This window comes from Hypanus sabinus, chromosome 16 (assembly GCF_030144855.1).
Source record: "Hypanus sabinus isolate sHypSab1 chromosome 16, sHypSab1.hap1, whole genome shotgun sequence".
In the NCBI taxonomy this organism is placed as follows: Eukaryota; Metazoa; Chordata; class Chondrichthyes; order Myliobatiformes; family Dasyatidae; genus Hypanus; species Hypanus sabinus.
In genome coordinates this window covers 14,618,589-14,740,484 of record NC_082721.1, presented here as the reverse complement: position 1 = coordinate 14,740,484, position 121,896 = coordinate 14,618,589, and the positions used below count along the sequence as shown (strand labels likewise).

The 121,896-nt window shown below is 39.1% G+C and overlaps 1 protein-coding gene across 1 annotated transcript; it reads right to left on the bottom strand.

The window, feature by feature from the left end:
- Positions 1 to 2,571: 2,571 nt before the first annotated feature.
- polrmt (polymerase (RNA) mitochondrial (DNA directed)) lies at positions 2,572 to 78,839 on the bottom strand. The gene is made up of 21 exons (XM_059991161.1): positions 78,666 to 78,839; positions 76,562 to 76,660; positions 74,550 to 75,616; positions 69,841 to 69,974; positions 57,878 to 58,064; positions 55,389 to 55,538; positions 53,096 to 53,263; positions 48,777 to 48,947; positions 45,813 to 46,049; positions 38,985 to 39,773; positions 38,117 to 38,239; positions 30,070 to 30,192; positions 29,011 to 29,190; positions 25,157 to 25,243; positions 21,807 to 21,920; positions 15,708 to 15,760; positions 10,337 to 10,435; positions 8,012 to 8,084; positions 7,736 to 7,827; positions 7,549 to 7,622; positions 2,572 to 3,781 (listed from the first exon to the last, which is right to left on the bottom strand). Exons 1-21 carry the CDS (start codon positions 78,787 to 78,789, stop codon positions 3,732 to 3,734), a joined length of 4,194 nt encoding a protein of 1,397 aa, XP_059847144.1. The 5' UTR covers positions 78,790 to 78,839; the 3' UTR covers positions 2,572 to 3,731.
- Positions 78,840 to 121,896: the final 43,057 nt, after the last annotated feature.

Sequence of the window (121,896 nt, the reverse complement as noted above, 5' to 3'; positions counted from 1 at the left end):
TATTCTAGGGTGACAAGACTGCACAAGAGAGAACATCAAATACAAGTTAGATTAACTAAGTGAGAGGATATTCCTGATATACATAGGGGCGTAATCTGCAAATGCACAAAATATTTCAAGATGTATAAAATTTTGGAAAGCAACCGGACTATCATAGATAAATCCTTTTACTTCTACTTTTGTTTAAGTCCTCAAGTTCTGGTATGTTTGGGGGAGGTTTTTTGCCCTGTGTGAACAGCCATAAAGAATTTGTTCGTTGTTCTGTTTCTTAATCCTCCAGTCTCTCATTTTCTGATTCTAGGCAGAATTTAGTAAAAAATTGATGAGTAGCTTTAGACACATGGAAGTAATACTTTATTGTAAAGATGCTGAGTATCTGCAAATTAATTCATCACAATTATAAGACAATAAAACACAGCAGAATTTGGCCATTCAGTCCAGTCTGCTCCACTATTCCATGGTTGATTCCAGATCCTACTCAACCTCATACCATTGCCTTCTTGCCATATTCTTTGATGCCCTAACCAATGAGGAAATGATCAACTTCTGCCTTCAATATACTCACGGACTTGGCCTCCGGCAGTCTGCCAAAACATTCCACAGATTTACTACTCTCTGGCTAAAAAAAATTCCTCCTAACCTGTTTTAAAGGATTGCCTCTCAATTTTGAGGCTGTGCCCTCCAATTCTAGATACACCTACCACAGGAATGTTTCCACATGCACTGTATCTAGTCCTTTCAACATGCAGTAGGTTTCAATGAGATCCCCACACATCCTTCTAAATTCCAGTAAATACATGCCCAAAGCTGCCAAACATTCCTCATATGTTAACCCCTTCATTTTGAGAATCATTCTCGTGAACCTCCTTTGCACTCTTTCCAATGACAACACATTTTTTCTGAGATATGGTGTCCAAAAATGTTGACAATACTCAGTGTGGTCTGATTAGTGTCTTATAAAGGCTCAGCATCTTTTTGCTTCTATATTCCATTCCTCTTGAAATAAATGTGAACATTGCATTTGCTGCCTTTACCACAGACTCGACCTGTAAATTAACCTTCTGGGAGTTTTGCACGAGGACTCCTAAGTCCCTCTGCATCTTTGACGTTTGAACCTTCTCCCCATTTAGATAATGGTCCGCACTAGGATTCCTTTTACCAAAATGCATTATCATACATTTCCCAACATTGTATTCCATCTGCCACTTTTTTTACCCATTCTTCCAATTTGTCCAAGACCTGCTGCAACCACATTGCTTCCTCAGCGCTACCTACCTTCGTATCATCTACAAACTTTACCACAAAGCCATCAATTCCATTATCTAAATCACTCTCAAACAATGAGAAAAGCTGCAGTCCCAATACTGACCCGAGGAAAACTTCGTACCTTCTTAGAGTAGAATGACATTTGCAATCTTCCAGTCCTGAGACCTCGCCAGAATAGAGTGATTCTTGAAAGATCATGACAAATGCATCTTTTATCTCTTCAGAACCTCTCTCAGGACTTTGGGATGTAGTCCTCTGATCCAGAGTATTTATCCACCTGAAGGCCTTTGAGTTTGCCTAGCACTTTTTCCTTTGTAATAGCAATGGCACTCGCAGGTCTCTGGTGCACTGCCTGTGTCTTCTGCAGTTATGTACCCATTAAGTTCATCAGCCATTTCTTTTGTCTCCCATTACTACCTCACCAGCATAATTTTCCATTGGTCCAATATCAACTCTCACCTCTTGTTTACTCTTAATATAACTGAAGACACTTTTGGTATCCTGCTTTATATTTATTGGCCAGTCTGCCTTCATGTTTCATTTTTTTCCCTTAAAGATTTTTTAGTTGCCTTTTGTTGGATTTTAAAAGCTCCCCAATCATCCAACTTCCCAATCACTTTTGCTACCTTGTATGCCCTTTCATTGGCTTTTATGTAGTCCTTAACTTCCTTTGTCAGCCCTGCCACTTGAGAACTTCTTCCTCTGTGGGACATCTCTCCTGCACCTTGTGAACTATTCCCAGAAACTTCAGCCATCTCTGCTCTGGCATCATCTCCACCATGTCCCCCTCCAATCCACCTGGGCAAGCTCCTCTCATGCCTCTGTAATTTCCTTTATTCCATGGTGATACTGATACACCTGACTTGTGCTCCTCCCTCTCAAATTGCAGTATGAATTCAATCATGTTACAATTACTGCCTCCTAAGGGTTCAATATAATTATCTATACCAGTTCAAATACAAAATCAAATTGAAGCAAAAATTAAGGGAGTAGAAGAACTCAAGTCGAGCATCTGTGGGGGGAGGAATGGATGGTTGATAGTTCAGGTCGAGACCCTACATCATGATTGAACAGAGGGACAATAACTTGTGTATAAAGTTGAGAGGGAAAGATGAGATAAGTGGCTGATAAATGATGGGTAGAATCAGATAAGAGGGATGAAGTTTATTTTCTGTGCTAGGTTATAATCTCTTGTCTCTAGAATCAAACTGACAACCACCATTATAAAAACAGAAAACTGCTTACTCTGTTAACTGGTAGAGAAAAAGTACAATGAAAGCTTGCAATTTAATTTTTTCATCAAAATCTTGCAGCAATTTCAACCAGTATTTGTTTTTTTTTCTTCCCCCCCACCCCAGGTTCTTAATTCTTTCATTAACAAAAAGTTCTACTGAAACCTGAACTACATAATTACAGAATGGTTATTAGTCATTTTTTATAGCATATTTTTATTACAAAAAAATAAGAATTTCTCAGCCATGAAATTTTATGTAAGACAAAATTCATTACAGTTTAAAACAAATGCAACAATTTCTGTCTGAGGTCACAATAGGTTTTAACTAAATTTGTAGTTATGAAAATGAAATGGCCATTACATTTTTAAGAATATAATACAATTTACATTTTCTTCATTGCACAGTATATTAGAGGCATAATATCTCAAACCCAAGATCTACAGAAATTAAACGAAAACAATCTAGGAAGCCATGAGGGTGCTCTATGCTACCCCAAGGACACTCTGCTAAGGACCACCCCCCCACTCAAATTTTTTGTTTCTTCACTATGGATATTGTCACTTTACATTCACCAGGTTACTGAACCATAAATGATATTACCTACATCAAGGTCAATAATTTAACAATCTTGTCCGGCCTCAAATCAAGAAATGGTACCAGGTATACCATGGAAATAGATTGAGATTACCTATGGAAAGCAGTTTCCTATTGTTGTTCAAATGAAAGCAAACTAGCTTAACTCATTTTTAAGACAGCCAAATCATTTAAATTGCAATTCAGCAAGATGGAATGGGCCTTCATGCACTTGATTCACAGTGCTCTCATAATCAATACCCAAGCAGAGTGCTTGGTCTTCCAAAGGATAATTATTGGCTCCTACTGGCCAAGAATAACCAGTATCAAAGTAAGAATTTAAAAACAAATGTATATTGCAGCAAAGCATACATAATTACACAATATAAACAGATTTTCCTTTACATCAACAATTTATTCCTTGAGTACAAAGGGAACTCAGCTGTATGGGGTAGTTTAAGTTTCCACTGTTCATATGAGAAATATACAAAGATTTACACAAGTCCACTGTATATTTAAAAAAATATATAACCATTTCACTGAAACCACTCCTCAGCAAAGGTCCAACTTGGGTGGGGGGGGGGGGGGGGGAGAGAGGAATTCCACTGGGCATTTAATGCAGATAATGTCAGATGGCTAACCCAGCATCCTTTACGTTCAGCTGAAGAAATAGGTGGACTCTTTTACATTCTCTAGATCAAATTCACCTGTAAGGAAAAATGAAGATGATTCGTGAGTCCTGATGCAAGATTAAATCAGGAAGGAAGAGCTGCTACAAATGACTCGGTGTATCAGGGAACAATTTCTGTTTCATAGCTAATTCATGGAATGTGGTCACCAATGGCAAGTTCAGCATTTTTTGGTCTTGTCACTCCTGCACTGAGAGCCTTGCTTGGCTATTTATATAGCTAATAAGATTGGCTATGTTCCAGTTATAATATGGAACAGGTTCAAACAGCTGACAGGCCACTTGCACAGACAAATTTAATGCCTATATATTCAGAAAATAAAATATTCTAACATGCCTCATTGATATAGTAGACCCATTAGTTTGGAATTCCCTTATAATGGTGTATGATTGACCAACCACATTTTATGCAGTGTAGATCCATCATTTAAGACTTCAGTGCAAAAGCTGACTTGATCCTAACTGGTTTCCAGGAATAACTTGGGAAGACCAGTAAAAACCTCACCCACAGCATTACTTTTTTTAAAAAAAAAGTTGGCATTAATTGTCAAGAAGCTCAAACTGTCTCTGATACATTTCTGTCTCTGATAAATGTGTAAGGAGATGGCAGATATTTGTAGTAAACACAAGGTGGTGATTGTGGGAGATTTTAATTTTCCACACGTAGACTAGGAAGCTCATTCTGTAAAAGGGCTGGATGGTTTAGAGTTTGTGAAATGTGTGCAGGATAGTTTTTTACAACAATACCGACTAGAAGTACTAGAGGTACCGACTAGAGATGGGGCAGTGTTGGATCTCCTGTTAGGGAATGCGATAGGTCAGCTGACAGATGTATGTGTTGGGAAGCACTTCGGGTCCAGTGATCACAATAGCATTAGCTTCAATATAATTATGGAGAAGGACAGGACAGGACCTAGAGTTGAAATTTTTGATTGGAGAAAGGCTAACTTTGAGGAGATGCAAAGGGATTTAGAGAGAGTGGATTGGGTCAAGTTGTTTTATGGGAAGGATGTAATAGAGAAATGGAGGTCATTTAAGGGTGAAATTATGAGGGTACAGAATCTTTATGTTCCTGTTAGGTTGAAAGGAAAGGTTAAAGGTTTGAAAGCACCATGGTTTTCAAGGGATATTAGAAATTTGGTTCGGAAAAAGATGGATGTCTACAATAGATATAGGCAGCATGGAGTAAAGGAATTGCTCGAGGAATATAAAGAAAGTAAAAGGAATCTTAAGAAAGAGATTAGAAAAGCTAAAAGAAGATACGAGGTTGGTTTGGCAAATAAGGTGAAAGTAAATCGGAAAGGTTTCTACAGTTATATTAAAAGCAAGAGGATAGTGAGGGATAAAATTGGCCCCTTAGAGAATCAGAGTGGAGCCGAGGGAGATGGGAGAGATTTTGAACGATTTCTTCTCTTCGGTATTCACTAAGGAGAAGGATATTGAATTGTGTAAGGTGTGGGGAAACAAATAAGGAAGTTATGGAACCTATGACAATTAAAGAGGTGGAAGTACTGGCGCTTTTAAGAAATTTAAAAGTGGATAAATCTCTGGGTCCTGACAGGATATTCCCCAGGACCTTGAGGGAAGTTTGTGTAGAAATAGCAGGAGCTCTGACGGAGATCTTTAAGATGTCATTAGAAACGGGGATTGTGCCGGAGGATTGCTCATGTGGTTCCATTGTTTAAAAAGGGTTCTAGAAGTAAGCCTAGCAATTATAGACTGTCAGTTTGACATCAGTGGTGGGTAAATTAATGGAAAGTATTCTTAGAGATAGTATTAATAATTATCTGGATAGACAGGATCTGATTAGGAGTAGCCAGCATGGATTTGTGCGTGGAAGGTCATGTTTGACAAACCTTATTGAATTTTTTGAAGAAGTTACGAGGAATGTTGACGATGATAAGGCAGTGGATGTAGTCTATATGGACTTCAGCAAAGCCTTTGACAAAGTTCCACATGGAAGGTTAGTTAAGAAGGTACAGTCGTTAGGTATTAATGCTGGAGTAATAAAATGGATTCAACAGTGGCTAGATGGGAGATGCCAGAGAGTAGTGGTGGATAATTGTTTATCGGGATGGAGGCCGGTGACTAGCGGGGTGCCTCAGGGATCTGTTTTGGGCCCAATGTTGTTTGTAATATACATAAATGATCTGGATGATGGGGTGGTAAATTGGATTAGTAAGTATGCCGATGATACTAAGGTAGGAGGTGTTGTGGATAATGAGGTGGGTTTTCAAAGCTTGCAGGGAGATTTATGCCGGTTAGTAGAATGGGCTGAACTTTGGTAGATGGAGTTTAATGCTGAGAAGTGTGAGGTTCTACATTTTGGCAGGAATAATCCAAATAGAACATACAGGGTAAATGGTAGGGCATTGAGGAATGCAGAGGAACAGAGAGATCTAGGAATAACAGTGCATAGTTCCCTGAAGGTGGAGTCTCATGTAGATAGGGTGGTGAAGAAGGCTTTTGGAACGCTGGCCTTTATAAATCAAAGCATTGAGTACAGAAGTTGGGATGTAATGTTAAAATTGTACAAGGCATTGGTAAGGCCAAATTTGGAATATTGTGTGCAGTTCTGGTCACCGAATTATAGGAAAGATATCAATAAATTAGAGAGTGCAGAGACGATTTACTAGGATGTTACCTGGGTTTCAGCACTTAAGTTACAGAGAAAGGTTGAACAAGTTAGGTCTCTATTCATTGGAGCGTAGAAGGTCGGGGGGGGGATTTGATCGAGGTATTTAAAATTTTGAGAGGGATAGATAGAGTTGACATGAATAGGCTGTTTCCATTGAGAGTAGGGGAGATTCAAACGAGAGGACATGATTTGAGAGTTAGGGGGCAGAAGTTTAAGGGAAACACGAGGGGGTATTTCTTTACTCGGAGTGATAGCTGTGTGGAATGAGCTTCCTGTAGAAGTAGTAGAGGCCAGTTCAGTTGTGTCACTTAAGGTAAAATTGGATAGGTATATGGACAGGAAAGGAGTGGAGGGTTATGGGCTGAGTGCCGGTAGGTGGGACTAGGTGAGATTAAGAGTTCGGCACGGACTAGGAGGGCCGAGATGGCCTGTTTCCGTGCTGTGATTGTTATATGGTTATTTAAACTATTAAAAATGATCTTGTTATTTAAAAATTCAGAAGAACAATCCACATTCCTTATAGATCTAACCTAACAAATTCCTACATGACTTGTGAAAAGCAGGTTGACTATTACTTTACCATTGGATAGAAATAGAGTTATGAGCCTGTGAGGTATTTCAACAAGATTATCCAGTGAAAAGCAATCCACAGGGCTAGTGTGCCCTATGTTCAATCTATATTGTTGATCAGTAAATCAAATTTAGAATATTGGTAGGGGAACATATCTTATCCATAACTTTATTGGCAAGTAGCTAGTATTCTAGAGATCCTTCTGGAGACATCATGCATGAGTTTCAAGTTTTCCCCACGGGAAATGATATGCAGACAAAACTGTCAACATTCATGGTTTAGGTTGTAGAACAATTGGGATCAATATCTACACAAAAGAGGGAGAAATGAAAAATGATAGAAAAGATCATTCATGGAATCTTCATCTAGCAGTTGTTGTTCAGTTCTTTTTGCTTTTCGTGAAAGAATTTAATCAAGTTTTAATTGCATCTCCTTTTGTATACTCATCTCTTCCCATATAAATACTCAACCTACTGTAAAACATTTGACATTAGGAATGCATGTATTATCCCCTTTGTCATTTTGCATAGATTCAAAAGATAACCTAATGCCAGCCTTAAGACAATTTTCTTAGTACCTGTCTTCAGAACTTTGGACAGCACCTGCAGCATTTTTTTGTATTCCTGAAGCTGTTTAGGTTTCTTGTCAATACTGCAAAGACAAAATAGCATTATTTGAACACAGTTTAATTTAAACTGCTGAAGTGTCTTAACTTTTATGAATGTTTCTTTGGGTGTATAGAATAAAAAAAGTTCAAAACTCACGGAATGTTATAACGATATTTGTTTACGAGGAAAGTAGAAAGATCTTGAAGAATAGGCTGGTTGTGTAGGGCAACAAACTGCTCACGGCAAATCTGCAACATATGCACATCATTTATTAACAAATCATTCAAAGTAATCAAAAATGGATTTAATGTGTCTAGTTCTGTACTGACCACTTGAGCTGGAAAAAAAAAACTAAAGGAAAATAACACCAAGGGCCATTTAATTATATTTCAGAACTACTAAAAAGGCACAAAATAATTTGAGAATAGTTACCTTGTTCATGATGTCAACTGTCATAGCATGTGTCCAGAAGCAGTCGTGGACAGAGACAAATGTTATGCCAGCTCTGGGGGGTGAATAAAATGTAGAAAGTTATGGTGATTAACTTTTCCTATTGGCACAAAGACTTCCAAGGTTATTTCCATTTAGTTTGCCATCTAGAAAGCATGGTTTAATCTTCTGGACTTAAGTCCCCAAACTTGCTTCAATTGAAATCAGTATTTTTACAAATAACATTCACCAGCCTGCTTTCTTTCACCCACCAGAAGCATTGTCTAATTCAAACCCTCACAACCACATCTCCTCTCTCAGGGCCATGTGTGCAAATCATCACTTCTGCCCCACAATTACTTTTTGATTATTGCTAATCTAAGTTTGTACTTTTTGTTGAATTCCAACACTAGTTTGTTCACGGGATGAAATGCACTTGACTTTGTATGATTACATAACGCTGCAGGAGGCTATGATATTCCAGTGTTCTGCTTATTCTCAGTTTTGGCCTCTGCAAATTAAGAACATCAATGATGCCGAGAACTTTAATCAAGCAAATCTTGGGATGAGCTTAAAGCAATATAGTTATTTAGCCTGCATAAACACACTCTGAAGGGAAGATTGAAAATTTTCTACAAATGATTAGAGAATATATTTTAAACTATGTTGGCAGGTTCCAAGGCCATTAAAAACATTCAAAGACAATTAAGAGTCAATGCCAGGAAGTACTTATGCTTGCAGACCATCATTCTCTGAAACAAGCTGAAATTATTATCCTTTATAAAGTAACATAAGTTTGTGAAAGTCATATTTCCAATTAGATGGTTAAATATCTATTTAGCTGTGACTGCTAAAAGTCATGTGCAACATAGCTTACTTGGATTGTCCGATGGATTTGAAAATTTACCGTTCAAATTAATCATTGGCTTTTAATCTTTATTTGTTTTTTCCAGTAAACCACTAGTAAGGGTAGCTTGTTGATTGCAGCTTTGATTCAGACCACTGTGAAGAATGAGCCAATTTTCTTCTCAGTGTGGTATTGTGGGAAAAGCACTTAGCTTGCACCATGCCATAAATGAAAAATAAATACTATTTAATTCCACTTTTCAGAGCTCATCTGCAAAGCCATTTTACTATTTTGATCAAGGCAAGTCTTTCCAATATTCAACAATCCTGTGCTGCCATCATAAGTTCAGGGATATTGTTCAACTGTACTTAATGCCATCTGGTTCAAAATTACAGTAAAAGAAAAGGAGCAAAGTACTTCATAATGTATTGAACAGGATAGCAAATTAACAGCCAGTTCAAGTTAACTGTGCTGATCTGGTGGAAATGGAACTCATTAGTTGAGGCCCTCCTTTGGTCAGGGTTGACAGTTTTTATGTCCCAGCTATCTACATGATCTGCAAGCCAGGGCAGGATGATGTGGAGAGCAAGCTCTTCATGTTCCAGGCACCACCTCTCCATGCAGCTAATAACTCCAATGGAATGGCAGTGTCCAATACAGTTTGACACCTGTGGCATGGTAGGATTTGCCAGGTAGCCTAGAACTCAGCATAGGACAGCTTTAGGGACCCCATCTCTGGAACTTTCCTTGGGTTTTACTCGAAGTCTTCTCCGTGCGTGGTATAGCCGCAAGGCAGAGGAGGTTTGAGATCAGAGTTTTCCTTCTCCTAGATGAACTGTCAACCATGGCCAAAGCAACTGCTTTTAAGGTGCCAGTAAGCCACCTTTGTCCCTTCTGTCAGTGGAAAATGTTCTGCCGGGTTTAGTAGGTAAGTCAACGCAAAGGTCAGGAGCTAGACTTGGTTGTCAGAGGATATTTGAGACTCACATCCTTAGCAGCATTTGCAAGGTAGTGGGAGGGGCTACCCCCACTATCACCCAGGGCTATAACAACTTTAAGGAACCAACTCATCAGCATAGATTTGAAAAAACAAACTTTTGTCAGCAAAAATAAAAGGCAAAAAACCACCTTCTGCAAACCATGACTGATAACAAGTCACTACGTTTTTATTTGTTGGCTGAAACCTATATAAAGCTCCTTGGAGCATGAAGTCATCAATTTTAATTTTACAAAAAAATACTTCTACACTATGTATGTATAACTTCTGAAGGAACCCGCAGGACTGAATATGTCTGTATTGATTTTTGTACAGGGTAAAGTTTGCTTATCTAATAACTATTTTGCTGCAGTAAGGATAAAAACGTAAAATTTATAAGTGAATTTAATAACTTAAGGATTCATAAATATCAGTATTTTAAAATGAGCTTACAGAAATGAGTTCAAACATTTCAGCTGAGTAAGGTTGTCAGTCAGTACCTTACCTGTAGCAATAGAGTGCTGTTAACATCATATGAGTTGAATCAAGAGAATGAATGAAGTTTGGTGGAAAAGCATTCTTCTGCTTGACTGTGTCAGGTTGCCTGTAGCAAACATCAAAATTATATGGTCAGAATTTATTTTAGACTGTGATCCATTTGATGTTAGAACATGCATTTATATCAGTTCTTAGCAGCAATAAAGTTTGCTAATTACACTTATTACCAGACATCATAATCAATAGAATTCAATGCCGATCTTAAATCTATTCATCGTACATGAAAAGGTACATTTACAGCTTTCCCATATGCCTTGAGCTTATTTTCATAAATAGATGTCACAAAAAGATGACCCAAGAAATAAGTATGGTAGTGTAAATGCATAAATATTTTTAATGACAAAAACATTTCAATAGTTGAGTGTGCTAAAGGGCCTCCTAGTGTGTAAATGGATTCTTGACCTCAATCTACCTCATTATGACATTGCACCTTATTGTCTGCCTGCAGTTCATTTCCTCTGTAACTGCCACACTTTATTCCACATTATTTTGCCTTGTGCTACCACAATGCACTGTTATATAAAACTGATCTGCATGAACGGTATGCAAGTTCACTGTATCTCAGTATGTGACAATAATAAACATTGAACCAATCATATTCCATGCCCGTAGGAACAAAACACCTCCAAAATGAGAGGAAGCCACAAGTTATCTATCTGCTGTCAAACACTAACATCCCAGCAAAGTGCTGCCAATCTCTAGATCAGGGGTTCCCAACTTGAAATCCACAGACCCCTCAGTTAATGGTAGGAGTCCATGGCATAAACAAGGTTGGATTCCCTGCTCCAGATGCACCATCTATGTGGGCCAAATTCATCCTCTTTGCACTGAAAAGACACTGGCAAGCTTTTGGATATCATCATCTTTACAAATGCTGAGGGATAAAGATGAAAGGCTTATGTGAAGATTTTTCACAGCATAATGAATTTTTCAAAGCTTGCTAAACTTCAAAATTCTGTATCTAACAATAAAAATATATTTAGATTTAGTCATTCTAAATAAGCCATGATAAAGGATTATGAATCCTAAGACTGTCCATTCTCCAATTCACTTGGACCAACACTAGAGGGAAACTGCTTGGGCTCCGTTAAAGAATACAATCATCTTATCAAAGAACATTATTAATTACAACACCATCTTCAGCTTAGTACAATTTAATTTAGAGATAAAAATGCAAACTGGGTTTGCAGAAATGTATGTTAACCACAGATATTTTAAAAAATTAAATTCCCACCACAAATAATAAACCTGACCAATGTATATTCATGTGGAATGAAACAGGTATTTTTAGTTACTCTTATCTAAATGAAAGAGGATGCAAGACAGGAAATGTTACAATCCACAGGGGACCCCAGTGCAGTGATTCATAGTAATCAAAAACAGAAGCATAGGCCGGGGACACAGAAGATCAAAGGACTGAAATAAAATCATAATGTGAAGAAATGCAGCAGAAACTAGAGCTAATACAGAGAACAATATACTCCAGTTGAGATTGAAATAAATGAGTACACTATGAAGGCAAAGATTTTGGTGCAAACCAGTGCATATTTTTATAATTGAAAATAAATCACCCTCTATAGTAAACAATTAATCATTTTGGAATTCACACTGGTACCATTTTAGTTGGCAGGATGACAATTTTAACCATTAACAAAAAATGATAACATCTTCAATGCTAACCATGGACTAAGGCACTGAATAACTCACATTAACATTCCTTTTCTCTGCCTAGATTTTAAGGCAAACCACTGCATTTATATGAAACCATCAAAGTCCAGCTTGGGAAATTGCACTAAATCAAATGGCAGCTACAAATCAAATCAACATTGCTACTTTTACATTTCATGTTACAGCCAAGCAGAACACACTTCACAAAATTAAGTCGCAAACACGAGAAAATCTGCAGATGCTGGAAATTCAAAGCAACACACACAAAATGCTGGAGGAACTCAGCAGGCCAGGGGACATCTATGGAAAAGAGAAAACTGTTGGCGCTTGGGCTCAGATCTTTCATCAGGACCCATGAAGGGTCTTGGCCCAAAACGTTGACTGTATACTCTTTTCCATAGATGCCGAGAGGCCCGCTGAGCTCCTCCAGCATTTTGTGCGTGTTGCTTCGGATTTCCAGCATCTGCAGATTTTCACTTGTTAGTGATTGCAACATTAGTTAGTCACTAATATTTGAGGTGAAGACTTATGACTGTACTGGAGTACAGCAAATACCTAAAACCTAGGTGAACTGAAGGCCAGATCTGTGAGGGAAACAATCATACTCAATTTACATAAAAGTAATTATTTCAGGCATGTGATCTTCTTGGCTTCTTTTCTGATCTTCTGATCCAGTGCCGAGTAGCTCAAGGCATTCTTGGTAGGTCTTAAGAGTGCACTTAGCAGTATTGATATGAAGTTGTTCTACTCCTCAACAAAGCAATGGACATGGTGCAAGTGCAACTGATTCAGAATTGGCTGCACACTGAGAATGGAGTGAAACAAAGAAAATGCACTACCAGCAGGAGGCAATCTCACACTGCTTTAGCTCGGAGTTGGGTTGGATCTCTTCACAAATGAGCTTTGCAACAATGATGAACTGTAGTGCAAATGGGGTGAGTGCGGATGTCAAACTTCTAGTCAAATACCATACCAGTAACTTACAAGAGATAGAAGACCATGAACGTCACTGGCAGGCTTAAGTAAAATGAAGTTAAGTACATTGCTGTGAATTTTTCAATTGAATATTACAGCCCCATAGGCTTGTACTGACATTTCAAATTTATATTCAATTAGTGGCTGTATTGTGCTGTAGGGGCACATCAAAAAGCTTTCACTTCAGTTATTTACAGACAGCATACAGAAATAATTTCCTACTAATAAACATTACGTTGATTTTTAATAGATAAAAATGTTCACTAAAATTTGCAGTTCTCTTCTTTCATTAGGACTGGGAAAGGTGTGTGGGAAGAATTGCAGGAGATTGCCAGTGGCAGTAAGTAAAATAAGAAGACAGAAGTCAAAATTATAGGTGAATACAGAAAATCTTTGAATTTCTTTTGATAATTCAGCATACTTGCTAACTAGAGTGATAACACAGTAAGTTTGATAAATTTATTCACGATTATCATAATGCCAGTGCCTTTATTTAAAAAGTAGATTCTGTTGAAGATTCAACTTGGAAATGAAAATGGCAATCACAGAGATGCTATGGTGGTAGAAAGATACAATTTTACTTTTAATAATCTAGGATTGCTTGATCATCAACAGGAGCTACACTCAGAATTTCACAGACAGAAAATAGCTTTGGAACAAAAAACATTATTTTTGTCTTATTCTTTTCCAGCCCAAGAATTGACACTTGAAAACTTCCTAATTGGAGTGTATTCACATGCAATGCACATCCATATATTCAATCCTGCATAGGTTACAAGAATGTTATAAGCATTAATAACTGACACTTTCCAAACTAGGCTTCAGCTGGAAGCGATTTTATTGAGCTCTACATGAGAAGAATGAAACACAAATTGGAGGAGATGAATCAATACTTTACTCATTGCATCAAGTCAAATATTTCTAGATGTTATGCATTTGCTCAATTTACAAATCATGGAGGATTTCAGAGATTCGCACAATCAGGGTTTGTCAAAGTCTCTCAAAATAAGATGCAAACACCAAGACACTTTAAGGATAGAAGTGAGTGCTGTGCCTAAATTATCAATACAGCAATGAACAATAAACATCTAGTAGAGTTAACTAATTAGGTCTTTGATACTTGTTGGGAATCAAATGCTTGTACAGAAAGTCAAAGTGTCACGCAACTATTGGCCCTTCAAATGTTTACATACGAATAATGAACAAAACTTATGTTTAGGTGCTTTGTAATAATACAGGCAAAAGTGTTAGAAATACCATATTGTCAGCCATTCACTAGCAAAGTGAATTATTAATTCTGAAGGTACATTAAATTTCCCTCTTTTGATATGTAGGGTTGCAAAATATTGAAATGCCCAGCAAATCAGATAGATGTTTCATTATCTAACAATCTTTAACCAGAAAATAGATAAATATACTAATATTTTAATTTACCATCATGTATATTCAAGTATTGAATGTTGCAACAATGTGTTAAACTAAGCATGCAGCTTTAAGAGTGAACTGACCAGATAGGGGCAAAGAGTACCAAATCTTCAATCACAAAGTGTAAGATGATGCATTTGGCAAAGAAGGCAAGGGAATACACAGTAATTGGGAGGATACTAGAAGGATAGTGTAACAAAGGGATCTTGATACGAATATCCACAGATCAATGAAATTAGTTGGGCAAGCCAATAAGGTGATTTCAAAGTCATTTAGGACACATGGCTTTATTAAGTGAGACACAGAATATAAGGAGAGTAATATTATACTTGAGCTTATCTGAGAAATTGCGCTATAGCTAGAGAGATGCATACAACTAGCACAATATAGCAATATTGTGCAAGCTGCAGAAGACCACCCGGTACCAGATGTACAGATTCAATCCTGATCTCAGATGCTGACTGTGGGAGTTTTCATGATCTCTCCATGAGTGTGTGGGTTACCTCTAGGTGCTTTTGTTTCCTCCCACTTACCCCAAAGTCCTGCAGGTTGGTAGGTTCATTGGTTACGGTAAGTTGCTCCTGGTGTGTAGGTAGTTGGTGAAATCTCAGAGGTTAGATTGCGGGGAGAATAAACTATGGGATTAATGTAAATGGGTTGATGGGTGGCGCAAACTTGGTGGGCTGGAGGAACTTTTCCATGCTGCTGCTCTCTGTGACAATGAGAATTCTGGGGATGGACAGCTTCCATTAGAAGGTGAAACTCTGATCAGGTTACTTCTTTTGGAATAAAAGAAGATGAGAGGAAAAGTACATGAAAATATCAAGGCTTAAACAAGATTAAAAGGGAATACCAACTTCTCCAAATAGAGGTCAATTATTTTGTGAAATAAAATTGAGGTAATTTCTGGATAGGAAGGAAGATGAGATTTTCTTTTTCACTACCCAAGAATGATAAGCATTTCAAGCTGCCTGCTTGAAAGAATATGATGGAAGCAGAAATTCCCACGTTTGAAAAATTCCTGGATGAGCACAGAAGTGCCAGAACACATGCCCTGACATCTGCTGTGTACAATGCACCTTTTTTTTTTAAAAAACTTGTGTTCAGTAACTACTTTGAGCATTAACCTTTGAATCTACATGATGGGAGCATAAGTATACTGTCTTACATTTAAATTTAAATGCAGATACAATTAATCCTTCAATCTCTATAACTAAAGGTCTTCAGCAGAAAAAAAGTGAAACACTTACTGAGTTGCATCATGACTTATCTGCATCTTTAAGTTCTGAAGGCTGTTGTTGAGCTGTAAAATGTAATTCAATATTTTTAGCAATTAAAGAATACAATTCCAAAATCTAGAAAATTGAAACTACAGTTTATGTATTCCATTATATTGTATTTAAAATACTACTTTAAAACTGTACTAAAATTGAGCTGTAAACTAATAAACCCAATAGAACCCAAGCTGTAAATCTCTATTTTTGAGGAAAAATCATACTCCTCCTAAGAAACTGTTGTGACACTCATTCAAGAAGCCTTGCTGGGAGTTAAAACAAAATATTTGCATGTATCAGCTGAAACTAGGGAGTGCAAATAAATGCAATATTCTTTTATTTACAAACAGCTCAGCAACACAAACTAGTTTTATACCTGAAGAATGGGGAATTTGAGAGGAACAGCACCCAAACAAGTCAGTGGCTTCCAAAGAAAATGTAGGGATGGAGGAGTGGAATAAAGGAAAGGAAAAGGGGGCAAAACTGAAAGCTAAATAATCTTGTAAGGAAACATTCAATCATCAGTTACAATATTTACAGTAATGTGCAGCAGCCTTAGAGCGCCTAAGACATTTGTACTGTACTCTATTTGTCAATGTGGAGCGGACAGCAAGGTTGTAATTCTGCTGGGAGCAAAGGATGTTGGGAATAGCAAAGGTGGAGTGCGACGGGAGGGGTATGGGACAGGTGACAGGAGTGCTGAGGTGGTGGGTGGGGTGGTATAGGAGTAGGCACACCCAGCCCTAAGACACCACGCAAAGTCATTTGATTCCAAACAATTGCTTTATTGATTATTATAGAATGTTTCTCTGGTACTTCCTGTTCCCTCCCCTCTCCCTTCCCTTTTTCCCCAACCACGATTCTCCTTGCCCTGCCCCATTTCCCAGTCTGTAAATAATAGAGACCCATATCAGAATCAGGTTTATCATCATTCAATAATCATGAAATTTGTTTTTTGTGGCAGCGGTATCGTGCAAAAATCTTAGGCTCCCTAGATATGTGCCCAAGACTTCTGCACAGCACTGTACTTTTGATTGCCCATGTTTTAATCAGATAACAACTATTTCTTAAATATAACAATAAATCATTTGTTATTTGGATGTTTTTATTCATTTATTGCACTTATTCCACTTAGCACGAGTCACCTTCGAGAGAGGATATTTATAAGCATTTCCTTTTCTTGAAATAGATGTTCTTGAATTTCAAACATAAATAAAAGATTTTGATTTAAAATAGGTCATTAGTTGATGCTGTATCAAATTCTGACAGCAATGTCAAAATATCACACTGATTACATTAAATTCCACAATGCAAAGCTGAAATTTTGTTGCTCTGTTCAGTAACTAGGGGCAACACTCTGGCATCAGTCCATCATGTACAACCCAATATATTGGACTACACTTTAGGTTAAATTTTTATCATATGGAAGTTAAGCACTAATGTAATACAGTCTGCCCCCAACACCAACCCCCTAAGTGTTCTTAATCTATAACCAGTGAGACTGTCAGTGCACAAATCTCAGCTCCAGTGTTACACACTGAGGGCAAAATCCATAAAACAAATCAATGTTTATTATCGCTCAAAAAAATGAGAAAGGTATAAATGTCACCAAAGTGGCCCATGGGCAATAAGATTAGAAGTGAAATGTTAAAGGTTAATAACTCGACTATCCCACCTAAAAATAATCCTAGGTCTGATTTACAATTTTGCTGCATAATAAATCAAACACAAAAGTCATAATCTGCTTTTCTAATTTGCACAAGCCACTATGATTTGACACAGCATGGTGGAGGGATGACTGAGCGATATTACACCTAAATTTGAAGGGTCTCATGATGGGGAAAGAATTAATCTAAGTTTTGCAATAGAAATTATGATGAGGTAAAAAAGTGATCATAATATCAGAAAGAAAATAAGACATCAATTTCCAAATTGATAATAAGCTGTTCCTTGAGAGGACATTCCATAAAACTGCCAACTAAAGGGAGAAGTCATGGCTGGGGTGTTTGGAGTGAATTAATTTTTGGCATTAAGCAATATCTGCTGCTCAAAGCCTCTCTAAAGAGGATGTGTCTTTGCAGGGGAATCTCAAACTAGGGTCTTAAACAAGGAAGTTATCTAATTAAGACAGAAATTAAGCATTTCTCTCTCTCTCTCGCTCTCTCAGGTCATGTGTCTTTGGAATACTCTTAAAGCAGAAGATTTTAATATTTCTAAGGCAGAGGCTGATTAGTACTTTAAGAAATATGGAGATGAAAGTTTAATACGTGGGGTTGATATAACAACTGGATCAGTCTGCCTCTCCTCCCAATTCGTATGTTTGTATAGTTTAATTTTCTTATTGGACCCTACAAAACCTTACATTTATCAGTAAGTACCTGTAAATACATTTATTTTTACTTTGTATATTTGATCACTGTGCATATTTCCAGAATGAGGTTTATAGAAACATTGGAGGGACTATCTCATGATTCCAGTACAATGAATATGCTAATGCACACATATTGATTAATCATCTCATCTCCAGTGTTATGAAAGCTGGACTGGTGACTGCATTCCCACTCTGTTACCAGAACACGCCCTTGAGGACCCAACTACAGCTTTCATGAAATCCAGTCAACATTTATTAACTTATCTCAAGAAGAAGATGCAGTTTAGACAGATATACTTGGCTTCTTTGAAATAGTTTTAAAAATCTCAGCTTCAGATAATGCTGCAGCAATAAAATTTGCTCTTTCGGAGCATTAGTAATCCCTATCAACAATTAACATTTTTCATTAAATAATGTGCATCAAACTCCAAGGTGGGTGTTGAAAACTCTCATGGCACTTTAAGGCATGACTGTAAGATTGGGGAAAGGAGAAGTATTAGCTGTTCCTTTTGAGTGGCACGATAGGCTGGAACATTCTATTTTATTTGTATTCATCTTCTGATTCCATGGAAAATGAGTACTTCACTTAAAGGAGGTATTGTTTTCCTTCTGAATATGAGCATGCTGTATATATTAGTAGGTAATTGTACTAAGTGAAAGTTTAAAGTCAGATCTGTATCTGTCCACATGCTTTCTATTACAGTTAGGGATGGATATACTAGTTTATTTTCATCTTCTTAAAGCAATGTTCCCAACATTTTTATTCCATAGACCAACACCATTAAGCAAAGGGTCTGTGGACCCCAGGTTGGGAACTGTCGTCTTAAAGCAAGACATGTGGCTAATTATATACCCTAGTCCGTGTTCTGTCTGACTGAGTTAAAGGTAATTCTACACAAAAATGAATCTGGGGCTGTTCAGTTGTTTGGTTCATTGGATACTTTCACTGAGCTGAACTAAAGCATTGGGTTAACTGACAAAAGGTCAAATTAAATAATCTAAAATCTGATTAACAATCTTAGAAATAAGGATCTTGAAATGAATTTATTAATGTATGGACAAAAATAGCCAAGTCAAAAGATGTATCAATTTTTGCAATAGAATCATCTTGCATAACTCAACAGAGTGGTTTGGTAATTCTTAAAGGCAGTTAAAAACATTTCAACAAAACCAATCAACTGTATCTCAGAGACGTGTTGCCTTTAAAAATTACCAAATAATTTGCATAAATAATTTTAACTTTGAAAGTAAGACTTTTGGAAGTAAATTTGTCAGATTATAAAATCTTAATTGGTACTTGTAGAGCTTGGAGCAATCCAAATAGTTCATTCCCCTGATCTCCCCCCTTTGACCTGTTAACTTTCCCCAGGTAGTTATTTAATTAATTTTTTGAAACTTACCATTATATCTGCTTCAACCATTTTTCAGGCAGCACAATCTAGAATTCACTATTAAAAAAAAATGTTTTCTTGTGTTGCCCCGGTACTTGTTTAAATCTGTCCCTTGCATGCAATTTTTTTTTGGCTAATCTATCAAGTCAACACAGTCTTCTCTGTCCCATGCAGATCAACTCTAGTTTCTCTCAATATGGAAGGTCTCAGCATCCTAAAGTCAGATGCTCAGCATTGAAAACAACGTTGTTGTTGATGACTAGTGTTATATAAAGATTTAGTCCAATTTTTGTTGCTTTAAACAATGTCTCTATTAACGAAGCCAGTATCTGACAATGATTGCATCCTATATGGACAGAATGTCTGAACCAGATCAGATGAAGGTTCTCTGCCAATATATGCACCTCTCTCCATTCTCAGTTCTGGTTTATATTGGTTTCCACCATTTTTTCCAACCACTATTAAATTACTGATATAGATTACTGTGCAAAAGTCTTAGGTGTGTATATATATATGTGTGTGTGTGTGTGTGTGTGTGAGTGTGTATATATATATATAAAAAAAAGGCGGCAGGGAGAGGGAAATCATGGTTGGTGTATTATGATTAAAAAGCCAACTGTTTGGAATCAAATGACCTTGCCTGGTGGCTTAGAGCTGGGTGTGTCTGCACCCTCACCACCCCACCACCTCTGGCGCTCCTTCTCTGCCACCTGTCCCACACCCAACCTACGGTGCTCCAACCGCACCATTCCCAACATTTCAGTTTCCTGCCAGATTTACAAACTTGCTTTCTGCTCCATGTTGACAAATACAGTACTGTGCAAAAGTCTTAGGCACCTTAGATATTTATATGTGCCTAAGAGTTTTGCACCGTACTCTATATTGATATCTATTTACACTTAAAATGTAGTGACATTGTCTGGACATTGTATCTGGTTTTGGATATCAAAAAGAAACTGCTGGAAAAACTCAGAAGGTCAAAGTGAAGGCAAAGGAATGGTTGACGTTTAGGGGCGAGACCAAGAATCAAGACCTTAAGATGCTCAGTCCGAAGCATCCGCCATCCCTTTGACTCCATATTTTTTTTGTGCTCCCGATTCCAGCATCTGCAGTCTCCTGTCTTTTTTGGTTAGATACTTTGTTGTCATGCAATGACAATGGTCACAATCTTTGAACCTTGTTGGTTATAGGAATACCACCAGAAGCCTGAAATACTGTTTATGTTGTAGCATGGGTCAAGAAGGGACAAAGATATGAACCAGGAAACTACAGCCCAGATAACCACACTTTGATGACACAAAAGGCAGCATCTGTAGAGAGAAATGGACAGTGTGAAGAACCAGGGTAACCATAAAACTGGGAGAGCAGGTTAAGGTGAAAAAAATAGGGGTTTTATTTACCCAAGATGTTTACAAACAGAACTGTTCTGGAGTCCAAACTTGAATCCGCTAAACAGAACAGAACTTGGTTACAACAACATAGTAAATATTCCTCAAAGCAACCCAAAATATCAACTATTTCATTGATGCTGCCTGATCCACTGAGTTCCTCCAGCATCTTCTGTGTTATCTTTACTTTTGTGGTGGGGAAGTCATGGGAAACCATTTATCAGCATCACATAGATGTTCATTTGGAAGGTATCATCCAGTCAAGTAGGTCTGTTAATGGTAAACTGTAGTCAAGTGATCTGATGGATTTGTTTGCTGACAAAATGGAGAAATTTGCTCTAAATAAAGAAGCTGCATTTCATAGAAGATTAGGCCTTCATTGGTTGAGCAGTCCTGAATTTGAGAGCCAAGTCTCCAAACTAAGCCATTTAGGAATTTAAGAGTAAACACTTTTACAAGTAGAATCTAGTAAAATCTTAGAACCAATGAAAATTGATGCTGATTCCTTGCTAGTTTTAAATTGTCAATGCTAGACTTCCTTTAACCTCTGACAATAAAAGATGTGAATCCGAGACAGGTTAATGGAGTTATGTCACTGACTAGCAGCGATCTCATTAGATAGCAAAAGAGGCTCAATGGCTAAAAAAGTACTGAAATAGCAATCTGGATTTTTCCAGATTATGGAAGAACAGATTCTTTAAAATATACCATTTACCATACTTGTGGTTAAACAAAGAAATCTTCTAAAATGATTTACAGATGTTATGAACATACTGTACTGTTCAATGAAAAAGGAACTCACTCCTAAACAAAAGTGAAAACAGTTAAAGTTTAAGATTAGGATAGACAGGATAATCTTAGATGTTTAAGATGATGAGAAGATTTAGTTGGGCGGATAGATAATAATGTTAAGTGTAGTACTTACTAATGCAGTTCTGGTCCTGTGGTATGGTTGTACGATTGGCAAACCAAGTGGAGTCACCCACTCTACTGAGCTTCCTGATTGTGCGATTAGTCGGGCACTTTCTGTTAGCCAGTCCTAAAGGCAAAGGAAAAAATTACATTGGAAGTACCCAAAGTACATGGAAGCACATAATTACTAACAGCAACTGTTTTTTTTTGTTATATGCCAATCAGCTCCTCGAGCTTGGTCTGTCATTCAGTAAGATCATGGATGAACTTCTCCCTCAATCCTTAGTTGCTTGATCTATTATCCCTATTTGCCTTTTAATATCCAGAAATGTACCAATCTCGCTTTTGAATATATTCAATGACTGAGCCTCTGCAGTACTCTTCGAGGATTCCCAACCTTTATCTGAAAATAAATCTCAAATAGCAATGATGGGTTAATTGAGGGGTCTGCGCACACTAGGTTGCGAACCCGTCTTAAACTATTCCAAAGAATCGTCACTCTCTGACTGAAGAAATCTTTGTCCTAAGTGGCCTAGTTCTTATTGTGAGACAGCAACTCCTTTGTTCTAGACTCCTTTGCCTGAAGATCATTCTTCCTATATTTATTTTGTTGATTACCTCTGAGAATTCGAATGCAAGACGGCATTGATATGAAAAATTAACTTTGTTTGCCTCTCTCCAGATGCTGCATGACCTGCTTTGTGTTTTTATTTTAGTAAACGACTTCACTACCAGCTCATCCTCAGGGATTTTAAAATGTAAAATTTGTCACATAAGATGTTGTATCTAGACAACCTGGGAACACTTACCCACTGCACCTTTCAAGTAAGAAAAAATCCAATTCTACAGCAACCTATAAATCACAGTATGTGTAAGTGACCAACTAAATGTTTGGATTCCTAAAAGAATTTGGCTGTATTGGCAAGCACTATGGCAATGAGGCAATTTGGAAAGGATTATATGCAAATATACATACATATATATTTTTTAATAAAAACTGAATATTCCTTATTTTAACATTGTTAGAGATTTTCAGAATGCAGAAACTAAGTGGTGGATTGTTAACAACATCTTGTTAGAAACATGCAACACAGAAACATAGAAAACCAACAGCACAATACAGGCCCTTCAGCCCACAAAGCTGTGCCGAACGTGTCCTTACCTTAGAAATAACTAGGCTTACCTATAGCCCTCTATTTTACTAAGCTCCAAGTACCTATCTAAAAGCCTCTTAAAAGACCCTATTGTATCTGCCTCCACCACCATTGCCAGCAGCCCATTCCACACACTCACCACTCTCTGAATAAAAAACTTACCCCTGACATCTCCTCTGTACCTACATCCCAGCAACTTAAACCTGTGTCCTCTTGTGGCAACCATTTCAGCCCTGGGAAAAAGCCTCTGACTATCCACACGATCAATGCCTCTCATCATCTTGTACACCTCTATCAGAAACGAGGCTTTTTAGCTCATCTCAGCCAGGCCTATGGTGATGCCCACTTGCCTGCATTATGCCTTTCCTGTCCAAGTATCTGTTTAAATGCCTTTTCAATATTGTATTTGTATCTCCCTCCACTACCTGGGGGTGGCACAGCAGCATAGCAATTAGCACAATGCTTTACAATGCATTGGATTTCAATTCCTGCTGTCTGTAAGGAGTTTGTACGTTCTCCACATGACTGCATAAGTTTCCCTGATGCTCCAATTTCTTCCCACATTCCAAAGTTGTACAGATTAGCAAGCTGTAGACAGGCTACGTTGGCACCAGAAGCATGGCGATACTTGCAGGGTGCTCCCAGCACATCCTCAGTCTGTGTTTGTCATTAATGCAAAGGACGCAATCCACAATGTGTTTCTATGTACATGTGACAAATAAACTAATCTTTACAACTTTTGACACCGAATTCCGGATCTTCCACCAGGCTTTGTGTGGTACACTTTCCCTTTAGATTTCCTTTCAATTTCACCTCTCTTAAAGTTGTGCTTTCTCATTCCCTGCCCTGGGTAGAAGTGATTGTATCTATCTTTTCCATGCCCCTCATATCACTCTTCAGCTTCCTATATTTCAGTGAGAATAAACAGAGCATATCTAATCTCTTCTTCTAACAGCTCCTCCATTCCAGGAAACATCCTGCCAAATCTCTTCAGCAGAGAAGAGTTAGATTGATCTCAGAGTAGGGTTAAAAGATCGGCTCAACATCCTGGGTCAAAGGGCCTATACTGTGCTGTAGTGTTCTATACTTGTTCTATGACTCTATTGTTAGCCCATCCTTCCTGCAGTGTGACAAGCAGAACTGTCCAGAATAATACAAGAGTAATTTAATCACTATTGAGTGAAAGGGTGGAGATATGTCTTTTCAAAATAAGGTGCAAGGCACTCTTTCCCTCTGCTAGCCTACAGATCACCCCTGGGCAAGGTGTGGCAACCTGCTCAGCTCCGTCACACCACCCCCAATCAGAACCCTGTGAAGCCATGGAAGCAAGTGGAGGATTCGTCACGAGAAGCTGGTGCATATCACAAGTCCTGGTTATGCGACCACAGACGCCAGGCAGACGATATCTGACAAGTACTGAAATTGGCTGGGTTCATCTGCCTTGTAAAGACACTGCTCAGAAAAAGGCAATGTTGAAAAAAATTTGCCATGACCACGACTGTCCTTGGAAAGACCACAATCGCCTATGTCATATGATATGGTATATAAAGAACAAACAAGTCTTATTAATGTTTTGTCATCCAATCTCTAAATTGACATTGAACCCATGAACATTACCTCACTATTTTTTAATATTTATTTCTATTCTTGCACTACTTACATTAACTTAACTATTTAACATACATACATATATGTAAATACAAAAATTCAGGATTTAAAAAAATATTTATCATAGTACTACTGCGGCAAAGTTAACAAATTTCACAACTTATGCCAGTGATATTATACCAGATTCTTATCTTCAAAAATTGGTCCAAGTAAAAACTGATAGAGGAGTTAAAGACACAATACTGTAGTTCAAACAAAACCAAACAGTATGATCATATACTTCCATATAGATCATGAATACTCAGCATCAAAGTTACCTAATTTGGAAAAAAAGTTCACTCCTAACAAAACTGAATTTTGTTCTTAACCATTTAAGAGCTGTTTCATTTCTAGCTTTTACATCATTTATTGAAATAATTCTATCAAGAAAGCAGTTTTAAAAGAAGAAATACTTTTATTTTTGATTAAATATCAAGTTCAATCAAAGTCAAGGTCAATGTTCATGCTAAAATGTTAAAACATTTATGTTCCATATTGATATATTTGCCTATTGTTTAGAGCTGATCATAGTTATCAATATAACCGTATTTAGTGAAATTACCTGAATTTCCCTGGTACCAGTAAACATCTCCTTTAAGCTGTTAAACACTTGCTGCACCAAATAATATGAAGCATCCCACACGTAATCCTGAAAGTTAAATTAAATATAATTATTGTAATTAATTTTGCACTTTCAATATTGAAGTCAATACATAGAACAAAAGAGGAGACCCATCACTATTGGAGGAATGTAAAAAATTAGCCATTTGATATTATTTAACAAATGGAATTTCCCCACCATGAATTTAATAAAAGAGATTTTGTTTTTTGGATAAAACATTCAAATAAAAATGTAATTGCATTTTAGTTATACAATGTAGGTGTTGCACACAAGATAAAGTGTTACATTTTTATACATTATTTTTCTTACAGTGCCTGGAGAATGAGCTGTTTCTACTCCAGTTCTGTGGGATCTGACATATTGGGCTGAGATTCTACCTGAGATAAGCCAGCTGATACCTGAAAAGACCTACAGGTTCATAGTTTGTGAGGTAATGGGCTCCTTCTGCTGTTCACACTGGGCTTCAAGTGCTTCTGACACATAGGGACAAGGCCCTCTATGTGATGCTCAATTTCTCTTCTGTCTGTGAATGGGCCAGGGATTCCTGACTGTCACTTAGGTTTTTGCAACTTCTCAACAAAGCATTGCATCTTTGAGAGTGGATCAAATTACCATGTAAACAGAGGAAGGCTTTGGACAGAGCTGAAGCCTAGTGTCAGGCGTACAAATCTCACTGCTTGACTAATACAATCAACCAAATGTTACTGGACCTCAATGACCGAAATAGTAGCTGGTAGACTGGAGATAGTGTTGGTAATCTTTCTGATGCTTGCTGTAGGCAGTTCTACAATCAGATGCAATTGGGGTTTAGGAACTGAGGTGAACAATAACTGCCACAGGCAATGATGCAGTTTTACTTGACAGACCTGATTTCAGATTGGCTCTGTTGAGAAGAGTTGGTTAGGATCACAGCTTTCAGGCAACTAAATTTGAATAGTGTGCTCCACAGTCCTTTGGAATTAATGTCAAACTATTTTACTGAGATTGAGACAGGTATATATGCAAGTGTTTGATGTTGCTTTGTGCATAGTACATCAAAAGCTATTTTTAGAATCAAAACACCTGTGTTTTGAAGTATTAACTTTGGCTAAAATAGCTTTCTAATTTTTATATGAAATCTGCTCTTATTGATTTAGTGACACAGTGTGGAAACAGGCTTTAGGCCCTTTGAGACACACCCCCCGACAAACCTGATTAACCCTGACCTAACCATTGGACAATTTACAATGACCTATTCAGATCTCTGGTACTTCTTTGGGCTGCGGGAGGAAACCAGAGGACCTGGAGAAACTCTACGTATTCTATGGAGAGGACATACAGACACTCCTTACAAAATGGCACCAGAATTGAACTCCAAGCTCTGGGACATCCCAAGCTGTAATAGCGTTGCACTAACCATTATGCTACCGTGGCATCTATATAACAATCAGATCAGAAACATGCTTTATTTCTGGAGCAATTTCTTATTTTAATATTCTTTCTAAAAGAGATAGGAAAAATAAAGATAAAAACATACAAGATATATATCCTCCATTCCACAAGGGAACCTTGAAAAGAAGAACGGAATAATACAAAAGGTGCAAGGGTTTTGAAATCTGATTTGCCTTGCAGCTTATACACACAAACTACTGGAGGAACTCCGCAGGCCAGGCAGCATCTATGGAAAAGAGTAAAAAAAAAATCGATGTTTTAGGTGGAGACCCTTCATCAGGATTGAAAACAAAGATTAGAAGTCAACTTATGAAGATGGAGATGGAGAGGAAGAAGTACATGGTAGTAGATGATAAATGAAACTGAGAGTGGAGGGGCGATGATGTAAAGTACTGGGAAGTCGATTGGTGAAAGAGATACAGGGCTGGAGAAGGGGGAATCTGATAGGAGAGGACAAAAAGCCATGGATGAAAGGGAAGGAGTAACACCCCAGGGAGGTGAGAGGCAAATAAGGAGATATGGTGAGAGGGGGAAATGGGAATGGTGGGGGAGGGGCAATTACCAGAAGTTCAAGAAATCGATGTTCATGTCACCAGGCTGGAGGCTACACAGATGGAATATAAGGTGTTGTTGCTCCAACCTGTGTGTGGTCCCATCGCAGCAGTAGGGAAGGCAAGGACTGCCATGTCAGAATGGGAACTGGGTGGCCACCAGGAGATCTCAATTTTCTGGGTGGTTGGAGCATAGGTACTCAGCGAAGCGGTCTCCCAATCTACATCGGGTCTCACCCATGTACAGGAGGCCACATTGGGAGCATCGTGCTTCTTTCTCTCCTTGCCCCACCTTCTTACTCTGACTTCTAATCATTTTTTCCAGTCCTCAGGAAGGGTTTTGGCTTGAAACGTCAACTGTTTACCCTTTTCCATAGATGCTGCCTGGCCTGCTAAGTTCCTCCAGCATTTTGTGTGTCCGACAAAATCATGGGGTCCGACAGTTCCAGAATCACAATCAAGACGATAAACAAATGTAAAAGACATAAAAGAAGTGAAATATATGGTTTCATGATCTATTCAAAAGATGTCAACCAAAGGAGCGTTGTATGCAGGTGCCATCTTGACCAGAAGGAAATTTATTCAGTTGAAAGTCGACGTATTTTGATTGCTGATTATTAGATTATTCCTCTGCGCATCACAACTGAGAATAATCACAACTCTCATATTTACAATTTAGAAAGCTCTTCATATTCAAAGTTAATTCAGATTAAAATTTATTTTGTAAAGGATATACTGCCATCATATTTAATACCTTCATGATCATTATCTGCTATAACAATATCTCATTGATAGATGAGTAATTTATGTTTGATGTAGCAAGCATGGATACATCTGATTTATAAGATCAAATTTCTTTTCAGATCATTTATAATTTAGTCATTTTTCAGGATGCTAAAAAATCAAACGTGGATTTATGGACTCGCTTAAACTATATTACCTGATCACTTTGTATACTTTCATTAAAGCTGAGACTTCTTAGAAATTCAACTTTGAAACCCAAAACCCTTATTAAAACTCCAAGCAGCATTCCACAAGTCTGAAGGGTCAATAATTATTAGGTTCAAACTGAAGTTGACTGAACTATAGCAGAATTTTATTTCACTTAGATGTTGATTAGTTTATTGAACGTTTGCATGTGTTCTGGTTTTGTATTAAAATTCACAACTTTTTCCTTTTATGTTCCTGTGCACTATATTTCTCACTAAAGATTTAAGCAAGAACATTTTCCCATTTATGTACTGCTCCAAATACTTCCAAGATCTAAATACTGCCAAGTTTCAGCATATGCCACTTTACACCATGTAAGGCTGTATTGGTAGTCTAGCGGTTAGCATAACGCTTTACAGTGCCAGCAATCAGGGTCAATTCCCATCGCTGTCTGTAAGGAATTTGTATGTCCTCCCTGTGACTGCAGAGATTTCGTCTGGGAGCTCTGGTTTCCACCCACATTCCAAAAGAAGTACAGGACAGAAAATTGTGGTCATGATATTGGTGCAGGAAGCATGGTGACCTCTTGTGGATTGCCCCCAGCCCATCCTTAGGCTGTTGGTCACCGATGCAAATGGCACACACTGTATGATTCAATGTTTTGATGTACATGTGACAATTAAAGCTAATCACTGTCATATAGTTGCTAATAATATGCCGGACAACAAAATCTGGAATGTGTGTCTAGATTCATCCATTGTGAAATCATTTGTCTATAAAATCAGTTTCAGTTTGTAGAGATGTTTCATCTTACACTGGAGAAAAAATGAAATAAATGCCAAGATTTTGCTCATGAACATAAGACCATTACATTTTTAATACCTTTGGAAAATCTTCAATTTCCTTCAACCTTTTTTCAATCTGGAGTCGCCCACCAAACTGAGTCACACCATATACCACAGTCATCACAGTCTGTTTCACGACTTTACGACAAATGAAACCTTCTAACATTTGAGCAACCTTTACATTTTTTTCAGCATCCCTTTTTCTAAATTCTTCAACCTGAGGAGAAAAAACTCAAGCCGATTAAATAACATACCACAAGAAAATATGCTCAACAATCTGTAGTATTGCAAAATATCCCAAGGCACCTCCGAAAAAACATATTCCCAGCTGCTCATGGATATATTTACACATCTGACTAAAAAGCTGACCAAGACAGGCTTTATGAAGCATCTTCAAAAGAACAAGGCACAGAGATGGTGCCAAAGACAACTGATAAGAAATGCTTGCCAAGTTAAGCAAGACAAATGAATTTACGTTTTTTGAGCCATCCTGATATTCTATTTGATACATAGGGCTTTAAAATAAGGTTTGTCCTCCATTAGAAGAGTAATTCCTTTTTAAAATAGTTATTCAAAGCAATGGAAAGAAGCAATTTTCACATGCTCAGTAAATATCTCCTGCTTACATTTTTTCACTGATGAAGGAAACTACATTAAATGCCATTCATTGTAATGCATTTTTCCTCTGATCTCCTAAACCCCTCCTAAATAGAGGATCATGGTTGTTATTAGAAGTCTTACAAAAACTACATAAAATTTGGAATAATTGAATTCTACTTTTGATGGAACATAACTCTAACTATCTAATATTAACATAACAATGACTTGCTACAGCATCAATAATTTATAATGGGGAAAACAAGCCGATCAGTAATTAAATTCTACTTATTTTTTAAATATTTCCAAAAGGTGCAATTGCATATTATCACTGATTTGTAATATTAACATCCTTTTACTTTTATCTAGATTAAAATCTATTAGACAGATTGTCAGATCTCTTTGGCAGCATGTTGCCACTGCATCACCCACCAGAAAGAATAAACTGTGAATGACAAACAGGTCACCCGTAGGGCACATTCCCAGCTCACCCACTTACCTGCTTTGCCACTCCACTATAGACATCTTGTGGTACCTCACAGGGCATGAGGTTCACAGAGGTTGCACCAATTACATCACGTCCTAGAGCAGCGTAGTGCTGCAAACCATTACAAGACCCGTCCTGGTAAATAATAAAGCAATTCCAATGAATTGATTAAGATTGAATTTTTATTGCACAAGACTATAGAAAATAAGCTTATAAGTGCCAAGAATGTCATATAAAACATTTATTTAAAAGGAAAACAAAAATCAACATTATGTACATTATGCAAATTGGCTTATTTACCTGCGTCAAAATCATTGACTGTTTGCAAGTCTGTATCTTCCCAGCTTAGAAAATACCACTTATTCTCCCTGTGGTTACTAGCACTGGATATAAATCCTCCAAAAGTTACAGCAGAGTTCTGCTCCTGAGTACTTTTCACAACTTGAATAGTTCACTAGACAGAAAGGTGACCCACAGCTAAGTTCCCCCATGGCAGATGTTGCCCACAGCTCTGCAGCAGCACACATCCATCCTGCCGGTCTCCCAAAGGGTTAGTCATATGTACGGGCTGGACACAACTCTCATTGGTCTAAAGCATCTTGAACACCAATGACGAGGTCTGAATAGCAGTGGGACATCAAGTAACACACCGATGAATCCCAACACAAAAGCTTTAAAAGCAACATGCACAAAATGCTGGTGGAACGCAGCAGGCCAGGCAGCATCTATAGGGAGAAGCACTGTCGACGTTTCGGGCCGAGACGCTTCGTCAGGACTAACTGAAAGGAAAGATGCTGCCTGGCCTGCTGTGTTCCACCAGCAATTTGTGTGTGTTGCTTGAATTTCCAGCATCTGCAGATTTCCTTGTGTTAGCTTAAAAAGCAACTGAAGTCCTATTCTCAGCTCTGTCATTTGCAAAAGCTGACTTTTAAAGGAATTTAAAATGTAATAAAAATTAAATAATTCAAAAGTTTCCCCAATATTAATTATAATTTATTGAAAACAATTCACTAAGTATCCAAAAAGACTAACTAAAAATCATAAACTAAAATGTAGCATCTGCTTACCATCTCTGATCAAAAATTCATAATTGAAATCAATGGAGCCATGGATTCTCATTGTTTCTAATCATTCATTAATTTTAGGACTTCTGTATTTGGCAACACACATGGGCAAGTCCAGGTTATTGCTTCCATCCAGATAGATAGTAAATGCCTGTGCTTCTGTTTCAAAGTGCTGGTGTTGATCAGCACTATCTGGGCCAACACCTCTGAGTAATACCCACTAGTACCAGACCAACACTGACATACTTTTTCAGGATAAAATATAAGAAAATACTTTCCAGAATTAAACAAAACTTTAAGAATTATGAGCAGCAATAGGGCCATTTGGTCTTTCCAGCCATTTGACAAGATCATGGCCATTCTGCTGCCTTAGCTCCATTTTCATGCACTGTCCTCTTTAATGTCCAGAACCCATCAATTTCTATTTTGAACATATTCAATAACTGAATCTTCGCAACCCTCTGGGATAGAGAATGTCAAAGATTCATGATCCTACAGTGAAGAAATTTCTCATCTCAGTCCTAAATGGTTTACCCTTCATTCTACAACTATGACATCTAAGGCTAAGCCTTCTCTGCATCTAGCCTGTTCAGCCCTGTAAAACTTGTGCAAAGATTACCTCTCATTCTTCTAAACTCTATAAACATAAGAAAAGAAAATTTGAGAAAAGTAATGGATTTAAAGACCTGGAAGGTAATTTCTGTTACTCTTTGTCACAGATGCTGCCTGACCTAGAGCTAAACAACAGGGAAACAGGTTCTTTGGCCCACAAGTCCATGCTGATCATCAAACAACCATTTACATTCATTCTATTTTAACTCTATTTTAATCTGCCTTCAACCCATCAATTTCTGCAGATACGACCACTCATCACATGCTGGTGGCAATTTGTAATGGAAACCAGAACACTGGATATAGAAAGAACATGCAAGCTGCACAGAGACAGGTCAAGACATAACATATTTGTGCCATGATGCAATGGATCTACTAGCTACACCTCGGTGTGCCACCCACAAAGCTGTTGAGCGTTTCAACATTTTTCAATTTTTGTTTCCCTGATTCTGCAGTTTTCTGAAAATTTGAAAATTAACAAAAAAACTTTTTTGTTCCATCTAGGGAACACAGGCTCAATTTTTTCTCACAAGACAAACCAAGTACTCAAGTCACTTCATAATGCCATTTGCTTTCTGAATTGTTTGATACACTTGTATCTTAGCTTTCAGTCCTTTTGAACATCATTTCCCAAACTACAAGTGTCTCTCTCTCTCTCCCCCCCCCCTTTACAAAGGTAGAGCATTCCTATGAAACCTTTCTTACGTTGAAATGGCATAAAGCGAAGAACCATTAACTTATATGGGAAAGATTTTTGTAAAAGAGAAAATTCTCTTTGAAATGCAAAAACATGTTACTAATGTAGGTCTTTTGTAAAAGCAAAGTGGTGTAAAGCGAACATTCGTAAAGCAGGGGACACCAGTATTGCCATTTAAAATTGTTTCTCAATGCTCAGTGCATTGAATTGACTGATACATTTTCCTACATTATATTCCATTTGCCATGCCCTCGCTCAATTAGACCGTGCAGATCCTATTGAAGCCATATTACATTTTCTTCCCTTCTCACAATTTCACCTAACATTTGCATCATGAGCAGATTGGAAATATTATCTGATGCTGTCAGCTAAACCATTGACATGTTTACCAACAGCTGGGGCCCAAGCACCAATCCTTTTAATACGCAAGTTGTTAGCCCACTGACATGAGTACGACCCATTATTACTTCCCTTTTCTTTAGTTATCATAATTAGTACATAATCTCTGCCATCACATGATCCTCAATCTCCTGTAAGGATCCTTTGCACTAGTTTTCTAAAAATCTGAATATATGTCATCCAATAGTTGCCCAGGTAAACCTGGATCGATAACATCAATAAGTGGACCAGCCTCACCACCAGAGATGCAAGAGATTTGACTGCCGACAGATCGCAATGGAAAAAAGTGGTTACTGAAGCTTTGCCAGAGTATGGCTCATGATGATGACTATCCATTATCCATTTTACAAGTCACATCCTCAAAATCCAACAGATTAGTCAAACACAATTTTCCTTTCATTTCTGTGTGCTATTTCTGAACAGTCCTATTTATTTTTAGACATCCTACTATTCCTCAGCCTTAATTTTCAGAATTTTCCCTAGTACTGATGTTGGGCTGCCCATTTTCCTCAGAAACCCTATCAGAACCTTACAGAAGTTCCTACTGATGATAGCCTAACTCTATAGCCAACACTTCAGTCTCAACTTCCCTAGTGCAATTTTTTTTTCCCCCTGGAAATAATTCCTTCAGTTCCTTATTCTTTGCCAGAGTCTTGGTTCTCCAGTATTTCTGGCAAGACTTTTGTATCATCAGTTTATTACAATTACATTTTGAGATTTATCTGCACTATTGGCAGCACAGTATTTATGATACTTTACTAGAAATCCAAAGGGCCAGGGTAATAAATCAGATTTGAGTTCAAATCCCAACACAAGTTAGGAAATTTGAGTTCATTCAATTGCTGCAACCAATGCCAATAATAGAGAATAAATTAAGGTTTAATGGCAAAAACAGAAATGATTTCCAGATTGTGCAGCTTTGTTTTTGATTTTCATTTACTGTGGTGCAGCAAAAGTGGATTTCTTGTGAGGGAGAGTAGCAAATCGGAATAACTCAGCCTATTGAGGGACTTCGTCCTTAACTTGTAATTGCTAGTTTTATAATGACAGGATTGATATTTTATGATTAATTTCTGATTAGATATCACTGCAACTTTCTGTATATTTGTTTTAATGCACTTAAAATTGCCAAATACTAGTTACAGTTAAAACCTTTCAATTGATAAATTGCAACTTAATTGATAAAAGAATCAAATCAGGATAAGAGTAACACACACAAAATAGTGGATGAACTTAGTAGGTCAGGCAGCATCAATGAAAAGGGATAGAGTTGATGTTGGGGATGGAGACCCTTAATCAGGATAATGACATTTTTCTGACAATGTTTCTTTCTTAGCATTATTATTCAAAATATTATTTTCCTCTCAATGAAACCCGGGTGAGAATTATGTTATTGGTAATTCAAACAATGAGTCAGATGGCTGCTATCCACACTTCCCACTATGCTATTTTCCAGGCTGGACATATCTTCGCAGGTTTCACAGATCTGATCACCCTGCAGGTTCTACTACCACGCCAGTTGCCCAAAGCAGAGTTGGAGTGCTTTTGAGACATCAGGATAGATACATGATCTCAAACCGAAATACCGAACTTCGTCTCCACATATACTGCTTGACCCTCTGAGTTCTCCCAAAACTTTGGTTTCTATTTTGCAGAGAGATGGAATCTGCTGTGGACTCTTTGCTTAAGATCATACGTCACATACCATCATGTAGCAGATTTACATGGAGGTAATATTTTATGGCCAATTAAGTTTGAGCTGGATGCTCCACAGTCCTCCTCAATTGATACGAGTCTGAAGATTTCTTTTTTAAGGTCAGAAAAATCCACCCATACAGAACAAGGAGGCATTCACTTAGTCACTACATTTAGACTTGACCACTTTCTTGAGAATTTATTAATGTATCTGCTCCCACAGATGTGGGAGATGAGGTTATAAATGTGTGTCTGAAGTTATCTTATGTCAAGCTTTAGAACTTCAGCAAGGATACTACCTGCTCCCCAGGTCTTTTTTATCACAGGGTTTTTAGCTTTTCCAACTCAACGCCTTGCCATTTAGGAGTGGCACTGAGGTTATACTGGATGGTGTGTGAGGAATGAATGCTCCTTCTGTTGAAGGCTGATGGCCTCTGTTCCTGATAGCTTCATTTCTATTGTTGGCTCCAAGGGCATTGGCAGAGAAACGGTAACGGTTATGTATTTCAGCCTTCAGACCATATATACCTCGACAGTTCTGAAGAGTGCACTTGATTAGTATTAGAGAGATCTTGTATTATCTTGGTTATTAAAGGACCCCTTGTATGTTTTTCACCCACCACTTGGACTTATGTGTTTTCTCTTGCTCATGTAAGTGTTCCTTTTGCTTTGAGGTGGTATAGTTGGAGTTAATTTTCTCCAAGATTTCATGACTCATCAAACTAGTCGACATTTTCTGGTACAGAAGTCAAGTGCCTCTTTAAATGTACCAATCGTCATGGACTAGAGGACAGTCAGGTGCTGTGGACGTGTTAGCTCCAGTTGTTTGAGTGTTTTCAGGTCATCTGTCTGGGAAGATGTATCTTTGCTGGTCCTTTGAGGCTTTTTAAATTGTTTTTCAGGCTACAGAGTTTCTATTGCATCTATTATTTTGCAGCAGCTGATGGAGACAACAGAGTGGATTAGGATCAATCGTTGGTAACAACCATGGTGTGCTTACAGCCTTTCGTGCAAATGATGATATAAGCTAACCAGAGCCGGTGCCAGTCCCTGGATCAGTATGTTCTTATAATATCTTGTGTTCATCTCTTTGGAAAACACTGTGTTGGCTATGACAAAACTCTGCTCTGACAGCTTTGCCAGGAGGACAAGTCTGTTAAGAGTTAGCATCCTTTTCTTCCCAATCACATCTTGCCAGAAGACTGCATCTTTCCTGAATTTGGCATTGATACTGTCCAGCTATTTTAGTTTGTCTCATTGGAGATATGGCACAAGATATTTCTTTTTCTGAGACAAATACACAACTTGCAGACTTAGGCAGTATATGTTGATAACTGCATTCAGCTGTTCCCATGTTCAAAAAACGCCACCAGGCTATGAGATGCTTACATCCCACAGTGTAGTTTCTGAGATGAATGACAGACTTGTTCAGTCATAATGGCATAGCACATGCTATGACGGTGGAGTGTCTCTTCCAGTTTGCCTTTCCAGCTGGCCATCTCCTGCCTATTGTGTCTCCCTCATGGCTGTAATGACAGTGTTTGAGCTTCCCAGGCTGTGATAGCAAAACAATGGTTAATCTGTCACTGCTGGAGTTATCTACCAGCATTCTGATGTTCCAAATGCTGAATTTTACATTGAGGAGTTTAACATTAAATACAACTACACATGGACCTGACAAAGTCCTTCATCCAGAGGTATTGAACATGTTAGGTGCATGTATTCATGTGTGCAGTCTGCATATCCATAGTCAGACACACACATTTTTGGGGTCAGATATGGACGCCTTTAACCATTACCTACAACCCTCACCCACCCTTCCTTTAATCCCTTTCAGCTAGATTTCTCCCCATCCCCAAATCACTCGCCCTCATGCTCTTCTCACACCTGACATCCAATCTTACAATCCCCTCTCTACTGCATACTGCCCTCTTCATCCTTTCCTACACAGTCCGTTTCAATAATCTGATCATTATTCTCCATCCATCACATCTTCTCTCCTCATTGTCCAGCACAAAGAAATCAATCACAATCAGCAGCCTTTCCCAAACAACAGGCAAAGCAAGACGAGGCATGGCCAATGTCGACAGTGGAGTCAGGGCGTGGGTATTTTGGTTGATCTTCTACACTCTCTGCTCTTACTTTAACCACAATCATATTAGCTTATGCCCTCCTATGTAATGTGTATTACACAGTCCTGAACCTGGCAGAATAGTGGCTAGTACATTGCTTTAGAACAACAGCGATTACTGCTCAGAGTTTAATCCCATAAGGAGTTTGTACATTTTTTTCCCGTGTGCGTAGGTTTCCTCCTAAATTCCAAAGATGCATGGTTAGGATTAGGGAGATATGGGCATACTATATTGGCATCGGAAGAGTGGGAGCATGTGTACTGCCCAGCACAATCCTCACAGATTTGATTTGATGCAAATGAAGCATTCCACTGTATGTTTAAATGTTTTGATGTACATGTGACAAATAAAGCTAATCTTTTTAAAAGATCTTTTAAATCTTTTAAAGAAAAATAAAAATGATGTGATGATATTATTAAGGAAGATAGAACAGTATTTTTTACATCTCCAACAGTAATTAAAATCTAAAGGTATCTCCTCTCACTAAATTTTCAGTGCTAATAGATAACTTGACAACATTTAAGACATCATTCCATGTCATCTCAAACACTTCAACCATGATTTTACTTTTTAACAAGAACCATGACTTTGAAAGTTGAAAGCAGCTATTATTGCCTGAACATCAAAGGTTCATTTATTATCAAAGCATGTTATCTGTATACAACTCCGAAATAGGTCTTCTCCAGATAGCCACGAAACAAAGAACATGAAAGTCATTCAGACAGAAACATCAAACTCACCTTCCCTGCACAAAAAAGAATGGCATCCCAATCATCAACCCCCAAAACCCCCTTTCCCCGCAAAAACAGAACATGCACTGAATATAATTTTGTAGAATAAGTTATTTGGACTTGGCTTATGAAATTAATTCCCTCTATCTCTCTCTTCTCCAAATTTCTTGAAATCGACAAAGATTACAATGAGCTGGAGATAATATGACAGTGGTGATATCACCTAACATGATAGCGAAAATATTGCAGGAAGTTATTACACTATTTAAAGGAAGGGCACTTAACATTCAAGACCATAATTCATCATATAAGATTGCAGCTTCTTTGTGCATGCTCACATTTAGATAATGTCATGGTAATTACATAATTATTTTGAGTATTAACTCTACTGTGAAAACATGTTAAAAATAGTTAGGAAATCAGCAATAATAGTAACTAATATGGAAACACTTACAAATACTGTACATCTACTTAATGTTCAATATAGTTTAGAAATTGATAGAGACCTTGTGTTGAGCCATGGGATTAGTTGGCATCATGATCAATGCAGACATGCAAAGTGCAAAGGTCTGTTTCTGCGCTGTACGTTCAAACTAACAAACCAATTTGGATTTAATTTTGTTTTCAGTTCTTCAGTCTTCCAAATCAAGTAACCATCTTGTCAAAACAATGTTTACTGCAGGTGCAAGGTATATATAGGAATATTTTTCTAAATATTTTAGAACTTACTTGATGGACTGGGAAATAGCAGACGTATTTAGTCGGATCAGGTGATCTCACAGCATGTGCTATCTCTTTGCAACAGGCTAAAGCTTGCCAAGGCTCATCTGCATTCATCCACCACTTTCTCCCCTGAGGGAAGCAAACAGTTTAGATTCACTAACATAACATCTTATGTAAACAGCATTCATCAAAGGCAAATGATACTGATATTTCTACCTGCTTTATTTTAAAGAAGACCTTTTAAATTGAAAATATATAAACTGTTACTGCAAAAATGAAGATTCTGTTCTTCACTTAAAACAGCATTAATTTTTATGCAATGTCTTGTTAATTCAAGACTTAATTAATCCTAAATGCGAGAAATTCTGCAGATGCTGGAAATCCAAAATAATATATACAAAATGCTAAAGAAATTCAGCAGATTAAGCAGCATTTATGGAGAAGAATAAACAGTCGATGTTTCTGGCCCATGTCCTTGCCAACTGCCCTCATTCTACACTCTGTAACTTTAATATCATCCAAAATTTGAGTCTCCGATAGGCGAGCTTTCTTGTGACTACAATTGAATTATCTAATGATACCAAAGAGTACGGCCCTTGCCATCTCATCCTTCAAGTATAAAAGATTTTAGATAACTCCAATGCTGTTAATAATTAATCGAAGCAAATAATGCAGAGGTTTTATCCCCCCTCCTGGGGATAGCTTCACATGCAGAAGTAGCAATCACACGACACTCCTTTACCGCATATCCACAGAAGTATTCAACTCTGATTTTTAAGATATACAACTCAAACAGTCACACGGAAAATTATAACATGCATATGCAATGAGTTAGCCACATAAAGACAGGCACATCTGAGATATTTTCACTTACTGTTAAAGGCTTATCGGCCGAATCCAAGATGTCGTCCATTACTTCTTTAGCATAAGAAAGTCTCTCTTTGAGGGAGCATGATTTTTTAAACCCAGTTAAATTAACAAGGTGAATTTTCAACCAATTTAATCCATGTTCTCCCAAAGGCTTTCCTTCTGCAAATAATAATACGGCACGAGTAACATCGCTGCCTAGGTGATTGAAGTATGGAGGGCAAGGGTATGTCCTTCCTCGAAAGTCCATGTTGTGAGGAAACCAGAATACATCGTCTCTGACATGATTGGCTATGGAAAGCTTATAAAGGGCATCCATTCGAAGGCTGTGCATTTCAGCTGATCTTTTCCTGACCCAAGCCATTCTTCTTTTCAAGACAGATTTTTCTGCTGGAGTCATGTCAGATTTTGAGTCATACTTGGGCATATCTGGAGCTTCAGTGAGAGGAGGTGGGATATCCAGCTTCTCACTTCCTTTGTCATTAAAAATAGAGATAATTAAATCAAGCATTGGTTTGTTCACTTTCCAAGCACAGTTTCCAAGTTGGTTAAGGGAATCTAATACTGCGTGTAAGTTACTGCTTTTACACTTTTCCAAAAGCAATTGATGTTGTAGGGCTCCTTCCAAGCACCGCATCAGTTTTGTGGGATTCAAGACATAGGCGCCAAACTTAGGTGAAGTCCATGGGATGGGTGGGCACATCATTGGCATGACACTGGAGTCAAAGGTCAGAGTTGTTTCTGCAGCTTCAGAAATCATTTGAGTTAGAACAGGATGTGGTTTGATGAAGCCAATCTGCAAAAGAAAGATGCAATTCAAGCAAAAAAAAAATCAGCATCATAGGGCACTACAGCATAGAAAGCGGACCTTTGACCCATCTAGTCTGAGCTGAACTATTATTTTATCCAACCCATCGACCCGCACCTGAACCATTGCCCTCCCGTCAACGTTCATCCAAATTTCTCTTATGTTGTAAATTAACCCGCATCCACCACTTCCACTGGCAGCTCGTTCCAAACGCACACCATCCTCTGAGTGAAGATCTCCCACATGTTCCCATTAAATATTTCACCTTTCACCCTTAACCCATGACCTCTGGTCCTAGTCTCACTCAACCTCCATGGAAAAAGCCTGCTTGAATTTACTCTATCTATACCCCTCATCATTTTATATCCCTCTATCAAATCTCCCCTCATTCTCCCACACTCCAGGGAATAAAGTCCTAATTTATCCAATCAAACTTACATATAACTCATTTAAATTTTAGAAAAGTGCATAGTTACAACATATATTTTTTAAAATAATGACAGTATCTATAGCTAAATATCTATAGATATACCATTGCATCACTGTGTGAAGGGGCCAGTGCACAGGATCAGAAAAAGCTGCAGAGGATTGTAAACTCAGCCAGCTCATCATGGGCACTAGCTTCCCCACCATCGAAGATATCTCCAATAGACAATGCCTCAAGGCAGTGGCATCCATCATTAAGGACCCTCACCATCCAAGGCATGCACTCTTCTTACTGTTACCATCGGGGGGATAGTAGCAATGAAAAGACAGCATGCGTTGGATGATACAGGAGCCTGAAGACACACACTCAATGTTTTAGGAAAGGCTTCTTCCACTCTGCCATCAGATTTCTGGATGGACCATGAGCCCATGAAACTACCTCACTTCTTCTATTTCTATATATTTCTTAGTCTAACAATAGTATTTTTAAATATAATTGCACAGTACTGCTGCTCCAAAGCAACAAATTTCACCACATACAACATGTCAGTGATATAAACCTCATTCTAATATATTCACTATATCATTATCTTTATATTAATTAATGATCTACATTTCTTTTTTATCTATAAATTTCTACTCCTGGGCTAAGAGTTTTCAAACATCTTGTAATTTACTCCCCCTCTTCACACAGCTCCATTACTACATAAGGCAGGTGCCTTTTGTAAAGCAACATGAACAGAGTCAACTTTTCTTTTCCCAGGTCACTACTCGCATGATTCAAATATCCTATTCTTATGTACTTTGCTGGAGGAACCAGTTGAAAATTGAAGGCACTTATACACTGACATCAAAGGTGAGAGAAGCCAAGTGGAAAGAGTGCCACTTAGAAAATATTCACCACCAAAAACATGTTTCCACTATTACTTATACGTTATTCTCCATTCATAGCTGAGAAAGTTTTTCATTTTGTGATCTTAAAAACAATAATATAAATGGGTTTTAGATTTAACTAAATTACAAATTTCTTGACAGGCTGGGTGTAGGGGAACCCAGAACCAGGTGGGATCACTATTTAAAATTATGACAGAGGCAAGGCAATTTTTTTTGGTCATGAGTCTTTGGAACTCCTCCTCAAGAAAATGATAGAAGCAGTGCTTTTGAATACTTTAAGATCGAGTTAAGCATCTTGACTCTATCCGAACCCTTATGATTAGATGCAGACGAATGTACTATCAATTCAGCCATGAATGAGCAGCAGACTCAAGCAAGGGTCAAGTGATCTATTCCTGCTCCTAAAATGAATGAGCAAGTAGTTTAGATTATAATAAAAACATATTTGTAAAATCTGTCATCAGTTCATAAGATTTGCTATTATACGATGAGTTAATAAAGATGGATGAAGTCACAATTAGCTATTGAGCGAAAACATTGTTCTAAAAGGAGTGGTTCATTGACCACTATTATAGTCTAAAGCCTTGCTCCTCTGAAAAAAAATGTTGAATCTCCCTTGGAGAAAACAGATGCCATCAAGATTATTTACATTGCCACAAGCCCAGTGGAATACAGTTCTCATGACATGCATGGGATGATCAGAATGAGCTTGGTCTGGTCCATCAAGGGAGTGGTGACAAAAGAAGTAAATGAATACAGTACCCTATAATGGAATATTTTCTAACTTTACCAATTGGTATTTTACTGTGATACAAGACCAACCTCAAAAAGATTTCACCCTGAGCTGCCGACCCAGGAGATAAAAAGGTTAAAAAATATAAATTAACAACCATGACCACGGTAGCCATATAATCACCTTTCTTTTAACATTGCTGGGTCAACACCCTGTAACTCCCTACTTCATTGAAATGTTAACTAATTAGCTAAAGTAACACAATACTCCCAAGCCTGAATGGATGTTAAAAAACCCCTGCTTAAATGGCTGTAATGAAGCAGAAATAGGAGCAGGAGAAACCCATTTGGCCCTCTGAAACCACTTCATCATTCAAAGTTTTTTAAAAATTCTCCTATTGCTTGATTTCTTTTAGCCTTAAGAACCTTCGCAAATATATATTTACTGATGTGGCTTTAACTCATTTCTGGTAGGGAATTGCACAAGTCTACCACTCTAGTGAAAACATTTTTTGTTTCGGGTCTTTCATCATTTATTCTTTAACTTTAGATTGTGTCCTTGATTCTGGAGCTTCTTACAATGGAACACTCCACTTGTACCTACTTCTGTCCAGCCTCATTAAAACAGACAGGCCTTCTATAACTGCAGTGTGTTCATCATGTATCGCGTCAGATCACGTGGGCAATCATGGCCTTTCCATGACCATGATTAATCTTTGCAAATTTTTCCACAGAAGAAGCTTGTCATTGCCTTCTTCTGGGAAGTGTCTTTACAAGATGAGTGACCATAGCCATTATTAATATTCTTCAGAGCTGTCTGACCGGTGTCTGCGGTCACATAACCAGGACTTGTGATATGCACCAGCTGCTCTATGACTGTCCAACAACTGCTCCCATGGCTTCACCTGACCCTGATTGGAGGGGGCTCTAACCAGGTGCTACACCTGGCCCAAGGGTAAGCTGCAGGCTAGCAGGGGGAGGTGGGGGTGGGGGTGAAGTACCTTACATCTCCTTTGGTAGAGACGCATCTCCACCCTGCCACTCGAATAACTACAGTACCATGAAAAAGTTTTAAGTGTGTGTGTGTGTGTGTATATATCGAGCTAAAGTGCCTAAGGCTTTTGCACAGTACTGTAAATGTAAATGCGAGGGGAGGGAGAATTTGAAAATCTGATAGGAGCAAAGGATGCTGGGAATGGTGAGGGTGCTGTGCTTTGGGAGGGGTGTGGGACAGATGGCAGAGAAGGAACTGGGGTAGGAGTGGCACGGATGTAGATACACTCAGCACCGAGTCACCAGGCAAGGTAATTTGATTCCAAAAAATTGGTTTATTGATCAATACAGAATGTCTCTCTGAATCTTCCACTCCCTTTCCAACCATGATTCCCCTCTCCCTGCCCCCTTCCCACTCTCAATCTACAATAGAGACCCATATCAGAATCAGGTTTATCATCACTTACGTGTGTCATGAAATTTGTTTTTTTTTGCAGCAGTACAATGCAATAAGTAAAATTACTACAGTACTGTGCAAAAATATTGAGTACCTTTGCTATACATGTGGCTGACTTTTGCACAGTACTAAATATATATTCCATAATTTATGATATTTTGTTTTAGGTGCTGTGTGTGATGCATGTTTTGTAGGTGCACTGTGGTCCAGAAGAACATAATTTCATTTGACTATATACATGTACAGTACAGATGACAATAAACTCGAACTTGAACATACCCTCTCACTGTTCTAACCTTTACCAAATATATGCATAATTGAATCAACTCACTTCATTCATTAATGTCATTCTGAAATTGCGTCTTTAACTCATATGTTTTGGTCTTGTTTGTTTTTGGAGAAATATTGGAAAGATATTTTTGATATTATTTCTGCGGTTTTGAATATTGATTTACAACCTCATCCTATTACCGCAATTTTTGGTTTACCAATGTTAGACTCACTGCATTTATCTTCTTCTGCCCGTCGAATGATTGCATTTCTAACTCTGATGGCTAGAAGATCTATATTGTTGAATTGGAAAGAAATTAATCCTCCCACTGTATTTAATTGGTTCTCTCATTAATTCTATCATCCCAGATCTACTGATCTCTTATACTGAAAGCCTTTTAGGAATCTGAATACAGTATATCACATCCACTAGTTCTCTTTTGTCAGATACACCCTCAAAGAATTTCAGTAGATTTGCCAAGTCCAATTTCCTTTTTGCAAATCCACACTGACACTCTGCAATGATCTCACTCTTCTCAAAGCACTCTGCCATTCAATCCTTCATAATCTTACATACCCTACTTTTACCATTTTCCCCTCTACTGATGCCAGGCTACAGTTATGTTTTCTCTTCATTTAATTTATTCTAAATAGTGGGGCTTTATTGGTGATCCTCCAGTACATGGTAATTGGCTTTTTTATATATATATATGGAATATATATATGGTCACATATATGGAATATAGTCAAAAGTTTATGTTTACAATCCAGGCAGATCATTCTATAAAGACGTATATTGGAGTAATATGAAAAAAAAAACAGAATGCAGAGTCAACATGAGTGAATCTGCAGATGCTGGAAATAAATAAAAACACAAAATGCTGGCAGAACTCAGCAGGCCAGACAGCATCTATGGAGGAGGTAGTGACAACGTTTCGGGCCGAAACCCTTCATCAGGAGTCACAGAAAGCAGAGTATAATGTTACAGTTACCAGCATCATACTGCTTTGTCGACAGAGTCCTCCAGGTTCACTGATGAGCCAGAGAAGCAAGTAGATAAATAAAGTGCAAGGGCCAGGATGGAGTAGTTTGAGAGATATATTTTCCAAGAGTCTATTGAGCACTGGGAAATAACCAGCAATGGGTCCATCAAATCTTAGGCCATTTCCTAAACACTCTGGTTATCAGGTCCTGTAGATGTAAAGGCCTTCCATCTTGTCAATTTCCCTAACACCATTTTTCTATTAATATATATTTCATTCATTTTCCCCTTCTCAGATCCCGTCCCAAAATTATCCTGGGAGTTATTTGTGCTCTCATTTCAGAAGAGGGAGACTAAATGTGCATGTGATTAGTCTGCTATTTTTATGATAGAAAAACTAAGATTCTAGGAACAAGTTCAAGAACAGATGAAGAAAAAAATGGGTTTCTGTGATACTGAAGGCACAATTGGCTCCGAATCAGAAACTTGTGAATGGTCACATTTGCTTTCCTAATGGGCAGAAGAATGTTTCTGAAAACAAGTAATATTTTTGAAATTTTTAGTCCCTTTGTTTTTGTTCTCACCTACTGATGCAAAACTGACATTCCAACAATATACTTGAACAAAAAACAGCAAAAGAAAATTGTTCTACCCAACTATTGCTGCTTTACACATGCAATGTTATTTATAAAATAAGCTTCTCGTTCTTTGGGTTATTAGCATTATCTAATTTGGTATTAGTGAAGAGCAATATTTTCAGTTGGCTTAGCTGTGTTAGGAAGTTTTATATTGATATTCCAAGGCTGTACAGATGAACTGCTGCCGTGTCAGGTGTGTCATTTTTCAGATGAGGTATTGCAAAGCTTTATCTAAGTTGGGTGGAAAACATCCTGAGGCATTATTCTGAAGAAGTGCCTTGGGTGTCTTGATCAATATTTATACTTCAGTCAACATTAAAGAAATCTGAATTTTAATCACTCCTCTGCAAGACAGGAATTCATATATACAAATTATCTACTGTGCTTCCCGCTTTATACTAACGACTGAAGTTTAGTACTTAATAGGCTGTGAAGTACTTCAAGATGCTCCAAGATCCTAAAAGGGAAATATAAATGTGAGATTTTTTCTCTTGCTCTGAAACCTCATTGATTAATCCTAATATGCAAAATAAAACCTGTTCTCACAATTAAAGATGCAAACCAATGGGCTAATGCATATCCTTCAAAATAACAACAAAAATCTATGGAAAATTCAAAAGAAAACTGTGCCTTACCTGTTTGTTACTGCGAAAGCTGTACATGTGATACAAGACAGGAATAAGATTTTTCTGAGCTTCATTTTGGGTGTATATGGGGATTTTAATTTCACGAACCATCAGATTCACGAGATGAGTTCCCAATTGTACAACCAGGAGATATGGCCAGGAAGAATCCTCACTGACCAGTGAAGGACCCGAGTTCATCTTTCTTTCCAGATGCATCACGTACTCACGAGGCAGGAAATTGTTTAGCTAGAATTGCAGGATAACTTACATTATATTCATAAGAAACAATCAATTAAATAAAAAGGTTTGAAGCATGTTAAATTTACCCACTGAAAGGTTCCAAATATTACTGCTTATAAAATCCAAATTCCTACTTCTGCTTTATCTAATCTATGGACTGTATCCACTTCTCATTGCTTGTATAATCAAAGACCACACCCACCCCGGACATTTTCTCTTCTCCCCCTCCTATCAGACAGAAGATAGGAAAGCTTGAAAGCACGTACTGCCAGGCTCAGGGGCAGCTTCTACCCCATTGTTATTCTTGAATGGATCTCCTGAAGGACACTTGACTTCACAATCTATCTTGTTATGATCTTGTACCTCAATATTTACCTGCACTGTACTTTTTCTTAGCTTTTACACTTTATTCTGTATTGTTATTGTTTTAGCTTGTTCTGCCCAATGCACTGTGTAATGATTTGATCCGTGTCTTTTCACTGTATCCTGGTACATGTGACAATAATAAACCAATACCAAATTTACATTCAATTATATTCTTGCAAACTACTCCTAACATCATTAAGGTAACATCTATCATTTAAGGACCCTCACCACCCAAGACATGGCCTCTTCCTTCTCATTACTACTGTCCGAGGTGGTATAGGAGCCTGGAGATGCACACTTAAAACAGCTTACTTTCCTCTGCCATCAGATTTCTGAATGGACAATGAACGCATAAATACTTCCTCACATTTTTTTGCCCTTTTTGCACTAATTATTTTTTAATATATTTTTATTGTAGTTTATAGTATGACCTGATGGCGTGAATATCCATTATCCATCCGGTATTTCTTCCCCCCCTAAACAACTCTTCTTTTCCCCACTCTGGCCTCTTACCTCTTCTCACCTGCCTATCTCCTCCCCTAAGTTCTCCTCCTTTCTTCTCTCCTATCAGATTCCTTCCTCTCCAGTCCTTTACCTTTTGTACCCACCTGGCTTCATCTGTCACCTTTTATCTATTCTCTTTCCCTTTCTCCTCACCGTTTTTATTCTGGCTTCTTCTCTCTTCCTTTCCAGTCCTGAAGAAGGGTCTCGGCCTGAAATATTGACTGCTGTCTGACCTGCAGAGTCACTCCAGCATTTGTGGTGTTGCTATGTTTAGAGTATATTTTACGTAATGCACAGAATGGGTGCCGCAAAACATATTTCATGACATATGTCCGTGATAATAAACCTGATTCTGAACTCAATGAAAACCAAAAACACTGCAGATGCTGGAAATCTAAAATAGAAGCAGCAAATGCTGGAAACAATCAGCAGGACAAGCAGAATGTGTGAAAAGAGAAACAGGGATAATACTTCAGGTCAGAATAAAAATGTCTGAGCTGCTGAATGTTTCCAACACATTCTGTTCCTTTCCAAACATTTGTTTTGAGCTTATATCCCTCATTGCTCATTTCTCCTCCCAAAACACATTAGTCCACACTGTTATACAGCAAATTACATCTGTTGTTGCCTGTCCTTTATAGTATCCCTCGATTTGCTAAATTGCATTTTCCATGCTGCAAGAAAAAGGATCCAGACATCAAGATATGTCATATCATTACAGCTTAACCGTCTTCTAATTGAAGAAATATTCATGAACGCATTCTATTCCTTATGCTAGTCAATTTCTATTTATGTTGCTTTCTTTTCTCTTAATATATCCATGAGTATTTGTAATTTAATAATATTTTGCACACCGTTGTGCATCATGCAAACTATAGTCATAACAAGTATCTATACATTTTCCTATATATTAGCACTCATTTTCCCTCGTTACATGGTTATTTCAAAATGCTTTAAAGCATTATGCTTACCATCTGCTCTGCAAGAGAGACAAATGTTTTACTGCAAGAAGATGCCATGCACTCAGTGGCCACTTTATTAGGTACACCTGTATACCTGCTTGTTAAAGTAAATATCTATTCAGCCAATCATGTGGCAGCAACAATACGTAAAAACATGCAGACATGGTCAAGACATTCACTTGTTGTTCAGATCAAACTTTGGAAAGGGGAAGAAATGTGACTTAAGTGAGTTTAACCAAAGGATGATTGTAAGTGCCAAACGAAGTGGTTTGAGTATCTCAGAAATTACTGATCTCACAAATTTTTCGAGAAAAAGTCTCTAGAGTTTATAGAGCGGCAGATTTGTGGTTGAAAATGCTATGTTAATGAGAGAGTTCTGGGGCAAAAGGCCAAACTAGTTCAACCTGGCAGGAAGATGACAGTGAGTCAAATAACCACAAATTACAACAGTAGTGTGTAGATGAGCATCTCTGAATGCAGAGCATGTTGAACCTTGAAGTGGATGGGCTACAGCAGTAGAAGAAAGCAAACATACAGCCAGTAGCCACTGAGTATACAATATTAAAATATTTGTAAGCATTGTGATGGAACCCAACATAATTATAAAATCCTTTCTTGATGTGGTTCATTGAGAAAGTTTTGATAAAAATTGATGGGAAAGCATCAGTTTCACTGGTTACAATTTTAGTGTGGCAAGGAAATATTCCGGCAGGATTATATTGAAGCAGAAAAGTAATCATTTTAATACATGTTACTGATCAACTGTAACCTTCAATTCAAAAAATTGCCAATTTGACTGCTTTCTTGTAAAGTCCAGAAAAACATATTTTCTTAATTACTACTTTCCACTTTATTACGAAAATGTAATTTCACTAGAAACAAATTATTTAATCAATACTACCTCTGTATCCTTCGCCAACAGTTCAACGTAGCCGTGATAAATGTCTTTCATTTTGTCCACCATCTCATTTTTAATCTTCCTTCGTATTGAATACTTGTTGTAGACCCTGTTGCCCAATTCCTTTGCAATTATCATCAATGCGTCTCCATTTGGAGGGATACTGTTAATACACTGAAAAAGATACAAGTTACATTCAAACATCACCAATTTGTCAAAAAAAATCTTTTCATTTTGGCTTCGTAGTTCAAAAACATTGAGGTTCAAAATTATAGCATCACCATTTCTTGCATTCCACAGAAGTGCCCACTTCATTGTTCAGAACGATTATAAACAATCAGAGATGTCTTGCAACATTTACGTACTTCCTTGCATACAATTCCACCATGTTTTAGTGAGTTGGAATGGCTTAAAAGCCCATCTAGTCTATTTTTGCCCCTGAGATAATGTACATTAGTGATTACATGAGGAAATCTGCAGATGCTGGAAATTCAAGCAACACCCACAAAATGCTGGCAGAACGCAGCAGGCCAGGCAGCAACTATAGGAAGAAGTACAGTTGTCATTTCAGGCCGAGACAATTTGTCAGGACTAACTGAAAGAAAAGATAGTAAGAGATTTTATAATTCAGGGGGAGGGGGGGGGGAATCCAAAATGATAGGAGAAAACAGGAGGGGGAAGGGTGAAGCTTAGAGCTGGAAAGGTGATTGGCAAAAGGGATACAGAGCTGGAGAAGGGACAGGATCATGGGATGGGAGACCTAGGAAGAAAGGAAGTGGGAGGGGAGCACCAGAGGGAGATGGAGAACAGGTAGAGTGATGGGCAGAGAGAAAAAAGGGGGGAATAAATAAATAAGTGATGGGGTAAGAAGGGGAGGAGGGGAATTAATAGAGAAATCAATGTTCATGCCATCAGGTTGGAGGCTACCCAGACGGAATATAAGGTGTTGTTCCTCCAACTTGAGTGTGGCTTCATCTTGACAGTAGAGGAGGCCATGGATAGACATTATCAGAATGGGAATAGAATGTGGAATTAAAATGTGTGGCCACTGGAAGATCCTGCTTTCTCTGGTGGACAGAGCGTAGGTGTTCAGCGAAACAGTCTCCCAGTCTGCATCAGGTCTCACAATATATAAAAGGCTGCACCAGGAGCACCGGATGTAGTGTCTAACTTTCGTTAATGCCCCTCCTCCCCCTCTTAGCCCATCCCTTATTTATTTATTCCCCCCTTTTTTCTCTCTTCCTTTTTTTCCACTCTTTGCCCCTCTCACAATCACTCCTTGCCTGTTCTCCATCTGGTGCTTTCCTCCCCCTTTCTTTCTCCCTAGGCCTCCCATCCCATGATCCTTTCCCTTCTCCAGCTCTGTATCCCTTTTGCCAATCACCTTTCCAGCTCTTAGCTTCACCCCTCCCCCTCCTGTCTTCTCCTATCATTTTGGATTCCCCACCTCCCCCTCCCGCTTTCAAATCTCTTTTACTATCTTTTCTTTCATTTAGTCCTGACAAAGGGTCTCGGCCCGAAACGTCGACTGTACTTCTTCCTATATATGCTGCCTGGCCTGTTGCATTTCATCAGCATTTTGTGTGTGTTACATTAGTAATAGTGTAGGTTAACATAAACCATTGCTGTGCTCCAATTTCTGCTTTGACATAAAGCAACTTTCAATTCTAACTGATGAAAAGTTTAGTATTAAACAGTGCTAAATCATGTCCTGGAATGCAGCCCTTATAAGGTATATTTTATAGGCAGATACTTCAGTACACATTTAAAAGAACTGTATTATATTTTTGTTGCTAGACACAAAGTAGAGCTTCCATTTTATATACAGCCACTTCAATATTTTAAAAGCAGCATTCAAAAATAAATTTCATTTATTTTCAAAAGCTAATTTTAAAATTAATACATTTGAAATATATGACTAAGAATTATCATTAGTAGAAATAAATACACAGATGATACTAACAAAATAGCAGATTAGGAATGTAGATTACATTCTGCGATATTTTCAAGTAATGAGCTTTTTAATTGTAACAAAACTAAATTTTAGAACATTTTGTTCCTCTCTGCATGCCTTAATTTTGACTTCCAAAGTAGTGAAAGAACCACATGCATCCAAGTCACCAAAAATATCCCACTGCAAGCTCATTATCTCTCCTTGTGCACTTCCAATCATTTATCGATGACCTACATTCCACAATACCATCTTTACTTCATTTTCTCTTTATTCATTCTCAGACAACCACATGCCTACAATAATAACTTAGCTATCTTTAGCAAACCCCTTAATTGTATTTCATCTCTTCTTCAATCCCTAGTTTGCCCATCATTTCCCGGTAGCCTTTTCTAGAAGTGTATTTTATCATATGTATTATCATGTGCACGATGGGTGCAGATATGTCTCTACCAACGGTGTAAGGAGCTCCTTCCCTTCGCTAGCCTGCAGAACACCCTTGGGTAAGGTGTAGCATCTGCTTCACACCACCCCCCCCCCCCCCACCACCTCCGGAATCAGGGTCACGTGAAGCCATGGGAGCAGATAGTGGATTGGTCTTACGAGCAACGGGTGCATATCACAAGTCCTGGTTAAGTGACCAGTGATGCTGGGCAAATGATCTCTAAAGTGTATTGATAATGGCTGGAGTCATCTGTCTTGTAAAGACACTGCCCAGAAGAAGGCAATGGCAAACCACTTCTATAGAAAAGTTTTCCAAGAACTATCAGTCATAGAAAGACCATGATCGTCGACATCATACAACACATAATGAAAGAACAAACTATCCTGAGCCTCAGTGTTACCTTCCTGTCTACATCATACCACACTGCCCTGAATAATTAGCTGCTAGGCATCCTCTAATCGACTATCAGCAGGCCTACACTGTCCTGTTTGGTTTTCGTCAGTATCTCTGGCATTGATCCAATTTAAAACACATGTTTAAACAGGACTCACCAGTGTGGAACTTTGGTATTCAGCTTTATCCTAGGATAAGTTTCAAAGATCACATATTGTACACTATAAACAGATATAGGATATTGCATACTCTGAGTAGGCATACTTTTGTATTTTCAAGTTATGATTTTGTTTTTCAGCTACTACTGAGCTCCAGATGAAAAGAAATTTCTAGATCCCACTTTGAATCATGATTTCTATGACGCCATTTGCCCACTTTTGGTCCATTGGGCAAAGCCTTGGGGCATTTTCTTCTATGTCAGAGTCCATATAAATGTGCTTCACGAATGACCCTTAAATAATTGCTTACCTCTCCAGCTTATCTCTAAACTTGCCCATTTAAAAGTGCTTCCTTTGCACGACTTTATCACTGCCTGCTCAGTAAGCATAACTTTCCTTTGCAAAGTACCATGCAACATTTCAATATATATTAGTCTACACTCGCTCATAAGGATGTAGAATACTATTAAGATTGCAAGAAACAGGAAATAAATATGTAATTTTATGGTGAAAAAAAGTGAAGTTCACTGAATATATAAATGGCCTAATCTGTCTTTGGCCTTTTTGTTCTTGACCAATCATTTTCAGATATTGACAGATTAATAATCAGGATGAAATTTTTTTTCTCTCCCCCAAACAGGAAAATAACAGGGCCTCAGCAATGGGAAACCTAGAATTAGTCATCTGGGATTAACATCAAAATCATCATTAGATAGGGTAAATGCAAGCAGGCTTTTTCCACTGAGGTTGTGTGGGACTACAACCAGAGGTCAAGATTTATGGGTGATAAGTTAAAAAGTTCAAGGGAAACATGAGGGGAAACTTCTTCACTCAGAAGGTTGTGAGAATGTGAAATGAGCTGCCAGCATAAATGCTGCATGCAGGCTCGATTTCAGCATTTAAGAAAAGTTTGGATAGGTACATGGACAGTAGGGATACGGAGAGCTATGGTCCTAGTTCAGGTCTATGGGAGTGGGCAGCTTAAATGGTTTCAACATGTACTAGATGGGTTGAAGAGCTTGTTTCTGTGCTGTACTATCACTGTAGTGCTGATCCTTTTCCCCCTCTATCTCATTCACAGATCTCTCTCATATCCTTCTGCTTAAAGCCAATTGTTTCATTGTGTGGTAAGAGAAACTTTTGAAGCATTGATCTGGCTAATATTTTGCTTGATTCACTTGGTATGAATCTCTATAGTCAATTCCATCCAACATATTTAAAGTTATTTTTTATGTTTACTATCGATAAAAACCTGGACACATGTACTTCCAGGTTCAAGCCAGAGGTCATTACATCATTATGCAGTCCTCAACTCCTTCAAGAGCTTAAATTCTTGTTTTAAATTAATGAATCAGATAAAACTTATCTCTCATACCTGTAACATGATGTCCACGTACTCTTTATCTTCCAGAAGGCAAAGAAAAGGATAGAGGTTCATTTTCCCGGAACCATTTCCATCATCAGCCAAATGAAACTTGCTTTCTCGGAATGCCCACAGAAGATGTTTTTGCCACTTGGCACGCAAACCTGTCAGGTTTTTCCGCTAATTTTAACCAATACAATGTTAGTTAGTGTTCATCAAATAAACAGGAAACAAAAATATTTTGTTTTACAAAGTAATTAAATATCATTCAAGTTACTACATACACTCAGTGGCCACTTTATTAGGTACACCTGCTCATTAATGCAAATATCTAATCAGCCAATCGTGGCAGCAACTCAATGCAAAAAAGCATGTAGATCATCTCTAAATTTGTAGCACAACAAACCTTGAAGTGGATGGGCTGCACCAGCTAGGTACCAAATAAAATAGGCACTGAATGTAGATTTAAAACACTCAATACAAATATATTACTCTTTCCTGAATCTTAAAAGTGGCAGAGTAAGTAGACTAAAAAAAAATCTTCTCAAATTTCAAACTAAAAAAATGTAATAATGATCACAAAATCAATTATAAATGATGGATTTAATTACTGAATATTTAAATGCATTTATATTAAAAAAGGATCACAAAATGAAATCTGACATAATCACAAACAAGAGAAAATCTGCAGATGCAGATGAGTCCAGTCCTGTCGAAGGGTCTCGGCCCGAAATATCGACTGTACTTTTTTCCATTGATGTTCCCTGGCCTGCTGAGATCATTTTGTGTGTGTTGATGACATATTTACATTACTTATAATATTTTGTGCCACAATAACACCCTAAACAGATGCACTACTTTCATCCTTAGCAGTTAAAAGCAGCTCTGTAAACACAAAGATCTCCTAAATTATCAAACAGTAACAACACTTAGGCCACAGAAACCATTTGATTTTTGTTAATTACAGAACTGATCCAAGATCCAAATGTAAAAAAAAATTCCAATTTTTCCCTCCTTTATTACATTATTCAAAAAGGGTAGCAAGAACAAGCCACAGAATTATAGGCTGACAGCCTGACATCAATAGGGAGGAAGTTACTAGAGGGAATTCTGAGGGACAGGATCTACCAGCATTTGGACAAGACAGAGTCTGATTAGTGGAAGTCAGCACGGCTTGCGTGCATAAGTCATTCTTTAAGAATATTTTAGATAGATGAGGGTAGGGCACGGTCCTGCATGGTAGCTGGTTGAGAAGGTTAGGTCCCATGAAATCCACATGAACTAGTTAGGTAGATTCAAAACTGATTCAAATGTAGGAAGCAGAGGGTGTCGGTTGAAGGTTGTTTCTTGGAATGGAAGCTGATAACTAGTGGTAGGCCACCAGAGGTCAGTATTAGGACCCTTGTCATTCATTATTTACATCAATAATTGCAATGTGATGGCTTGATTAGTAATTTTGCAGTTGACAAAAAATTTAGTGGTGCTTTTGATTGTGGAGAGCTTTACTGTAGATTACAAGGGGATCGTGACCAGGAAAGGAAGTGGGTCCAGGAATGGCAAATGGATTACAATACAGAGAAGCACGAGGTGAAGCATTTTAGAAAGTCAAACTAGCGTAGGACTTATACTGTGAATGGTAGAGTAGTAGGGGATGTAATGAAACAGACAGCCCAGGAGTAAAGGGCATAGTTTGTTTTAAGTAGTATCAAAGGTGGACAGGTGGTGAAAAAGCCAGTTAGCATACTGGTCTTCATCAGTCAGGACACTGAGTATAGGAGCTGGAATATTATGTTGCAGTTGTACAAGCTGTTGTTGAAGCCACACTTGAAGTACTGAATACAGGAAAGATGTAGTTAAACTAGGAGTAAAGAAAAAATTATGAGGATGCTGCCAGGACTAGAGCTGAGTTACAGGGAGAGTTTGGCCAGGCTATTTCTTTCTTCTTTGGAGTAAAGGAGAATGATAGATGACCTTATAGGGTTTATAAATTTGTAAAGGGCATAAATAAGGAGGATGGTAAGCCACATATGAGAGCCCAAAGCAAGAGGGCACAGATTTAGGGTGAGAGGGGACTTGTTCATGCAGAGAGTGACAAGCATATAGAACAAGCTGCCTGAGATTGAGACAATTGCAGTAGTATTGTTAAGAAGCATTTGAATAGGTAAATACAGAGGTGGAGCTTAGAGAGATATGAACCAAACACAGAAAACTGAGAGTAGCTGGGTGGGACCATGGTCAGCATGGACTAAGAGTCTGTACCAATGCTGTGTTGCTCTATGATGCTGCCTGAATGTGTAAAAGATACCATTTTTATCATCTTCTCCGTAATGGGTTTGGTTATTTCAACGGAATCAATAGAAACAGTATCTGCTTGCTCCTTCCTTAGCTGTCTGTCAAATCTCTCCTTCAGTTCTGCAAAACTGAAATCCAATTTGGGGTATTTGACAGGACCAACCTAAAATGAAGCATAAATTTTAATCACAACAACTTCACAATGGAATCACTTTTTCATCACAATGTGTTAGCTTAATAATTATGACAATGACATGATGGCAGAAGTTATAAAGTTAATTCAAAAATCTTGTTATTTAGTAGACAAGCAACTGGAGAACAGCATTCACTTAATAATGTGAACACTAAATTGTAATAGTTACTCCACTATTGTAAACTTTGCCTCCTTTATGTGTTTTATTTCTAGAATTACAACTGGTTATATAATCAAAGCCTTGTTATAAATGTTAAAGCAATAGCACCAATAAATATAAAATAATACTGGAATATACTTTTGAATGTTAGCACTTTTATTTTTCATTACAAGCTGAAGGAATGGAGGTCTGTATTCTAAGACATCAGAAGTTAAAGTAAGTAAAAATTTCATGACACAGCACCACTTTATCCTGCTTCTTTACTGTAGTTACAGCCAACTGCAAGTTGTCTCACAAAATGTGGAGTTGTTTTAGAAACGCACTGAAAAGAAGAAATTACTTTGGGGGGGGGGGGCATTAAAACATCTATACTGTGGATTCCAGTTAATTGGGATAGGGATACATCGAGACTAAGTAATTTTGGCCCAATTAAGCTAGAGTTTCATGGAAATAGTTAAAAGGTAAGACTACTATTTAACTGTGTAACAAATTGTGTATTTAAATGAAATACAGAACAAATTAGAACACTATCAATACTATTACAGTAGTATAAAATTGTTTATTAGTTCCTAATGGTTATCAGAGGAATTTGTCCAGTGTACGCTGGTATGTTCTTTCGAATGACCGCAAATGAACAAACTTAGCGGAGATACCTAATGTAGATAATGGACTGCCTTTATACAATGCAATTGATGATTGCACCCTCCAAATCTGTATTTTCATTATAACACATTGATACCCATCAAATTCTTTGCAGTTCCTAAAATGTTATAGTGAAAACATTACATTTTCCACTCCCAGTTATTCCTTGCATCTCTAATTGCTTGAAACCTCAATGAGCAAAGCAGTTCTGAATTGTCTTACTGCTTATTTCTTCCCAACGATCAGAGACAAAAACTGTTGCATTTTGAACACAAGCACGTGCAACTGATGCTATTTACAAAATGTTTGCTTGAAGCATGGTGTAGTGTCTAACGGCCACACAACATGCACGTGACTGACATTAGTTTATAACTGTTCAGCAACAGTATCCTATCCTAATTAAGTGATATAACATCCCAAATAGACAAAGGGAGTCTAGGTTGTTTTCTCGATTAGATGGTTTTTTTTTAAAAAGAGTTGTCCCAAATAAGCGGCTGCTACATTTAACCGATGACGCAATTAACTAGAATCCACTATATTTTGTAAAGCTGAATTCAAGGTACAATAGAGATAAATACATCTTTGTACTAGACATTGAGAGAATAAATCAATAAAATGATTTAAGTGTGGTGACCCTAACACATCTATTTGGCAGTGAGAAGTAGTAGTAGTGCTGGCTAAGAGCTATCACTGTATGCTGCAGACTTTCGATATTCCCCTTTCAAACAATTCTTTAAACATGCTTTATAAGTTTGCATTCAGACAATTCATCAGGTGAATCACAACATCTCAGAAATGACCAATACAGTTTCAACTATTTCTTTCTGTAACTGAGTTCAATTTAAGTTTTCAGAAACATGATAAACATACACTGTGACAAAAAGCATGTTTTCAAAATACATAACTTATAATAGATGTTATAATAGTTACTTTGAAAATACTTTCTGATGTAGAACAAACAGTTCAGAGTTAAATTTTATAATTATACAACTTTGTAAAGCAACTTGCAGCCTTCACTATTAAAGAAATTAATTCTATTAACATTTCCTCAACACTTTTGGATAGTATTCAGATTTGAAAATGCTCCCTAGATCTCGAGTTGGTGGTGGTATCATTGTCAACAGCCTACAGGTTATCAATTCTGCTTGCCGGTCTGACTGACACACAAAATAATTTAGCATTTCCAGTCCACCAAATGCCTAAAGAACACAGTTGCTTTTCTGACACAAGCTACTGAACTTACAATGCTGGCTGTTTGGACAATGATATTTGCCACAAACTGGCTAGTTGAGAGCATGCTCACTAAGTTGTTGCAAGGGAGATATTTCAGTTTAGGTTTTATTTTAGTTACATTATAGAAGAGTCACCAACTATTGACTATATATATTTTTTATTAATTACAGTCAAGGCAAACAACAAATTAAATAAGCTTACTAATTACAATTCTGTCTAATAAATTGATCTGGTGGAAATTCTTTTCTCTTTTGCCACATTCTCTCTTCCATACCTCTGAGTAAAAACTTTTCACCAATGCAGACTGGGAGATGTGCAGTTCAGGTTCAAAAATCGGCTGGAAGTTGGGGTCTACAACACGAACGGCTTTCATTACCATTTCTCTCTCATCTTTATGGAACACACAATTTTTAAACATATCTTGAATTTTGAAGCCACTTTCATTCAGCTGTTGAATACACCTAGGAGCATAATTTCATACAATGAGTAACTTTATAATCGAAAAAGGCACTGGAGAAAAATTTAATTGTGAAGATTCAGACTTAATGTAATGTATTGTTCAATATAATATTAAGGCCATTTTAATCCATCTTTAAAGCAAAAATGTTGGTCATCACAAAATAATGTCAGAGTGCTTTTAAAATGTAGACAAACTGAAAAATTATGATGGGAAGTATCTCTCTGGCATTTTCTTCAGGAGAGTCCAAAGCCACAGACTCCAAATGAGAAAAGTTGCCAGATTCTGTTGTTAACAAATGTAAGACACCAGCAGAGAACTCTCAAAAGGCAGCACTGGGGAAAACTCTGTGACTCACACGCAACCTGACAAGGTGGCAAACATTGGAAATGGACCTGATAGAAGTCCTTGTAAGTTTGTTTCCCTGGTAAATTGACACCCGAGGATTGATAGATTAAGAGCAATAACATACTAAAAAGGGTCTAATTCAAAATCCAAGCTGATGTTCTGTTGTAGTATTAAAATATACTACCTCTGTGGATGGAATATGGGTGTAAAGATTGACATATGAAAAGCAGGAAACTTTTCCACTGTTCTGAGAAGACTTCTCTACAACGACTATCAAAGAAGAAAGATAATTCTTTTTATAGCTATTTATTGGAAGTTGCTAAACATAGGAATATTTTAACTCCACTGCTATTGCCTCATTTTTATCTCATTAAAAGACTCAAAACTTCTTATAACAGCATAACATTAGATAGTGATTATAACCTGATCCTGACTAAAGAACCAAGTCAACACATTTAAGTATTGAACTTTAGTTTAATTAATAAAAACCGTCAATATGCCACATTTTCCCCACTCAGATCACACAAAGCAGTTTTTATACACTCCTTTTGTCAATATTAAATTGTAAACAAGAGAATGGATGAACCCTGCTATCAGACATATCAGGGCTCGCTGAGTTGTGTTTCTGCGACAGTCCTGTGATACCTTGGTTCTTGCATCAATGGCTATAAGCCCGGTCTAACATACATGCCTATCAGACCTTGGACAGTAGTCAGGACTGACATCAGTGAATATCCTTGACAATTAACACTGAAGTGCCTCCATCTCCCTTGGGAGTATATTTTTATTTTTCTTTCAAAGTGTTGCTTAACAGAGAAGGGCACTGGAATCAGGTATGTTGTCAGTGACACAAGTCATGAAATTTATTGGTTTGTGGCAGCAGTACCGTGCAGATATAAAAAAATTACTATAAATTACAATAAAAAAGTAAATAAAGTATAACCCTCAGGTTCGGCCAGCTTGCATTAATCTTGGGGAAAACAGCCTCTGGCCCAGTCAAACTGAGAAATCTCGTTTGTGTGGATGCTGCGTGATGTGTTGCCCGGTTACAAATCCGTACCACAAAATATCAGACAGTACACCATATGCAATTAAAACAATTGAGCTTTATAATTCTTAATTTGACTATAGGGTTAGTAAACAAAAAGAAAAAGGGCCCATTTTAATGAAACAGTCCAAAGTGCATGCTGCAGCTCACGATTTTCAATCCATTTATTCCCCATTGACCTCCTACAAGTGTCATCAACTCCTGGACCCTCACTCCAAGTCCACTCCATCCTGTGGCCTACCAACTCTCTCCACTCGTGTCTTCTCTCTTCATCTCTCATCAACAAATGACCACAAATACCTTCTCTCAGACACACCAAGAAAGAAACAACATGCCTCTCATTGGGTGACGCACATTCCAAAGCCACCGTCATCTCTAGTCATAACCCAAACACTGCTGCTACAGAGAAACCATTACATTAGCAGTGAAACGTTACAGAGGTCACTGCATTAGCAGTGAAACCTTACAGAGCGTTAAAAAAGTATGACAAAGAGGAAGGTAATGTTCCTAAATATTGAGTGTGGATCTTCTGACTCCTATATCATCTCCTTGATGAGACCATGTCCTGGATGATGAGGTTCTTCATAATGGATGTAGTTTTTTTTGAGGCACTGTCTTGTGATCTGGTAAGATGGTGGCTCATATACACACAGCGGTCCCTCAGGGGCCAACCAAACGTGCTTTTTTTTCCTTGTTAAATGTGCTTTTATACAAGCAAGACTATTCTTGACTTCAATAACTACCTGTATAACAGGTCCACTGCTTCAGTGAGCTGCTCATTGTTCAAAGTAGCCGGCTGAGGTGTGGTAAGAGATCAGAAGAGCTGACCTGGGCGCAGACCACGCTGCTGCGTGCTACTCCAAGGCACCAGAGTTGGTGTCTTCGAGTTGGCACAAAGGTGGTGTGCAATGCAACTGCGAGTGACTGTCCTGGATATTTCTTCTGCGATCGCAGGACCCTGGTGGACATTGATTGCCGCAGGCCTGCTTCCCTTGTTTGATGGTGAGGCAGCTGTGTCGCCTCGGTCATAGCTAGGACTAGGCCTCAGTCCTTGGGCTTGCACTGTTGTGTGGCGTCCGAGTTCGGTTGGGGGGGGGGGTGGCTTCTTTCATTGCTGCCCTCCAGTGTTGGGTCAGTGGAATTATAGGCTACACTGCTGGGAACTATGAATTTGTGGGACTTGGACTAAAAATTTGTTTTCTTACGTGACTATGTTCTTTATTCCCCCTTCCTCATTATTCTGGAAGCACGTGTTCGTTTTTGCACCTTGGCCCCAGAGGAATGCTGTCTCATTTGGCTGTATCCATGTATGCTTTAAATGACAATTAAACCTGATTTAATTTGGCATCCTCAATGGAGAGGGGTTTTGTTCCCATGATGGCGCTGGCTGAGTCTACAACTCTGAGGTCTTTTACGATCCTTTGCACTGAAGCCTCCATACTAGATAGTGATATAATTAGTCAGAATGTACTCTAACTGTAGAAATTTACTAGAATCTTTGGTGACATACCAAATCTTCTCACTCTTAATGACATGTAGCTGCTAGTACGCCTTCACTGTGACAGGTCCAGGATAGATCTGAAGGGTATAGAGGGTAACTAATGGTAGGTTTACCTTGACTTAATCAAAACTCACCTGGCAGGTATCAGCCAACTCTAGACACGTTCTGCTTTTCCAAGCTGAGTTTCAACAAACACCATTAGGAAGCTTTGTGTAATTACATACTGTGAGAGGAGTTGATAATTATGATTTAGGTTATGGCTGGTATCTTTCAGAAAAATCTAGAACCTTTTAACTGGAAGTGCAATGAAATAAATTTTGCATTCATGAACATTATTAGAGAACCGCTTCACTCTTTAAAAATTCATAAAAATCACAAGGAAATGTAGACTATCAGATTTAATTTGCTGAGTCACTGCTCGGCATTCAAATTACAAACATCAAATCGCTGCTAAGTTGGAACACTGTTTCCTGTGCAATGCAAATCTATAATTTGGCACAACACTTCACAGATACAGATTGGATATTGTAGGAGATGGATGCTTCTAACATTAGCACAGATTATTACTTAAGTAGCGCTCTACTTAAAATGAGGTTGAACAGATTCTGGAACCTACAATTTCAAGAATCGTCTGAGGGAAGCTTTTGTTTTAGATCAAAAGGTAGAGATAATTTTAGCTTCAAAGCTAGAAAATGCTAGAGATACTCAGTACTTGTGGGAAAAAGGAACAGAGGTGATGTTTCACATTGATAATGATTCAAGCTCCGGAGTAACCAAGGAGGCCAGATATCTGGATGGTACTTTAAATGAAAAATCCTTAACCTGAATCAGTAACTCTTTCTCCCCAGATGCTACCTAACCTGCTAATTTCCAATTTCCGGCTTCTTCACTTGTGTTTTTGATTCTACCTAAGAAATAGGAGCAGGAGTAGGCCATCTGGCCCATCGAGCCTGCTCTGCCATTCAATAACATCATGGCTGATCTGGCCATGGACTCATCTCCACCTAGCTGCCTTTTCCCCACAAGCCTACTATGCAATGATCTATCCAACCTTGTCTTAAATATATTTACTGAGGTAGCCTCCACTGCTTCATTGGGCACAGAATTGCACAGATTCAACACCCTCCGGGAAAAGCAGTGTCTCCTCGTGTCAATCCTAAATCCACTCCAAATATTTTGATTATAACATGCTGAAAATGGATTGTGGGTTCTTTAGGTTTCTAAACATTAGCTTTATTTGTCACTTTATAGTGAAATGTATCATTTGTGCCTAATCAAATCAGCAAGGGGAAGAAAATTACATTGTAGTAAAATATTTCATTAACTCCTTCAAATTCTCTGCAATTCATTCAGTAAATGAATTCTATATGGCTAATAACAGAAACCAAAAAAAAAAAAGCCTTGAAGGAGACAAAGAAATTGGTACTGTGCACCAAAGAATCAGTAGCTGTTCAGTGATTCTTAGCCCCATTAAGAGTTAAGGGCCCCCATCACCTAGGACATGCCTTTTTCTCATTGCTATCCTCAAGGTGGTGGTACAGGAGCCTGAAGACACACACTCAACACTTTAGGAATAGCTTCTTCCCCTCCACCTTTAGATTTCTTAATGGATAATGAACTCACGAACACTACCTCAGTATTTTCCCTCCTCATGCACCACCGATTCTATTGCCACAGATCAGCCTTGCAGCAGGATCGAAGCCACATCACGAGCATGTACAACTCATTTAGATGGTTTTCATTTGGTCATCACTCCACAGTATATGCAAAAATATGTTCAAAGTCACCTCATCAATGAAATATTATGCTCCCAACTACCTGTTGATCATCAGTTTCTCTCTACAATCTTGCAATCTTATTACATTCCATCCATTTTTGCCAGCCTCATTTTCCTCCAAAAGCTTTTAACCCAACTTTAGTGACTTCCACATCGTGGTCCCACCCCCCACTGTTTTTCTTCAGCCACCTCGGAGACACCTTTCAGTCCTTCTTCAATTATTACCTGCCATTTTCCCCCGCTCGCTCTTAATACTGGCAGTGTGCAAATCCACAGGACCCCAACTTGTACATTAAAAGCATAAAATTAATGTCACTAAAACATCCTGGAAGAACAAATCAATAATTAACGCATAAAGAAATATATATCATGCAGATCCACGTCATCTTAAATACCTTCAATGATTAAAATAATTCCCTTGTTTTAAGCATGAGCATTCCTACAAGTAGTCACTTTTTATTTAATGTGGAAAGCTGGCTATTCAGTGATCTTTAGGTGTCTGTTTAGGCCTGAAGTAAACCTTAAATTAGAACTGTAAATGCTTAATGAGGTGGCTGCTCTCCAATGTTTTATGATCAATAAAGCACACTATATGCTTTATGACCTTGCACAACAAGTTAAAAAAAAGTCTGATGTATTCACCAGTAAGAGTAATTTAGATCAATATAGAATTATTTACTTTTCAAACAGCTCAGAAATTAATTTTCATCCAGAATGCCATACTGATTACAATAAAACTGAGAATTCTGCAATCATTGGCATTTGCACTGATGCTTCTCTCCCGATGTCTGGGCTTAAATTAATATGCACGAGATCACTCGTGAAGCAGGATTAAATACTGCATGTGTCAACCCCTTCAATACTGAAAAGCAAAGAAATAAGTACATAAACAGAACAGGAGAGAGTCTTGCGTAAGAGTACGTAATGACCTTAAATTCAGAATCTTTGGGGTGACACATAGCATAGTGGCTCATGTAATGCCACTAAAGTGTCAGCGACACTTACTTGGAGATACAGCACAGTACCAACCCTTCAAGCTGCACCACCCAGCAGTCCCCGATTTAAACCTAGCCTGTTCACAGGACCATTTACAATGACCAATTAACTTGCTAAACGGTACATCTTTGGACCGTGGGAAGAAATCGGAGCAGCCGGAGAAAACCATGGACTCCGCAGGGAGGACATGCAAACTTCTTACAAAGGGCACCAGGACTGACCTGCAAACTCTGATGCCCCAAGCTCCAACAGTGTTGCACTAACCACTACACTGCCACAGCACCTACTGTGACACGGGTTCAATTCCGCCACTGTCTGCAAAGAGTTTGTATGTTCTCCCCATGGGTTTCCTCAGGATACTCCGGTTTCCTCCCACATTGTAAAGACGTGTGGGATAGTTGGTTAATTGTTCACATGGGTGTAATTTGGTAGTGTGGGCTCTTTGGACCAGAAAGGCCTGTTGCTGTGCCCCATTTCTAAAAAGAAACAAAAATTAATAAAACCTTTCTTTGCGTAAAAGGGGTGTCAGGAGTACCACAAGAAGCAGACACAAACTCTTATAAAGGTTTGAAATCTTAGACAGATTCATTTTGCTAGGCAAGGGAAACAGAACCAACATGAATGGCTTTAATGTTCTTCTGATGATCTATGACACTAAATCTGTTTCTTTTTTACAAATGTTGCCAGACCTACTAAATGTTTCCTCTAATTTATTTTATTCCACATAAAATTGGAATTGATTTTTGAGAGCTGAATTTGACAATCTTTTATTTTAGAATTTATTGCAACACATTTGAGCATTAAGAGACTTTTAGGCTGATACATGGATAGAAATGTGCCAAATGCAGGCAAATGGGAATAGCACAGAGAGGTATCTAGGTACCGTAGGCATGGTTGAGCGAGGTTAAGGGTCTGTTACGGAGCTTTCAGATTCAACAGCTCAATTCTTTGACATTATTGATGGCAGTTGCTTCATTGCTGCATTTAAAATTCTGGGTACAGAATTTTGATAGGTATATTTGTTATTTACAAAAGGAATAAAATGTAGCAGGAGAATCTCAAAGAGCTTTATCAACATCAATTATGGGCTACAACCATATGACATTATAGTCAGAGTACAATAGCACAGAAACAGGCTCTTCAGCCCATCTAGTTTATTACAGTATGATACTGTAATTTCATAAATTTCAGGAATACAGAAGACTTTTTACTTCATTAAAGTTCAGAAGATAAAATGGTCAGGAATATACCTAATTCCCAACTGAATAGACATTGCAGGTTTATTATATAATTAACAATTTTAAACTAAAACTGCCAGAGGAAGGCAAGCATCATATTAAAAATAAACCTTTCAACCTCTACTTACAACCCATTAGACTATCTATAGAAACAATTAGGCAGGGGCACTCAATAACATACACAACTTTTAGTAGTACTTTAGATCTGTGCATGCTTCATAACCTTAGTTTGCTACACGCTGGATACATTGACCATCCCAATAGATACAACTACAAAATTAGTACTAGGAAACCTACGTGTGAGGACATTAAAACATCAAGTAAAACAGTAGGTTCTCATTATTGAGCCCTCTGCATAAATATCATATCTAGTTAATACAATAACATCACATTAAAGACCACTGAATATATCCTAACAAATACTAAGCCCAGATCATCATTTTATAAAAAAAAACACTACCTCTAATACTCCAAATACTACCAGCTCTGCACCTAACCTCACCAGTCACCATGGCCTATAATCACTGCGCCCCTTCAATTCTAATCTCTTGAACATTTTAATGATTTTTATCATTCCTTAAATAAGAGCCATGCGTTCGGCTAAGTTCTCAGCTCTTAAAGGTGCATCCTCAAATCTGTCCAACTTCATTTTTTTTTCTTGTCCTTTAGCCAGCTTCTGAAAACTACTGCTTTGATCTGGTTTGTGGCCAACTGTCCTCTTATATTCTAAATTCTGTATGATAATATTCCTGTGAAAAGCTCGTAAATTTAACTGTGTAAGATGCTTTAGCAGATTAATTATGGATGACATAGTAAAATAAACCACTAGTATTCAATAGCTCAACTACTATGAATGGTGATGAACATATTTGCTATTATATTTAACATTACTCCTCTGTTTACCATCACATAGAAATTATTAAATTAAATACCACAAAAAATGCATAGTGACACAGCTAATGCTTTAAGTGCACTAAAATCTAATCGTGTGCTCCTTCTAAATAATACCTAGCTCTCGGAGTAAGAAGATTCCCTTCAGCACTAAGCAGGTTATCCCTCTTTCTGATACATAGTACTCTGGGTTTAAGATTTTTTATAAACAAAATATACTTTATTCCAAAATAAAATTATATACAATAACCATTCAAAGACTTTCAATTCTTTAGTTGGTACCATTACTGTCTTTACATTGTTCTAATGTTTTGCCACCCACGTGGCACTTTGTTCTTTCATATTTACATTCAGGGGGTATACCTCCAACCCCCCACCCCTCAGCTCCCACGGCAAGGACCCTAGACTGTGGTCCTTGATATGACTTCCTACAAACATTGTGAAGCAATTTGCCAATTCATAGTGAAGTCCCACAACATCATCCAATTCAGACAGGGAGTTAGCTGTGCATACTCACTGAACTCATTGTGGGCATGAAGAGGATATTTCAAATAGTATTAAAATCTAGGACCAGAGGGCACAGCCTCAGAATAGAATGATATCTCCTTATAACAGAGATGAGGAGTTTCTTTAGAAAGAGAGTGGAGAATCCATATAATTAATAGCCACAGACAGCAGTGGAGGCCAAGTAAACAAGGTCATGCATTATTCTCACTGCTACCATCAGGAAGGAGGTGCAGAAGCCTGAAGGCAAACACTCAACGATTCAGGAACAGCTTCTTCCCTTCTGCTATTTGATTTCTGAATGGACATTGAACTCCTCAAACCCCTCACTACTTTTTTTATTTCTATTTTTGCACTACTTGTTTAATATACATTTACTGTTCACAGTACAGTTTTTTTCGATAATATATTGCATTGTACTACTGCCGCAAAGACAGCAGCCTGATACTGAATATATTTAAAGCCGAGATTGATAAATTCTTGATTAGCAAGAGCATCAAAGGTTATGGGGAGAAGGCAAGAAAATGGCGGTTTGAGAGGGAAAATAATCAATCATGATAAAATGACAGCACAAACACAATGGGTCAAATGGCCTAATTCTGTTCCTATATCTTTTGGTCTAATTCAAAGCTCAGTCTAGAAACTACATTCAGATGTCTGGGATGAATTTTATGTAAAATTATCAAACTGTGTTCAACCTTCCACTTTCTGCTTCTCCAAAGGACAGCCTCTGGTTGCTTTGAAAATGGAAAACAAGGAAGTTAAACAACATAACCCGACATGTGGATAAGCAGAATAACTGATAGAAACAGTGGCCATTAAATTCTGAAGAACTTCAATGAGGGGCAGCCAATTTAAATATGAGGTGAAGAGGAATTTTTAGTCAATATGTGAAGTTGTATGAAATTATTAATTTGCTAAGCATTTTCAGCTTTATCTAAATTTACTGAAATGTTATATATTTACATTTACATTTCTAATCATATTATGGTAGTACTTCTCCCCCCCCCCCCCCCCCCCCAATCAACCCTCTTGCATTAAAATACAGATGAATGGTGGTCCTCCATTGGGAGACATGATTTCTGCATCTGGGAAGGGTGAAGAAAACTAGGGTATACATAAAAACTGTATGATTTATTGAAGTACAGAGGAATTGGTGTGATGGTGGCTACATATCACTGCAGTTTGCTGGATGGGTTAAGTAGGCATGCATCATTCTTGACTTTATTGGACAAAGCATGGAATAACATTTTGATCTGAATAAAATATTAGTTAGGCTACCTTTAAACAGTCCTGTTTAAAGTTCAGATCACAGCATAAAGATAACACGAATGATGATTATAAAGGAAGGATGTTGCAATGGAAAATTATAATAATCAGGATAGAGTGTTTACTTTAGAGGGGAAAACTGACAGATTTCATTCATTATGAGAAGCAGAGAGATTAATATCCAAGTAGCACAGATTTAACTTAATTGGCAGATGGATGAAAAGAAAGTTGTTAAAAATACTTCCTGATGAATGGAGAAGATCTGTAACTCAACGTCTGAAAGGATGGCGGAGGAAACAACCATTTAAAAAGTACTTCAGCACTTGAAGCCCCATAATCTAGCAACAATTAATCAGAAACAGAGAAATGTGATTATCCAAAAGCCATTTTTGATAGAATGAGCTGAATTGGCTCCTTCCATACCAAATATTTCTATGATTCATATATTTGATTTTTATTTTTGAAAATAATTTCTTGAAATTCTCCTCATAAAGGAATATTTTTCAACAGCCAATGATACACTTTTGATACACAGAACATAATGGCCTCCCATCTCCTATCTATTTATACACCATCCTCTCATGTCCCATGTCATTTCCTTTATCATCACTGGGTCTAAACATTCTTTCCAACAACAAGATGCCTTACTAGAAGGACGACGACAGTTCAAATATCATCTTTGCAAAGGAAACTAGTGATGAACCATCTACATTCTTTAAAATGATAAACATTCTTTAAAAAATCAGATATTATCTAGAAAGGTTACAATTTCTGAAGTACAATTAAGACATTTACCATTCTCCAGCAATACTGTATTATTTTATTCACTAAGACCTGGGTATTATGTTAATACACAAACTCATTTAAGATAAGAAAACTACCAAACGTACCTTACATATGACAAGAGAATATCTGCAGATGCTGGAAATTCAAGCAACAAATACAAAATGCTGAAGGAACTCAGCGGGCCAGGCAGCATCTATGGAAAAAAGTACAGTCGATGTTTCTTTTTTTCCCATAGATGCTGCCTGGCCTGCTGAGTTCCTCCAGCATTTTGTGTCTGTACCTTACACACATTTTGTCACCGTCACTTCTTAACTAGTTCTACAGACTTAAGTTATTACCAACTTAATTTTTAAGAATAAGCTTAAAATTCAAAGTATGAGGGAAAAATATTTAATTAACCAATTACTCCCACGAGAACTACAAACCATGCACAGTATGTGTTCAAAATGTTTTACCAAACTCAATTCAATTGACTTTATTTCTTACATCCTTCACAGATACGAGTAAAAATCTTTACGTTACATCTCCCTCTGAATGTGCAATGTGCAAATTATAGTAATTTGTAATAAATAGTATGTACAACAGAGAGTCAATATAGCATAGAAATACATTGTATCTGTGTGAATTAATCAGTCTGATGGCCTGGTGGAAGAAGCTGTCCCGGTGCCTTTAATGTCTTAATGATTTGGAAATATACTATATTGAGTTACAGTTGAACAGATTTCAATCCTTTGATAATGAGTTTTGAGCTGGGTTCTCAATTTAAACCCACTATATGTGGTACACCATTGTTTATTGCAACACTTTTCAGAATGATAACATCAACACAAGGTATCATGGTCGGCTCTTAGTGCTTGGCCAATCATTTTGTACAGCTGCAAATGTATCAACTAAAATCATTTGTGCTTAGCTGAATAACAAAGTGATTTACATCTGACACATTAAAATGGTTGTTATGAACACATCTTGTGTTTTACATCAATGGAATTTATAATTACAAAGCAACTTTTTCTCTAAGACCAGTACTGTTATTTACTGTATCTTACTACCATTTTTTGTACTCCTTCATTACAAGTCCAACTACTTGAAATTACAGGACAGTATGTTGGGAGACCACCCAAAACACAATAGCTGCTTAAATTTAAAAGTCAAGAGTATTCTTTGAGATATCTGCTAAAATAGAACCTTGACTGCCATACATACTGATGTACTCTACTAATACTAGACACTGCAAAAAGGTCAACAGAGCCATCTACTGGATAACACAGGTAATTACTGCCATATTGATACTTATCCCCAGCTACATTTCAATTGCAATACTAGTGGTTTTATTGACCTGACTGGGGCACTCTGACAAAATATAACAGTGAGGCAAGGGAGGTAGAAAAAAGACTGCAAAAATAAGGTCCAGACGATGCTTACCTTTTAATCACATGGGGTGCGCAATTTTCCATGCGCCCCATACACTCCAGTGCTGCCACGTAACAGTCTAAATTGGGCTTCAGTTCTGCTTCCTCCACCAGACTGAAAAGAAGGCCAATCTGGTCTAATGAACCCTACAAAGATATCACACAAGGTTATGTCCCAGCATTAATCTTTTCTAACTACCCAGCTCTATTACAAAATACTAAATGAATAACAGTGAAAATTGGGAAAGAAGTGCAGATATATTGGTTCTAAAGAACTGAAAGCAATAAATTTAACAAGCACTACTAAGGATTTACCAGATGCTGAAAGATGCTTTGGGAAGCGAGCTGCCAAACTGGCATTGGGACAACAGTATCAAACCATTCTTACTAAACGCTAGAAACAGTAATAATTAAATCAGCCCAATAAACATGTTATAGCTATAATTCCCCTTACAGTTTTCTGAAATGTGTTCCAGTCAAGGGAGCTAAAAAAAAACAAAACAGAAGATTTCCTCTTAAACTAGAAGGGTAAGAGCAATTTAAAGTTTTTAAGGTAATACATGGAGGTGACAGGTTAGACACTTATGAGTTATTTCCACAGTCTGCATACTGACCATGAGACAGGTTTAAAGTTAGGAAGAGGGGCAGAGAGTATACAAAAAGTTGTACTGTGCCCCCAGTGCTGAAAAAGTATTCAGCTCCCAGAACTATTTTCACATTGTACCATCTCTTTTTCTAAAATTAAAATATATTGAAGTTGGATTATTTTGGGCTAATCTACAAAAGATTGTGAATCATGTGAAATCAAAAGAAAATTTCCAAAATCTGTCAAGAATTTACTAATAATTAAAAACCTAAATTGTAAGGCTAAAAATGTATTCATTCCCTTTGCAATTATTGCATTAACTTTCCTCAGGCACAATACTATATATTACCTTACCAATTTGTTGGTATAGAAAATTGTTGGATCACTTGAATAAACAGCCCCTCTCTCTGTAAGATCCAACAGCATGGTAGATTTTCAATAGACCAAACCAAAATTAATACAAAAGAGTAATCACAACAAGTCAGGGAAATGATGACAGAGAAGCACAAATCTGGGAAGGGTACAAGACCATCATAAAGATACCAATCATACCTCAGAGCTCAGTGCAGTCCATCGTCAAAAAGTGGAAAAAATTGAAACCGTAGCAACCTGCCTAGGTCAGGTCGCCCCTCTAAACTCAGTTGTCAGAGAAGAATGACACTTTGTAAGAGATGCTACTGTGACACAGTCACTCAGAGTGAGCTGCAGAAGTCAGTGGCTGTAACTGGAGACGAAGTTCATGGCTCCACAATCTCTACGGCCTTACACAAAAAGGGCATTTATAGAAGAATAGCAAGGAAGAAAACCTGGCTTAAAACAATAGCATATCCTGGTAAAGACTTTGCAAAGTGTCACTGAGAAGATACCATAAAGATGTGGAAGGAGGTCTAGTGGCCAGATGAGACTAAAGTGGAACTTCTTGACCACAACACTAAATGGTATGTGTGGCATAAATCTAATTCCACACATCAGCCAAGTAACACCATTCCTTCTGTAAAGTATGGTGCATGTGGATGTAGCATCATTCCATGGAGATGCTCTTCATTTGCAGGAACTGGAAATCTGGTCAGGGTTGATGGGAAGGTGAATGCTGCAAAATACAGCCTCTGCCAAGAAGTTTAAACTGGGGAGGAACAACTTCTTTCAGCAGGACAATGACCCAAAGCACGCTGCCAGAGGAACCATGGAGTGGCTTCAAGGCTTCAAATGAAGAAAATGTCCCTGAGTGGCCCAATCAGTGTTCTGACTTTAATCTAATTGAACATCTCTGGCAAGACCTCAAGACTGCTGTCTACCACCACTCCCCAAATAACAGGCACAGCTTGAGCAATTTTGCAAGGATGAATGGGTAAATCTTGTTCCATCATGTTGTGCAAAGCTAATAGAGACTCATCCAAAGACCGCTAATTGCAATCATTGTGAGGGATGGCTCAATAAATTACTGAGCGGGGGGGGGGGGGGGGGGTGAGGGGAGTGAATACTTTTGAATTGTGGACAATTTATTTTTGACTTTTTAATTTTTCTTTACAATTTTCACTGATTTTTGGACTCTAGTGAAAAAAAGGAGCATATGATTCACAAATAAAAATTCTAAGTTAAATAAATCAAAATCCCTGGTTTAATATTCATTTATGTGAACAAAGGGTTGGGGACAGAATACTTTTACAAGGCACTGTAAATAGGTTAAGTGAACATACAAGAATGAAGATGGATAAGCAATGGTTTGGATTTTTAAAATAATGAATGTCAATAGTAGGAATAGTTATGGAATTATAGTGTTGGGTCTTCTTGCTGGAAAAAAGGGATACACCTGCCACTGAGAGAACACAGAGAAAGATTCACTGGAGTTAGTGAATTCACCACTCTCCGGCTAAAGAAATTCTTTCTCATCTCCATCCTAAAAGGATGCCCCTCTATTCTGAGGCTGCATCCTCTGGTCTTAGACTTTCCCACCATAGGAAATATTCTCTCCACATCCACTCTACTGAGGCTTTTTAATATTTGATAGGTTTAAATGAGGTCAACCCGCATTCTTCTGAATCCTAGTGAATGCAGGCCCAGAGCCATCAAACGCTCTTCATATGACAAGCCATTCAATCCTGGAATCATTTTGTGAACCTCCTCTGAACCCTCTCCAATGTCAGCACATCCTTTCTTAGATAAGGGGGCCAAAACTGCTCATAATACTCAAAGTGCATCCTCACCAGTGCTTTACAAAACCTTAACATTGCATCCTTGCTTTTAAATTCTGGCATTCTTGAAATGAATGGTAACATCAGATTTGCCTTTCCCACCACTAGCTCAACTTGCAAGTTAACCACATCTGACATTTGCTCCTTATATTTTTACAATGCATAGAAATGGGAGAATATGCAATTGGTATGAAAAAATGAAAAACAAAACACATTAAATGGAAAGAATGGCACTGAGCAGATGGTTGAAGTAGCTCGGCATGGGTCCCTACATCCTAACAACTTTCTACAGGGGCACAACTGAGAGCATACAGACTGGCTGTATCGCTGCCTGGTATGGGAACTATATTTCCCGAAATCACAGGACTCTGCTCAGAGTGGTGGACAGCTCTGCGTATCTGTGGAGGTGAACTTACCCACTATTCAGGACAATTACAGCGATTGGTGCATAAAAAGGGTCCGAAAGATCATTGGGGACCCGAGTCACCCCAACCACAAACTGTTCTAGTTGCTACCAACCGAGAAATGGTACTGCAGCATTAAAGCCAGGACCAACAGGCTCATGGACAGCTTCTTCCACCAGACCATCAGACTGATTAACTCACACTGACACAATTTTATTTCTAAGCTATATTGATTGTTCCGTTGTATGTCTTACTATTTATTACAAATTACTATAATTTGCACATTGCACATTCAGGCGGAGATGTAATGTAAAGATTTTAACTCATGTATGTTAAGGATGTAAGAAATAAAGTCAATTCAATATGGCTATCTTGTGCAGAATTCACAAGGTTAGCATAACAATATTACTTTTATTCTAAAGCTGATGATGATGCAGCATGTAAGGAAGTTTAAGGCACAAACTTGTTGAAAAGGAGAACAGGTTCAAGCCACGGAATACTCCTCTTTCTATGTGCTTATATACAAAAGAGCCTTCTCAACTCATTATTCTTAACTGTTTCCTCAAACTGTTTCAGAAAAGAGTTCTTCAAAGGGAACAGTTAAGAATAACAAGTCCAGAGTTACAAGGTACATTAATTATCAAAGTATGTATGCAGTGTACAGCCCTGAGAGCAGTCTTCCCACAGACAGCAACAAAACAAAGGAGGAAAACCATGGAACCCATTCAAAAAAAAAAATGCTCAAAATGCCCAATGCGTCAAAAAAGAACAACACGCAAACAGCAAAAGAAAAAAAGAGCAAAAAACACAAAAATATAAAACATCAAATTATCCAACTAGTCCAGGCATATTCAGTCTAACTCAGTTCAATCTAGCTGAATCGCTCGTTGACTGCAGGCCACAGAGTCAGTCTGCCCCTATCAAAAACACACAAAATAGCAACAAAAAAAGCAACCAGAAACATATCATAATATGAACTACAGAGTCCAATCTACAAACTGCTTCATTTACACCTTGCTCAGGAATCAGGACACTGGCAGCATCAAGCAAGAGGGAGAGACCGACTATTCAAATGCATTATAACAAGTTGGAGAAGGTTTTTTTGTATTTAAGCACATAGGAAGGAGAATGGGATTGAAAGGGATAGTATATCAGCTGTGATTGAATGGTGGAACAGACTTGATGGGCCAAATAGTCTAATTCAGCTCCTATGCCTTATGGTCTTTTCATCAATACGAAAATGGAGAAAAATGCCATTATGTGGCCTCTGGCCGATAAACAAATTAAAGCAATCTTAGGATACACACTTTCACTGTGACCATTAAGACTTGGGTTGTAGTTACAAAGTTTAAATTTACATATAAAATCTTAAACTTTTTTGCTGAGGTCAGCCATATTCGTATAAAATTATTCTAATTTCATGAGGAACTAATTAATGTGACACTGTTAATACTTTGAAGTTAATTAAAAAATAAGGATATAAAGGAACCCAAGAACAGTATCTCAGTGTTGTGCACACAGTAATTATAAATTTACTAACCTTTTTAGCCCACAGGTGCATTAAGGTACTGTAAGTCTTAACATTCAAATGTTTCCGGCGAAAAAGAGCGCGGTGATTGTACATGACACACTGATGAGCTCTGTCCAAGTCATTGTTAAACCCACAGGCCTCTATGTAAGATAATAAATGCCGCTGGGTGTCACCATATTTATTTCCCTCATCATCTTCAAGTAGCTTAGCTGTTCGGTCCCAGTTAATGGATTGTTTTTCAAGATGTTCCACTTCAGCAAGAATAGCATCCTGGGAGAACTGAGGTTCTGCTTGTAAAGTACTCAATGCAGAAGATTTAGGTTTTCGTGGTTTTGAATTGCCATTTGAACTACTTTCTCTGCCTTGTTCCACTTTCTTAGCATTGTATACATTTTTATTCCTGCATTCTTTTGTTTTTTTCACAACACTGAGCTGCCATTTGGTTTTGTTATTTTTTTCTTTAATTAACTTTTCCATCCACTTCTTGGGAGCAAACGTAGACTGGGGATGTACTGTTTCTGCACAGCTTTTTCTGCATAGCTTAGCTGTTCGGTCCCAGTTACTGGATTGTTTTTCAAGATGTTCCACTTCAGCAAGAATAGCATCCTGGGAGAACTGAGATTCTGCTTGTAAAGTACTCAGTGCATAAGATTTAGGTTTTGAATTGCCATTTGAACTACTTTTTCTGCCTTGTTCCACTTTCTTAGCATTGTATACATTTTTATTCTTGCATTCTTTTGATTTTTTCACAACACTGAGCTGCCTTTTGGTTTTGTTATTTTTTTCTTTAATTAACTTTTCTATCCACTTCTTGGGAGCAAACGTAGACTTGGGATGTACTGTTTCTGCACAGCTTTTTTTACCCAGTTGGTTTTCAACTGTCCTTCCCTCTCTGAGTGCTGCTGTATTTGAGTTAAGAGAACCGTCAAACTCTCTGGCTGGCAGAAAACTGAGATTCGCTGACCCAGTGTGATTTTCATGAGTAGTTATATTTATTCTGTTCACAAATTGTACATCTGTGCATTGCATTTCAGTCACATTATCTGCTTGAAGTTGTTGTATTCTTGCTTCAAGTACTGGCATGTGGAGCAGAAATATAGAAATTTAAAAAGTGATCAGAAACTGTCATCAAGTAATTCAAATTTGCACATAAGAAAAAAAAAGTTTTTGCAACAGTTAGTAACACACACACACAATGGTGGAAGAACTCAGCAAGTCAGGCAGCATCTATGGAAAGAAATAAAATGACATTTTGGGCTAAGACCTCTCATCAGGACTATTATTCAATGGTTGACATATTTGAAAAGATTTCCTACTGATATGAGATACCAACTCATGGCAATGTTACAAAGCTTCATATCGCAATTCCTGGGCTTACTAATCCAACAATATCATAAACTGCACACCCCATCATTTACAGTGCAAGAAAATTAAACACCAGTTTCTCTAGACCAGGGATTCCCAACCTCTTTTATGCCATGGCCAAATACCAGTAAGTAAGGGGTCCACGGACCCCAAGTTGGGAGCCCCTGGTCTAGAGAAGAGGAATGAGAGATCAGCTTCGAAAGAGGGCAGGAAAAAGAGGCCATGAACATCAGAAAGAATGAAATGAAAAGGAGACTTAAATTAGGATGGGTGAGCAAAACTAGGCAAAGAGATGAATATTTTTTTGAAATGGGATAAAGATAACTCAGCCCAATGATGTGCAACAAAACTGATCATTTTTAAACGCTCTGAATTTACAGTAAATAAACTTTAGTTTCAAAAAAGTGTTGCAAGTTAAGTGACAGCAATATATATTATTCAGATCACTGGTAGCATACACAAATATTTTCAAAGTATATCTAAACTTTATGTTAAACTAATTTGCTTACAAAACAAATGACAAAAATTAATAGTTTGGTATCGATATAGGAAGTACCATAAAAAGTTGCTCCTGGCAATCTATAAATTAAAAATATATTATTGAATCATGCTTAGTTTCTGCACATCCCTGCCTCAATTTTCTCCCATCATCTTACCCTCTAACAGATGAGCCTTCTCACTAGTTTGAGTCTTTCCATCATCCTTCTTAAGTATAACAGAAGAGTAATTTCTTCTGAAGAATTCCCAAGGATGCTCTGGAAGTCCAAGTGGAAACATTCAGTTACAACAAACATAAAAACATGACTTGTTTGATCATAACGCTGTCATATTTTGTTAAATTCAACACATTACAGAACATCTACAATAACAGGGTATTAACTTTTTGATAGTCATTCAGTTTTTGTCCATTAAGTTACTTGAATTATCAAATTATGATAAACAGTGAGTTTACTAGTAAACAAATGTTATTTACACTATTAATGTTAATATTTGTCTGATAAATATTACTACCAGAGAGAAGGTAGAACTCCGCCATGGACAGTCTCAAGCCCAGCTGTGAAAGGAGACGGGTTGGGCATTTCAGAAGACTGGGGTTGAGCACAAAGCACTTTAACATCATGTGACAACAGTTAATCTATAACATGAGACGCTGGGTTTCCAACCTGGCGTCCATGCACCCCTTGCTTAATAGTATCGGTCTATGGCATAAAAAAAGCCATAAAAAATGGCTGCTCCATTTGACCAAAGCAATTATAATACTTTGCCAACAATTCCAATGCAGCAGTCACAAAGAAAGTATTATACAGACCATATCTACATTACAGCAAAGAAACTGTAAAGGTGTTTATGTATAAAATTAAGACAACAGGTAAAGAAATCTATATCAATTTCATTCATATAATAGTCGTCCTGTGGGACAAAGCAGTGGTTAAACTCTGTACTATCAACCAAAATATACCAACATAAATAACATATTAAATTCTGTGTGTGTTGCTGAAGATTTCCAGTATCTGCAGAATTGCACTTATTGAACCTTTCATAATTGCCGTGGTTTGGAGGCTTGCATGCCTTAATGACCTGGGGAGCTATGCTGGCTGGAGATAGGGTTTTATGCTTTGGCTCTTGACAGGGTCATCCATGACAAACAGGTCAAAGAGTAGAGGCCAAACTAGGAGTGGACCCTCAGTCCTCCAGGTTTGGGGGGGGTTCAGTTTAGGGCTAACAATCTGACTGGTAAAACAAAACTGTTAAGGAAACAGCAATGAAGAATAACTTCTGAGTTATTCACATCTGAGTGCAATGGTATTCCTGAGTCTCCACCAGCAACTTGCATGACTGACAGTAGTGAAAACTGAGAGGAAGCTACTGACATGATGAAGGAAGCCCTGAACACTGCCAGAGAGGGAGGACCTTCATTACTGCCCTAAATGCCAGCTCCATAATGGGTAGGAAGTAAACTGTGACTTCAGATTTTTAACAATGACATTAACTCTCAGGTGACTCTTAGATTCTAGGGCAACTTGAAATGAGTAATAAATGCAAAAGCAATGACTATATCCCATAAATTAATAAAATAAATTGTACAACTAATGGCAACATTCTAGCTATCCACTGAAATTCATGCAGAGGACTTTTAATTCTATTTCCTGTTTTTTATTGCAATGAGAGGAGTTTAGCAACCAGATGGAAATTAATAGATAGTCCTTCTTCAGGACTGAGAAGGAAGGGGGAAGATGCCAGAATTTTAAAAAAGGTGGGTGGAATGGGAAGGAAGCTAGCTGGAAAGTGATAGGAAAGGTCAGGGGCTAGAGAAGGGGGAATCTAATAGGAGAGGAAAGTAGACCATAGGAGAAAGGAAAGGAGAAGGCGACCCAGGACTCAAGACTATATTCCCCTGAACTTGCTCTAATGCCATTATGTTTATTTTTTAATGCGTCATATAAATTATACCGAATTTATGGTAACTTAGAGGTTATACGATTTATGTTCCTCGTGTTTGTAACGTATGGCACCGCTGGTGCAAAAAAGCTGATTTTCATCCTGGGTATGACAATAAAAATGAGACAGTGCTACAAGTCATTGGTTTAGATGGGTTTGTGTGTGCATAAGCAATCTGGAAAAGGGCAGCGACTGTTACACCAGATGGGCCGGGGTTGGCAGCATGCTCAGAATCGGTGGGAGGGTCACCGTCCCAGGGCTGCGGGAGCCCGGCCTCCGGAACAGGCTCCGACTGCAGGCCGTAGCGAACCGCGAGTTTACCTGAGCTTCTGGTGGGCCGGCTCCTTAGCTGCAGGCACCGGTGACAGCCCGAGGAGAGGAGAAGCAACCTCCTCAGCGGGAGAACGCCAGCGTTCCGGGACACGCAAAGCTTTAGCACCAACATCTCTCTGCTGGTTGTCAGGAGCACATCTGCCGCCGCCGCCACGGAGCATGCGGGAAGCGCTCGCAGTGCATGAAGGGAATTGAAGGCCGAGGACAAAACTACAAGTCTCAGAATGCTTCGCGCACACGATAACACATGGCTTTAGATGTAACCTACGTTATTAAGGTACTCTCTAGAATACTTCGGATTTTGAAACGTCGAGTATATTTCAATACAAAGGTGTGGGATTATTTTGTGCAATCTAAAGGAAAAATAATCAGAAATCAGAGCAGGTCGTACGTAGACGTGTTAACATTTCAGGTTAGAGGCACCTCTTCCGAATTGGGAAAGACCGCAGGGGTTCCCAACCTTGGAACTGCGGATCTCGTGGTTAATGGTAGGGATCCGTGGCATGAAAAAGGTTGAGAGAGGACCCCTGGGAAAAAGATGCACAATTTTAAACAAGAGAAGACCTGCAGAGGCTATGTGTATTGCACAATTTTAAATTGCAGAGATGGCTGTGTTTTTTTTTAGTGTGTAATGCGTTCCTAACAGTAACACAATGCTACCAGTGCGAATACTCACCATCATAATTCAGTATTCTGTAAATGACACTTGAGCTGTGCTTAGCCACACAGTCATGAGAGCAGAAAGAGTAGAGCAGCGGGCTAAGAATTTGATATTGAGCCTGGAAGGATACAACGTACCCAGATGGAGGATGTGGGATTTATTGAGATACAGCACGGTATAGGCCCTTCAAGCCTTTCGACCCAACAAGCCCTGATTTTAGCCCTAGCCTAATCATGGGACAATTTACAATGACCAATTAATTTACCAGACTGTGAGAGGGCCCAGAGGAAACCCACGGGGTCACGGGGAAAACATACAAACTCCTTAAGGCAGTGGTGGAATTGAACAATGGTCGCTGGTACTGTAAAGCATTTGCAAACCATTACACTACTGTGCTGCCCAAATTGTTCCTTGCACTGGCAATGGACATCATTAAGACAAGGCAGGAAGCCACAAATAAAAACATAGAAACATAGAAAACCTACAGCACAATACAAGCACTTTGGCCCACAAAGTTGTGCCGAACATGTCCCTACCTTAGAAATTACTAGGTTCATCCATGGCCCTTTATTTTTCTAAGCTCCATGTACCTAATCAAGTCTCTTAGAAGACCCTATGGTATCTGCCTCCACCACCGTTGCCGGCAGCCCATTCCACACACTCACCACTCTGTGTAAAAAAACTTATCCCTGACATCTCCTCTGTACCTACTCCACAGCACCTTAAACCTGTGTCCTCTTGAGGCAGCCATTTTGGCCCTGGGAAAAAGCCTCTGACTATCCACACGACCAATCCCTCTCATGAACAAATGAAATTGGAGTGGGGTGAACTACAGTAATATAGAACATAGAAATCTACAGTATATTACAGACCCTTTGGCCCACTAAGTGCCGACCATGTAACCTACTCTAGAAACTGCCTAGAACTTCCCTAGTGCATAACCCTCTATTTCTCTAAGCTCCATGTACCTATCCAGGAGGCTCTTAAAAAGACCCTATTGCATCCGCTTCCATCACCGCTGCCGGCAGTGCATTCCATGCACCCACCAGTCTCTGTGTGAAAAATGTACCCCTGACATCCCCACGGTACCTATTTGCAAGCACAGTAAAACTATGCCCCCTCATGTTATTCATTTCAGCCCTGGGAAAAAGCCTCTAGCTGTCCACACAATCAATGCCCTCATCATCTTATACATCTCTATCAGGTTACCTCTCATCCTCCGTCGCTCCAAGTGGAAAAGGCCAACTACACTCAACTTATTCTCATAAGGTACACCCTCCAATCCAGGCAACATACTTGTAAATCTCCTCCGCACTCTCTCTATAGTATCCACATCCTTCCTGTAGTGAGCTGACCAGAACTGAACACAGTCCTCCAAGTGGGGTCTGACCAAGATCTTATATAGCTGTAACATTACTTCACAGCTCTTGAACTCAATCCCACAGTCGATGAATGCCAACACACCAAATGCCTTCTTTAACAACACTGTCAATCTGGGCAGCAGCTTTGAGTGTCCTGTCGTCACGGACCCAAAATCTCTCAGATCCTCCACACTGCCAAGAGTCTTAAAGTTAATATTATATTCTGTCTAATAAGAAGTATATATAAAAACTTAAGTAAATTAAAATTTGGGATGGTGGGATGAGGGTATGTCTCTATCAAAAGAGATGTAAGGTGCTCCTTCTCTCCACTAGCCTGCAGGTCACCTTTAGGCAAGCTGTAGCACCTGCTTAGAGCATAAAACATAGAAATCTACACAACATTACAGGGCTTTTGGCCCACAATGTTGAGCCGACCATGTAACCTACTCTAGACACTACTTAGAATTGCCCTACTGCGTAGCCCTCTATTTTCCTAAGCTGTATGTATCTATCTCTGAGTCTCCATCTTCTCTTTTTTTATGATCTATTTTGATCATTTTTTGTTGTTCCACTGTCTCAGTGGTTACTATATTTTGACGTATATAAAATCTCCTCAGACAGTGGAGGTGTTAGTGTGCCTTCTTATTCAGGGAGGTGATATTGAGGTATTGAGGAACCATTAGCTTTCCATGAGCTTTCCTGTTTTCTTGCTGTATTTGCATGTTACCTGTTTACTACCACACAAAAAAAAAACAAATAACATGATATATGTGAGTTAAGATAAACCTGATTCTGATATGGGTCTGTATTGTGGACTACGAGTGGGAAGTAATCAGGGAGAGGGGAATCGTGGTTGGGAAAGGGGAAAGGAAAAGTGATAGCAAGAAGCACCAGATCTATAATGATCAATAAAGCAATTGTTTGGAATCAAACGACCTTGCCTGGTGTCTCTGTGCTGGGTGTGTCTGCACCCATACTACCCCCACCCCTGGCACTCCTCTGCCAACTGTCCCACACCCCTCCCGCAGTGCTCCACCCTCGCCATTCACAACATCCTTTGCTCCAGCAAGATTTACAAACTTGTTCTCTGCTCCACATTGACAAAGACAGCACTGCGCAACAGTCTTCGGCACCCTAGCTATATATACAGTGCCTATCAAGGGTACTAAGCCCCTTGTAAGTTTTGTTTTATTGTTTTAAAACATTGAATCCCAGTGGATTTAATCTGACTTTTTTTCACACTGATCAACAGAAAAAGACTCTTTTGTGTCAAAGTGAAAACAAATCTTTTCAAAGTGATCTAAATGAATTACAAAAATAAAACACAAAATATCACCTCCCTGCACACTTAACCCCCTTCAATATGATACACCAAATCATCACCAATGCAGCCATTGGTTTTAAAAGTCACATAATTAGTTAAATGGAGATCTGTTTTTGAAGAACTGTGTGCAGTTAAAGTGAATTGATTGAAGTAAAAATGCACCTGTATCTGAAAGGTCCAACTGCAGGTGAGTCAGTATCCTGGCAAAAACTACACCATGAAGACAGAAGAACACTCCAAGCAACTCCACGAAAAGGTTATTGAAAAACACAAGTCAGGAGATGGATACAAGAACATTTCCAACTTACTGAATATCTCTTGGAGTGCAGTTAGGTCAGTCATCAAGAAATGGAAAGAATATGGCTCAGTTGTAAATCTGCCTAGAGCAGGCCATCCTCAAAAACTGAGTGCCTGTGCAAGAAGAGGACTAGTGAGGGAGACCACCAAGAGACCTATGATAACTCTGGAGGACTTACAAAGCTTCAGTGACTGAGATGGAAGAGACTGCATATACAACAACTGTTACCCCAGTGGCAAAGAGAAATTCACTGTTGGAAAAAAAAACTGACAAGAAATCTCAGCTAGAGTTTGCCAGAAGGCATGTGGGAAACTCTAAGCCCAGCTGGAAGAAGGTTCTATGGTTTGATGAAACCAAATTTGAGTTTTTTGGTCATCAGACTAAACGCTACGTTTGGCGGAAGCCAAACACCGCACATCATCAAAACACCCCATCCCTACCATGAAGCATAGTGGTGCTGCATCATGCTGTGGGGATGCTTCACTGCAGCAGGCCCTAGAATGCTTGTGAAGATAGAGTGTAAAATGAATGCAGCAAAATACAGGGAAATCCTGGAGGAAAACCTGATGCAGACTGCAAGAGAACTGTGATTTGAGAGAAGATTTGTTTTCCAGCAAGACAATGACCATTAAGCCAAAGCTACACTGGAATTGCTTAAAAACAACAAAGTTAATATCCTGGAATGGCCAAGTCTGACCTCAATCCAATTGAGAATTTCTGGCTAGACTTGAAAAGGACTGTTCACTTACAATCCCCATGCAATCTGACAGAACTTGAGCAGTTTTGTAAAGAAGAATGGGGGAACATTGCACTGTCCAGATGTGCAAAGCTGATAGAGACCTATCCACACAGACTCAAGGTTGTAATTGCATCTACTAAATACTGACTTAAAGAGGGTGTATAATTATACAATCAATTATTCTGTGTTTAATAATTGTAATAAATTTAGACCAATTTGTAGAAATCTGTTTTCACTTTGTCACAAAAGAGTCTTTTCTGTTGATCAGTGTCAAAAAACCCAAATTGAATCCACTGTGATTCAATGTTATAAAATAATAAAACATGAAAACTTCCAGTGGGGAGTGGGGGGGGGGGTGGTGTATACTTTTTATAGGCACTATATGTGCCTAAGACTTATGCGCGGTGCTGTATGTAAGTAATGCTCAGCACAGTCCCTTTGTTGTTTCACACATCACATTCAGCTATAAAAGGCAGAATTGTATACATCACAACTGATCTATGCTAGTATCTCCTTTTATTCCATCTATCTGACCTCAGACTTTCACCAATTTCATACCTTAAAGTTCCTTTTGAAGCAAAGGGCAGCTATCTGTGGATGCTTTGGACTTACCCATATCGTCAACAAATATTGGTGAAGCCACCAATGGATTCATAATGTCAATTATAAAAAGAAGGCTGTTGGCCCATAGTGTAAGCACTGGTTGAGATCTGAAGTGATCCGAAGCTAATCATATGGCTCCCTTTTCTCTCTAAAGCAGTCTCTTTCTATTTCAAATGTCTGCCTACTTTTCCTGTAAGCATAATTTAATCGTTCCCAACGGCAATAGCATTTTACGTGCCAATAACTATGAAATAAATATTTCCTATTTTTCCCCCTTCAGTCTTGTTAATAGGCTGATGTGATTTTTATCAATAAAATTATAGACATAGGAAATTCCATCCCTGTATTAATACAGTCTGAGGAGCCAATGAATCCCACAGGGCTAAGCATTAAACCACTCATGAATTGATAAAATTCAGGAGATGAGCAGATGCAGGTCTGGGGAAATAGACAGAGATAATGGAGCATTACTCAGCAAGTGGCTGTTTTTTTCAAATATATTAAATGCTTCTATAAATCAGCAACTCAAATCCAGTAAATAAAGAAGAACATCCCTAGATTCGTTGAGGCTCTCAATTGGTCGGGGTTGACTATGGATGTTGCGGCTTAGTTGGCTACGTGATTTGCAAGCCAGAGCAGTATGATATGCAGAGGAAACTGGTGCCCACGTAGCAGGATCCCCCTCTCCCTGCAGCCGACGAATACCAAGGAACAGAGACTGAGACAGTTTGGTACCAGCAGCGCTGCAGGATATCCCAGTCAATGTTGAACTCAACATAGGACAGTCTTGGGGACTCCAGCTCCAGAATTTTCCTTGGAGTTTACCCCCAAAGCCTTCCCAATGAGTGGGTATAGCCGCAAGGCAGCAGAGGTTTGAGATCAGAGTTTTCTTTCTCCTAAATGAGCTGCCAATCATGGCTGATGAGCCCCACCTGCCAAAGCAACTGGTTTTAAACCTGTCGGTAGAAATGGTTCCACCAGGCTTTATAGCTAAGCCACATGTGAAGGCCAGGAGCTGGACTTTGTTGTCAGAGAGACTATTGAACTGCATGCCATTGGAACCATTTAATAGGTCATGGGAGTTTATCGCCACTACAACTCCAGCTGTAGCAATCTTAAAGAACTGATTCATAACAAGTTATTGGATTAAGCCAGGTTCATTCAGCCCAACATCACCCTCACTTAAAGTTGCACAAACACTTCTGAATCCATGCACGCAACCTTCAACAAAGTAATTTCAATCCAGATATGAAGTCTAGAAAATTGAATGCAATTTATAGAAGTCTTAAACCCAATGGAAAATCCTTAGTTCTTATCTTCCAATATGCTTATGGCATTTCAGAATAGTATCCTCAAAACCATGGGTGATGGAGATCCTTGAACGCCGGATACAGTTTTTAAAAAATCTCCTTTGTGTGCAAGTGTAGTAATCTAAAACAGACCATATACCTGATCCGCAAGTGGGGAGCCTTAAAGCGATTCACTCTGCTCCTCTTGAAGCATTTCCCTGACTAAACCAACTGTAAAATTATGTTTGCTTTCTGACATTTATTGGCCCCATAAGTTGTTTAGTACTGTCTTTAATCAAGGAAACACCAGGTGGCAGTCTTTGTTTGCAAATGTAGCAGTTTACTTACATTTATTCCAAATAGAGCACTTTTATCATTTTGGGACCTAACGACTGATGGGTTAGTAGGGTGACTGCAGTTGTAGAAAAATGGAAAATAAAATATTAAAAAATCTGAATTTAGCTATACAAAGTGTTAAAATAACATTTTGAAATGTAATTCATTGTCACTGAATGACAGGGTTTGAAATATTGACGCAAGTAAGTTTGTTTTTTGAACTCTCAATTGTTTCCAGAAGACATAGGAGAAGAATTAGGCCATTTGGCCCATCAAGTGTGCTTCACCATTCAATCATGGCTGATCCTTTTCTCTTCCCCTCCTTTACCCCACTCAGAATCAGAATCAGGTTTATTATCACCGGTATGTGATGTGAAATTTATTAACTTAGCAGCAGCAGTTCAATGCAATACATAATCTAGCAGAGAAAAAGAATAACAATAAGTAAAATAAAACATAATAATAAATAAATAATGTATATTGAATAGATTATTTAAAAATATGCAAAACAGAAATACTGTATATTAAGAGTGAGGTAGTGTCCAAAGCTTCAAAGTCTATTCAGAAATCGGATGGCAGAGGGGAAGAAGCTGTTCCTGAGTTGCTGAGTGTGTACCTTCAGGCTTCTGTATCCCCTACCTGATGGTAACAGTAAGAAAAGGGCATGCCCTGAGTGCTGGAGGTCTTTAATAATTGATGCTGCCTTTCTGAGACACCGCTTCCTAAAGATGTCCCTGGGTACTTTGTAGGCTAGTGCCCAAGATGAAACTGGCTAGATTTACAACCTTCTGCAGAATCTTTTGCTCCTGTGCAGTAGCACCTCCATACCAGACAGTGATTCAGCCTGTCAGAATGCTCTCTACGGTACAACTATAGAAATTTTTGAGTGTATTTGTTGACATGCCAGATTACTTCAAACTCCTAATAAAGTATAGCCGCTGTTTTGCATTCTTTATGACTACATAAATGTGTTGGGACCAGGTTAGATCCTCAGAGATCTTGACACCCAGGAACTTGAAGCCAGCTTTCTCCCTGTAACCTTTGATGCTGTGTCCAATCAAGAACCCATCATGCTCTGCTTTAAATACACCCAACGACCTGGCCTCCACAGCTGCCTGTGGTAACAATTTCCACAAATTCACCATCTTCTGGCTAAAGAAATTTCTTCGCATCTCTTTTAAATGGACGCTCCTCTATCCTGTGCCTGTGCCTCCTTGTCTTAGGCGACCCCACCATGGGAGACATCCTTTTCACATCTACCATGTCTACGCCTTTCAATATTTGAAAGGTTTCAATGAGATCTCCCCTCTTCATTCTAAGTTCCAGTGATTACAGACCCAGAGCTATCAAACTTTCCTGGTATGATAACACTTTCATTCTTGGAATCATCCTTGTGAACCTCCTCTGAACCCTCTCCAATGCCAGCACATCTTTACTTACATGAGGAGCCCAAAACTGTTCGCACCACTCAAGGTGAGGCCTCAGCAGTGGCTTATAAAACCTCAGCATCACACCCCTGCTCTTGTTTCACACTGAAGTATCAGCCTACATTTTTGTGCTCAGGCCTTGGAGTGGGAGAAAGAACCCAGAACTTCCAGCTCAGAGGTGAGAGTGCTGGCAACTGAAGCACAGTGCGGTAGCGTAGCAATTAGTGTCACGCTTTACAGTGCCAGCAATTGTGATCAGGGTTCAATTCCCACCACTGCCTGTAAGGCGTTCACTCTGTGACCTCACAAGTTTCTGCTGGAGAACGTACAAACTCCTAATAGGCAGTAGGGGTTAGGGATCAGGGTATTATATGTTGGTGCTTAAAGCATGCCCACATGTGTGGGCTGCCCCCAGCTCTGTGTTGGTCATTGGCACAGGTGACACGTTTCACTATGTGTTTTGATGTTTCAATGTACATGTGACAAATAACTTTAAATAACAGTATCCCCCCCCTATTCGCAACCCCTTATTGTGTTGACCAGAGTAAAATAAATTCATGATTAAATAAATGCCTGTAGGGGGTGCTGCAGCAGCAGAGGAATATTAAGAGGAATAGACAGAGTGGACAGCCAGCACCTCTTCCCCAGGGCACCAGTGCTCAGTACAAGAGGACATGGCTTTAAGGTAAGGGGAGGGAAGTTCAAGGGGGATATTAGAGGAAGGTTTTTCACTCAGAGAGTGGTTGGTGCGTGGAATGCACTACCTGAGTCAGTGATAGAGGCAGATACACTAGTGAAGTTTAAGAGACTACTAGACAGGTATATGGAGGAATTTAAGGTGGCGGGTTATATGGGAGGCAGGGTTTGAAGGTCGGCACAACATTGTGGGCCGAAGGGCCTGTAATGTGCTGTACTATTCTATGTTCAGATGAATTGCCTTTCAATCCACTTCTAATCAAGAAATCCAGGTATTCCCGAGAGTGTCCTGCTCACAGGAGCCTTCTCACTCCATGCAGGGTTCTTCCTAAAAACTGGCAAAATTTTGTGAAGTTATTTATTTATTCAATCAATCATTCAGCGATCCAGAATGGAACAGGGTCCTTCCGGCACAGTGAGCCGCTTAGCCCAGCAACCCATCTATTTAACCCTAGCCTAATCACAGGACAATCTATGATGCCCAATTAATCAACTAACCAGTACATCTTTGGACTGAGGGAGGAAACCGGAGCACCTGGAGGAAAATCATACTGTCACAGAAAAAAAAGAACGTGCAAACTTTCTTACAGAGGGCGCAGGAATTGAGCTCCAGACTCCAAAGCCCCGAGCTGTAATAGTGTCCCGCTAACCCACTACGCTAAACAAAATGGCTTGTATTGACATTAAGTCTTTAATCATCTCACAACGATGCATAGCAGGTCAACGTCAATGAAGTAAGACCCATATAATGGAGTGGGAAATCGAGCAGCCAACTTTCACATGGAAATTCCCCTAAACAGCAATATGATCAGAAACACACACAAAGTGCTGGTGGAACGCAACAGGTCAGGCGGCATCTATAGGGAGAAGTGCTGTCGACGTTTTGGGCCGAGACCCTTTATCAGGACTAACTGAAAGGAAAGATAGTAAGAGATTTGAAAGTAGGAGGGGGAGGGGAAAATGCAAAACGATAGGAGAAGACCTAAGGGGTTGGCGTGAAGCTGAGAGCCGGAAAGGTGACCTCACCCAACCCCCCCCCGGTCTTCTATCATTTCACATTTCCCCTTCCCCCCTCCTACTTCCAAATCTCTTACTATCTTTCCTTTCAGTTAGTCCTGACGAAAAGTCTCGGCCCGAAACGTCGACAGTGCGTCTCCTTATAGATGCTGCCTGGCCTGCTGTGTTCCACCACCCTTTTGTGTGTTTTGCTTGAATTTCCAGCACCTGCAGATTTCCTCGTATATAATCTGAAAACCTTTTCCGGGAATATTGATGGAGGGATAACTGTTGACCTGTTGGCAGGTTGGAAAGGAATAAAATGGTACTGATTGGAGGATTGCAATGCATCATGTAGTCAGGGAGCCATACAACACAGTAACATCCCTGTTGGTCCACAATGTCCATGTTCCCATTGCAGTTTTCCATATTAATCCCATTTACCTGCATTGGATCACTAGCCTTCTCTGCTTTGATGAGTCAAGTACTTCTCTAGATGCCATATAGACTCAATAAGAAGAGGCCAGAGTGGGGAATAGAAGAAGAGGGAAAGGGAAGGGAAAAATTACCAGAGGGACACTACATATTTAACAAATAGTTTAAATGTTACTTACGCCAATGCAAAATTAAGGGCATTAATTCCTGGGCATGAATCAGTCACGTCTTAAACATAACATTTAAGGTGGATGCTAAAATTCCTATTTGTTTAGTTGCCTTGAAACTCTTTCATAGTCTTCTGCTTAATTTTGACATTTCTTTGTCCTAGAATCCAACATAAGTTCAAGGTATTTCAGCAATGCATGGGATTAGAAGGGAAATAGGAATACTCACCAGGTCAGGCTGCATCTGTAGGAAGAGATATGGAGTTAACATTTTAGATCAAAGAAAATATTCCATCAGGAGAAGACTTTGTTTGTTTGACCTATAAATAGATACCAAGATAAGATAGTCTAGCTCAACAGTTCCCTGATTCAAGAAATAACGATCTATCAGAATCTTCTGCCCCATCCAATGCCAGCTGCTTGTCAGATGGCAGCTCATAAGAGCTATGGAATCATACATAATTGAAGGGCATTCTTCTTGAGACCCACGCCCTTGCTCTTTCCATTAAACTTCCTTCAAGATTTTCATGTTCAATTTTTATCCAATCCCCTTTCTAAAGTCATAATTCAATTTCCTTTTGTCTTCCTTACAGACCGCACATCATAGAAGGGTCGATTTGTATTCAACATGACACGCGTTAGAGCTGGTCCTGAAAGGTGAAGAAATGTATTTGGTCCTGTACTAGCAACTAGCAGAGAATGCAATCTTGAAGTGATGAAACTTAAGTGTAATTAAGCATAACCAAGTGGTCAAAAAAGGATATAACATTCATCAGTCCCCTGCTCTGTGCTGCCTAGAACAAAGCACAACTTATTCCCTTTGCTTTTAATATGCCTCCACCCATGTGACTAATTACCATAATAAACATGCAATACAGAATAGAATGCAGATAAAAAAATCAGATGCATGGCTCCTATAATCAGTAAGGGCATCAAAGGGTACAGGGGAAGGCAGGAGAGGGGGGATGAGTGGGGTAATAAATCAGCTATGATGGAATGGTGTAGCAGATTCAATGGGCCGGATGGACTATTTCTCCTTTCATGTCTAACGGTCTTATCATTTATATTCTATGCATTGTCTGAATCCATGTGCTTGTGATACTATGCAAGTAAGTTTTGCATTGCAACTGCATGTCTCCATACTTGTGCATATTTGAAAATAAAGTCAACTTGACTTGCAATTCAGCATTACTTTATTCTAGAAAGGATCAAATCCCCACTTGGGTTTGAAGTCCATTTTTTGTTGTTACGTATTGAGGTATTGCACAACAAAATCACGCAAGTGGATATTTTTCTCCACTTGTGATGTCAAAAGGGCAGCAAATGTTAGCCAGGATAGTCGAAGCACTCCCTGGCTTTTGATCCAGAAGTTTCACCTGAAAGTGCAGACAGAGCCTCATCTGAAAGGCGACAGCTTCTCCACTTATTGAAGAGTGATCTTGGCCCCTGACACTATTGTCTTTCTCAACACTGACCTTATTGGATTGGCAGGGAAAGGAATTGTCAGATCAGATGTAGAAACCAGTATTTTACACTCCTGAGCAGGTTCTCATGCGAGGTTTCTGCACAGGACAGCAACAACAAGCAAATGAATTGATGTTTTCTTGTGAAAAGTACACCATACTGCACCAGAATTATTTAATATAAGCGTTGGAAGTCATCATTCCTGATTTAAGAACTCAACCACTAAGTTATCTAATAATAGAGCACAAACGTAACCACATTATTATCATATGAATGATCCTTATTTTAAACTGGTGTCCCACAGGACAGGGCTTAAATGCAAAAATTTAAACCATAACCACAGACCCATTAAATAAACAGAGAAAAAGGATTTCGCAGACATGCAGTAACCACTGCTTTTGTCACAAACTTTTTTTACCTTTTCTACTGGCCCCATCATCCCTTTTCTTTCTACTCCCCTGCTCACCACCCACACTTTCCTCCCTCAAGTTCCCCTGCTCACTTCCTTCTCTTTATTCCGTTGACGACTATCCACTCCTATTTGATTCCGATTTCTTCAGCTTTTTGTAACTTACATCTATCACGACCCAGCTTCTTACATCAGTCTCACTTCCCTTCTAATTCACATACCTGTCTTCCATCCTCTCACCTGGATTCAACAGATACCTTCTCACTACCTTTTAATACTGGCCTCTCCCCCCTTTCTTTCCTGATGAAGGGTCTCAACCTGAAGCATCGACTGTCCATTTCCCTCTACGGATGTTTCCTGACCCATTGACTTCCTCCGGAAATCTTTATGTTACTCCAGATTTCCGGCATCTGCAGACCCTTGTGGAATTAGACCCCAAGATTCACTCTGAAGTAGAGCTTCTGCAATCTGATGCCTTGTCAATTGGCCATAACTAACTCAAATAGGTAGCGGCCGTAGAACTCCCAGACCTTCAGCTCACACAGTGTGATTCAGCTGAATCATAGACCACCTGAATACTTCCTGAATCAAAGCTTTTCCAGTGACACTAAAGGTCTTTTCAGAGGTTGCAGTCCCAAAAAGATATTTTTTTAAAAATTGCATTCACAATGAGTTATTGTGAACATTAAAATGTGGACATTGATGCTATGGTCAAAGGTTCATGAACCAGTTTGAGGGTAATGGGGAAAAGATACAGAAACAAAATGAGGAGAAGTATTTTTACACAGTGAATGGTAGATACTCGGAAAACATTTCCTAACATAGAGGTGGAGGCAGGTTCAGATGAGATGGAATTGAGTCAGTAGCATATTTTTTTAAAAAAATACAGTGCTTGTGGGGGAGGACAGGTGAATAAGACTGGCTGTATTGCTGCTACAAGCAGCTGGCATAAAATTGAAAGGCTATAAGACCATTTCCTTTGATACTATCATTCCATGATAGGGTGTATCGGGAGAGGTAGGGGTTGGGGTCTGGTGAAGGGGTTGTCGTGTCTATTCCGGGGAAGCTCACTCAGACACCCAGCTCTCACCAAGTAATTGTTTGCATGTGACAGTGGCCACACCCGATACACCCTTCAACAGGCGGGCTAAACCAGGAGAGGGTAGCCAGTGGCCTTGCACCCCGGTGGGATAGGGACATACCTGTCCTAACGTACAAAGTCAGTTCCAGCAGACTGGGGCAGATGAAACCTACAATGAAATCCAACAGCCAGGCAGGCAGTACAGCAACACTCCGTGGAGAGCAAGGGGCGTGAAAGGCACCGAAGGTGCCACGGTTATCCACTGCAACCAAGGAAGACCCCCATTTGTGACGCCTGTTTGTACCACTGGACCCCAACATCTGAGGTGGAGAGAGTGGAACTGTCCCAGTGCAAAGGCTCTCCCACATAGGTTCCCTGTCATTGTCAGACAAGATGGACAACCGCCACCACCATTCCACAATTCCAAGAGAGGGAAACTTAAATCGATTTATGTAGGTCTGAAGAATCTTTTACATAATATGGTACTGACTGTGCATCAAGGTCGACAATATCTATTCTGAGAATTGGGGAGCAGCCCATGAGGGGAGGCAGCTGAGGAAGACCTTGGTATGAATTACAAACACGAGAAAGTCTGCAGATGCTGGAAATCCAAAGCAACACACACAGAAAGCTGGAGTAACCTGCCTTCCCCTATTGCTTTCCAGCTAGCTTTTTTCTCCACTCCCACCTTTCTATTCTGGCATCGTCCCACTTCCTTCTCAGTCCTGAAGAAGGGACTCAGCCTGAAATGCCAACTGTTTACTCTTTCCATAGATGCTGCCTGACCTGCTGAGTTCCTCCAGCATTCTGTGTGCATTGCTTTGGTATTAATTTGGGAGACAGTATAGTTTGACAATCTTTTTTCTTAAAGTTGGTTGTGATTAAGGCTTCACCGAGGCCCCTATATATCACAATACTCCTGTTTGTGGACAATGAGACTATTGTTGTTTTGTAAGATTGTTGTTGTTGTTATGGAAACACCAATGCAGAAAATCCTACAAAAGGTAGTGGATTCGGCCCAGCACATCATGGGCAAAACCCTCCCAGCCATTGAGCACATTGACATGAAACGTTGCCGTAGAAAGGCAGCATCCATCATCAAAGATCCACACCACCCATGCTATGCTCTTTTCTCACTGCTGCCATCAGGTAGAAGGTCCAGGAGCCTCAGGACTCACACCACTGGGTTCAGGAACAGTTACTACACTTCAACCATCAGGCTCATGTACAAAAGAGGATAATTATACTCATTCAAAGACTCTTTTATCTTGTTACTTTATGCATGTTATTCATTGCTATTTATTTATATCTGCATTTGCAGTTTACGTTTCCTGATGTTTACAGTTTACAGATCCTGTTTACAATTACTGTTCTATAGATTTGCTAAGTATGCCTGCAGAAAAGGAATCTCAGGGTTACGTGTGGTAATGTGTATGTACTCCGATAATAAATTTTACTTTGGACTTTGCACTTTTTGAGTGAAGTTCTTTACCACTGGGCAGTGGTGCACTGCCATGCAGTTCCAGGTTCCTTCTCTCAGCTACTTACTGTGTGAAGTTTGCACGCTCTCCTGGTAAGCACGTTAGTTTTCAATTTCCTCTCACATCCCAGAGTCCTGAAGCCTGGTCAGCTAACAGGCCATTTCAAATTGCCCCGACTATAATTGGCTGTTAGAAGAACTTGGAGGGAATTGTTGGGAATGTAAGAGCGAATAGATTATATGGAAAATAAGTGTGGAAATAGAATGGCATGAGAGCTGGAATTAACTCCATGGGCTGAATGGTCACTTTCTGTACGGTAAGGAAATATTACAACAAAACATCGGTTAAAACATTTGTTCTTAAGTCTTTAATGTTATTGGAATATGGCCTGCCTGTATCCTTGTCAGTCAGGCCCAAACACGTTGCTGTGCGTGAGGTCAAGGGCACTCCATCAACTGCAGAGTTGCAGTTGAGATCTGACCTACCTATAACTCCAAGCCCAGAGCAATGAGGTTTGCTCTCTGAAGGGGCCAAGCAAGCCACTCAATTGAAGACAGATTACCATGTCTGATTAGAGATGGGCATCATATGCTGGCCTTACCACACAAGTGATGAAAAAAAACGATAATTACTTGTTGTGGGTGTGCATTGAGCAGATTTCAAACAATTGATCAAAGGTGAAGCCTTGAGACATGTTTTTACATTTGAGGAATGATAATGATGATGCTAAGAGATTGTCGCAGGTGGTGGGGCTGACGTATCTCTGAATTGGCTTCTAATGGAGGAAGAGTTGGTAGCACAATTACACAGCTGCTACGGTTGCTGCTGTACAGCTTCAGTGAGCCAGTTCCAATCTTGACCTCTGGGTCTCTCTGTGTGGAGTTTGCATGACTAAATGGGTTTCCTCCCACATTCCAAACATGCAAGGATTGAAAGATTAAATTGCACATAGTGTGAAGGTGAGTAGAATCTGCAAATGGGATATCTGGTGGAGGGGTGTGGTGTGGAGAATGGAGGGGCTAATGGAAATTTAGGAATAATTAAAGGGAAAATCAGTGGTGGATGGGGTTGTCCTGTGAACCAGCATAGATTTGATGGACTGAAGTGTCCTCCAACTATGGTATAAAGAAATATGGAGATCTCAGTTTAAAGTTCAAAGTTCAAAGTAAGATTATTACCAAAGGACATATATGTCATCATATCTGAGATACATTTACTTGCTGGCATTCACAATTGAACAAAGAAATACAATATAATCAATGAAAAACTACACACAAACAAAACTGACAAACAGCCAGTGAGCAAAAGAAGGCAAGCAGTGTAAATACAATAAAACAAGTAACAACACTAAATAAATAAATAGATAACTAAATCACACTAAGAACATGAATTGTAGAGTCTTTGAAAGTGGAATCAGTTCAATTTTGAAGTTACCCATGCTGATTGAAGGGCAATAACTGTTTTTGAACCTGGTAATGTGGGGCCTACTCCCTAATAGCAGCAGCAAGGAGCGAGCATAATCTGGATGGTAGGGTCCTTGATGATGGATGCTGCTTTCTGATGACAGCACTCCTTGTAGATATGCCCAATGGGGTGGAAAGCTATTCCCATGATGGAGATGGACTAAGCTGCATCGACCACTGTTTGTAGTCTTTTCCATTCTTGGGCATTGTTGTTTCCATTCCAAGGCCATGATGCAACCATGCAGGATATTCTGTGCATCTATAGAAGTTTGTTAAAGTTTTAGATGACGTACCATATCCGCACAAACTTCTAAGAAAGTAGAAGTGCTGCCTTGTCTTCTTTGTAATGGCACTTTCATGCTGGTCCTAGACAGATCCTCTGATATGATAATGGCAAGGAATTTAAAGTTCTAACCATCTCCTTTTCTGATCCTGTAATGAGGACTGGCTCATGGACCTCTGGTTTCTTCCTCCTATAGTCAATAATTGTTGTTGTTGAGCGCTATTGAGTCATCATCAACATGGCAACCTTATGAATATTGCAATTGTCCATAGGGCGTTCGTGGCAAGATACAGAAGTAGGTTGCCAAGCCTTTCTTCCATGCAGTTACTGCTGCTGCCCATGTTGGAACCCAGCCGGAGTTGAACTCAGGATCATCCACCTCGAAGCCCATTGATGATGCCACTACACCAGCAAATGGCCCATTAGCTCTTTGGTTTTGCTGATGTTGAGTGAAAGGTTGTTGTTGTGGTGCCTAGAAAAGGTAACTTCTTGCAGAGGGTAGTGTGTACTTCAAAAGAACTGCCAGCTAAAGTTTTAGACAGGTTTAATAACAACATTTAAATATATTTGGATAAATACATGGACAGGAGGTACTTAGAGTGATGTGTGTCAAACATGTGTTAATGGAACTATTCCAGTGGGTACCAAGGCTGGCATGTATGAGTTGGGCCGAAGGATCTATTTCCATATGGTACTTCTCTTTGACTTCAACATCTTAAGTTTTTTGAATTTCAATTTTCATGGAATTGATCTCACTTCTGCTTTATGAAGAACATCTTTGAAAAAAAGAACTGCCGCCCCTCTACCCAAAATGAAATAGGTCTGTTTTCTTTGCCATGTTCCAATTTCTAGGGAGGGAAGTGGACAGTAAGATAGTGATTAATGCATCAATTTACAATAGTAGGAGCAAGATCACAGTTCGTTTCCCATCACCTTTCATAAGGACTTCATATGTTCTTCCTGTGACTGTGAGGGTTTCCTCCAGGTGCTCTGGTTTCCTCCCACAACCCAAAGATATATGGGTCAGGGTTAGTGAGTTGAGAGCACACTATGTTGGTGCCTGAAGCATGGCAACACTTTGCAGGCTGTTCAGCAGAATCCTTGCTGATTTGATTTGAAACAACCAAAGTATTTTATTGTATGTTTTGATGTACATGTGTGACAAATAAGCTAATCTTTAAAAAAAAATCTTTCTCTTTAGTTCTGATGAGGTGACTTCAGCCTGAAATGTTAACTCTTATTATCTTTCCACAGCTACTGCCTGCTCTGCTATTTCCAGCATTTCCTGTTCTTTACATTTGTCTGGTAATGGAAGCATTGCTACTCCTCCAAGTTCCCCAAGTATCACCTGTTCTGATATGATGCAGAAAATCTTCAAAGTAAATCCCCAGCAAAAATATCATGATCTGTCTCCCTTTAGTGCTTTAAGAGGCTGACCATGACGCACATCGACTCCAGCTCCCAGAAAACCTCAATCTACTGCAGTTGCCTACCACTGAAGCAGGTCTTCCCTGGCCCTGCAGTCATCTCTGGGTTACTAGGCATTAAAGATACCCATGCTAGACTATTGTATATTGATTACAGCTTCACCTTCAGTAACATAATCCCAAGCAAATTCATCTCCAGACTCTTTGACCTGGGACTCAGCATCTCTTTGACTCAATTGGATCCTTAACTTCTTAACCAACAACTGGAATCATAAAGATAGGCAGCAAACATGCCTGCCACAATTATCCTCAAAGGGCTGCATCTTCACCCCCCCCCCCCACTTTACTCCCTACATACTCACAACTGTACGGCCAGTTTCTGCTCTAATTCCAACTACAAGTTTGTGGTTGACACCACCATACTGGGCTGAGTCTCAAATAATGGTGAGTTAAAGCATAGGAAGGAGATAGAGAGCCCAGTGACATGGTGTCATGATAACAAAACAGTTGGTTTGTTGATTTCAGAAAGAGGGATGGTGCATATGCTCAGCGTCAAAAGTGCTGAGGTAGTGAGGCTTAAGAACTTTGAATTCCTTGGAATAAACACATCACCAACAGTTTGATAGAGATGCAGGCCCTAGTCATCTGTCAAAGGCTTCTGAAGAAAGAGGTCTTCTGGATGTCATTCATGACATACTATTACCATGTTTCCCGCTTGGTGGCACAATAAGATCAGCGCCGGACTCCGGAGCGAATCCAAATTGGGTTGAGCGTCAAGCTTGCAACTCGGCCTCGTGAAAACAAGAACAGCTTGCTACGGCAACACTGTCACAACGGTGCCCCCATAACTCCACTACTGAGTTAAGGGCTATTTACCATGTTTGAGGCCTTGGCGACACTCGGAGCCCCACTGTTTGACCTTTGAGACCATCCGGACCTGTGTGATTGGGTCTCTGGACTGGGACAAGAAACATTTTGGGGGAACTGTTGGTGAATGAGGGTAGCGGGTCTGGTCAGAAAAACCCAGATCATTACATCCTATCAATGAACTGGCAAACGAAACAGGTCAATGGAAAAGTGGCTTATTTGTGGACAACCATCTCTTGGAGTTTGTATAGTCAGAGCAGGATAGCTAAGTAAAAAAGATGTAAAACTGCATCCTTGCATTAGATAAATAGATAAACAGATATCAAGCTGAATCAAGGTTCTACCAAGTACTTGTCCTTACCCTTTTACTCAAATAATTTCTAGAATTTAGTAAATGAATGATATCAGGGTTTTCTGCATTCTATTGCTATTGAATCATAATCCCATTCATAATAAGAACATCTATGATTTGTCTACAACAGTAACATCGCAAAAAAATTACCTTATACCATGTTGATACCGTGTAATATTTGCATTGTTTAAAAATTACTAGTTTGCTACTTGGGTATGATATATAGTACTGTGCAAAAGTCTTAGGCACATATATATAGCTGGGGAGCCTGACGTTTGCACTGTACCATATATTATGTCTTTCCAGTTACCAATTATTTAATACTACTGAGCTAATATAAAGCTAAGTACTCTTATTTCTGTTTCCCAACCACCTTCCTATTTTAACCAATATATAGTACTGTGCAAAAGTCTTAGCTATATATACATGTACCTAAAACTTCTGCACAATACTGTAAATGCATAACAAAATATATTATTTAGTTATTGAAATACAGTGTGGAATAGGCCTTTCCGGCACTTTGAGAGCCGCCAGCCAGGAATCTCCTGATTTAATCCTAGCCTAATGGGACAATTTACAATGCCCAATTAACCTGCCAAACCAGTATGTCTTTGAACTGTGGGTGGAAACTGAAGCACCTGGTAGAAACCCACACAGTCATGGGGAAAAAATACAAACGCCTTACAGGCAGCAGTGGGAATTGAACTCAGGTCATTCGTCCTGTAAAACGTTGTGTTAACCACTGCGTTACCATGCCGCACATAACTCTGAAATATCATTCTTTAATTAAACATGCATATTTTGAGCTAATTTGTAATTGGTGCAATTCTTTTAAAAATCTTTTTTTTTTGAATGTGATTGTGGAGAAGGTGTGACTTATATTTCTTGAGCATTGCAGCTTTTTGATGTAAAATTCCAATGAGATCAGCCATAACCGAGTCACTCCTGTTCCTTTTTATTTATTTGTTTGTTTAGCGATGCAGTGTGGAGTGGGCCTTTCCAGCCCCTCGAGCCACACCACCTCTGTGACCCCTCCACAAACCTGATTAACCCTAACCTAATCACAAGACAATTTACAATGACCAATTAAACTTCCGGAGAAAACCCACTGCATTCTGCATGAGGACGTACAGAGACTCTTTGTAGAATGATGCTGGAATTAAACTCCAAACTCTGGAGCACCCCAAGCTTCTGACCGTGACACAGTGTCCTTTATTTTCCACTTAGAAGAAGTACAACAAGATCTCCATTGTTGCCGCACGATTTTTTTAATTCCTCCATTGTAAGTCCCATGAACCAGCTAATGACGAAGATGGGCATCAGAAGAACAACCAGTTGTATAAACCTCTATCAATTCATCATTATGAAAATTCAAGAATCAAAAACATGGCGCATAGTGCCTGCACCACTAAGGATAATTCAAAGCAAAATTGAGAGAGGTGGGATCAGTAATAACAGCAACAAGCAAAAGAAGATAAAAGAATTAACATCAAAGGCACTGAAAAGGCAAATACATTAGAAGTCGTTATTAATCCCAAATTGATTGGCACATTCAGAATATCTAATATCGTCAATTACCAACTAATGATTATGTAGCTGTATTGCCCTGACTTTGAGAGCTCTGTATCCTCTACAGCAGAACATACAAATGATATATGGAGGAGTAAAGGGGCAAGTACATGCTACATTCTCTCAGCTAAACTAAAGTTATCAGTTTCCCCTTGTGGATTTATTCTGGAGCCAGAGAATGAGTCTTGAAGGCAGAGGCCAGCAATGAATGTAGAGGAAGGGTCACAATCTCCTGGCTTTGAGCAACCTTTCAATCTCTCTCCCTTGGGGTTATCAGTGATTGTAGTCTGAATGAGAAACGTATTACTTTACAGATTTGTAGAAAAAGACAATAAGAGGCAGACCATGTGCAGGAGACTAAGCAGACATTGAATTACCAAGATGGCCACCTTGTAACTAATCTTCACCTTTCCATTTGCTTATTATCTCTCTACAGCAAAGAGCAGTTTCTGACTATGGCTAATTAACACAGGCTCCATTCACAGAAAATAATTATGCATCAATTACACCAATAAATATCCAGATATTAGATGAAAACCTCAAAGTATACAACATGAAGGATTTAAATTGAGATCTGCATTAAAGTCAAAACTTTTGTGGATATTTCTTATCATTTAAACAGGACATTGCACAAGGATGAAATGGTTATGGTGATATTTTAGATGGGGAAACAACAGTTAAAAGAAATATCCCTGAATGCTGTCCAAACTCAGCAATGCAATAATTTAAACAAGCATCGCTAGGAACAGGTTCAACTTCAAGATTCTAGATTCATTTAGTATCAAAGAATGTATAACTTATACCATCCTGGGGTAGGCACAAATCAAGAAACCCAAAAGAACCCAATTAGAGAGAGAAAAGAATAAAAATAAAAATGAAAGACCAACAGTTGATGCACAGGAGAAAGAAAAAAAAATACAAATCATGCAAACAGTTGAAGTGAAAAACAGCATTCCAAAACAGAACACATATTTCTAAACTTTTAAAACAGAACCATATTCTATTTTATGAAATTAACTTGCCAATCTGTTTGAAGAGTGAACAAACCAATTCAGGAATTATTGTTTATTATACTAATACTGTAATATGACTCTGAACGGTTATCACAAAAGATTCTACAGATGATGGAAATCCAGACGAACATGTACAAAATGCTGAAGGAACTCAGCAGGCCAGGCAGCATCCATGGAAAGGAATAAACATTTCAAGCCAAAGAGTCCTGATGAAGGGTCTCAGCCTGCAATGTTGACTGTTTATTCCTTTCTACAGATGCTGCCTGGCCTACTGAGTTCCTCCAACAGTTTGTACGTATTCCTCTGGATTTCCATCATCTACAGAATCTTTTGTGACAACTGTTCAGAGTCATATTACTGTATTACTATAATAAATAATAATTCCTGAATTGGTTTGTTCACTCTTCGAACAGATTGGCAAGATACTTTTTATGTATCGCAATAGGAACATTTTAATGTAAAACATATTAGGAGGATCAACATTTCAGCAGTTTTACTTGATGTTGTATCACTTAACACACAAATAAAAAATCTCAAGAAACTGGACTAGATTAGGTTTGTCACACAAATAGTTTGCTGTATGCGTTCTTGTGGGAAAGGAAGGTTGAGCATGGGAGAGTGGATTGGGAACTCCGAAAAAGTCCGTTGCATCTGTAGAGTTGTTATGTCATGTTATTGTTGTGCTTCACTGATTTGCATTCTTTATAAGAATATTTTATTCCAACACTGTCTCTAATTCCGAGGGCAACCAATATCCTGGGCACAGTAATAAAGGCAGGGTCCACTGGGGTTCATCATTGTCAGTTGATATCAGGGCCAAATCGTTGCAGTTTATACCATCCTGTGATTATCCAGGGCAGGATTGAATTTTTTTTTTGTGTGTATGCTGAGCTATAATCCAAAAGCTAAACATTGCAAATATTGGAAATCTGAACTGAAATTAAGTAGGACATTCTCAGCCGATCAGGCAGGATCTGCAGAGGAAGAAGAGAGTTATCTTTTCAGACTAATCAGTTTTTATACATTCAGGTAAAAGGCTTCCGGGCTGCTGATGAAAGGTCATTTACCAGAAATGTTATTTCAATTTCTGTCTCAGAGGATGCTGCTTAATTATCTATTTATGTATTCATTATTAAGATGCAATAAATTCTTAGAAATCTCTCTGCTTTTAAAAGTCTAATTTAATTATGTGCAGTAGATTGCAATCTCCCCTAGATAAATATTTCAAAGTAATGTACAATGAACTTTGGTATTTTGTTTAAAGACGCAAGAGATACAAGAAGGCCACTGGGCTGCAGGAGCTTGCAACACCATTATCCAAGATTAAAATATTCAAAGTACATTTATTATTAATGCATGTATGCAGTATAGAACCCTAAATTTCACCTTTCCATAGACAGCCACGAAACAAGGGAAACAATGGAATCCATTCGAAGAAGAGCACCAAACCGGCAACACACAAAAAAATAAATAAGTTGTGCAAACGGCAAAAAATAAGTTAAAAAGGCAGAATATCAAACTCAAAATTGCAGGAGTCCAGGCATATTCCGTTCTGATCAGTTCTCGTTCATGCCTCGCTTTCTTCCTCAATATTCTCCTGTCCTATTCACTTACTAGCTGATTCATTTAAAATCTAGAAAGCTATTAATTTTATGCTAGAAAGGTTGTTTCTGATATTTCACCTCTTTTATTTAACTATTGTAATCTTCATTTCACATTCTGGACAATTGGAATTGAAATTGACTTAACATAGCAGTTAGCATAATGCCTTATAGTGCTGCTGATGAATGATCGGGGTTCAATTCCCATCACTGTTTGTAAGGAGTTTGTACGTTCTCTCTATGGCTGTATGAATTTCCTCCCAGTGCTCCAGTTTCCTTCCACATTCCAAAGAAGTATGGGTTAGTGTTAACAAATCCACTGATTGTAAAAGGTAAGAAGAGAGAATATGACCCAATCCTCACAGGGGTATTAGAAGTGGAGAAAGTGACCAATTTCAAGTTCCTGGGTGACAACATCTCTGAGGATCTAACCTGCTCCAACAAATCAATGCAGCTACAAAGAAGGCAAGACAGCAACTGTATTTCATTAGGACTTTGAGGAGATTTGGTTTGGTACTTAAAACACTCGAAAACTTCTACACATGTACCATGGAGGGCATCCTGACATGCTGCATCACCGTCTGGTATGCGGGGGGCTACTGCACAGGACCAAAAGAAGCTATAGAAAGTTACAAATTTAGTCAGCTCCATCATGGATATTAGTCTCTGTAACATCCAAAACTTTTTCCAAGGAATGGTGTCTCTGAAAGGCAGCATCCATATTATGAACCCTCCATCACCCAGGGCATGTCCTCTTCTCATTGTTACCATCAGGAAAGAGGTTCAGAAGCCTGAAAGCACACAACCAGTGATTCAAGAACAGCTTCTTCCCTTCTGCCATTGGATTCCTAAATGGACATTGAACCCATGAACACTGCCTCCCTTTTTTAATATTATTTCTGGTTTTGCACTACTTTTTCTGTTTTTTTCATATATAGTATTTCTGTTTTTGAATATTTAAAAAAATCTATTCAAAATATGTAATTGATTAACTTGTTTTCTATTTATTATTTTTTCTGTCTGCTACACTACATATTAAATTGAGCTGCTGCTGCTAAGTTAACAAATTTCATGTCACATGCCAGTGATAATAAACCTGATTCTGATTCTGACTGGTTTTAATTTAACTTTTTAATGCATGTTTATATACTTACTGTAATTCATTTATTTATATTTTTCCAAGTTTATCATGTATTTCATTGTTCTGCTGCTGCTAAGTTAACAAATTTCATGACTAATGCCAGTGATATTAAACCTGATTCTGATAAGTTGCGAGCATGCTATGTTGCTGCTGAGTGTGTAATAAGTGAAGATATAGTGTAAAGTCCTTATTTGCACCTATTCAGACATACACCCAGTGGCCATTATATTAGGTACATCTGAACGCCTGCTTGTTAATCAGCCAATCATGTGGCAGCAACTCAGAAGTAGTTCAGCCATCTTGGTGACAGTTCTGTTGCTGGGTGCTGCGAATGCCTGAACTTATGCCTATTGGCTGTCCAACTTGGAAGTGATGAACCCTTGACCATGAAGATCACTGTGGCAACTCCTTTGAATTGAAAGTTGAGCATGTCGACTACATAATCCAAGGCAGTGATTTTCACATCCTCTTGAACCAACAGAATAGTTTTCAATTTAACTGGGCTGAATTAGTTTGTTAGCCAACTGATTGGATCCAAAGAAACCAAGTGTCCCTACTTGTATGCCTGTACATAAACTTCACATCTGCTCCTCCAGCTTTGTACCTATCATACATGCTGTATCTAGTACTGACCTATTTAATGGGACAGAGTTGATGACTTTCATTAAAATATAAGGAAGGAGGTTAAGTTATTGTTATTTTGGTTGATATTTTATTTGTTTACATTTACTCAAAAAGGTTTAAATGAATTTATTATCTTATAGACTTCACGGTCACTTTATTAGGTACATCTGTATACCTAGTAGTTAATGCAAGTATCTAATCAGCCAATCGTGGCAGCAACTCAGTGCATAAAAGCATGCAGACATGGTTGAGAGGTTTCATTGTAGTTCAGATCAAACATCAGAATGGGGAAAAATGTGATCTAAATGACTTTGATTGTGGAATAATTGGAGGTACCAGGTTTGAGTATCCATGAAACTCAGCACCAGCTCCATAGCCAAGGAAGCCCAGCAGCGTCTCTACTTTCTACAAAGTCTGAGGAAGCTCCATCTCCCACCCCCCATCCTCACCCCATTCTACAGAGGATGTGTTGAGAGTATCCTGAGCAGCTGCATCTCTGCCTGGTTCGGGAATTGCACCGTCTCGGATCACAAGACCCTGCAGTGGATAGTGAGGTCAGCTGAGAAGATCATCAGGGTCTCTCTTCCCGCTATTACAGACATTTACACTACACGCTGCACCTGCAAAGCTAACAGAATTGTAAAGGACCCCACGCACCCCTCACACAAACTCTTCTTTCTCTTGCCATCTAGCAAAAGGTACCAAAGCATTTGTGCTCTTCTCGACCAGACTACGCAAGAGTTTCTTCCCCCAAACCATCAGACTCCTCAATACTCAGACTCCAGACTGTCATCTACATCATTTATTATTATATTGTAATTTGTCCTCTACTGTGCCTATTGTGTTTATTAATTATTGTACTGCCCTGCACTGTTTTGTGCACTTTATGTAGTCCTGTGCAGGTCTGTAGTCTAATGCAGTTTTTATGTTGTTTTACACAGTCTAGTGTAGCCTTGTGCTGTCTCACATAGTCTAGTGTGGTTTTGTGTTGCTTCATGTAGCACCAGGGTCCTGGAGGAATGTTGTTTCGTTTTTACTGTGTACTGTACCTGCAGTCTCTGGTCAAAATGACAATAAACTTGACCTGACTTTAAACTGCTGATCTCCTGGGAATTTGATGCACACCATTATCCAGAGTTTACAGAGAATGGTGTGAAAAACAAATGATGTCCAGTAGTTCTGTGGGTGAAAACACCTTGTTAAAGAGAGAGGTCAGAGGAGAATGATCAGATTGGTTCAAGCTGACAGGAAGGTGACAGTAACTCAGATAACCATGGGTTACAATAGTGATGTGCAAAACAGCACAGCATGTCAAACCGTGTAGTGGATGAGCTACAACAGCAGAAGACTACAAATACACTTTATTTGGCACAGGGGCTAGCTAATAAAGTTGCCACTGAGTGTATAATATTGCAAATTAAAAAAACAGTTTTTGTATGTTTGTGATCAACAGACATTTTGAAACAATAGTCAAAGTCAAAGTAAGTATATGTTACATAATACTGCATTGAGATTCATTTTCATAGGGATTTTCAGAAAAATAAAAAAATAAAATAGAATTTACAAAAATACTATACATGGACAAAGACTGACAAATAACTAGTGTGCAAAAGAAAACAACTTGTGCAAATAAAAACAAATAATACTGAGAAGATGAGTTGCAAAGATTCCTTGAAAGTGAATCTTTAAAGACAGTGGTCCTGCAATTAAAAGGAAGTTCCAGAAATCTAGTTTTTGCTTACAAGCTGATCAGGTTTTTACGTCTGTGATGGGCAGTATGATGGTTAAGTATGGCAAACCATGAGTCAAACACAATGCCTGGACTGGTTTCAGCATAATCTATCCCATTATTGTTGCTTTGTAGGCAAATAAATTTGCCAATCTGTACACAGGTAAGATACAAAGATCAACTATTTGAATTACAGTTATTTTTTTGTTATTTATTGGACACTCGCCTCCAGCAAAGACATCATCAAGAGGCAATGTCTCAAAAAGCGGCCATCCATCATTAAGGAACAACACCGCCTAGGACATGACCTCCTCTCATTACTACTGTTAGAGTTGAGGTACAGGAGGCTGAAGACACACATTAATGTTTCAGGAACAGCCCTCTCCCCTCTGCCAGCAGATTTCTGAACAGAAAATGAAATCAGGAACTCTACCTCACTTACTTTTGCTCTTATTTTGTACAATATACAATATTTCACAACACTTCAAAAAACACAATATTTCCTGATATAACTTATAGTAATTTTTTATGCATTGTTCTGTACTGCTGCTGCAAATCAACAAACCTTAAACCTGATTCTGATAATAAAATTGATTCTGATTCTGATTTTGACATTTTGACGATAAAGTAAACCAAATATCCTATTTTCAGATTGACAGGGTCTTATGTCATCCGGTAATGGCAGGTCTATAAAGGAACATTGCTTCAGTGCAGTACTAAAGCACTCAACCTATATTCCATGCATTGGTTGGACCTGGGCTTGGGAGCCACAGTTTTCCAAATCAAAGGTTAAGGATTAGTAACTGGGCCAAGGCAGTGACTGGTTGCTTGACCTTTCAAAATCCCACCACCGTGTATATAGTTTAATATCCAAGTTAGATTATTATCCCATACAAACAAGCTGGATGAACTCAGCAGGTCGGGCAGCATCCGTTGAAATGCGCAGTCAATGACGCTGCCCGACCTGCTGAGTTCATCCAGCTTGTTTGTATGTGTTGATTTGACCCAGCATCTGCAGTGTACTTTGTGTAGATTATTATCCAGCTACCAGACTTCTGGACCACTGATACAGAAACATGTATTTGAATCTAACTATTAACTGCAAAGTTTATTTTGCTCTGTGCTAAACTGTGGCTGAGGCTCTGGGCCTGCTACAGTTACTCCAGCCTTCATGTTTGAGGGCTAATTTTCATTCTAGATGCTATTTGCTTACTTTTATTATTTGCACGATGTGTTTGTTACCTCTCTCTGCACATTGGGAGTTTGCTGGTCCTTTTTTTAATGGGTTCTTTTGGGTTTCTTGTTTTGTGGCTGCCTGTAAGGAGCCGAAACTCAAAGTTGTATAATGTATACATATATACTTCGATAATCAATGTACTTGAACGTCAAACAGCAGGGGAGTTTAACTTCAAAGAATTAAACAAATCGATATTTAGAGATGGTCTTAATAAAGGTAAACATGGAACTAGTTTAGTGTTGTGACAACATCTTTGATTTATTGATATCCTTCAAAGCAAAACATGAAGAAGAGTCTCGGCTTGAAATATTGACTGTTTATTCATTTCCAAGCATGCTGCCTGAGCTGCTGAGCTCCTCCAGCATTTTGTGTGTGTTGCTTTGGATTTCCAGCATCAGCAGACTTTCTGGTTTTTAAGGCCAATAGGAATTTTGGAGCGGGGAAGGGGGCTGGCACAAAGTTCAAAGAACATTTATTATCCAAGTATATATATATATATATATATATATATATATATATATATTATACAACCTTGTAATTCATCTCCTAACAGGCAGCTATGAAAAGAAGACAGAATCAGAATCAGGTCTATTTTCACCGGCATGTGACAGGAGATTTGTTAACTTAGCAGCAGCAGTTCAATGCAATACATAATCTAGCAGAGAGAGAAAAAAATAATAAGTAAAACCATAAAAAAGAGATACATGTAAGGTACAGGACAAGGTCTTTATTTCACTGTCTCATAATTCATGTAGCCAAGCTCTCAAACTGATCAATTAATAGCATACAATCACCCGAGCTTGAACGCTAGCTTTAAATTTACTTTTAGCTTTAACAGAAGTCTTTTTGAGATTCAGATAAATGACATCATCCATTACTTTGGTCATCTCTTTAAACAGTTGGTTTTACTGCCAACATCAATAAAACCAAGGAATTTATCATGGACTTCATTTCAGGAAGGGGAAGTCGATGGAACTCTCACCAGTCCTCATCGATGGGTCAGCAGTGGAAAGGGTGAGCAACTTTAAGTTCCTGGGTGTCAATCTGTCCCGGGCCCAACATATTGATGCATTTACAAAGAAAGTATGTCAGCAACTATATTTCATTTGGAGATTGAGAAGATTTAGTATGTCACCAAAGGCCTGAGCAAATTTCTACTAAAGTATTGTGGAGAGCATTCTGAGTGGTTGCTTTGCCACCCGTACGGAGGCACGAATGCATAGGATCAGAAAAAACTGCCAAGGGATGTAGGCTCAGTGAACTACATCATGGGTATTAATCTCCCCACCAGTGAGGACGTCTTCAAAAGGTGATGCCTCTGTAAAGTGACATCCATCATTAAGGAGCCTCACAATCCAGGACAATTTCTAATTATAATCTATAAGTACCTCCCTCTTGAATGTTATTGACAAAGTCTTTGTCTGAGTCCTCTTGGTCCACCTATGCCCCTCTAAGTTGCGTTCATTAATTTCACTAGATATTTGACGTGGTCAGTGGAGATGGGATCTTTCAGATCCTCTCTGAAGTAGGCTGTCCGCCAAGACTACAGAGCATGATCAAGTCCTTCCACAGCAACATGAAGGAGACTACACAGCACAACGACAGCACTTTGGAGCTCTTTGACATAAGCAACTGGGTTAAGCAGGGCTGTGTTCTTGCCCCAGTGCTCCTTGGGATCTTCTTTGTCCTTCTCCTGAGGGACACATTTGGCACTGCAACAGAGGGGATCTACCTCCACACTAGATTAGAAGGCAGGCTTTTTAATCTCGCTCATCTAGGAGCCAAAACCAAAGTGCGCAAAGCTAAGATCAGGGACATGTTGCTAGCTGATGATGCAGTCACAACCCACACTCCGCAGCACCTCCAGAGCTTGATAGATCATCTTTCCCAAGCCTGCAAGGAATTTGGTCTATCATCCTGAAAAAGACAATTGTCTTGGGACAAGATATGGAGGCACCATCAATGACTATAAACTGGATGGTGTTCATTAGTTCATATGCCTGGGGTCCGTTATCAGCAACAACTTCTCCTTGGACACAGAAAGCAACAGAATGCTGCAGCAGCTCTTGTCTACCTCACCACAGGAATCTGGGAGAACATCAAACTCTTAATCAAAACAAAGATTGACATGTACAATGCTTGTGTCACCAGCACACTGCTGCATGGCAGCGAGACATGGACATCCTACATTATGCAGGAGAGAAGGTTCAACGCCTTCCATTTAAGAGGCCTTTTTCACATCTTGGACATCTCCTGGCTGGAGAGAGTCCCCAATGCTGAAGTCCTTTCTCGTGCTGATCTTTTGCCGAGCGCTCCCTGCTCAGGCAGCTTAGGATGCATGCAGGAAAGCTGCATCTCAAAAGACATCCTCTACGGTGAGCTGGATTCAAACAAGAGAGCCACCGGCCACCCAGAAAACTGCACCACAAGGATGTCTGCAAGTGGGACATGAAGGCGCTGGACATTGCCACGGAGTCCTGGGAGGAATTTGCAGTCGACTGCACCAAATGTGGAAACACCCTGAAACAACATCTTAAGTCAGGTGAGGAAACATTCCTGAAAGCAGCAGAAGACAATTTGGCCCATATAAAAGAAAGCTGCATCTCCAGCAGAGCTGCAACTTTTGCAAAGGAGACTGCCACTCTCGCCTTGGTGTCATCAGCCACAGATGGTGAGGCACCACCAATGTAGGTGTACTAGCTTGGACACAACAGAGGCCCTCAAATTATTTATGAGTAGCTGTTCAATATTCTAAAGATCTTTACTCAAGGAAGTGACTAGACAGCGGCCAATGCTTAACATAATGTCTAAATGACAGCATCCCTATATAATACTGTATTTCAGGAAATGCACATATAGTTTCAGAAATGAAAGTATCAAAATGTAAAAGCTAGTACCCCTGCAAAATCTCTCTAGTGATTGTGTGTGTCATTGGTGTGTTGACCTCATTAGATGCATATCTGCCAGCCTTAGTTTTCAACAGTCAACACTAAGGAAATAGAATCAGAAATCAATAATTTCAGTCTGTTTATGCAATCACAAGATCCTGGAGGAACTCATCTGATCGGGCATAATCTATGGAGAGGAGTAAAGAGTCAAAGAGGGAAAGAGCAGGAATAAACACCGTAATTCGGACGTATTCTTTAAATGTATAAAATAGTCCCCGTGAGAAATATGGAGAGAGGGTGTGCACACCACCACATCTGTGCTTCTCTTGGTGAAGTCTGAGCATGTTCTATTGCCATACAGGTTTTGTGTTACTGTGGGATTATGAGTGTGAAATAAAATGGTACTTCTGCACATCTTTGTCTATTTTCAGAATTTTTGGAGGGGGCAATCTGAGTGTACATTAACACATTCTACAGCATTGCATGGTATGTCAAAAAGAAGAGAGATCTAGTTTCCAAGCACAATCAATACCACTGCTTTGATCACATTGGGTTAAAATCTCTGAATAGAGTATCACATAGAAGGAGATACAGAACCTCATGACCTCCATGGGGCACCACACATTGGGATTTCAAAGCCAACATAGGTTTGTAGAGTCACGATAACATGAAATGAAACAATTCAGCCCTTTAACTTCCTGCAGGCTCATTTTAAGTGAGGTTACACACATCAGCATTTTTGCCCAGACGATTTTTCTTCCTTCAAATATCCAACATGCTTTCCAAATTCATAAATCATTGCAGGAACTCAATGGGTCAGGTAGCATCTATGGGGAGAAGTGGACAGTCGAGGCTTTGAGTTGAGACCCTTCATTTGAACTGTCTGGGCTCAGTCTAGGTGAAGGGTCTTAACTTGAAATGTCAACGGTCCATTTCCCTACATTGTTCCTCCAGCAGTTTGTGTCTTGCAACAGATTACAACATATGCAGTTTCCTGTGTTCCAGTGCCTTTTTTTTAAACAAATGACAGCTTTATTGAAAAGAAATAGCAACCAGACAGTTAGGAAATAAAGATAGCCAAGCATTTCATCTATGGTAATTTCTTACCACCTGCAGGTTTCAGTTAAAGCTAGTCACCATGTAACAAAGTGCAAATGTCTTCTTAACAAGGCTGCACAGGAATATACAATAAAAAAATAGCTCTCATGCTGTCTCATAGTCCTGTGATCTGATTTTCCATGCTTGAAATTAGTAATTTTCCCCTCTCTTCCCCAAGATGCTTTGAGTTCCCTAATTCAAAGAGTAAATCCCATTGTACACAGTATGTTATCTTCAGATTGTTATCTTCAAAGACTTGGTCTATTAGCTAAACCGCATGTTGGTGCTAAGGGTGGGCCGCAGAAAGAGGTTTGATAGAATTTCACCTGCTACACCGTCAATGTACCCATCTAATCTCCTTCCAGTTGTCACTCACACCCGTGTGGCAACAGAACATGCCCAGACTTTTACCAACACAAGCACAGATGTGGTGGTGTGCACACCATTTCCCTATATTTCTCACGGTAATTATTTTATACATTCAAAGAATGTGTTTGAATTATTGAGTCTAATCCTGCTCTTTCCCACTATTTGGTCTAAAACTAGTGGATTTTAATGAATTTTCAGACTGCGATTAATAAACCTCCTGCTGTTATATTCAGATTTTGTTTTCAGCTTGTGGACAAAGCTGGTAACCCAAACTCCACCCATAATGGACCACACAGACTTCAGAGACTAAGACACAAGTGTACAGGGTAGCAGTTCAGCTGAAATGGTAATAATTGGATAGATAGGTAACAACCCAAAGCACAGGAGATAAAAATAACAGCCACTGTAAAACGGAGTTTCACAGCTCAGAAAGGTTACAGGCTCCGTCTCAATGTTATTAACTGGGATCAGCAAGATTGGGAATATTCACCACTCTTAAGGGGAATAGAAACTTTGTCTTCTGTTCCTGATTGTTATTTCATTCCTCTTGGTGGAATATATCTGGCCATGTCTTGCCGAAGGATAGGATCTTGTTCATTTGCAGGTTCTGCCGTAAATAAACGGCCAACTTATTGCCTAGGGTCAAAGTTGAATAGGGATAGTTTGAGAGAGGAGACATACTTCCTAGTATTTAGGGCAACAATAAAGGTCCTCCATTTCTGGCAGAGTTCAGGGCTTCCTTCATCGTGTCTGTAGCTTGATTTTTGCTACTGTCAGTCAGGCAAGTTCCGGCTGGAGACTCAGGAATATCATCACACGCAGATGTAGAAGGATTCTTCATTGCTGTTCCCATGATAAATTTTGTTTTTCCAGTCAGGGTTGTTAGCCCTGAGCTGAACTCCCAAACCCTTTGGACTACTCTTAGTCTGGCCTCGATCTTTTGACCTGTTCGGCATAGGTGACCTCACCCAGAGCCAAAGCACAAAGCCCTGAGTCCAGCCAATATAGCTCTTCAGGTCATTGAGGCATGCAAGCCTCCAAACCACGACAAGATTGTGGTCGTCTTGGAGATGGGAGAGGAGAGGAAGGTTTATAATCTCCTGGTTCTGAGCAATTTCTCAAAGCCTCTGTCTTATGGTTAGCAATGACAGTAGTCACAGTGATAAATATATTATAAACATGTTGCTTTACAGATACTGACATGGCACAGTGATGCAACAATTACAACTAAACCCTCATAGTTCCTGTGACCATATTCAGTCCTGATCTTCAGTGCTAACTGTGTGGAATGTGTATGTTCTCTCTGTGACAGTGTAGGTTTCACACCATTGCATATGACATGGGCAGTCATGGTCCAATGACCATGATCGTTCTTAGCAAATTTTTCTTCAGAAGTCATTTGCCATTGTCTTCTTCTGGGCAGTGTCTTTAAAAGGTGTGTGACCACAGCCATTATCAATACTCTTCAGGGATTGTCTGCCAGGCATCAGTGGTCACATAGCCAGAATTTGTGATATAAGACCATAACACCATAAAATATAGGAGCAGAATTAGGCCATTTGGCCCATTGAATCTGCTCTGCCATTTCATCATGGCTGATCCAATTTTTCTCTCAGCCCCAACTTTCTGCCTTCTCCCCATTTCCCTGCATACCCTGACCAATCAAGAACCTATCGACCTCTGCATTAAGGATACATAAAGACTTGGCCTCCACAGGTGGCATAACTTCCCGCAGATTCATCACTTGCTGGCTAAAGAAATTCCTCCTCAATTCCATTCTAAAAGGAAGCTTGTCTATTCTGAGACTGTGTCCTCTGGCCTTAGATTCTCCCTCCATAGGAAACATCCTGTCCACATCCACTCCATCAAGGCCTTTCACCTTTCGATAGGTTTCACTGAGATCACCCTTCATTCTTCTGAACTCCAGAGAATACAGGCCCAGAGCCATCTTCATATGACAAGCCATTCAATCCTGGAATCATGTTTGTGAACTTCCTTTGAACCCTCTTCAGTTTCAGCACATCCTTTCTTAGAAAAGTGGCCCAAAACTGCTTCAAGTGAGGCCTCTCCAGTGCTTTATAAAGTCTTAACATTACATATTTGCTTTTATGTGCCTCTCTTTTGAAATTAATGCTAACATTGCATTTACTTTCCTCACCACAGACTCAACCTATAAATTAACCTTTAGAGAATCCTACACAAGGGTTCCCAAGTCTTTTTGCACCTCAGTTTTTTTTCTCTCCAGCTGCTCATACGTCCATCCAAGACCTGCCCCCATGGCTTCACATGACCCTGATCTGGGGAGGGGTTGGAGGGGTTGGTGGAGGAGTGCTAAGCAGGTACTACACCTTGCCCAAAGTGATATTGTCAGCTGGCAGAGGAAAGAGGTGCCTTAAACCTCCTTCGATAGAGATGTATCTCCACCCTGCACCCATGAAGATATATGTAGGTTAATTGACTACAGTAAATTGTCCCTATTGTGTAGGTGTGTGGTAGAGTTTGGGAGGAGCTGATAGATATCTGAAGAGAACTAAACAAGGAATGTGGATAAGATTGGTGTTAAGGATGTTTGTTGGTTGTCATGGTTCAGTGGGCTGAAGGGCCTAGTACTATAATGTTCCATGAGCTTATGAATCACAGGTAATAAGAAGCAAATCAGATCCCAGATCAGAATCATATTCTGAATCAGATTTATTATCAAAGATTTATTATAAAAGTATGCATACAGAACACAACTCCAAAATTCGTCCTCCCGCAGGCAGCCATAAAGAAAAGAAACACCATGGAACCTGCACAAGAAAACATCAAACACTTAATGTGCAAAAAAAAAAGAACAAATTGCGCAAACGGCAAGAAACGGCAGACAACACATAGAATATCAAACATCAAACTGACGGAATTCAGTTTGGCTTAGTTATATGATGAGAGTTATTTTTCATATGATGTGAAATTTGCTGCTTTTCAGCAGTAGTGAAGTGCAAAGACTTAAAGTTGCTATAAATTTCAAAATAAGTAGTGCACGAAACAATAATAAAGTAGTTGATGATTGAGAAATCAGAATGAAATCAGAATCAAAACTGATGGAATTGGGTTTATATACAGACAATACATAGAAACAGGAAAATAAGAGATTTTGCCAATACTTGACATCTAGAACAATACATCTTTGATTCTGTTGTTATTGGGGATCATGTTGCTTCCCATAATGAGAAGAGACATGAATATTTTACCAGTCAAATGTGTCTTCTTGCAAATATTATTCAAAGAGGGAAAGCAGATGAAGAAAGCCTATCAAACTATTGATTTTTTTCACATGGGTACCAGCAACACCTAAGAGATCTGGAGTGCTACCCTCAACAATGCCTCTGAAAGACCCAGTATATCAAGTGGAAAGATCACCACCCTAATACTATCATCATCATCATTATGTGCCGTATGACGGGAGTGATCTTGGTCTATTGACCATGATAGCTCTTGGCAAATTTTTCTACTGAAGTGGTTTGCCATTGTTTTCTTCTGGGAAGTGTCTTTACAAGACGGGTGACCCCAGCTGTTAGCAATACGCTTCGGAGATTGTCTGCCCAGCGTCAGTGGTCTCATCACCAGGAATTCTGATATGCACCAGCTGCTCACATGACCATCCACCACCTATTCCCATGGGTTCATGTGACCCTGATTGAGGGGCTAAGCAGGTGCTATACCTTGCCCCCGGTGACTGGCAGGCTAGCAGAGGGAAAGAATGCCTTACACTTCCTTTAGTAGAGAGATATCACCCTGCCACCCTAATGCCAATGTTCTGAATAAGATCAATGTCAACAGCAATGAAACAAAGAACATCATGCACTGAATCATTGAGTCACATCACTTGCAGCAGGCCCTTCAGACCAAATCTTCATGCTGACCCATGAGGACTTTTTGAACTAGTCCCATTTGCCCGCCTATATCCATCTAAATTTCTCCTACCCATGAGCTTATCTTTCAAGCACTGTAGTTGGACTCACCTTGGCTGGCACAGTGGCATAATGGTTAGCATTACCAGTGACCCATGTTCAATTCCCGCTGGTATCTTCCCATCTGTTTCCTTCAGGTGCTCTGGTTTTCTCCCACAGTCCAAAGACATACCAGTTGGTAGATTAATTGGTCATTGTAAATTGGTTAGGCTAAGGTTAAATTGGGGGTTGAAGGGGGGCCAGAAGGGCCTATTCCACACTGTATCTCAATAAATGGAAAAAATACTTCCTCAGGCAACATATCCATATACCTACCACTCTCCGTGTGTAAAAGTTACCTCTCAGTACACTTTAAATCTTTTTCATCTCACCTTAAATCTATGGTCTCTAGTTATAGACTCCCCTACCCTATGAATGGTGTGGGTAGTCAGAGGCTTTCCCCGAGGGCTGAAATGGTTAGCACGAGGTACAGAGGAGATGTCAGGGGTAAGTATTTTACACAGAGAATGGTGAGTGCGTAGAATGGGTTGCCGGCGGCAGAGTGGAGGCTGGTACGATAGGGTCTTGTAAGAGATACATGGATGGCTACATGGAGCTTAGAAGAATAGAGGGCTATGGGTAAAACCCAGGTAGTTCTAAGGTAGGGACTTGTTCGACACAGTTTTGTGGGCCAAAGGGCCTGTATTGTGCTGTTTGTTTTCTATGCTTCTATGAAAATGCCTGGGATCAGCCATCTTACCTATGCTCCATATAGTTTCATAAGGTCACCCGTTAGCCTCCTTTAGTCCAAGTTTTTCCAGTCCCTTATAACTTATACTCTCCAGTCCTAACGACACGTGTGATTTTGTTTTAATGCATCCTCCCTGTAGTATGTTGTCTTGTACAGCGTAACATGTTGAGTGGATTCTTGTACTCAATGATGAAAACAAACAGGTTATGCATTTTCACCAAGTTGTCTACCTGTCACCATTATGTATTTGCACTCCCAGGTCTCTTTGTGTTATAATAATCCACAGGGTCCTGTGATTTACTGTGTAAGTATTGCCTCTGGTTTAACTTCCAATACGTGTCACTTCATAATTGTCTGTGTTAAATTTCACCTACCATCTCTTTTTCCAATTTCTAGTTGATCTGGATCCTGTTGTAACCTTGGACAACCTTTTTCATTTTCTATCACACTGCTAATGCTGGTGTGATTTGCAAGCTTACTAATTACACCACTTTACATTTTCATCCAAATTATTAAGATATAACATAAACGTGAGGGGAAAGCAGCACCAACCACTGCTGAACCTCTAGAACAGCCTTCCAATCTGAAAAACAACTCTCCACTTCTGCCCTTTTCGCCAAACTAATTTTGCATCCTTTTGGATAGTTCACCTTGCATTCCATGTGATTTCACCTTCCAGACCGTGCAGGAGATTGTCAAAAGTCTTGCCAACATCTATGTAGACAATGCCTACTGCTCTGATCTAATCAATCCTCTTGATCACCTATTCAAAGAAAAACTATTACATTATTGAGACATGATTTCCTTTGCATAAAGCCATGCTGTTTATCAGTCATCGCTTTTCCAAATGCATATAGGTCCTGTCCCTCAAAATCTCCTCCAGTAACTTTTCCGCCACTGATTTTAGGCCTGTATCTCCCCGGTTTATCTTTTCAATTTTCTTAAACACAGCTTCAGTGCTAGCCACCCTCCGGTCTACCAGTACCTCACCCATGGCTTGGGAAGATACAGAAGTCTCTGCTAGGGCTCCAACAATGTCTTCCCTTATTTCCCAGAATGTCCAAGGGTGCATTTGGTCAGATCCCAGGGATTTATTAACCTTTATATGCCTCACAATTGCCAACACCCCCCCCCCTCTTTTGTATACGTAATGTCCTGCTGAAGGTTTCACTGTTAACATAATGGTCTTTCTGTAGAAGTAGTGTTTGGGTTATGGTTAGAGGTAACGGGTGCTTTGGAATGTGAGCCGTCCAATCAGGGGTGCAAGTTTTTTTGTGTGCCTGACATGGAGTGAGCTGTTTTTTTTTGTTTGATGGGAGATGAACAGAGAAGATTATCTTATCTACCAAGGACATCTCATGTTCCTTTTTTTCCATCAAGATTTCCATCTCATGCGTACTCTTACATCCTCCATACTTTATAGGGGATTTCCTTGATCCCAGTTGTCTATAGTGATGTACACTGTACTTCTTTTTCCTGACCAAAGCCACTTGTCAGCCAGGGTTTCAAGGTCAATAAAGAGCATGATAACAAATCAGAACATACAGGGCATATTAAATTTCAAGGAAATATAAACAAATCGTGAAACAGACAGTAAGAAATGTAACACACACAAAATGCTTCAACTGCCCAAAACGTCGACGGTACTTTTTTCCATTGATGCTGCCTGGCCTGCTGAGTTCCTCCAGCATGTTGTGTGCGTCGCTCGGATTTCCAGCATCTGCTGATTTTCTCTTGTTGGTAACAAATGCAATTCAGTGCGATGAAATGCGAAGTATTCCATTTTGGTAGCAAGATGAAAAGAGTTAAATTCTGTGCATTTTTCATTGGTAGTAGCAGGAATAGGATGGAATAGAGACCATCAAGATCATGGTCACTTTGGGGGCTTTGTGATTGTTTGCATGGTGGGTGGTGGCGTGGGAGGCTGATGCTTCCAGATGCAACAAGTTGGGGGAGGGGAGGGTTGATGCTTTGCTCTGCTTGTGCATTGGGGGTGGAGTTTGGGTTTCTAACATCTCTCTGTAATTCATTCTTTGGAGTTTTCTTTAGTTTTGTGGATATCTGCAAAGAGTGAGAATTTCAGGTTGTATACTGTATACATTCTCTGATATTAAATCAAAGTATTGAACCATTGAAATAGTGGTTAAGGAAGGTTGTAGGATCATGGGGATACACTGAAGATGGATCTAGCTGCACTGCTCTGACATGGTGACCGAATGATCTCTTTGAACTGAATAACCCCCTTTACTACTCTAACAATTCTACAGTAGAACAGTACAGCGCATTACAGGCCCTTTAACCAATGATGTTGTGCTAACCTTTTAACCAACTCCAAAATCAATCTACCTCTTCCCTCTCACATAGCCCTCATTTTTCTTTCACCCATGTACCTATTTAAGAGTCTCTTAAATGTCCCTAATGTATTGGCCTCTATCACTGCCCTTGACACTTCCAACTTTCTGTGAAAAAAAACTATCTCCAACATTCACCCTATACAATCCTTCAGTCACCTTAAGATTATGCCCTCTTTCATTAAATATTGCCACCCAGGGAAAAGGGCACCTACTATTCATTCTAATTATGCCTCTCATTATCTTGTTAAGTTGCTTCTCATCCTCCTTTGCTCAAAAGAGAAAAGCCCCAGTTCTCTCAACCTTTCCTTATAAAACTTGATCTCTAATCCACACAGCATCCTGGATAACATCTGGAATAGCTAGGACGTTCCTTTGCCCATGTGTCCCAGTTAGAGAGATGGACATCTGACCTTCCTGGTGAATTTCCAATGGTTGCGTTGTGAGAAATGACATAAAGATCTGTATTATCGAAGAAGAATAAGGTGAAAAATTGTTCCTTTATTTGTACGTGGGACCGCGATCTACATTTGATTCATCTTTCAAGTTACTGTCAGAATCTGGGGAGCTAAATCTATTGCTCTACCCCAAACTTGTTCGTTCGGTCTCCCTTTTGTTGAAATAATGGCTTTCTTTTGCTGGTGCTGAAACAAGGTGGAAAAATAGCATGCTTGGTGGTGGGATTTTCTTTGTCCTGGTTTAATATAGCATTCGTACAAAAGCGGCAGGGGAAGTAGAGGCCAATATTTGGGAACTGCAGCAATACAGAGTTGGACAAAAGCAGAAACCCGCCCATAACAATAATCACCCTTTCACCTCATGCACAATTTAAACCCAAACATTTTTTGAATGTGGGGCCATTCATCAAAGCAATAAAACCCCACAAGGAACACATAATCTGTCTGGTTCTTTGGTCTTGCATTTTTTAATTTAATGTGTTAAACTTGCATTGTATCCCTCAGAGAATCCAGGCTTTATTTTTTTCTTTTGTTTTGCTTTTAAATCCAGTTTAGCACTACTTTCCTCAGCTTTATCTGCCACCCTCCAACTCATTGTTCCTAGCTAACTTCCCAGCCTCAACCTTATAGCAGAGAATTGTGTTCCCTGTGGTACTGATACGGACATTGGCTTTGAGAACTGTCGCCTTGCTATAACAGGGGATTTTTATTGCCAGCTTTCAATCCACTTGCAGAATATTTGGCACTGTAACAGGAGGGAATGAACAAGCAAATGAATTAGCAAGGCCTTTCAGAAGTAATTGGTGAAGATAATGGACGAGGCGGGTGGGCCAACACTGTAGAATGAAGAATTGGAATAGAGTACATGCAGAGCTAAGGCGCGGAGCTGTTCTGTTCACCCTTCTTTGATCTGTCAATGCCTGCAAAAGGGAACGAAAACGTGCGAAGTTGACCATCACTTCGAAAGATTGGGTTCCATATGGAAAACTAACCCCCCCCCCCCCTCCCACCCCAACTCTGAGGAACCTATATTCCTTGCCTTCAGCTGTTTCTAGAGTGACCACAAGATGTTTTCTGTCCATTCTGTGTGTAAAAGAGATATTTTGGTAATTTCCAAATTTATTGCAGAGAAGAGTTTGAATATAAACCTTCACTGTCACCGTTTAAGTGGGAGCACAGATCCAAAAGCCTTCTTCTATGTAACTTGTCTCTCAGACATTCCCTCTTCACAACTTCCTTCATTTCTGAAAGAACAGGTTTCTCCAACTTTTCTCATGGTGAAGTTCTCTGATGTTGAGTCTTATGACTCTTCTTTGCATGGTCAAAATTTTATCAAGTCTCACCAACCAGCACTGAACCAGAGAACTGCACAGCTTGTTTTATTTATAGGCAACAGAACAATATAAAAATGGAGGAGGACCCCCATTTGGACTATCGTGCCTGAGCTCCCCCATCTCCAAATTATTAGTCTGCTCTCCCTATTATGGAGACATATACTGCAGAAACAAGAGCAACTCACAAAAATGCTCAGCAGGTCGGGGAGCATCCATGGGGGGGGGGGGGAGAGGGTTGGTTGGAATGAACAGTTAATGCTTCAAGTACAGACTTTCCATCTGTACTGCCCACCTCCACTGATCTCCTCAAGCATTTTGTGCATTATTCCAGCTTGCAGCATCAGTAGTCTCTCCTGTTTGAAACAGAAACAGGCCCTTGGGTCCAACAACCCCATGCTGACCATTAACTACTCAATTACATAATTCTCTGGGGTGTATGGGGTGTCCAGGGAGGGGTAGCACCTCTGTCATGCCCATTCTGGGGTAGATCATTCACCTTTGGTCCCCACTGGACACTCAGCTCTCACCTGTGGCTCCAAGTACCTGTTGGCATGTGACAATGGCCACATCCCGCTTCAACAGGCGGGCTAAACCAGGTGAGGGTAGCCGGTGGCCTCATACCTCAGCGAGTTGGCACGTGAAGTCTACTCCAGTTGACTGGATCTACAATGAGATCCAATGGCCAAGAAGACGTTACTGCAATGTTCTGTGGAGAGCAAAGGGTGTGACAAAGCACGGAAGATATCGTGGTCATCTGCTGTTTGCACCACTAGATTTGGACTTCTGAGGTCAAGAGAGTGGAACTTCCCCAGCACAATGGCTTTTCCACTTTAAAAACTCTCCTGCGCAGGTTCTGTTATCGTCAGACATGGCAGACCACCACCACACAATTCTACGTTAGTCCCATTTAATTTTTCCTGCATTCCCTTCACTTCCCCCCAAATTCTAATAATTACCTTGGGCACTCAGGGAAATTTACGGTGGCCAGTTAACCTACCACCCGAGATCTTTGCGACATGCAGAGAAAGTCCATGTGGTGAGAGGGAGAACGCACAAACACCACACAAATGCTCCAATGGTCAGGAGTGAACCTGGGTTAAAGTCAAAGTCAAAGTCCAAATGGGGGTTCTCCTCCATTTTTATATTGTTTTGTTACCTATAAATAAAACAAGCTGTACAGTTCTCTGGTTCAGTGCTGGTACCTCCTGTAGTTAATAAAATGTATGGTCATGGTCTTCTGCTCTTATAGCCATCTACTTCAAGGTACGAAATGTTGTGCATTCAGAGATGCTCTTCTGTGCACCACTGTTTGTAACTCATGGTTATTTGAGTTACTGTTGCCTTTCTGTCAGCTTGAACCAGTCTGGCCATTCCCCTCTGACCTCTCTCATTAACAAGGCATTTTTGCCCAGAGAACTGCTGCTCACTGGATGATTTTTTTTTATTGTTTTTCACACCATTCTCTGTAAACTTGAGCACCAGCTGTACACGAAAATTCCAGGAGATCAGCGGTTTCTGAAATACTCAACCTGGCACCAAAATTATTCCAAGACTAAAGTCACTTAGATCATATTTCTTCCCCATTCTGATGTTTGGCCTGAACAACAACTGAACCTCTTGACCGTGTCTGCATGCTTTTAAATGCATTGAGTTGGCATCACATAATTAGCTGATTGGATATTATCTTGGGATTTTCTTGTAGGCATTTACAAAGAAAAAAAGAAATGCAATAGAATTAACAAAAAAAACCACCTAAACAAAGACTGATAAACAACCAATGTGCAAAAGAAGACAAACTGTGCAAATAAAAAATAGCACTGAGAACATGAGTTGTAAAGAACCTTTGAAAGTGAGTTTGTAGGCCATAGAATCAGTTCAGGGCTGACTGATGTTGTCCACATGGGTTGTAGGGTAATTACTGTTCCTGAACCTGGCAGTATGGGACCGAAGGCTTCTGTACCTCCTGCC

What these genes read in the sequence shown, in the direction of transcription:
- polrmt (XM_059991161.1), bottom strand. Translation starts at nt 78,789, where the DNA reads ATGTTGGTGCTAAAGCTTTGCGTGTCCCGGAACGCTGGCGTTCTCCCG. An exon ending in ACGTGGACATCATGTTACAG is followed by an intron (nt 48,948 to 53,095) that starts GTATGAGAGATA and finishes TATCTTTTTCAG; the next exon opens with TGTATTAACAGTATCCCTCC. An exon ending in GCTTTCGCAGTAACAAACAG is followed by an intron (nt 39,774 to 45,812) that starts GTAAGGCACAGT and finishes TTTCTTTTGCAG; the next exon opens with ATTGGCTTCATCAAACCACA.